Below are 144,179 nucleotides of genomic sequence, written 5' to 3'. Positions count from 1 at the left end.
CATTACAGCTATAGCTCAATCGCTGCTGGCTGACTGGCAGCAAGACAGCAAGATCTTTCTTCCCTGAAATGACTGGAGTCCTTCCAACGCTTCTGTCTCCAAGAAGCTTATGATGGCATACAATATTCTCCCCCATTGCTTTATCTCCACAACAACTCTGGGAGGTCAGTGAAGCTGAGAGAGAAAAAGCATCTAGCCCAAACTCACCCACCAGTATTCAGGGCTGGGTGGGAATTTGAGCCCAGATCACCCAGTATTTTGCGTTGGATCTTCAGTATCTCAGGATTTGGTTTAGTACCGATGTCAGCCGCAGCAAGGAGGGGCGCTTCTGATATTTTACTTCCCTGGGAGTATTTCTGCAGTCGAACTGGGCCACTGTCAAAGAACAAATAAGGGGATAAAATGTGAAACTTTGTACTAATGGCATTTTTATGGGGTTAAACAATGAGACCTGACAGCGCATAAGTTATTGTGCAATAAATCACACCAAAGTGTGTTTCTCAGCAGCCTACAGCAGGTCTTCAGTAGCACCTGCATGTGAATTATTGCGCTCATAAACATCGATTAATTCAACTATACTATGCCAAGGGTGAAAGGAAACTTATTCAAATGATTTGTTTAAGACATGACAATACGTACTTTCGCTTGGGGAAAATACCATGCTTTGGTGGCAAGCAAAAATGACCTGTTCTGGCGATGTGCATCATGCAAATGACCTACATTTCTTATTGCCATTAGGGATGCACCAAGCTTAGACTTGAGCTGCACACGAACAACCAAACTGCTTGGCGAAAACCTGGCTCCCTGGTCACAATTGGCATGCACAATGCGAATTGCAGTGCTGAGGAGTTTGAGCAGTCCTAATTGTAAGGTCCTGTATTCCTTTTGGAGGGTTGCTACCAAAGGTCCTCCTGTCCTCCTAGGATAAATATTAACACAATACCACCGACCTTCTAAATAGCACAGGTTTCACATAACATCTTTGTGAAATTGTCCTTCTTTCCTCCTTTTTATCATGACAACATCAATCCTGGGAAGTCATTCAGGAAGACAAAGAGAGAATGGCTACCATAAGGTCATCTAAATAACTTCCATGGCAAAATGGGTGATTTGAACCTGGGTCTCGTAGAATTTAGTCTGACACTCTAAATTAATGATTCCTTATTTGGTACCCACTGATGGGTTTCCTGGCACCCACTTGCTTATTTCCTAAATCATTTCTTCTCTAAAACTGAGACCCAGTCCTCACTTTTCTCTGTCTCATTAGACTAAGAAGTGCTTCAGAAGAACCCCAGAGGCATTTCCTTTGTGTCAGCAGGGAGCACCAATTTGGAAAAAGCTATCTCTATTGTGGATCCTCCCAGCACTTTGTAACTGGACTCCCTGGCAGCTGTTTTGTTTCAGCACCCATATCTGCCTTCAAAATTCCAAATCCTGCCCCTAATCACTACCCTATCTGTTTTTGTAAATGGGGATAAGGGAAGTTTTGGTGCATTATTCCACATCATCCTTCCCTTGTTTAGTCTGGTCATCATCTCCCTCTGTTACCTCCCCAGTGTTGGCTGTGTGATGATAATCTTCTCAGAGAGAGGATCTGTCTTTCTGACAGGCATTGTGCATGTTGCTGGTGCAATATAAATAATAATAATTAAAGGGCATGATACTGGAGTCGTTCCTTTCCTGCAGGAAAATGAGATCAGGCACTGAGGCAACCACGCTACTCCACTCCTGGCCCTGTTGGTAGGGGTTATCAACACCACCTCTTGCTTCCTTCTCCTCCAGGTGGTTGAGAAAGATTGCCTCCCCACCTCTCTCACAGACATATGAAACCGGTCTGTCAGACATCAAAGTTGTCCTCCCTCCCAGCTTTGCTGTAGCAGTGACACATTTTTTGGTCAAGCCTGTCACATTAATAGAACTGGCTGTCAAATTCAGGCTTTGCAAACAATGAAGGGATTGTGCTGAGCTCAGCTTGGCTGACGGTCAGATCCCCAGGAAACTTGAGGTGAGCTTATAAGGTATAGAGGAGGCCAAAGCTGAAAGGCAGAGGGTAATCTGGTAAAGGAACTCCTCGTTAGTAGCTGCGCCTGTCTTTTCCAGCTGACTGGAGCCCAGAACCACATGGCACCTATTCAGATTCCCTTAAATGACACTGTATTTCCTTCTCCAAAACATCTTCCTGTATTTTATTTCATCCATTCTTAAATCACTCAAGGACAAATTATAGGCTACTTTTACTGCTCTTAATGGGGAAATATTATGGGGCAGCCACTGTGATTTATTGGCGAAAAGGATGGAGGGAAATTGGGGAGACCTGTTTCCTCCCATGTCTTCATCCCTCCAAACTCCTGAGTAATGAAGATTGGTGGGGGCACCCAAGGCAGTGCTTCTGAAACAGGCCTTCCCGTATGGACAAGTTCATATTTTATTAACGTACTGAGATATTTATACCCTGTTTTTCTCACCACCAAAGACCCAAAACGGCTGGCTCCATTGTTCTCACATTGTTCTTGTTTGCTCTAACCACTACACCATGCTATCTGTAAGCATGGATGAATTATACATAGAATTCTGAGAAGCATGAACTGAGGAAAATCCATAAATAAGTACTTCTCAGTATTTGACAGAGGGAAACATGCATTACTTTAACATCAACTGAATTGAGGGGGGTCATGGCATAAGAGCTACCAAGTCAAATGGTTTTCATAGGCCCTGATAGCATGTCTTGCCAATCAACATTATATATTTCCACACAAACTCAAACTGTACATGCTGTTTCCCTGGCACATTTCCTTTTCAGAGTGTAATATAGTTTTTTTTTTAATGCATTCACAACACCAAAATTTTTTCTTCTTTTGTCAAATATAAAAAGGTAGGGTTAAAAGGCAAGTTTCAGGTCACTGTACATGTTCATTTCTTAATAACTTGCATAGACATAAAATAAATAGTAGTACAAAGAGTTAAACAGAGGTACAAAGCGGAAAATCTGTACCCTGATCTGAATGCCCCATGATGAGTTTTCCCATGGGATTTTCCCTATGGGGCAACTGTACTAAGCAATCATAATTGCATTTCCCCACAATTTCCTTCAGGGAAGCAATTTTCAGTTTTAAAAAGTACGAGCCCAACTGGACACTACCCAATTCAGTATTTTTGTTGGGGTCATTGTATAATTACAGTATTTTGAATAAAAAATATGCATCCCTTCATTCTTGAATTTTAACTCAATCAAAATGAACAAAATGGAAAATTAAGCTTTTTTGATGGGCAAAAAAAAAAAAAAGGAAACTCTGCTTGGGAAAGAAACCTGCTGCAAGCTATACTTCATCCAATATTTTTTCTGAAATAATTGCAAATTGTACCACTCTGGTAGATTTCCTAAGCCCAATTTCATTCTTCTGGGACAAATCTTTGAAATGTGATGAAATGGCTAGAATGTTTGGGTTTTTTAATGATAGCAAACTGAAAGCCATACTTCACAAACATTACCAGATTTTCCTACTACAAGTCCAGTTTCTTCTAGATCTTTTGGGGGAAGAGGAAACCTACTCAACAAGGACAAGTCGGCTGCCGAAGATCATCGATCAAAGATTGTCCAGAAACATTATTCACTGTACATATGAGGAATGGCTGGCTGACTATATTACTTCATAATGGCTTGGATTTGAGCCGCTTTTCTGCCAGTGAAATATGAAGAACTCCTCTTTGACCACTCATGTAGGTCTGCTGAAAACAACTGTTCCTGCTGGTACAAATCCATGTGAAATGATGGCTGTCATATGAAGGGAAGCTGGGTGAGATTTAATGGAAAGCTGCCCAGATCCAACCCCATTGGCTAGAATTACTGCCCATACAATGTGTATTTGTGTGTAAAGTGCTGTCTGGCCCCAACCGATTTATGACAGCCCCATAGGAGTTTTCAAGGCAAGAAACATTCAGAGGTGGGTTGACATTGCCTGCCTCTGTGTACCAGCCCTGCACTTTCTTGGTGGTTTCCCATCCAAGTATTAACCAGGACCACCCCTGTTTAGCTTCCAAGATCTTATGGGACTAGGCTAACCTAGGCCTGCTAGCCTACTGGAATCTTTTGACACTATATGTTTTGGCTCCTGGATCATGTGACGCAGCCATCTGGCTAGTAAGGTGATAGAACCCATTGGTGGTTGGTCACTTTGTTTGCTGGCTTCTTCTAGTCAGTTTCTAAGCAGGATCACAACATTTATTTATTATTATATTTATATATTTATTATTATATTTATAGAGCCTCTTGTGGCGCAGAGTGGTAAGGCAGCAGACATGCAGTCTGAAAGCTCTGCCCATGAGGCTGGGGGTTTGATCCCAGCAGCCAGCTCAAGGTTGATTCAGCCTTCCATCCTTCCAAGGTTGGTAAAATGAGTACCCAGTTTGCTGGGGGGGTAAACGGTAATGACTGGGGAAGGCACTGGCAAACCACCCCGTATTGAGTCTGCCATGAAAACGCTAGAGGGTATCACCCCAAGGGTCAGACATGACCCGGTGCTTGCACAGGAGGTACCTTTACCTTATTATATTTATATATCGCCCTCCCCAAAGGCTCAGGGCAGTTCATCTTTGAATATAATCTTTGAATATCAACACATCTCTCCATGTCACCAACGTGCCAAGTTCCATGGACTAGTGAGATGGCGCCATTAAGCAAACATCTTCCTCGGTTATGGCCACCATCATTAGTGGCAGACTAGGAGATATCCCCTATACGTCCCTCTTAGAATCGTTTATAGTGGAAGGGGTTTTTTTAATGGCTCAATGAATATGAATGCAACATTTACTACCATTTATAAAAACAAGACTTTGGGACCCATACATCTCTCCCTGCAGATGTGCAACCTGCCATTAGCGGGCTGTCACACCAAAGGGAGGGAAGGCGTCCCGGTTCATATTGAAAGATTGGAGCATTATTCCTAAAACAAGCGTTGAGAAATCATTCTTATTGTCACAGAAGCCCTTTCCTTTACAGTTACACACACCTCTTTAGCCTTATTTCCCCCCGTTCTTTCATTAATGCCAGGGAAATGCGGGCCATTCCATCTGTTAACAGACATAATTTTAGACAAATACAACTTCTTATCAAATAAGCAGGCAATAAATGTTTGATGAACAGAACACTTCAGTAGGACTTCCAAACACTAATTTAATGAGAAGTAGCAAATGATTTTTTTTTAACATTCTGATTGCTCCCCAGAGACAAATGATACTTCGCAAACCTATTTTTAACAAATGAATTATTGACTTAAACTGGCACAATTAATCACAATATAATGGGATCAGGGGATGTTAGATGCTCATTCATCATGGCAGATGATGAGTACTGACTCTTCCAAGAAATGAGGCTCTTTAATCACTCTCAGATGAACAGCTACATGCTTTCAAATTTCAATCATCGGGAACTGGCAGCCGAGGATAAGAAGAAGCCACTTCAGAAGGGATAAAGGAAGCAGCAGCAGAGGCATTCTTCTTTCCACAACAGATTCGCCGTGTGTGTGTGTGTGTGTGTGTGTGTATGAGAGAGAGAGAGAGAGAGAGAGGGAGAGAGATGCTTTCCATTGCAAAAAGCAAGGGGATCTCTGTACTACAAAAGGCATAGCCAACCCCAATCTGGGCAATATTTCTGCCACTCAAAATGAACTGGGGTTGCCAACTTCAGGGTAGGAAACACCTGGAGATTTGAGGATAAAGTCAGGGAGACCTTAGGGCCTTGGTAAGATATAATGCCATGCAGTCCACCTTCTCCAAGAGTGGAATAAATGTTTTAAATAAGCAAATAAATAATCCGTGGATTAAGTAGTCTGGGGATTAGTTATAATTCCGGGAGATCTCCAACCCCCCACCTGGAGACTGGCAAATCTAAACACTGAGGATATCTTCTCTACTGGGAAAGTTCTCAGAACACAAATTGTAAAAACTGTAATGCCGAGTCAGAAAACACTGGATCACACTCTGAATCTTGCCTGCTAATACATCAGGATTCTTGTGAAATTTTCTCACCCAAACGTCTTCCCCACAAAGTCCCTAAGAGTGAGTTTTAAATTTAGACTAAGCCTGATATAGCTCAGACTGTTCTGAAATCCATAGTCCTTACTTTGGAACCAACAGGCATAGTATGCAAGCTATTAAATGCTTCTCGCTGAAGTTTCTTCACACCCTAAATCTGTTTTCAGCAATAGTCAATCCAAGTAAACAAAGAGACGATCTGTGTTCCAAAACTTTACTGCAAGACTGGCTTCTTTGTAAAGATGTGTCACTAGGATTTACCAAGGTCTGTATTTGAACCCTTCACTTGTCATCATCAGCATGGATTTAGGAGCCTCATGAGAAGTAAAGTTGAACAAAACAAAACCAAAGTTAATTATATTTACAAACCCCCGAAAGATCATCCTGGACACAGATCAAATTTGTCCTATCTGTCAACAGTGGCCAAAAGGGTTCTTCCGCAGGGCCTGTAAAAAGTAGCTCTTCCACCAGGTCTTTGGTTGAGGCTGGGGCATGGAAGATTGAGGGGCTACTCCATACTTATGAACTATCTTAACCCCAGTTGAGTGAAAAGATCCATCCGTATCAGGTACTCAGCGCTCCTGGATTTTTAATTTTTTTTTATTGTAACCCACTGCTTGACAATCCTTTCAATAGAAGCAGGTAAGAAATCAGATAGACAGACAGACAGAAAGAGAGACAGACAGACAGACAGTGTAAGCAGAACATGTTTAAAGTAGCCAACCCCCAGGTGGGGCTCAGTGTTCTCTTGGAATTTCAGCTGATTTTCAGACTTGGATAAAATGGCAGCTTTGGTGTGTGGTCTCTTTTGATCCACCTCCCTATTGGGCTCCCTCCCCAGACTTGTTCATTCTTAGACTCCCACTCCATCTCCAGGAATTTTCCAACCCAGGGCTGGTAACCCTAATTTGTTGATGAAAATTTCGATGGTAATTGGTAGGCCTAACCTCTACAGACAACTTGGTAGGACAGAAGCTTGGAACAAGGAGCAAGGCTGCAGCAGTCTCTAGCTCTGGCTTCCACAGAGTGATGTCCCTGGCACAAAGAGCCTACCCACATGCAACCTGTATGTGGGTAAGATCTCTCTGCTCCAAATTCTACACAATTAAGCAAACCTGTGAAAGGTTTGTTCATAAGTACCCTATCAATCCATGATGCTACCCACATTTTGTATTTAGATTGCAGCTGTGCAGTGTTCATGTATACTTTTTAAAAACATTGCACTGTGTTGTATTCACCACCAGCATGTTTTGTAAAAATTAATTTTATAGGTTGGTGATGGCTTTTCTCTACTGCTTTTGACTGTTAACTCTTTAGATTTGTCTGTACTGTGTTTGCATCTTGTTCTTTTGAATGTGCAATCATTAAAGTATATATATGTGTGTGTGTGTGTGCAAAATGGATACCATTTATCTATAAAATAAGTTGAATTTCTAATACTGTATTGATGCACAAATGAGACTAGGGAAAATGTATGGAAAATTCAATACAAAGATGGAGAAGGATTTTTTTTTAAGTGGGTTTGAATCACGTAAAGAAGAAGCACAACTGAAATGGGATTTCCCAGTAGAAAAGAAAGGCTAAGAAATTCAAAACCATCCACAGAAAACACCCCAAAACTGATCTGTCTTCACTGCAGAACTGAAAGAAAAGGGAGGGGAATATGCCATCAATTAGCATGAAATGAACATATGGCTATCAAGCCTGAAGACAACTTAATATGATGCACAAGCACATTTCCCTACCTTTGAGTATACTCATTTTTAGAGGGGAAGGTAGCGTATGAAACCACTCAGTGAGTGAGTGTGTCAGGGGAAGGAAAAAGGAGAATTTGGAAAGATGACAGATGTACTGGATTTTATCAGCTTTCCCCAACATATGTCATTGCCTGCTAAGTAATCAGTAAAAACAGGAATGCACAGACGCGGCCCATGTGTGCTCCAGGCGCATTCTGAAGCTTGGTCTAGCTCTGAAACCCCAGGCAGCTCCTATGATGGGGACCTGGTAGCCAAGAATCTTCCCTTTCTGCTTTTATAGACCGATCAGAAAGCTATCATAGACTGGGAGATAAGCCTTTACCCCCCCCCCCCAAAAAAAAGAAAAGAAAAGAAAAATGGCGATAGAAGGAAACCTACTGATATTAACAGCTACTCTGGGCATATTATCATGTGCTAGTTCCCTTTAACAACTTTGCACGACACATGCAGTTTACATTATGGTCTCCTGCACATGCAGCCGTTGGCTTGTTCTATCCTCCAGAGCTCCAAATTTATGGCCGTGCAAATAAAGTAATAGGCATGCCAGGGAATGCAAGGAGGTGGGGGGGGGAGGGAGGCCTGCTTTGTTTCTCCTTCGAAGACAAATTAACACCATCCTTGCCGAAACTCAGACAAAATTTTCCATCCGTTGTGCGGTAAAGGCAATTGTTGAGAGTTGAGCTGAGGCCCAGCAGTTGCCAATTGAAGGGCCTGTTTTGAGTGCCTGGAATTAGCCAGGACTTTCTGTTTCCCCTGTCACCTGGGTATCCATAGCCGACTCATGCAGATCTGGGAGCGGAGAGCATAACGTCCAAGTCAGAGTGCAGTTTCCAGAACGGAGCTGGATCATATCCCATCCTGGGATCACAATCTTGTTGGAAGGCTGTGAAAATCAAGGATGAATGGATCTTCCTCATTCCTTCCTTCCTTTTACTGTTCTGGAATTACGCTGTATGCTGTGTCCCACACCTTCTTAATCCCGTTTGATGACCCATTGGCATGGTCTTTTGATAGTTTCAAAGTCTTTTGATTCCTTTGGGTCATTTCCAGAGGGATTTGTCAAGGCTGGGTAAGTGGGCATCAACATAGCAAATAAAGTTCAATGTGGGCAAGTGCAAAGTAATGCATATTGGAGCCAAAGTTAGGGATGCCAGTCCCCAGGTCCCACCTGGTTTTACAGCTCATTTCCAGACAGCAGAGATCAGTTCCCCTAGAGAAAATGGCTGATTTGGAAGATGGACTCCATAGCATTATACTCCATTATACTCCTCCCTGCCCCAAATCGTGCCCCCCAAAGTCTCCAGCTATTTCCCAGCCCTGTGACGACAGTCGTAGCCAAAGTCCTAACTACATACATACATACATACATACATACATACATACATACATACATACATACATACATACATACATACATACATACATGGGGTTGTGAGAGATAGATCAAGAGATCGATCTTGTAATCATGGTAAATAACTCATTGAACATGTCAACTTGGTATGCAACTGTAATTTTAAAAAGACAAATTCTGTATTGGGGATCATTAGGGAGGAGATTGAAAACAAATCATCCAATATTATAATGCCCCAGTATAAATCTATGGTATGGCCTCATTTGGAATACTGTGTACAGTTTTGGTTTCTGTACCTCTAAAGATATTCTAACATTGGAAAAGGTGCCGAAAAGGGAAACTAAACTGATTAAGCAGATGGAACAAGCACCCTGTGAGGTAGGTAAGGCTGAGAGAGCCCTGATATTACTGCTCGGACAGAACAGTGGGAAGCCCAAGGTCACGTGGGGGAGCGCGAAATCAAACCCGGCTTACCAGATTAGAAGTCTGCATCCCTAACCACTACACCAAGCTGGCTCTCAGGAACTCATTGAGACTCAGTGAAATTAATGAGCAGTTAGTTTAGAACAGGTAAAAGGAAGTCCTTCTTTGCCCAAAGTATCATTAGCAGGTGGAATTCAGTGCTGCAGGTGTCAGGTTTGTTAGAAAACCCTGTCATAAATTAGCCTGAGTTTCTCCATGACAGTTAGATTGCTTGGTGCCTGGGAGCTCCAGGCCCCTATATCATGCATGCTTGTTAAAAGTGAAACTATGTTGTTGTAGCCATTATCTCTGAATGTACTTTTCTTTGAGGCCTCTCGGCTGGGCCGGTTTCTGGAAACCATAACACCTTATCTGAGCCTGAAGACAGCCAAGGCCATGTGAAAGTATCACTGTTTTTAATTGTATCTGACTCCTCTTCTTTCCTCCCCTCCCTTGGGAACTCTCAAGTTTTGGGCGGGAGAATTGTATTGATAAGGAGAAGCAAATCTGTCCTCAGGCAGATTTGACTTCTCAAGTCTAGGTGTATGAAGTACTTCTCAATAAAACTTACTATTTCTAAGAAGTTGGTTGTGAGTCCTTGCAACGTCTGACAGCAGGAAGTGGTGGCAGTTGGGTAGCTAGGGAATGAGCTAGGCCCCATAAGATGGATAGCAGACCAGTTTTGTTACAAATCCCACTGTGGAAACTGAGGGACTGAAGACTTAGAATGGTGAGACATCCCCTCCACACACACACACACACACACACACACAGACATTTTTTATTTGTGGCAATAAGATATTAAGTTTAAACTAAACACAAAGCCTATGTTATCTAAATGATAGTGTAGAAGAAGAAGAAGAAGAAGAAGAAAAGAAGAAGAAGAAGAAGAAGAAAAGAAGAAGAAGAAGAAGAGCTGTTTTTTATACCCCTCTTTGACATATGGAGTCTCAAAGTGGCTTACTATTACCTTCCCTTCCTTTCCCCACATAGTCATCTTGTGAGGCAGGTGGGGCTGAGAGAGTTCTGAGGGAACTGTGACTAGCCCAGGGGTAGTCAAACTGCGGCCCTCCAGATGTCCATGGACTACAATTCCCAGGAGCCCCTGCCAGCATTCGCTGGCAGGGGCTCCTGGGAATTGGAGTCCATGGACATCTGGAGGGCCGCAGTTTGACTACCCCTGGACTAGCCCAAGGTCACCCATAAGGAAGAGGGGTGTGTGTGGGGGGCAGGTCAAATCCTCCAGATTACACTTGTGACCCTTAACCACAGTAACCCCTAGGAGCTGAGTTGCTTTGGCCCAGGAGGGGTGTAGGCCATAAACTGAGCTTAGCATCAGAAGGAGCCTGTTTGCTGGGGAGCTGGATAAGATTTCCTGAGCTCTTGTCACCTTGAATAATATGTAAAGTTAATTGCTAAGGGGTGATGGCAATTAAGTTTAGTGTGACTAATATTTATGTTATGTGGATATTTCAGGGCTATCCTTTTCAAGTTGAAGAATGAAATCTGACACCTGTGATGTGTAGTCTTTTTTTCCCATTTTACAAGAGGAGTACATTGGAAAAATCTTACATTTGACGGACTGTAGAAGCTGGACTTGGTTCCCAGCAGTTGTTGCAAGCCAAAACCAGTTACTTAAGTGAATTCATAGACATTATTATCTGTTGCAGACTTCTGTTCTCTGTTACACCTGAGTGTTTGGCGACATAAATCTTGTTGTCTTGTTTTGTATGCTGGAAGGGTTTGTGACTTAGAGAAGTTTTATCTGGCGTACTTTGTCTTGCAAGTTCTGTTACTGATTTAGCTCCATAGAATACAGGCAGGCAGGGGTTATATTAGTCATAAATTTACTTCTTTTCCTTTTCCTTTCCTGTCCCCTTTGACTTTTGCCTTGAGAGTATTACCAGGTACCCACTCTTCTGAACTGGAAACTGCCTTGTGTGCCATGGAAGAAAGGCAATATAAAATCTACCCGGAAAAATGTAAATGCTACTTTTGCATTGATCATATTTACATAGTGGAAAATGCCATGTGTACATAGAATTCAAAAATACCCTAAGAGAAACATAAGAAACAAAAGAATCAGCAGCCATGGCAATGACAGAGCAAAGCTGATGAAAAGACAGTATTACAAAATCAAACAGAAATGGAAACCCCTGTTTAAAATTAGTATCTTTCTTAAAGCTATATCTGTCGTCTATCATTTATCTACTTTGTTTATCTCATCTCTTCTTTAGAGAGATCATGTCTAACTGTTTTTCTCTACAAAAACGGTGGGAAGAAGGTATGACTAAAGGAAGAAAGAATGACCCAAGATCACATTCATGGCACATGTGGGAATCTAACTCAGGTTAGTCCAACACTCTAACCACTATGCCATGCTGTCTAAGGGTTGGATCCAACCAGCTATCTGTCTGTGGAAAATCTCATGACTAGGCTGAGAACCATAGGATCCAAAAGGACAAAAGTCATGTGGGATGGAGGTTGAAACATGGAGCGGAATTTTGTGAAACTGAGTAGGAAAGTTGGCTGGATCCTACCCTTTATCTTTCTGCAGTTACTGTTTACCCATTCAGGCAGCGTAAAAGAGAAGTATCAAGACTTCTTTAGCACAAGGCTTCTTTCCAGTACCTTGGGAAAACCACTGTTTGCCAGATGAGTCTTGGATGGGAAAAACTGGGCAGTTCTTCAAAGTTGCTAGTTCCGTCGGCTAAGTTTATGTGGTCAACCATGAGTTAGCCTGCTGTCTTGCCGGGTCCAAGATTTGGGGGACAACTTTACAGTGGCTGTGCTCCTTCCTCAGGAACTGCACACAGATTGAAAGCCTGGATTTCTTTTAAAAATTTCTTTGGGGCAATCCTATACTTGTGATGTGCTGGTCTACCCATTGGCTTTACTGAGGCTATGTCCCCGGAAGGAAAGATAAAATATTTGCTTTACATCAGGGACATGTTTGACTGAGAAGACGAAGTGAAAATTAAAAACATTCATTGAAGCTACCAATCATTGTTAACAGAAAAGGACATCTTTATCATCTCGTTTTTCATTCCCCCTTAGCAAAGCAGAATAAAAAGAAAATAAACAAGTGCACTGAATTCTGCAGGCATGCTAAGTGATTTTCTCCTTTGCCAATTAAAATGGGCTGCATTGATTAATCAGCCAATGATTTCCTAGGGCCTACTGATTAATCGACCAATGATTTCATTGATTACCGGTTTAACTGATTTGAATTTGTAGCTTGAGTAAATAAGCTTTGATTGTGAATCAGTTATTTATTACCCTTCTCTAAGATAAAATTGAGATGTTCATCATTCCAACTTCTGTGGAAATCAACATACTTGCCAGATGTCCTTGGTCTTCACGAGGAACAGAAATGGCGCTGTTCCTAACTTGATAGCAAGTGACATTTCCATGCCTAAGAATTCAATACTTTTAGGAACAAATGAAGCCTTTTTAAATTGTTGTGTACAGCTTAGGCAAGCTAAGTTCAGCAAATGTGCAAAGCAGGATGTGGTGAAGTAAGCAAGGTGTACCAGAACATAGCTGATTGAGAAGAAAGGTTGTTTAAAGCTGAGGAAGCAAGGCTCAGGAGGTGTACGTATATTCCAAATAAGGGCAAAAGATATGCGTGCTCGGCAAATGTACTTCTGTAGATATAAAGGAAGTTTAGGCTCTGTAATCTAGAGCAGTGGTCCCCAACCTTTTTTCGGCTGGGGACCGGCAGGGTGACGGCCACGCCCGCGCATGTGCGCATGCGCGGCCGGGCCGTGTATGCGCGATGCGCGGCGTGGCCCTGATTCCCTCTCCCTCCCGCAGTAAGAAGCTTCCCAAGCAGCAGGCTTGCGGCCTGGGAAGTTTTTTACTGCAGGGGGGGCGGGGAGAGGGAACCGCGGCCGGGCGCCCTGGCCTTCGCGGCCTGGCACCGGGCCGCGGACCGCAGGTTGGGGACCACTGATCTAGAGGCATCTGTATGTGTCTAGAAGTTGTTATTGCAATTGACAAAATGCAGATGTTGCTTGGATGGAATCCTTGGGTTTTGAAGCCTAGGTCCCCTTTATTGCCATAAAGTTTTCTCTGCTTCTGGAATCTCACTAGCTGTGATCATCACTGGGCATCAGCACCAAGCAACAGGCCCATTTGGCCAGCAATGCCATATCAGAGAATCTATTTTCACGCTAGCCTGAAATATTGGACACTTTTCTTCCCATTTTAGAGGGAGAATCATTCTCACAGCATGTTTTCCCTTCAAAATTGCACAAGCCATCTTCAAAAATAAATATTAGAGTACAATTTATTGTGTTCAGTTTCTTAAATGTATTGTTTTTGATTTTCCATTTGTAAAACTTTGACTCCACTTCCCCCTCTTTTCAAGACTAATGGGAAAAATGTTTCTCACTGTAACATCTTTTAAAAATCCTAATGGATGAAATCCTCAGCAAGTATATTTCTTACCACAGTGTTTTCTGCCAAATTTCAGGCAAACAGTAGAAAAGATTCCTATGTTATAGGCAATTGAAATCAAAACACATTTTGGCCTGAAATTCTGAAGGGTAATTCACATGATTTTAAAATGACTATTAGAAAAGGTATTTATTTTTTTCAGCAAAATGTATATGCCACCTTGCCAGAGAGCTGCTTGAGGTGTCTTATCAGTAAAACATAAAAAGGAAACCATAAAAAACACTTAAAGTACTAAAACATTTAGATTTTTTGTAGTAGTTTTCGGTCGGACCTATAGATAGCTTCTTTGTTTGTCAAACTTTCCTGGTCAACAAATTTGGCAGATTCCCGTCGGCTTGAAAAATAAATTCCTAAACATGCATAACTGGTACCCCCCCCCCCTCCCCAGTGTCTTCTGGCACAATTGACTTCAAGCAGATAGATGACAAGTGTCACCCTGCAAATAATTTCTCCGCCCCTTCTTCACCTCATGGGCTGCCACTTGCAGGAGGTGGGGAAACACTGTGAGATGATATGACATCATACATAGACTTAAGAAATTGGTATCAGGAGATGGAGAGGAGATGTGGGCAACAGCAATCTGTAATTGGCGCTGAGGCTGTCTGATCATCATTTGCATCTTTAGCAGTTGGGCAGGTTTGACTTGTCCTGCCAGGGTGTTGTAGTGAAGGGATAAGCTTCACCCAACAAATACAGGATTTGGCAGCTTTGTCAAAGGAGATGGGGCTAATGCTCCGTTGATGGGCCTGCAAACCTGGGCATGTGAGGAAAAGAAAGGAAACCAGCGGGGGGGGGGGGGAGTTGCTGAAAGACCTCCATTTCACCAGAGAGCAGAAATAATATATATGCTGGATTTCAGCAATCTGTCAGCTGTCAGCAGAGGCCTTTCTGGAAATTAATTTTCAAGTGCAATTTCAATAGCCAGCTGATTTGAAGCATTATGGGATGGATAGGGCCTGACTTGCACATTCTTTGGCTGTGTGCAGTCCATACTCCTGCACTTTCAACCCCGTCTCCTCGGCAAGCTTGCATGAGTAGCGAATGAGTTCCTGGGGTAATTAGATGGGTATTTGTTTCCAAGTCTCCGTTCCAAAGTTCTCCTTCCGAATGGCATCCAGAGGGGTGCAAATTCTCCCTTCTCCAATTCCCATCCTATAATTAAAGGAAGCGGAAGGCACAATGATGCTGGTCCCATGAAGCCTGATGCAGAAGAGTGAAAGTTGTCAAGAAGCATATCGCTCTTAAAACGACGGCTAAAAGGGGAGGGAAAAAAAAGACTCAGGGTGTCCCTGCGAGTTTTCACTGAAACAGTGATCAATAATGGTTAACAACAGGCCATTTGAGATCATTGTTAAATGTGAGTGGTGTATAATGCCAGCAAACAAAGGCTGGCCAGTTCCATCAGGCAAGAAGTGACACCGGTATTGTCTGGCGCTAATCGATACCAACTTGGCACGTTGCTTGCAGTGTCAGAGATGCTGCTTGTTCCTCCTGGGACCGCTGTCCAGAATGTGGACGGGAGAGAGGAAGAGAGCAAAGCAGACCACGGAGCGCATGGGAATTGGCAAGCAGGTGCTCGGAGTATCCCTTGGAAAGGACAAGATTCATTCCATAGCTGACTTTGGGATAAATTAGCATAAATTCATAAGCCTTAAATCCCAGTGACAGCAGTGCTGCCTCCCTCCTGTTGTTATTTATTTTGAGATTTTCACTGGGGCAATAGCTCTGCGTTTGACATTTATATAGGTCACGGTGAGCTAATAGCCATCTGCCATCTGGGGACTTTTATAATGAACATTGCTGAAGACTATGAAACAATCTTTGGCATTTCCAAATGGAACACGAGCTGGAATGGGGTTGATCTTTGCAATATGTTCCGCCGTCGATGCACAGGTTAGCATTAGTCATTTGTCTGGGCTTTGCTTTATTCCACCAGCCCAGTATAAACACACACTCTCTCTCTCTCTCTCTCTCTCTCGCTCGCTCTCATGTGGACTCCACCGATTTGGAATACGACCACAATTCCTTGCATTCTTTTGCAGGGGGACAAAAAGTGTGAAGAAGATAGACACGGAAGTTAGTTGAAAGCTGCAAGTCTAGGACCTTAGCTAGGCTTTGCCCCTAGACCAGTGGTTCTCACCCTTCCTAAAGCTGTGGCCCTTTAATACAGTTCTTCGTGTTGTGGTGACCCCCAACCGTAAAATTATGCAGGTGTTCTTTGACAGAAATTAAACCAAAATGACCAATGGCATGAAGATCCATGGTTCAGGATTGTATATAAACTGGTCCCCCCCCCGGGGGGTTTCTCAGTTCAGTTCTGCCTCTTGTCCCACCATGCCGATCTCGCTCTTTTCCACTGCTCCAGACAGATGAACACTCCATTTTGATTTACCCCACAAGGCTGTTGTGTGGATGGCGCTCCCCACCCCGGCCAAGCTGCTTGCCCTGCCATGACCCCTGTGAAAGGGTTGTTTGACCCCCCAAAGGGTTGTTTGACCCCCAAAGGGGTCCTGACCCCCAGGTTGAGAACCACTGCCCTAGAGAAGCAGCCTGTAATGTTGCCAGGTCAAGATTTTTTTTCAAAATAGTAATTTCCTCATCATTAACCAAAACTTCTAATGCCCTGTCACCACAACCAGATAAAAGGTATGAGCAGCCATACTGGCCCATTCTAGGGTTGCTAATTATGAGCTGGGAAGTTCTTACAAATTTAGGGGTGGAGTCTGGGGGAGGATCAGGATATAAAACAAAAGGTGTAATCCCATATAGTCTACCCTCCAACGCAGCCATGTTCTCCAGATCTCCAGTTTGGAGATCAGTTGTAATCCAGGGAGACTTGTAGGCCTCCAGCTAGAAGTCGGCCATCCTATCCAGCAAGAGAAATGAAGTCTATGTAATACCTTTTATTAAGGCCAATGACGGCTCCCAGGCTGACCCAATTCAAGTTTGAAAACAGGTGGGGGGGGGCTGGGGGCTGGGGGGGGGGCTGAGGGGTCTGTATGCATGTGACTTCACTACTCCAGCTAGGGTTGCCAACTCCAGGTTGGGAAGTTCCTAAAGATTTTGTAGTGCCGCCTGGGGATTGTGTGGTTGAGGTAGGGAGGAACCTCAGTGGGCATGATGCCAGAGAGTCCACACTCCAAAACCATTTTTTTTCCCAGGGGAATTCATCTTTGCTGCCAGAGAGTAGGTATAATTCTGGGAGATATCCATGCCTCCACCTTGAGGATGGTAGCTCTAATTCCAAGTCAAACCTGGACCACTCAGTTTTTAATGATCTTGTATTTGTATGAGCTTTGACTATGACATAACTATTGTACATTGCTTAGAATAGTGAACTTCGACCATGGTTCAAATCCTCCCTTTTCCTATTGGACAAAGTATCCTAGCCTGCCCTACCTTGCCAAATGGTTGTAATGAGGATAAAATAGAATAGAAATAGGTAATTTCTTCTGGCCATTGCACACCATTGTGTATTTTACGGGAGAAATGAATGAAGAACTCAAAGTCAATAGGCCATCTTACTTAGTTGCTGTTTCTTAAAATATTCTAGGAACTGAGACCCATTTGCCATTGCAGGTTCTGTATGAGCTCCCTGAACCTTGGGATGATAAATTACATCTGTCTGGGCCTTGGTAAGCTGCAGCTGCAGCGTGGTTGCCCCCTCCCAAGATTCATCTTGTGTCAAAATGCTTATTTCCTGGTGCTGAGATCTGTGAAAATTGGTCTTTCCAGCCTCCCCTCCAGAGAGACGCTTTAAAGCAAAGCAACCAGAGTCTTTGATTGGAGATGCTTTGCTCTCTTTCATATACCAATACCTGCTCACAGGGTGCCATTTAGCTGTTTCATGAGATTGTTCAGGGTGTGTTTGAAATTCAACCCCTCCCAGCAGGGGGACTGGTCAAGGTGAGGGCATGATTGAGGGCTGACCAGTCTTTGACCCACTTTGACAGGAACTCAGGTTACAAAGGCTGGCTGTGATAAGCATCAATCTTTCATAGCGAGCCATTCTGGAAAGTTCAGAGGGGTTCTAGCTTAAATAATTCAGCATGCTGACATACCAGTTATAAGCAAAGTGGAGAGGTCACCCTCCATCCCTACTTTCTGTTCCTGTCTCTTCTGTTATGCACCAGGAACTTGTTCACCCAATCCAGAATCAAGGAATGTTATCCTACAGCTCATATGCTGAAAGAATAACCCTATTCGGGCTACCAAACCAATCATTCCCAGGGAGTTTTTCAGCCATGCCATTTTGTATAATTAGAATTAGTATACTTGTTCACAAATGATTGGCCTCCTTTGGGATGGATGGATGGATGGATGGAACATGTGGTGGAGCTAAAGTTGCCAGTCTCCAGGAGATTTCCCAGAATCACAACTGATCTCTAGACTGCATAGATGCACACTACAGAGCTTGCATATTCCAACAGAGGGAAGACGGACTCATTTTACATTAAGCCATTGTGAATAAATTCTAAAATGTACATTATAGGTGAATGAAACCTTTATATTAGTTTTGTCACAGTTTTGCCTGCAAGGTGAAATGCTGGAGTTAAAAAATCGATGAGTTGGGAGCAGGAAGCATTTAATTAATCTAGTGCATATGTATGTAAATATATGTACATGAATACAAAATGGGCTACATGGACTACTTGCTTTCCCTCACCTTCCCGTTCAAATTCCTTTTATTGAAAGCAACCATTGCAAATTACCAGCACTGGGAGGAAAAAGCAAATTAAAAATCATTGCTAGCCAACAACTTTACATCACTTCTTGGGAAAACCTGGAAGTGCTAGGAATTGCTGGAAATTCTGTGATTGTACCATAGTTTCCAGCAAGTCCTAGAGTGGCATAACATCACTCCTCCCAGACCTTGCTGATTGTTGGCTACTGATTGGCAGGCAGCAACCCTCTACTCAGCATTCTTTAATGACACAGGCAGCTGAACTGCTTCAATGCCTCATGGAAACTGCACCCCCTCCATGTGCTAAATTTGTAGTGTTACATATTTCTTCCATGAACATAAAAAAAGTGCCTTGGGGCTGATTGATTTGTGTTCTTAACTCGTCATACCAGCATGACCCAGTCTTCTTTGATGAGAAATAGAGACAGCTCAAGAAAAGATCATGCATCCAATTTCTAGGACAAGACCCCTCATTTTGTAACAAACCATGTAATTCTTGCCCTGCATCAGGACAAAGAACTGCTAAGATTTGCCAGCCTTACAGGCTCTCAATTGGGTAACATACATTGCTGTTTATGCAGAAAAGTCTGTAGTCATGACTGCTACACAAGCATAAAGCTGCTCAAGCTGGCATTGGATTCGAACGTCAAACAAAAATCAAGGAAATGAAGATACGGAGGATTTCTAATGCATTGGTTCCATTCTGGAAACATGACAAGGACGTTTTGAACTTCAGAATCCAAAGAGAAATTCAGATTAAGAACATTTCAGAAACATTCCTGTTTACAAGCGGTTAAGGAATTCAAACAGTGCTCTTGTACCCATGAGTATCTTGATCATTTTCTCTGAGATGCCAAAGGGTACACTACCACTCAACGTGAATCTGAGAGTATGTGTCCCAGGTTGCATATGTACTGGGATGATGTGCATGTAGGCTGCTGCTGTATAAATATGGCATCTAACGTGCTGAAATCACTGGTACAATCAAGAGCTCTTACAGAGCATAGAAAACACACATGTGTATACAGCATGCAAATCTTGTATTTTGGCATCCATCGCAATTATACTACCAGCATTTTATAACATTGATTTTCATTGTCCTTTGCAATGTGCGCTCTACACCCTTTTGATCGGCGGGATACAAGCAAAACGAAATTTACCCAAACAAATCCTACACTAACCTGCCTAGGCCTCAGGCTTGTGCAATGAAAACCACAGCAATATATTATTTTATCCCCTTTATTTCAAGCCTGTTAGGCTCTGGTTCTGATTAGTGGGTTCCTGAGAAGGAATGAACCAATTTTAAATGAGAACATTCTGTTTTAGGGGAGGAAAAGGAGCTAATGATTTAGAAGAAAAAATGCATGGTTTATGTAAGCTTGCCAGCCAATGGAAGCCAATGGAAATAGCTGTATTGATCGTGTCTGGGATCTTAGGGGTAATTCTTGATTCTTGTGTTTTTGGAGGATAGCTGGTTTCATCTCTGCTGAAAGATGGATTGCCACGGCCCACCCGGCAATGGGTTTTTCTAAAGAGAAACGTGAAATGCCTTTAGCATAAGTTTTAGTGCAGTTTCCCTGATATGGCAACGGGGGGGTTTCAGTGTGGTGTCCAGATAGCAGAATTGGGAAGGAGCACAATGGAAAAGAAGGAGATGTGGAAAAATCTGAGCAGTAGTGAGGCAGCACTGGTAGGGATTCGGAAGGAGCAGGTTTTACGAGTTCTGCTCTTTAACTCTAGTTTAATGAAGAGAAATTGCAAATGGAACCCCAAAACTGGATTGTGCAATATTTGCTATAAACTTCAGATTTTTCCACCTAATCTTTTCTAATCTGGGAGTGTTAGGGATGGGCGGGGAGATTTGGAGCATTCCCAGAGTGACACCATACTGCTATAACATTATTTCTAGGTAGTGGAGCATCAGACAGGGTTGCCAGTTCTAGACTGAGAAATTCCTGGAGATTTGGGAGGTGGAGTCTGGGAAGGGCATGGGAGAGACTTCAGCATGCTATAATGCCAGAGTCCACACTTCAAAACAGCCATTTTCTCCAGGGGAACTGATCTTTGTAGTCTGGAGGCCAGTTGTAATTTTGAGAGATCTCTAGGCTCCATACCTGGAGGTTAGCAATTTATACTCTCAATAATTGTTTCTTAATTTTTGCTTCTCCTGCTATAGTGAGAGACAGTCACCTTAAACCCTTTGGGTCTATGTGTTCCTGGCCCCAGGAAAGCATGCCTAGCCTCAACCAGGACAAGGGCCTTTTTGGTCCTGGACCAACCTGGTGGAATGAGCTCCCAGGTGAGCTGCAGGCACTGAGGGAACTTTCAGTGTTCCACTGGGCCTGCAAAACAGAGCTTTTCCTCCAGGTCTATGGTTGAGGCTGGGGTCGGCAAGGAAGATCGATGCGCCCCCCCCCCCGAGTGTGAGTACTAAATTGAATCATCTTGACCTCCTTCCTCGCCCCTCCGGTAGTGGGGATGGGTGAAGAAAAGTAATCTTGATATGATTGTATGTACATTTCATCACAGGGTGCAGAAGTTCATACAAAAACCTTCCAAAATGAGCATCTTTTTGCAATGTTTAGCACACTCTTAACATAGATGGGAATTAGAAACATAAATGGGAATTATATTACTACTACTACTACTACTACTACTACTACTACTACTACTACTACTACTACTATTTTTAGATTTATTTCCCACCACTTCCGATATTGGCTTGTGGTGGATTACAATGTCTGATAAAACCCATTAAAACCCCCATTAAAAGACATAAAGACATAGAACATGACATTGCAACATGTTGACATCAATTTCAGTGTACACCATAAGTGACATAGCCATGTTCCCGGCTATATTGCCTGGGCCTCTCTCTTGCTCCTGGTAAGTCCCCCCCATCCCCCCCCATTTGTCGGGAGGGACCTGCAACCCTAGCATGCTCAAAAATGCAGGCCTTTGGGGACAGGCCAAAGGACAAGATCCAAAGGTTTATTGACTGCTAGCTCCTGAGTTGTCTCCTATGGTCTTGCTGAGTTAGATTAGTGAAATTGCCATTCCCCCAGGATGTTTGAGTAGCATATGGTATACGTGATGTTTTATCTATTTGTTTACATTTTATCTTGCACTTATTTTGGGAGCCATCCTGAGCCCACAAATGTAGTCAGGACAAAAAAACAACAACAACAGGGAGCGAGGGGTTAAATAAAAATAAACAAATGCAATAGGTGCCGCTTCTATAGACACAATTCGTATCGTGTATAAAGTGTATTCATTGTTGCACCTATATGTAGATTTACAAAAACTGGGAAACAAGATACGGGCACAAGAGGGAAAACAAGGTACTCTGATTTGATTTGCATGACGGAGAAGTAAAACCGAAAAGCAAATCTTTAGGTCAGACCTATAGGGACGAGAAAGTCAGAATCTTTCTGACTTGGAAAACCTGCTGTTGCTAAGGGACACCGTGTGGGAACAGCAGCGGCCAATGGCAGTTGCCGACTCTCCTGGCCAAGCCAATGAAAGAAACAGAAGTCCTCTGCCCAGTCTGATTTCTTTCTGTAATGAAGCAAAGTACAGGTTAATGAAGTCAAAGTGGTCCTGGGCCATTCTCGTTATGGATGTTTGATGTGAGCGATTCCCTTTAGTGCCTCAGCTAGCTTCAGGCCTTCCTTCGCCTCCCCACCCCCTCAGCCCTCCCTGCATTGTAGTGCAGATTTTCTGGCACCGTCCTTTGCCACTGCAACCCCTTGCCTGCATTTTGTCTACATAAATTAGACCCTGTGTAGCATATTGGCCTGTCAGGGGACTGGGAAGAAACTATATATTGTTTCTGGCATTCCCGGGCCCTTCTGCTCCTGACATCTGGTGTGTTTGTGACAGGGAATACATTCCTAACTCATTACCCGGGCAAGCGGAATCCCACCCTGACAGCACCATTAATCAGAATCAAGCAGCTTGGCAACTTAAGAAAGAAAAAAAGGGAAGAGGGGGGAAAAACACAAAGCAAAAAAATAAAAAAGGGGGTGTGTGAGACGAAAAATGGGGAAGACACTTTCTAACTTTCACTTGTGTGTCATTCTAGTGTCTGGACAACTAGCAATCTATCTTTTGGAGTGACAGCTATGATGGATGGCATTATTTAATGCTTTTGTGTATTAAAAGACAGCTCAGGTCCTAGCTTGTCACTCTGCTGAAGATTTGCAAAAAGTGGAAATTTAATTTGGAGGAACAGAGGACAGGGATCAAGAGAGACCGGACTAGGCAAGCGTAGACCAGAAGAGCAGGGGCGGGCCCTGGACCACAAGGAATGATCTCAGCCTTTCTCATAGCAGTGAACCGGGTGTTGTTTTAACTGAATTGGAGAACTGGGTTGCAAAGGAGTAGGGGCATCCCAGGGAATGCTTGTGTTGCTTTACCATTGTGAAAGGTAATGGGGACCGGCATGGGGACTGCTTATGTTGGTAGAGCACTTTCTGCTGCATCAAGGACCAGAAAGACCACCACAATGGGATGTGACACTCCTTAGGAAGTGCTGGTGTCCATGGCTCTTGATTTTAGCATTGCCAGCAGGGCCTGGTAATAGATGGTTGGGGTTGTTGTAGGGGCACAATCGGCATCTCCAGCATGATGATGTTGCTTGTTGCTTCTGGCTTTAGCATTCATGTTGTAGTCTATATAGTAACCTGGACTGATGATGTCACTTCCAGGTCATTCTGTACACCAACTGCATGCCCTCCCTGGTCAATTTCAACTGGAATTTCCCCCCTGATTGCAACAAGAGTGGGCAGCTGGCAATCCTAATTGACTTGGCTACTAGCAGTTGGAGCTGGCTTTGAGGGTCAGGCTAGGGTAGGGTTTCGAAACGGGAAGCCGAACTAAGTTGCTCTTTGAACAGGTAAGCATGTTGCCAGGGCTTCTTATCCTTTTTCGAAATACTCTGTCACCTTACTCTGAATGATACCAGTGAGACAGAATGGTAGTAAAAGGCAAAAGACACATGTGATCTGAATGGTAGTCAAGCTCTTTCTGAACATTTTCACACCCGCCCGGTTGGCTGGCCAGCTGACATTTGCATGTGAGGTGCTGTTAATTATTCACTTCCAGGTTAGGAGAGATGAAAACCTGTGACCTGAAGGAGTTCTGTTCTGCATCTGATGTCACTGGCAGAATGATTTTCACCCATCCATCCATTCTCATAAATGAACTAAAGTCCCATAGTTCTTTGAACGGTTCAATTGGCGAGGAAAAAAAAACTAGTGCTCTATGAATGGCATCTACCGTTTAATGTCATCCTAATGTCAAAGAGAGACATTTCCACATATTGAGAAGTAAAACTAACCAAAAAGTTCAAAGGAGAATTTCTGGGAAGCAATTTCTTTTCAGCTCTGTGGAGGAAGAGCTTCCGAGGCTGATAAGTGCATCACAGTGTGTGCACACATTTTTTTTGGAACAAGATACACCCCATGCCAGAAATATTTTAATCATAGGACAACCCATAGCTTTGACCCGGGCAACATGAAAGAAAAGCAATACATATTTTATTACCTTCATTATAGAAGATAGGGAGGGTTGGGGTGTTTTTTGCTTTCAAATGACCCCAATCTTGGCTATTTTTACAAACATCTGCTTCATCTGACCCTAACGGCCAACCATTTGTTTTTCATTGATACAACCTGGTGCTTTCCAGGGTTCTCTTTTAAGAGATACTGTATCTCGTCATAATTTCAACAGCAAACTTCTCAGCCTCCATGATGGTTTCAGTCAATGAGACTGGATAAACCAAGGGAAACTCCCCAAAGGTTCAGATTTTTTTCCAGTAAGTATGACAGCTGGGGTTGGATTGGACAAGAGGGTTTGACCTGTAAAGTCTTTGGTGGCCTGGGGAGCAGAAGACCTGAAGGAAGACTTTGCCTATACTAATCAGCACAAATATTAAGGTAGGCTTTCTCAGCCAGGGTTTTGTGAAACACTGGGGTTTCTTGATGGCCATGGAAGGGTTTCCTGAATAGGTAGGAGTTAATTTTTATATGTTTTAAAAAATGTTAAATATTTATTGGATTACATGCCCATAAATGGCCATGTTGACCCATCCCCCTCCAAAAAGGCTAATAATGGGCCTGGAGGGGGTGGGAAGGGGAGGCACGTACACAACAATGCTTCGCAACCATAGTCTGCATGATCGCTCTACGTCTGGGTCTTCTTGAAGCCTGAAAATATCTCAGGGGTTTCTCAATGGTAAAAAAGTTGAGGAAGACTGGATTAAGGTCTTCTTAAGAGGCACTTCTGTGAAACTAGAATGTTGCCAATTGTGGAAATATGTTTTCTGAATGATGTCCCTTCTTGGGAGTATTCATCTGCAGTCTGACTTTGTCATTCAGGCACCAGGATTCATTCCCCACCCACCCAGTGGCCTTTTAATTGTGCTTCTTTTAATGTTTTTCTGGGTATACTATGCTGCTTTATTGTGTTTGGTGAATTTTATTTCTTTTATTGTTGTTGTATTCTGCATATCCTTGTTGTTTTAATTTAGATTTGAAATTGTGTTTTTGATTATTTTCTATTTTGGAGCTTCTCTGAAAATAACACATTCAGCAGGCTGATCAAGAGCTTACACTAATGATAAAGAAATTCCGTATCTTTTGATCCAGTGATCATTCTTGTCAACTGTCTTAAGAATTGTGTAACTCAGGATCATCTTGAACTGGTTTGGACCTTACATATGGTATCGAAATGGTCAGATTTAAGGCTAATGTCAGTATAACAGATTATCAGCATTTGGAAAACAGATGATGTGATTGATAAAATATGTTAATTTTAAAGAAGGCAGAAAATATATTCGTATTTTTGGAAGCACTGGTTACCTTTTTTTTGAACTTACATTTCTGAGATATGTTCTAGTTTCAGATGCATAATATGTTTTTAATTCTTAGCTGTGATTCATGTTGTTTTAAAGTGAAAATTTTGATGTGTGTGTGTGTGTCCGTGTGTGTGACTTTTTGAAAAGTTTAATTAAGTTATCCCTAAAGACCAAAAGCGGGATATATTAGGGACAGCAATTTGTCAGCAATAAATTCCAGAAAATAAAAGATTACTCTTGATAAATAGGGACAGCTGGAGAATATGGTTGTTTATCAGGTAGTCTGAAAAAGAGAGAGAATTTTTCAGTGTATGCAATATTTCAAGATCCAATACAGATTGAATTGTGACACAACTGTCATTGTTTTATGACAAAAGTGATTTTTTCCACATTACCAAAGCAAAATATTATGAAAACTTCAAACCTGAAGCAAATGGCTGAAGATTGTATGAATGAACATGATTTTAAATGTCAAAACATGTCATGTAAGCATGTCTGAAATGCTTTCTTTGGTCACCAAAGACATCAGCAAGCACTGAATGTTAGTTAGGCCTACATGGAAATGGGATAACGGACAGAGGAATCCACTGAATTCAGTTAGGAATGACGCTGGTCTTCCAGGATGGGAATTCATGGAGTAACTTTTGAGATTAATTCCATGTATAGCTTGCCAGGTGTTTAAGGACTGATTTGGTATATATGAAATCGCCTTCTGTTGCTGTTGTTTTTCATATAGGATCATCTGTTTTTAATTTTTATTGACTTACTAGAAACATACCCCACCTTTCTGCTCTAATTAGAGTTACCGAGGCAGCAAACGGATTCAAAACAAACATAATAAAAACATACTTTGAAAACCACTGCAACCAACTCAAACACATCATTAACAGCACTATCCGGAAGGGTGGGTTAAAGCACTCAAGGAGCTGACCAGCTGTTGTAGGGCCCTGCCATGGCTGTCGTGCTACATCTGGACACTGGGCAAGGCAATGCCATGGAGTTCTGTTATAGAACTGCTGGCACAATTGTCTGCACTCATGGGGGAATAAGCAGGCCTGGGGGCATGGCTAGAAGTAGTTGGAACCTTCAGTTGCCCTAGCCTGGGAATGTTCCCCAGAACCAGCATAAAGTTATGCCAGCAAAACCTGCAGTGTCGCCCATAGGCACCCGTGCAACAGAAAAGGCAAAGTACCCTCCATCAGAAGATGGTGACAACAACCAAAACCGATCACAACCCTCCCTAGGGATGGTTAATCCCATGCACCCACAGTTAATCACAACCCCACAACCAGCACTACATAAAACTATAACCCATACGTCAGGTGATAGGGTATGCAGCAACTCTGTCATCCATACTTAAGAGCACACAGCGTTTCATCTGGTGACAGGATGTGCATAAGGAGAACCCTTAGCACCATTACATTCTTTGTTTCTCCTGATGTTTGTGTTTGCTACCTTTTAATTAAAAAACAGCTTACGGATCTGCCTTCAGGATCCAATGAATTACCGCCTGCATAATTCCAAAATAAGAAGCGCATTGAGTGTGTCCAAACATTAGCATATAACGTCCTTGCAATGCATTAAAGTTGCTTTTTGCAATGATGGCACATCTCTCTTTCTGCATGCCGTTTCCATACTGGTACTCAATAAGGAGCACTTCCTTAGAACAACAAACAGGTGGCATGCTGAAGAAGAGTTATGGGGAGGGGGCCACTTGGTCCTTTGCCTGTCTGTCTCTCCTGTGTTCCAGATGAACTTTCCACCGAGAGCAGTCTCCAACACAACTTTAGGACAAACTCCACTGGAAGAAAAAGAAGATAGAGAGAATAAACAGGATGAAGTAGCAAGAATCATAGAATCATGGAGTTGGAAGGTACATCATGGGTCATCTAGTCCAACCCCCTGCACTATGCGGGACACTCACATTCCTATTGCTCATCTACTGTAACCTGTCCCCCCCCCTTGAGCCTTTACAGAATCAGCCTCTCCGTCAGATGGCTATCTAGCCTCTGTTTTAAAATTTCCAAAGATGGAGAACCCACCACCTCCCGAGGAAGCCTGTTCCACTGTGAAACAGCTCTAACTGTCAGGAATTTCTTCTGGATGTTTAGACAGAATTTCTGTTGAATTAATTTCATCCCATTGGTTCTGGTCCATCCCTCTGAGGCAAGAGAGAACAACTCTGCTCCATCCTCTATATGAGGGAAAAGCCTCCTCCCTTTAGGCTTCTATTTATATTTTTATTTATGGTTGGATTTATAGTCTGCTCTGCCTTTGGAAACTCAAAATCTTCCCCTGGTGAATAGACTCTTCTCTTAGTAAATAGCTGTTGGGGGCAAGGTTGCCAACCTCCAGGTGGTGACTCAAGGTCTCCCACTATGACCAGTGAAGTCTAGGTAACAGAGATTCCCTTGGAGAAAATGGCCCCTTTGGAAGGGGCCAGCATGCCCCTTTCCCAAATCCTGTCCTCCCTGGGCTCCCCACTCCAGATCTGCAGGTATTTCCCAACCTGGATCTGGCACACCTTGTTTGCCTTGAATGCAAGTAGGTCATGGGAAGTGATTGGGAAATGGCACTAGTTGTGCAACCCTCCTCCCTCTGTCCTAAAAGAAATTACCGAACAAGATTATCAATCGGTGCTGCTTATGATAGATGGGTAGATATGTGCAAAATCAGCTGATGACTTCAAAAGGGGCGAAGCAGCGGGAAACCTAAATGGCTGTTTTTTGTTTTTTTTTAATGCAGCTTTTGTGCAATAGAACAGCATAAGTCCCAGAAAGGAATCAACACCCCCTTGTTCCTTTCTGGGGCTCAATGCTTTTCTATTGCACAAAAGTTGCATTTAAGAGCAGCCATACACTTGGTTTCAAAGGCAAACAAGATCATCTAGCAAAGAGGGTGGCTGGTTAGTATTAATTTTTTAAAAGAAGAAAAAATAATGAAGGAATGTGTTGGGAGGGAAGTTTTGTGGCCACTTATGCAAAGACAGCTGAGTGATCCTGCTGGAAATTAGTATCTCTTTTAATCAGTTCCTGACTTCCACATAAACAGAGAGCCATTGTTCTACAGTGGTTGCAGGGGTAGTCAAACTGCATCTTTCCAGATGTCAGTGGACTCCAATTCCCATGAGCCCCTGCCAGAATTTGCTGGCAGTGGTTCATGGGAATTGTAGTCTATGGATTTCTGGAGGACCGCAGTTTGACTACCCTAGGGTTAGTGCGGGGATCTGGGATATGTGCTTGTGGGCCCCATGGCACCCACTGATCTGTTTCCTGGCACTTTTGAGTCTTCCCTGAATCATCCATTTCCCCAATAAAAAAACCCTCTCCTGCTTTTCCTCCACTTCGAAGGAGTGGAAGAGCTCCAGAAGAGCTCAGGAGATATCTTTTTTTTTTTTTTTGCTTGAAGGAAAGCAGCTGCCCACATCAAAGGAGGGTGCTGGGCTTGAATCTCTTTACTTTTTGTTGAACTTCCCAAAAGAGTGTGATTCGGTCCACTCCGCCATGGCAGCCATTTTGTAACTGGTCCGCCCACCAACCCTGGGAGCCATTTTGTTGTGTCATCTCCTGCTTATTCTCAACATTCCAAAAGCAGTCCCGTGTTCAACCGCATTAGGGACTCCCGGATAAGAGGGCCAGACTAGAACTGGGAAGAGCTCTTTTCCTTCATTCTTGCATCATTCTGCATCCCCTACATGTATACATACTTTACAATTAGCACAAAGTAACACTGTAATGGGCATTCATTTGAACAGGGGGGGGGAAACACTTGGGAAGGGATGAGGAAAGAAGTGGATGTGAACACTAGGGTTCTCTTACAAGAAAAAAAAAAACACACAAATCAAAACAGATGTATTGAAATCAAACCAGGCAGCTTTCCAAATTTGGTCGCATCCCTCAGACAGACATTATGAAGTATCTCTTCGTGTTGCGCACTATGGGTCAGGAACTCCCCAGAGAGGTTTCCTTGATTCCTTCTGTGTCTGCTTCCTGGAACGACGAAACATGACTCTCGTTCAGGCTACACTCCACAAGTGAATCGTGCCAAGAGTGATAATCATTCGGCTATCTCTATGCCTATCCTCGCTGGCAACTTTTCACGGCAGTTCCGTTGGAATCACAATTTGCTACTATTGCTCTCGATTGTGTAACTGTCTGGCCCGTAACGGAATGGCAACATCTGAATTTGGTTTTCTGAGAGGCAGAGAGAAAGGAGACATTAATACAGCCAGTCAGATTACATCGTGGAGGATTAAGGTTTGGTTTTGTGAGTGGTTCTGACACCTAGAGCAAGAGCCAGATGGCTTCGTTCTCATCCCATGTGAGTCAAAAATGAAACACTCGAGTTAATTTATGTGGAAATCATGGCAATCCTGCTAGACTTGAACTCAGGATGGCATGAGCCAACACTGGCTGATTTGATTTCAATATTTATCAGAACAGACAACTCCCTCCCTCCCATTTTGCCCTGCTGGTTTACAAGAAGCTGGATATAGGAATGTTTAGTTACTGGCCCTCTAGACCCACTGGTGTTTATGAAACCGCCTGATTAATACAATGCGTTGCATATCTAAAGCTCAAAATAGGCAACCCATATGGGGATTTTGTAATCTCCTGAGCATTTATAATTGTAAATAACAGCTCCTGGGGCCTTCCCCAAATCAAATCTCAGTGGGTGAGAACACTTTCTCTCATTCTGTTTTCTTTCATTTAAATAGACCCCATAGAATTGCTAGTTGCCCAATGCGGAAAAACAGACCGGCAAGTAGGGTTGTCAACCTTTGAATGGGGGCTGGAGATCTCCTGGAATTTCCACTGAGTCCAGACTACATAAATAAATTATTTAATATTTATTTATTTCTTGTACTTCTCCAAAATGGTTGCTTTGGAAGGTGGTCTGCATGAGATTATACCCTGCCAAGATCCCTCCCCTCTCTAAACTCTCCCCTCCCAAGCTCCACCCTCAAATTTTCAAATGCTAAGTTTGGATCTCTACAAATAACTTATGTTTCCATAGTGGACAAACAACAACAACAACACGTATGTGAGTCAGGGTTGCCAGTTCCAGATTGGGAAATACATGCCAATTATTGGGGGTGGAGCCTGAGGAGGGAGGGATTTGGGGAGGGGAGCTGTTCAGAGTCAAGCAGCGCAGAGAGCCAAAGAGGGGAGGAGACGCTCCCAGCCTTCTATGGCTTGGCGCCCTGCCCCTCTCAGAGCGCCGACCAGCTTCAGAGAATGCTTGCACGAGCCGGCACGCCGTCGCTCTCATTGGCCCCCGCTGCCACCTTGTCAACGGCGGCCGCATTTAATCATGGCTGCTAATTCTTAATCCTCCAAGGCAACTGTTTGGCATCTGTGAAACAGGATGGTAGACTAGTTCGACCACAGACCTGATCCAGCGCCAGATTGGTTAGGAGTGCCGACTTCCAATCTGGCGAGCTGGGTTTGATTCCGCTCCTCCACATGCAGCCAGCTGGGTGACCCTGGACTCTCCACAACACTGATAGAGCTGTTCTGACCTGACAGTAATCCCTCACCTACCTCACAGAGTGTCTGTTATGCGGAAAGGAAAGGGAAGGTGATTGTAAGCCACTTTGAGAATCCTTCGGATAGAGAAAAGTGGCCTGCAAGAACAAAATCTTCTTCTTACATTTTTGCTGCTTCTGGTTCACCAACTAGCCACTCCTGTTATGCCTTGTATTACAGAGGTTGCATACGTTTGCTATTCCAAATGCCCTCTGCAAAATCTTGGGTCATAACTTGTAGCTGCCCCAAAGCTAATACCCCCTGTCCCAACTTTGTGCACATTGCACTCTCCCACTGCCCATTCAGGAGGATTGGCTGAAATAAGCCAGTGCGTGGAACCAACATGATCCGTCAACAGGTTGGCTGGTGCCAAAGGAACTTGAACACGTCTCTTTTGCAGAGAAGAGCGACCTTCCCAGTCTGGAGGCTTCTCCATAAAAGTACAAGCGTTTGTGCTTCAGTTGGCACGGCTCTCCTGTGCTGAAGCCTTCCTTTCATCACCACGTATTAAGCTGAAAGTGCTGCCTCTTTGCTTGTGTACACAGCACATTCCACATCCTGTCACCAGCGTGACTGATTTGTCAGGCTTCTCAGAGGCCCGGCAGCACCTCAGGTGCAGAGCCGAGCCGGCTTTTCAGCAAAGAGCACACACAGCTATTTTTTTTTTTTTTGAAACCATCAGGGAACTTTCTCCGCTTCCTTTGGCCGCTTTCTCCTCAGTCCCCAGAACCTGAATGAACGCTTCTTTCAGTAATGGGTTTTTTCCACCTGGTTGACTTGATGAAAGGTTTATGAGTTGACTTTCTGCACAAGCAGAACAAAGCAAATGGGAAGAGGAGTGTGTGCCGGGTGGCAGAGGGCGCCTGATTCCACAGCTGAAAACTTCATCACAAACCCAGGGCACTGGGGGTACTAAATCTAGAGATTGCTCGTCATTCACCGGGGGGAGATATTGTTGAATTTCCCTGGGAAGTGAGGAGATAATTGGGTTGAGCAGATTTTCGCTATTCCATTCCTTTCTTATTCTTGATTTTGGGGGTGGGGATGGGGCTGTGCTGGCCGTTCACTCCTGAGATCGAGTTCGATGAGGACAATTTCTAAAATCAGTACCAGAGCTGAAGCGTGAGCTGTGTCCAATTCCCTGGCAACCCTGGATTCACCTGGCCACATGGAGCCCCTCAGGGAACAGGAGGGATACCCATGTCTGGCAGTAGGGTCTGGGTGATAACTGCTTAGGGCAGGGGTAGTCAACCTGTGGTGCTCCAGATGTTCATGGACTACAATTCCCCATGAACCCCTGCCATCAAATGCTAGACCAGCAAATGCTGGTAGAGGCTCATGGGAATTGTAGTCCATGAACATCTGGAAGACCACAGGTTGACTACCTCTGGCTTAGGCTTTCCAGACCTTCCACTATGCCAAGAGTTCTCCTGCCAGGAAGCTCTTTCAACTCCCACTTCTCCAAGCAGCGGGAGAATAAAATTAAAAAGAATGATGTTGACGACTTTTCTGTCATAGAGTTTCCAGCAATTCCTAGAGCTACCCATTGTCACTTCTGGGACTTAACAGGAAGTGATATAACAATATTGCCCACATGATCACATCAACCCTCCATATTCCTGCCCCCCCCCATCCTCCTGCCAGTTGTCAGAACACTTGGAAAATTTACACAGCAAAGAGGGAGGAGCCAGTTGGGCTCTCAAAAGTCCAGGATGAAATTTGGATGTGGAGAATCCTGCAAATATTCTAAGGAGTTGAAATGTGTTTCTTCATATAAATCGGGAACAGCCAATTGTCTTTACAACTTCCAGGGTAAATGAATTGAAAGAAAATAGAGCATTTGCTTGGGAAATGTTGGGGTTCATCATATATTTTCACTCATGGTGATTCTTGTTTCCAGTGTCAGTCCATTACACCAGGGGTAGTCAAACTGCGGCCCTCCAGATGTCCATGGACTACAATTCCCAGGAGCCCCCTGCCAGCATTCGCTGGCAGGGGCTCCTGGGAATTGTAGTCCATGGACATCTGGAGGGCCGCAGTTTGACTACCCCTGCATTACACCTTCCAGGGATTTTTTTGTTTCAATGGGTATTTGCTCAGCAATCATATCCCTTAAAATAGATGTGTCCAGTGATAAAAAAAAAAAGTGTATCCATAAATTATTTCTCATGGATAGAAAATATGCCCCTGGAATGATATCTGGCTTTTCCAAATTGCTTTAATCTAACGAAAAGCATTCTTGAAAGTCAGCACAAACTAGTGGTAAGCATGCCAAACCACGATCTGAGAGAACTGAATTGATACCCCTACTTTGCTATGGAAGCCAGCTGGATACCTGAGGCCTATCACCCTCTCTCTGCCTAACCTACCTCACAAGGTTGATGTAGTGAGAAGATGGAGGAGGGAAGAACAAGCTGCTTTGGGTCTCCATTGGGGGGAAAGTGAGATCTAAATAAAAAATAAAAATAAAGGAAAAGAAAAAATTCTAACAATCAGAGGGACACATCCATGTTAACTTTTCCACTACCGTGATAAGACACGGACATGGTCTCTTTACTACATGGTCCAAAAGCATGCTTCCTCATGTGAAAATGGGTTACATCCTTTGTGTTTTCCATACAAAATAAAGAGGCTGGTGTCTTGCTCAGCTGCCATTTTTCTATAAGAATCATGGTCACAAGGCTGAAATGCTTCTATTTTAAACCCTAATCCATTACTTCTGCATAACTCTTGCGGAACAGATGTCCTTGAAATGTCAAAGTGGAGCAACATGCTCAAGGGATTAAGGGAGTTCCACTCTGTAAATGACACTGTACAGTTGCGATTGATGTCCTGGTTTGAAGAAGAAATGGCACAGTCTTGAGGGTGGTATTTAATTTAGAAGAAAAAGGCTTGGAGGTTCTTCTCAGTGTCCTGAACTCCCTTCATTGATTCTGAGCGTTGGGATCTGAGATGAGAAATCATTTGCTTTGTAGTAAGAAATGAAGTTATTTTTTCCCCTTGAGCATTGTAGACCTTTCTTTCTTTCTTTCTTTCTTTCTTTCTTTCTTTCTTTCTTTCTTTCTTTCTTTCTTTCTTTCTTTCTTTCTTTCTTTCTTTCGACAGGGATGCTGAGAGAATAAAATGGAGGACTTGGAGACTGACCTGCTTAGAAGAAGGGTGGGACACACACATACATGAACATATTTAAATTTCCTGAATAAGGTTGCCAAATCTGGATGGGGCAGGGTTTGGAGGAGGGAAAGTAGTTGAATGAGGTATAATACCATGCAGCCTATCCTTCCAAAACAGATATTTTCTCTGGGGAAACTAATCTCAGTCATCTGGAGATAAATTGTAATTCTGGGAGATCTCCAGGCTACATTTGGAGAATGGAAACCTTATTCCCAAAGGATACAAAGCAGGGCATCTAAGAAGAAAACAGACCCTTATTTTTAAAGAATAACCAAAGATATTATTGATACAGATGTCCAAGTACTATACATCATACTTTGTTTTTAAAAATAAAACATTTGTAACTCATGAAAGCCCAAGATACTGGGCTGAAACTGTAAAACAAATTGAAACCAACCAGTGACTTATAATTTGATGGAACTATTGGCTCTTTTGACTAGACCTAGCTCTTCATATATATTCTGTAATGCAATGTAGCACATCTATTTCTGGACACATTTATCTATCCTACCTTCAAATAACTAATAGAATTAGATTCAGATTCTTTAATATCTGGATCAAAGCTAGTCACACTGGGAAGTATATCAAGTAGTCATTTCCATTGATTTCAGTGGGAAACTTATTTTTCAGTTCAGCCATCCTGAGCTTTCATGAGGAAAGATGGGGTTACAATTTTTTTAAAAAATATTAAACCTCCTTCTTTGGCTTGAAATGTTTAGAGGTCATCTTTTCTCAGGTAATATCTTTCCCTCTGCATTCTAATAAATGGGAAGAAGTGTCCCTGTTCCATTTTTTAAAAAATAAGGCTGAAATATATAGACTACAATAATAAACTTGGATGTGAATGAGCTGTTTGCTCCTTTCCATGGATCTTCAAATGTGGGCATGCTCTATTGAACATGAAAGCAGAGTAGGCTTATGTGTAAGAAGGCAAACCCCCCCCCCTTCTCACTGAGGGGATGTTTGTAGATAGACATCCATAAACTCCCTTCCTTTAATATCATGATAAAATATTATTTGCTATATACACTGCTTGAACATAAAAATACCAAATATAGCTGTCAGGCAGTCCTTAAGTCCCAAACAGAATGTCAGCATGGATACCATCATGGATGCTAGTCTCCAGGAAGACACTTTGACATATAGTTTAGTTTTGCAATCAAAAGCATTGACTTACTACCTCCTCCACATCTCAAGGAGAGCTATAATTAGGGCAATAGGTTTCTCAGGAACCAATCAGCAACCAATCATATCAATTTCCCAGTTGTGCTTCCCTCACACCCACCTGCTTGCATTACCCTTCCCAAACTTAGTAGCTTTCTGCCAGGTACCCAAAGAGGTTATCAAGAACCATTATTTACTTATAGGTCATCTCAGGTAAAGCAATTATAGCCATTGTTTACCACTTGGAAATCCATTGAGGTGAGGACAATTAACCTTTTCCCCTACTGTTACAATATGCTGATTTTTGAAAAATATTCTTGGTTATACTCCAATCTCAGAAGACAAATACTGAAAGAAAATACTTCAATCAGGGAACACTAGGAGAAGGCATAATGAAGGCTTTTAATCCCATTGGCTTCCTTCCAGTCCTATCCCAAGAAGCTTTTTCCAGGGAGTAAGCCCTACTGAATACATCTGATTAGGATTTCTATGTAGACTTGCTTTGAATCACTCTCTTAGTTCACCAGAAAGTCTGCTGGAACTTGAGACTGTCTGACCTCTCTCTAATTTCTTTGAATTGTATAGGCTGATATTAAGCTTCTTCAGAGTGAACAGAATTTTTCATTTGATTACATATCATTGTTAACAGTTTGGCTGTTGTATTTCTTCCTTTTGTGGTGAATTGTTTTTCTGTTGGAATGGAATGTGAAACATAATTCAATCTGATAAATCAAGGACATATTCCTACAACTAAGTTTACCCAGTCCAGCCCTATTACAAATTACCTTCTTTTAAAAATGCGCATCACCCAAACAAGACAAATAATATTCAACAAGGTTGTTTGGGCTGAAGGAAATAGTGTGGAGGGGAAGGCAGAAACTAGTGTTTTTCCCATGGCAGAATCCTAAACTAAATCAAGACTCTGTGATATTTGCAAAAAGGAGTTCCCCACAACTGTGCAGTGTGGCCACAGGGAAAGTACATTCAGTTCAGGAAATTACATTACAAAATATAATGCATAGTTTGGCTCTATATTTGTGGCTATGCTTCACTTCAGAACTGTGCCTCCCAGGACAGGTGGAGTACTTAGACATAGGCAGCATGATTAAGAAAATTAAGGCAGGGAAGGAACAGCACTTTCCTTCACCAAAAGGATGCTCTTATTGGTTAAAGTTATATATCACAGAATCATAGAGTTGGAAGGGGCCATACAGGCCATCTAGTCCAACCCCCTGCTCAATGCAGGATCAGCCCAAAGCATCCTAAAGTATCCAAGAAAAGTGTGTATCCAACCTTTGCTTGAAGACTGCCAGTGAGGGGGAGCTCACCACCTCCTTAGGCAGCCTATTCCACTGCTGAACTACTCTGACTGTGAAAATTTTTTTCCTGATATCTAGCCTCTATCGTACTTGTACTTTAAACCCATTACTGCACGTCCTTTCCTCTGCAGCCAACGGAAACAGCATCCTGCCCTCCTCCAAGTGACAACCTTTCAAGTACTTAAAGAGGGCTATCATGTCCCCTCTGAATAACGACAAATGTAGCTTTGGAAGTTGAAATCATACAGGCAAAATGGGCCAAGCTGTAATGTTAGACTCAGAGACAAACAATGCAGATTCCCTATCACCATCCTCATCAAAAAAAATAATGTACAAAATGATGTTTTGTTTACATATCCCAGAGTTGGAGCTGAGTAGACAGCTTGTCTGAATGGAAAATCAAGAAGCCATAATTCAGTGGAGATCCAGAAGAAATCCCTGCAGGATGTTGCTAGCTAGCTCACCAGTCAGTGGAGATGGATGCTGGTTGGATGGACTGGGAAGACCTGAAAAAGGGAAGAGCCTATCCTGTCCTGGCCTTTCAATTTCAAGATTCTTTTACCTCCCTGACGTACCTCTTAGTAAGAATCTCAGGCATAGCCTTACAATAAATTTCAAAGTTGATTCAAAGAAAGAGAATGTTGGGGCAGATAAAGAAAACCCATAACATTCCATCAGGCACAAAGGGGGGGGGGCACACTCAGGAAATAATCAACTACTCTATTGCAATCATGAAAAAAAAAAGATTTCCTAACTCCAACTGGAAATAAGCACACTGACAACTTGCATTCCTGGCTGTCATAGAGTCTGCTGGGTTCTCACATAAACATGGGTAGCTGACCCCACTGGAAAAGATGGAATCCCCCATGCTACAGATGGGTTCCCTTTTCTACTGCCTTCCTAAAAGGCATCAGGTGTAGGTGCCGACCTTCCCTGGCAGCAATTTCCTTTGCTGGTGCTGCCAATCAGTCTGAGAGAACCCATCTCTGCAGGGTGTGAATCCTCACACAACTCTCAACTCCACAATAGCCACCATGGCCGCTTTCAAGCCAAAAAGGATGCTGCTAACTTCCTTACAGTGCTCACCTGCCGTCTAAGGAGACGTGGGATGCCTAGTTGAATGCTCTCTATCCTGAGTGCCTTGGAGGAAGAGTAGGGTAAAAATATGCCAGGTTGGTACTGTAGATAGAAGCTCTTAGGCCTAAGAGGAAGGAAGGCAATGAGAAGCGACTTTCATATTTCATTTCGTTTGCCCGAGGCTGGTCCTAGCTACAGGATGAGCAGTTCATTCTTTCAGCACCTTCAGAAGAACAGCATTAACTCAGAGCTCACTGACAGGATATGAGTTCCTCTTCTTTGATTTCACAGACCCTGGCCCACCTTCCTCTTGATAACCAATCTGAGCAATACACTTGCTGACTGACAGTAACAAATGAAACCGATTGTTGCTTTCTGACACCACCTTTCAGTGGTGAGATGACAGGAAGAACAATGCGTTTGTTTGCTGCCTGCAAACAGTCTGGGGAGCATCTGTCATCACCAGAGCCGTGTGTCAAAATGGGTTGCGTTGAGTGACTTTCTGAGAAAAGGGATGAGTTCACACACTGCGGTTCTGTTATTGCTTCCTCTTGACGGCTCCCATTCTTGCTCCCATTTTCACAGGTAAGGATGCTCGGGCCACTACTCTGTGGTTTTCATCGAGTTTGGGGCAAATGGTAGAGGGTTGCCATTAGGGTGATGGTATCAATTTCCGGGTCAGGCTGGAAGTTGCATCATTGCCCCTCAGTAAGTGCTCAACTGCCCACCATTCTCCTGCTAGTTGCCAAGTCATGCCATGCCTGGCAACCTTAAGAAAGGATCATGCATATTGGCTTTATTGTTATATAGAATTTTAAGAGCAACCCAAAGCAGGCCGACTTGGACTCCTCAGCAGGTTTATTCAGCGGTCCTTGCTCCCAGTTAGGAAGCAACAGTTGCCTGCCTATCATACACATGCCTTCTAGAACACAAACAGTAAGACCATGACTGGAAATTGATTAATTCATTTACATTCTTGTAATATAGGAATACAGAAATCTTGGCTTGTCTCCCAGCATTGCCCTTACTTTTGGTGGATTGACTAGTGTTACCAACTTTCACTTGGGAAATACTTGGATATTTGGTAATGCATCCCAGGGAGGGTGGGATTTGGGAAGGGAAGGGACCTCTTTAGGGTATAATGTCATAGATTCCACCCTCCAAAGAAACCATTTTTTCCAGGGAATTGATCTCTGCCACCTGGAAATGTGCCAATCCTGGGGATCTCCAGCCCGTGCCTGGTGGTTGGCAACCCTAGTATAGACCCACCACTGCAAACTGAATCCTGCAATATGCATGAACTAAGCCATTTATTTTAATTAATTGATTTATTATTACATTTCTTACCCGTTGCAGCATCTCGAGGGGGGTTACAAGGTAAGATAAAAAAACCCACAATGGTAAAACCCCAATAAAACCCATTAAAACAGCAACCAATTAATAAACCCTAGCATGGCGGAAAAACAAGCCTACCCCATAACGGAACGCCTGCCCCCAGGCGGCAGAGGACTCTGCCACACTTTGGACCATCCCAGAATCCCCACGATGGTTCTCCTGCCAAGTGCTTCTCCCCAGCATGTCATTTCTTACCTTCTGAAAGAGGCATTCCCCCCCCCTCCTTCATGACAGCTGAGTGACAATAAAAGGACACCCCCCTCTGTTGCCTTTCAATGCCTTTAACATTCCGGACAAACTTAAGGAGTCCTCTATGGCCTCCATTTCCCATTTGAATCTTTAATTGGCAGCTTAAGACTTTTTAGAGAGCAGAAGAAATTTGCAGTGCCTAATTGCTGCTTTACGGAGGTACTTACAAAACTGTTCTTAGCTCTCTCTTTTTTTTAATAAAGCCATTTTTATTCAATTCAAATGTCAGTGGGATCACAGACAGAACCAAATTATGATACCAGTATTCACACTAATTTCAGGGGGAAAGAAAAGAGAACCCTTTTTAAGGCAGAGCTTATCATTTACCTCACAGAAAAAGGAAAGATTCTCAATTGCCTCAAATGTCTGACGAGGAAGTGTCATGCTTTATTCATTACTGGGGGAAAGACTCACGTATAACCTAGGAATGCAGTTGTAAAGAGGCTGGCCTGTCATACCCGTAAAGCAGTGGTTCTCAACCTTCCTAACGACGTGAACCTTTAATACAGTTCCTCATGTTGTGGTGACCCCCAACCATAAAATTATGCAAGTGTTCTTTCACAGAAATTAAACCGAAAACTGACCAATGGCGTGAAGATCCATTGTTCATGATTGTATATAAATTGTTTTTCCCCCCAGGATTTCTCAGTTCAGTTCTGCCTCTTGTCCCATCATTCCGATCTCACTCTTTTCTGCTGCTCCAAACGGACAAACACTCTCTTGATCTACCCTGCAAGGCTGTTGTGTAAATGGAGCCCCCTGGACAAGCTGCTTGCCCTGCCGCGACCCCTGTGAAAGGGTTGCTCGACCCCCTAAAGGGTCGACCCTTCAACCCCCAGGTTGAGAACCACTGCCATAAAGACATGGGGTGGTATGGCTAAGCTGATTCAGGTGGTTGGGCGGATTGAGTGGTTCAACTAACATACGATTGCCAGATTTTCATTTTAACCAATGGTTGTTGTGCTTGCCTATTGCTCCCACAACAAAGGCATTGCTCATTGCTTCAGCTGAGTAGCCATGTTGGTCTGAAGCTTCAGTCCAGAATAAAACTTGGTTGGTCTTAAAGGTGCTACTGGACTCAAGCGTTGTTCTGTTACTTGTCACTGTAATGATAACATCACCGTGCACTCGGGTTTCCAGCTCTGGGTTGTTAAATACTGAAGACTTTGGGGGTAGAGCTGGAATAGGATTTGGGGGCAAGGGAGAGACTTCAGTGGGGTACATTGCTATAGACTCCACCCTCCAGAGCAGCCATTTTCTCCAGGGGAACTAGAATCATAGAATCATAGAATCATAGAATCATAGAGTTGGAAGGGGCCATACAGGCCATCTAGTCCAACCCCCTGCTCAACGCAGGATTAGCCCTAAGCATCCTAAAGCATCCTAAACTAATCTCTTTAGTCTAGAAATGAGGTATAATTCCAGGGGATCCCCAGGTTCAGAGTATGTGCTTTATCAATGCCAAGGACATCAGCAGTTTAGCATAACAAGCCATTTATAAGGCACAAGTGAACTCTCAAGGTGTTTAAAGAGCACAACTCTGTAGCTTCATAAACCATTTGAATCCTGTAGACAATGTCCATTTCATCTATTACAATTCAACTGTTCATCTTAATTCCAAATCACACATTACAACACTAGTGCACATACCTTATAGTCTGAAAATGTCCTGAAGTAATTTGCCAAATCCAGCCAAATTATACTGAAATCCTCTTTTTCTCCCCATGAATTACCTTAAAGTTATTTGTTAACTTTTCCAACATCATAAACTGCCCAATTTTCTTTCGCCAATTATCTAATGAGATGTCTATTATCTAATGAGATGTCTATTAGATAATAGGCGGGATATTTTGTGAACCGTTTCAAAATCGCCATCACTCCTCTTACGGTTGAGTGACCAGTGTGGTGTACAGTGGAGTTCCAAAAGAACTGAGCACCATCAGGTCCCTCTGTCTTTCTCCCCATTGGGCAACAGCAGCAAAGGTTTGGTTTATCAGCTCGAGCAATGAGAAAAATGTACAAAGGGGAAATGTCCGCAAATATTTTGTCCTTAAAAAAAATTAAAATCCCTGCATGATCTAAATAATGTCCCCGTGAGGTGAGGACTCCGCCAGGAGCTTAGTGGCCTTGTAGAAGGAATGGCCAGCATGCTGCGTTCTGCTCACAGGGGGTGTAAGTTCATTATCAAACGAGAGACTGCCTTGGGTCCATCATTGTCTTGAACTTCACTCGAGTCCCCAGAACTGGCCACTTTCAAATTAGAACAGCAGTTATTAAAACCATAAACTATGAGGCCGTTAAAAAATCAAGCAAGTGGTAAGTTGTAAAGGAGACTGAATAATGCTTTGCACATTGGGTTGCCTCCATTGTTATGATGGATTGGCTGATGCACCCCCATGACTTAATCAGAGATCCCCTCTTGCCCTCTGGCAAACAGAGTGTAGTCTTTTCATGCTGAATCCTTCACCCTGTCATTTTACAGAGATTAAGCCATTTAATAACATGGGGAGGGATGCTTTAGATGAAGTAGTAGCTTCCTTGTTATTTATGTATTTATTTACTTAGATATTTAGGCAACTGTGCTGACTTTTCTTCATATGAAGAAAATTGTATTCGTTTAGACTATTGCTGTTCTGTTTTAGTTTTCGTTGTGAGCTGCCTTGTAAAGAAGCTTACACGGTCATTGTCCTTCCTTTCATGCTGACAGCACTACTCCTGCAAGGTAGGTTAGACAGGGAGTAAGTGGCCAAGATTTCACTGTGGTGGTGGTTGAATCTGAGAGCATTTTCGCACATCTTTAAAAATAGCATTACATCAGCTGAGTGGCGTAACGCCAAATAAAATCGCATCTCCTGGCCCCTCCTCACCTCTTTGCAATCTTGCTCTTCTCTGCTTCCATTTCACGCTTCTCCCACTACACAAGTGCTGCTGGAAATGGTGGAAGAGAGCAATGCAGGGGGGCAGCTTGGAGAGGCATGCTTTGTACTACAACTTTGGGAAACAATTTTTTTTTTTTGCCTTTCCCTGCATGAATGTATGCCTATTATTTGCTCCAGGCAGTTCACTTAAAAAAAAAAAAAAACTCCCATCCCCAGGAGAGAGGAAAGAGAAGCAGGTATGAGGGTGGGACATTGGAGGTGGAGATAGTGCCTCTTCACCTCCATACATTTTTTTTTTGATGGTGGCCTTCTAGTTGCTCTCTGCTAGGTAACACTACATATGTTGGTGAATCCACTTTTTGGGATTCACCAACTAGCACTTTAAAATGGCAGCTATAGCTGGCCAGTTGCTGCTTGGACACTGCATGTTGGTGACGTCATGTGGAGGGGCCAGAATATAACAACTACTTACAGTAAAGGTTACAGAAATGCCCTGAGTGTCTGAGAAACTAATCCAACACTCAAAGTACAGAACCATGCAATTGTATGACATAGTTAGTACTAAACATTGTACTTCAATTCCAGAAGTGTTCTCTTGTAGTACATAAACCTATCAGTCTACAGCTTCATCAAGATTAGCAGACTTATAAAGGGTGACACCAACTGCTGTGGCTTATGCTTTCTTTTTGCCAGATGCATGACGTTTTATTTTGCTGTGCCTTCTCAAGCTGTAATCTTCCCTTACAGAGCACACACAGGTACCCCCATCCGTGCCGCTGCAACCACCTCAGTGTGGCCAGACTACCCAGCAGAAAGCAAGTCTGGAGGGAGCAGGGGGTAGAGAGTCTGCTCACCCACACATTACAACTACTCCATTGCAGAGCAGAGCTGCAGGTTAAAAGGAGAAGCACTCACCTTATGGCTACCTGCTGAAAGTGATAATGAGTTGTTGCAGGATTAAGTCTGAGCAGCTGGTGTTTAACCATAGAACCTCTCAAGGGATGCTGTGGGGTGTGGATGTAATGTAAGCTATATGCTGATAGTTCTTTGAATCCTGAAGGCTTTGATTCTTATTGTGGTTGCCTGACCTCTGGAATCCTGGGCCTTGGACTAAAATGCCTTTGTGTCTTGTCTCCTCCTTTGGCTTTGGTTATTTGAAAGAACTGTGAAGTTTGCTGCTATCTGATACCAGCACCTTGGCCTGATCATTACACTGCCTCAGGAGATTCACCATACCTCTTCTCTTCTAGCTTCCTGGAGACCAGTTAAAATTGCTTGATGCTGGAAGACGCTATAAGAAATTTGGCTGAGTGGAATTTTCAAGGTAATCCTGTGTGCAAAATGTGTGTCCTATACTATGTGTAACACTTTGCTACAGATGCTACAGGGTATCGATCATGTGGAAAAGCCCTTACTCCTCCTGCTGGGACATGTATGCTTTGTTTTTTCCTGTTTCATGTAATCACACAACTGTTGATTTAATACATCCAAAGACATTTGTTGAAATTGGTATTTGCTTTCTTTACACAATGAACACAGAAGAAGGAGAAATGAGTTTCCTTTGAGAGGAGAGAAGATAGATTGGGACTTTTCCCTCTCCATCCCCCCCTTCCTCCATTTACTAAGTATCTCTTTATTCATCATTTTAATTACTTAATCATAAATTTCTTTAGGGGGTTACTTAGAAAGAAAATTAGCATCAAAGCTTGGCAGGAATTCGGAGGCTTTTGGAGTCAGGCCAAACTGCTTCACCTGTGATTAATTAGATGGGTTTTCCCCCCTTATAAGTGCCAGAGGGCTGTTGAGTTTTTAAAGCAGTTACATGACTTCTGGCAGCTCAGCGATTATGATTGATGGATTAGTCTAGAGTTGGGTGCTGCAATTGCTGTTTTCTCATGTGTGCACATCTACCAGCATTTAAAAAAAAATATGCAACAAGGTAGACGTAGAGCCTGAGTGACCCAAGGTTTCCAGCATTTCAAGTGCACAACCATGACTCAGCTGTTGCTAGAGATCCTCTACGCAGCAAAAAAAATGGTTGCAAATTTCCTGCAAGTGACTCAGCTACCTTGAAGGCGACTCCACCAACAAGCTTGCATAACTCTTTGTAGCAAAGTTGTATTTCTTCAACATTCCTGCAGCAACTCCATTATCCCATACCAATTACCATTTCCATCGCAATGGTGATGGTTGTAGAATGTGGTTATACTCATAGGGTAGTGCCAGTGACTGTTGAACAATCTAATTCTTTGTGGCTTGACTAATGTTGTCTACTCCCTTCAATTATAGTCTTCCACACTGAACCTCCCTCTGATAAAGCTGTTCTGACTGAGCAGTAATATCAGGGCTCTCTCAGCCTCACCTACTTCATAGGGTGTCTGTTGTGGGGAGAGGGAAGGGAAGGGTATTGTAAGCTGCGTTGAGACTCCTTTGGGGCAGAAAAAAGTGGCATATAAGAACCAACTCTTCTTCTATTGTTTAATATTTGCAGTAATGATTTTGCAGATTTGCAGATGACATTAAATTGGGTGAGATGGATACCCGAGAGAAAAGGACTACTGTTAAAGTAGATTGGGATAGACCGGAAAATAGGACCATAGCCAACCAAATTAATTTTAATAGTGAGAAGTGCAAAGTATTGTATTTGAGTAGTAAAATGTGATGCTTAAAAATCAATCAATCACCTTTATTGGTATATCAGGCCCAAAATCATAGTGGTACAATTGGTCATAATAATAAGATTGGTCATAAGATCAAAGCAATAACATTTTTAAAAAGGAAAGGAAAAAACCAAAGCAATATACTTTTTTTTAAGAAAGAGAAAATTAATATAAGATTATTAACTATTAAAAACTACTGGGAATAGTTTATAGAATCACTGTAACTGGCCAACTATAAAAAGACAATAGCATAAAATTGTTTGATAAAACCGGGATTTCATAAGGATTAAGGAATAACAATTAAGGATTAGAATTGGTCATAATAATAACAGCAAGGCATTTAGCTACCTTTTTGGTAATGTCAGCATTGCTGTTGGCACGCCAGGTCTTTGCCTAGATGGGCCTCAGCCAGCAGGAAAGTTGAAAGAAATGTATACTTAAATATAACATGGGGGAGACCTGGCTTAATAATGTGAAAGGGACTAAAGGTAAAGGTAAAGGTATCCCCTGTGCAAGCACCGAGTCATGTCTGACCCTTGGGGTGACGCCCTCTAGCGTTTTCATGGCAGACTCAATACGGGGTGGTTTGCCAGTGCCTTCCCCAGTCATTACCGTTTACCCCCCAGCAAGCTGGGTACTCATTTTACTGACCTCGGAAGGATGGAAGGCTGAGTTGACCTCGAGCCGGCTGCTGGGATTGAACTCCCAGCCTCATGGGCAGAGCTTTCAGACAACATTTCTGCTGCCTTACCACTCTGTGCCACAAGAGGCTCTTGTGAAAGGGACTGGTGGACAATAAATTGAATATGAGCCAAGAGTGTGGTATGGCAGTAAGAAGGCTAATATGATATGAGGCTGCATCGCTAGGAGCATAGAATCTAGATCAAGAGAAGTAATGATGTCATTCTATTATGCATTGGTTAGAACTCATTTGGAATATGGGTGCTGTAGTTCAAGAAGGATATTGATGCTGGAACATGTTCAGAGAAGAGCAACTAGGATGTGTAGGGGGACTGGATATAACGTTGCTGTTGGGCTCTCATTTCTCCTTGGCCCTCTGGTATACCATATAATCTGCCCTCCAAAGATGCTATTTCCTCCAGGGGAAACTGATCTCTGTGGTCTACAGATCAATTGTAATTTTCAGAGAACTCCAGGCCCAGCCTTGAGGTTAGTAATCTTACACGTGCTCACAAGCATATGGATTTCTAGCACTTTTCATAATCAAAATGGTACAGTGTAGGGAGGAGGGAAGAAAGACAAACCTTTGTCTGTGTTTAACCCCATCAAACAGCTTCTGTCTCAAATTGCTGTCTGAAGGACCTGTTCATATAAAATACTTAAACCCTTCTTAAATCAAAAAGCAAGGTAAGACAATTCACTTTGATGCTCCAAACACATGCATAACACGATTATTTCCAAGTCTTCCTGGTGATAATAGCATTATGCAAAAAAGGCCTTGACCCAGTAATATGTTTCCTTTTCCTTAAATATGTTCTTCCAATTGGCATCTCTTGTATATATCATAAAGGGCAGTAAGTCAAGAAAGATTTTAAAAATGGACAATACATCTTCCATCCACTATAAATTCCAGGAAACCAAATTTGTGGCAATGTGGGAAGATGCCTAGAAGGAGGCCATTCAGGAAGCCAACCCTCACTTTCCTGGGGCTTTGCCTAGCATTGCCGAGGCAAATCTAAGAATTTTGCGACCAGTTTTTGCATCAACTCTTGTGTGACCTGTACATTCAGATTTCTTCAGATTGGGACAAAAATCTGGAGACCAGTTTCCCAATTGTAAGATTGGAATTCAATCAAAAAACTGGAGTCAAAATTGGCCCCTGTGGTTTCCTAGATTTTGGAGTAAAAGTCGCCATTTTCCCTAATGTTGCATCTACTGTCTGGTCATTCTTTTGTTTTGTTGATGACTTAGAATGGTCTGAAGTTTCTTCCACAATGGATGTGAATTGCCAGGAGCCAATTCCCTATTAAGTCCCATAACACTTAGAAGAAGGCGAACCCTCTCAGCTGACAGGGGAGCTCAGGGGTGACTGTGAGGAAGCAGTTTCAGATTGGGTAGCCATGTTGGTCTGAAGCAGCAGAACAAAGTTTGAGTCCAGTAGCATCTTTAAGACCAAGCAAGGTTTTTGTTCAAGTTATATGTTTTTGTGGGGAATTGTCTAAAGAAGTATTCAGATACTTTGTTATATGAAGAAGCAGGAAGCTTAGTTTGAAAAAGAGAGAGAAGGTGTCAGATAGTTTGCTGAAGCATAGTTTGCTGTGAGTTTGCTGAAGCATCTTGGGGTGGAGGATCTCTCTTGGGATCTGAATGGGACCGTGGATTGCCTGTCTTGTATAAATGCCATCTTCCCTCAGTTTCTCTCTGCTTCTGTCTATAATAATTGTAAATAAATCAGGTACTGCAAAAATTCAGTGGTCTCTCCTCTAATGGGTACAATGTTTGGCTAGCATTGCCTATTTGTCCTTCAAAGAAAGCCATGCCCTTAGAACCTCAAAGACGGCTTTGAAAGTAGGCACTGGAATTTTTCTGTTGAGACAGCAAGTGAGATGAATAAATTTCGAACAATTGGTAGAAATGGATAAGAATTGGAAGTGTTGCAAAGTTTGTCACAAACACATTCAACTGTTGAACAGATGTGCTGGTGATCAGATGTTCAATCTTGCATGCTGCAGATCTTGAATCTTCTGGATATTGGAGGGTAGGATTTGATGACACCCAGCTTTTATTGGTGACTGGCTGATGTGATTGGTGAGTGACCTAATTTCCACTTTAAACAGTTGCCTGCTGAGCTCAGAAGTTCGGTAGCAAGGATGGCTCTGTGTGTGGGGGTCTGTTATAGAATTCAATGGCCCACTGTGAGAATGTGCATGCACAAGAAACCCAGTTGCCCCTGTACCATCTGGTTAGTAAGGAAGTACAGAAAAATGATCTACCGAATACCAACAGATGGACAAATTAAGGAATCAGATCTCTGTTCCTAAACCAGCAAATAGGCTGCAAGCTAAACCAGCAAGTGTCCGAGCACCTCTAATAAGATCAGTAACAAAGGAGCAAATCACACCTCATTTGCCAAAAAATCATATTACCAAATTTTACATGAAAAGCAGATGCACAGCATAAAAGCAGATATTGGGTCATAAAGCAGACATCAAAATAGGCACAAAAGTTGCCCACATCCCAGGGGGGGGATCAGATTAAAAAAGGCAGGCACACTGTTGACTGCCTAAACATTAAGGATATCCCAAAACCTTGAAAATGTAGTGTTATACATCCACAGTGAACTAGATTGGAGAAGTGTGTGTGCTTCTGTGTGTAGCTTTTTCATTGTCTACCGCTTTTCTGTCTTAGAACTAGAAAAATATCTAGTAGCAGCTGAATCTTCTGAGAACTGGGGAGACATCATTAACAGCTGAGAGTTCCCCAGTACCTCATTGCCTGATCTTGGACAGAGAGGGAGCAGCTGGAGTACTGTCCCTGAATATATTTGAAGGACTGAACATTGCTGTCGTACTATGAAAGATGGTAGCTTTGAGAAATGGTGGGAAAGCCAGCAAGGTTAAATTCTCTTATCCCTGACATTGGCACAAGTGACAATCATTATTAAAGCATACTCCTGGTAGCTGTAAATCTCAAGCAGTGGAGAAGTCTGCCAAACCAAACAGCAAAGGTAATCATGTTTTCCCCACTCCTTTTGTTATCCCTTGGGACTTCTCCTTTTCATTTCACATCATGTTCCAGTAGATCTCCCCCACCCAGTTCATTGACAGCCTTTTAATTGAATTCAGCTTACAGCACCCAAAACCACATCAAATACTGAAATGAAAAAGTCCAACATGGACTCCTTGTTTAATTGGTTCAGGATATGTTCACCACTGGGATTGTGCTGTTGGTCGTGACATGGCCCTGGCTGGCTGGTAAAATTGTTAGACTCTCTATTCAATGGCTGAATCTTAGTATCAACAAGACATTCTACCATCTAAGACAGGGGTAGTCAACCTGTGGTCCTCCAGATGTTCATGGACTACAATTCCCATGAGCCCCTGCCAGTGTTTGATCTAAGACACCTAGAAGAAATTCCTGAGTTGGTGGTCAGGGCTGGGACTCTTTGTTATTAGACCCTTTCATCATCTAGGCCAGGGGTAGTCAACCTGTGGTCCTCCAGATGTTCATGGACTACAATTCCCATGAGCCCCTGCCAGTGATTGCTGGCAGGGGCTCATGGGAATTGTAGTCCATGAACATCTGGAGGACCACAGGTTGACTGCCCCGGATCTAGGCTTTAGCCGTTTCCTTCCTCCAAAGCATCTACTTCAGGGGCAGCGGCCAGATGCCCATGGACTACAGTTACCATGAGCATCATGGTAGAACTTTCCAGCCTTGGTGTCTTTATTTTGGAGTCTTTACAAACAGAAAAATTATTCAAGAACAGTGTAATATATGCAGCGGCTACATAAACCATGATGCAATCAAATTCTAAACCAAGTACAGATGTTCAAAAAACATCTGGGTTCCACCATGAAAGCAAGACATAGTATAGCAGTCCATGTAATTTTAGCCAAAGTTCTTGTAGAGTGAATCTTCCATGGAGAGTCGTGATTCCGGCAGGGGACATCAATGGGCTCTGTATGCAGATGATACGGGCTCTGTATGCAGTTGTAACTAAGGTGAGTTGAAAGTCCAGAATTCAGATCTCTTGTCAATCACAAACAAATGTATCAGAATTCCTCCCTGAGTCTCCCCCATCCCTCACTCCAAGGTTCTGGCAGTGCGTACCCTGGGAAATGTAGTCCCCCGAACATGCAATATTCTTAAAAATGCTCTGTTACAGAGTCACATTCTGAAGCCAAAGGATATGAAGTTCAGCAGTGCCACAGTGCCACCTCCGAATCAAATAGTGTGAACAGTGTTGCATGGAGCTTAGCTTTGCTTACCAAGCACCGGCTCTGATTTTAGCTATCACAAGGAATGGGCTATTGATCTTTGGCCGTGCCCTGAAATATTAAACTTGCCCATTGGCTTAGCCTTCTTAAGCACTAAAGCATTATTAAGGCTTGCTGTCCTTGGCAACACAACAGCTATTGTTTTCCGTCGGCAGCGTTCATGGATCAGCAGCATCCCACGCTGAAGAGTGATGGGAAATGACAAGCCAAGCAGATTATGCCTCTCCTGGCTTTGGAATGGCAGAATCCATCAAACAAAACACGCCCCAGGAAGAGAAATCTTACCTCGCTAAGCAAACATGCAAGCCACCCACCTTGTCTGGGTGAAGGCTTGGAAATTCCCAAAGTGAGTTCTAATCCCTGAGTGACAGATCGTCTTGGACTCCCTCCCTCTGATGGGAGATTAGATCTGTTACAGTTGGGCACCTCTTCAAAAATACTTTTACATCTCATCGCTGTCAGCGGCCTCTTCTCACCTGTCTCCACCTGGGTGTTTTGCCTTTTGCATTGCCCCTTATGCAACTAGGGAAGGGCTGCATTTACAAGACAATCTCTCGGCTGTGGAAATACCACAAGCCACAACACACCTTGGTGATGAGAAGCCCTACACAAGCATCAGAATTCGCTTTCAACAGCAAGCAATCCACCTGCTGGTAGGAAACAGGAACTTGGGAATCAACTTGGACTCCAACTCTATCAAATTCATTCTTTTTCTTTTTTTAATTAAAAGACGACATCACATGTCTAGGCAGCCAACTAGATTTATTGACCTTTTGATGTCACTGTGGGTGAATAATCCCCCAGTCAGAGGGAGAGAGAAGGTTTCTTATTTATTCACCAGTTTCAACCTCTTTTTCTAGTTTTGAAAAAAATTATTGATGCACGAAAATGAATCAGCTCAGTCCAAGATATCAGCCATTCAGTCCTAGATATCAGCCCTGGCCCATTTGAAGGGGGGCACAGACTGAAAAAGAGAAGAGGACCCCAAAGGTTTTATGGGGGGGGCTGATAATTGAACCGATTAAATATCTTGTTTGTCACATCTAACTTCATTATTTGCTAGAAAGTTCGCCCACCAAGGCGAATGAAAAAGAAAGCATGTAACCTATTCCTTTGGGTGTGCTTGAATTAATGCATTCAAGGAAAAAAATGAATGCACATTCTTCTCTTGGTTGAATGTTCTAGAAATCTTTCTTGTGGGTATGTAAGACAAGGTACGTTGAATATGGTTAATTCACCCTTAGCTTGGGCCTTTCTTGGTCTAACTCATTGTGCAATTCACCAGCCTACCACAGGGGTTCCTGGAACTTGAGAAGAGCTCCTAAAATGGCTGTACCCAAAAAATGGTTGAGAAAGGCTGCTATATCATTCTTCAATGAAGAAAATTTTTAAACATCTTTCTCTCCAAATACCAACCCAGCTCATTCACAATTGGCTGCTATTTAACTCATCTAGTTCATTACGCTGACCTCTCTGTTCATTGAAATTATGCACATGTATACTGAAAACAACACTGCAAAAAAGTAAGTTCAGTGTGAAAGCACTACAAGGTGTGTGTGTGTGGTGTTTTACCATTGTATAGAAGGATGTGAGTCAAATCTCTTAAGATGGCCTGCAATGTTACATAGGATGTAAAGATACAATTCTCAGGTTGTGAGCATAGGGGATCCTGTGGATTGTTCTATGAAGCTATTTGTAGTATCAAGGACTGGCATGTATTAAAAACAATGTCATCTGTTTAAGACATTCTCCATCCTGTTATGTGGTTTGTTTTGGTTTCCTAGGAAGGTGTCTGGAGGCTACACAGCCCTCCATGTGGCTGGGAGGATGGTGGAGGGATAGCACACCTCACTGCCCCATTGAGTTTCCACTTCCGCCTCTTATGATAGCAGATGTCCATGCAGTAGTATAATGCCTGTAATGAGAGCTAGTGTGGCTTAGTGGTTACTAACTGGGAGAGCCAAGTTTGAATCCCTACTCTGGTATGGGAAGCTCATTGGTTCACCTTAGGGCAGTCACATACTCTCAGCCCAAGGTGGTTGTTATGAGAATAAAATGGAGAAGAGAATGATGCACTTGGCTTTGGGGCTCCCATTGGGTAGAAAGGCAGGGTATAAGTGAAGTGAATAAACAGTAAAATAAATATCTAACCAAACCCAACATGCGTAGGCTCCATGCATGTGGCTGCTTCTTGTATTTAATCAAGGAAATCGGCTGCACACAAAGAAGGTTGGGACTGGCCCAATCCAGTCATTACCTGGTGGATCCTGCTGCTGTTCCACCATTCCGCTGATCAAAGTCTGAAAACTTTCTCCGGCCTAAGGAACTGTCCTCCAGCTTCAATGGCTCTTCTGTTGGAGGAAGGAAACTCTTCTGTTGAATAAAGTGCTCAGACTTGGGGAAAGGTTCAGATTTTGCTCAGCGGAATAGAAGGATGGAGTAGAATCCACCTCGATCCCATTGGTATTGGTGACATTCGAGGCACAAATTTGGGTATTCTGCAGCTTCTGAAATGACCCTGTAACACGTGTCTTTTTTTTTTGCCCTTTTTAGATATTACCTCCTCCTCCCCCTCCTCTTCCTCCTCATTGTCATCCCAGGAGAAAAAGAAATTGTATTTATTAGTAGGGAGATTGAATTTTTAAAAAATCAGCGAAGTGTTGATTGTCGTAAAAGACTCCAGCCTGTCTTCCGTCCCTTTGGTACAATATTTTCAATCACTTTGGTCAGGCTAGTTGCTGAAGAGTTGAATGGCACAAGGCAAAAGAATAGATCAGAAGAGAAGATCTCCAAATTGTTGGGTGGCCGAGAAATCACAAACCTATTTTTCCCATAAAGAAAAAGAGAGAACAAGAAAGTCAGCCATGTCAGACTATGAAGAATGCGGAAGATTCCTTGTCGCAAGTCTTCCATGGTGCTGTGCCGGGCCAGGGCTGGGATGGCAGCAGCAGGGTGCCCTGCTGCCGCCATCCCAGATTTCCAGCCCCGTGCATAATTGGTCCAATTGAGCAAATCAAGACATTACACTACTTGCAAAATACCAGGAAGTTCCTAAAGATGTTAATGCCTCTGTAGGATATTCTGCACATACTGCAGAATCATGCACACTACAGATTAGGAATGTGCACTTTGAATGGCTCTGGTAGAAAAATCTTGTTGGGAAATTTCAAAGATAAAAGATGCCTAGGCTGGATAGTAGCATCATGTTTTTTGACTAACAGAGACATTGGTGGTCATTAAATTAACGTTGGTGGAAAGTGCTGTCAAGTCACGGCTTACGAAGACCCTTCATGGAGATTTCAAGGCAAGAGACAAACAAAAGTGTTTTGCCATTGCTTGCCTCTATATAGCACCCCTGGTCTCCCATCCAGGGACTGTCCTGTCTAGCTTCCAAGAATTGATGAGACTGGACTAGCCTGGATCATCCAGGTTAGGTTATGAAATAAACAGCACAGTTCAAAACAGTAATGTACCATTCTGAGCCCATTATAGAATCATAGAATCATAGAGTCGGAAGGGGCCATACAGGCCATCTAGTCCATTCAAGTCCATTGACTTCAACAGATTTAGAAGGGGGGGGTTAACAGTTGTCAATTAGCTAATGATACTAGACTTTGCAGAAGAAAATGACATCAGAGACAGCTGGGGAATGCCCTAAACAAACAAACCCACCAACAAACAAGAAACGGAACAGTATTTTGCACAACTACAGCACTAAATGGAGTCATATCAAGATGGAAAGGGAAAGGTTATTCTTGTTGTCCGGTGGCTTTGCTCCTTTCATTTCATCACTGCCTTAAAATACTCTACATACTTGATGGCCACCCAGCCAAGTAAACGACAGTCTTTTGAACAGTACGGATCACTATAGATCTTCATGGGAAGATTGAATTGCAGTATACTTTCCTATTTTCAGATACATTGTGTTCCTCCTCTTCTATGCGATAAAGACCGAAGCAAATGATCCCAAACATGTCAAGTGCTTTACAATAGACATCTCCAAAAAAGATCTGCGGAAAATGGGAGGAAAAAAACACACACACAAAAACTAGCTCACCATCTACATGGTTTATTCCGTTTATTACCAACTGGGGACCCTGGTTTTAATCAGCAGTTTCTGAATTTCTTGTTGGCTGTGATTTGCCATCAAATACCTCTTTTCATACCTGTCTTCCACCAAAGCAAAACACGCAAGATGAAAACCACTATCGTATGCTTTGTGTTCACTTATTTCAAAGATTGTTTTATCTGAAAATACCGTAAAGTTGTTAAAAAAAAAAGCATGAGGAAATGATCTTGTCCTAGATTTTTAGAGCTAATGTATAAAATGCCTACAGAATGCAACCAAGCAATCACAAACAAAATGAAATACCATATTGTGAGGACCCTGGACAAGCTACAAAAAACAGTTAAAAATAAGTACATGAAATATGATGGCACATTCATGTGTCTTTATTTCTGACCCTCCTTGGGATTTGGGAATGGTAGAATGGTTAAAAGCAGCAGACTCTAATCTGGAGAGCTAGCCTTTATTCCCCATTCCTCCACATGCAGCCAGCTGGGTGACCTTGGGCTGGTCACAGCTGTCTCAAAACTCTCTCTGCCCTACCTACCGCACAGGATGTCTGTTGTGGGGAGAGGAAGGGAAAGGTGTTTGTAAGCCAGTGAAAAGCAAGATACAAAAACTCAGCTCATCTCCTCTTCACCTGGTGCTGCTGATGCCTGGCCCTAGAGAAGTATGTCTGGCCTCAACCAGGCCCCTACCCTGTGGGATGAACTCCTGAAAGGGCTGCAGGCCCTACAGTTCCATAGGGCCTCTGAAATGGAGCCCCTCTGCCAGGTTTTGAGTTGTGGCCAGTAAACAACTAATGACACGACCTAAAAGAGCCCTCCCTGCAAGCAATCCACCTCTGTAGGATGTGGGAATACAGAAATCATGATTTTTAGCTGATGTGGGTTTGATGTAATTTTAACTATTTTTAACAGTTTTGGGTATTTAAATGATGCAAGCCACCCCGAGCAGGTAGATGCCGAGAGGGGCAGTACAGAAATATCGCTGACACTTAATATAACTCACCAGGACTCCATCTAATAAATCTTGTTCATCTGTTACTGGTAATAGTGCAAGCTTGCACCTGTTTCTTGGAGTATAGTGCATTATGTGGCTGCAGCTGCCAGTCAGTGACGTCTCCTCTGAAAGATATTCTTCCAGTTGTGGGCTGGTTCCACCAGTCACCAGAGTCTGGAGCAAAGCCAATACATGGTGATTATAGTAGGCCTGTAACAGGAAGAGACAGTAGACAGAAAAGCTATCTGAATCATAGACAATTCATAGCAAATTCCTATCCAAATGAAAAAGTGGCTTGCAGAGGTGGTATGTATTCTTGGGCTTGAATTCAGCTTTCATGGTATACCCTGCATACTTTTTTTAGTCCTGTGGTGATTCTACATCTCAGATCCTATGATGCAGCTGAGGTCATAGCATGGAAACTTCAGTAATGATGGGAAATCCCGTTTCCAGAATATTTAGTTTCTACTAAGGAATGAGAAATTTCTGACAAGCTTTCAAGGAAGTCTAGGGTTCCTCAGGACACAGTTGGAAAATCAAGTGCTCTAGAATTAGGGTTCCCAAAGTGGGCAGTATGGCCCCCTTAGGGGCAGTGGAAGAATCCAGGAGGGCAATAAGAAATTTGGGGGCAATAGGGGGGCAGCAATCTGACTTTTCCTGCCACAACTGCATTTTCCAAGACAGAGACATTCCAAAGAGGCTTGCCACTGTCTGCCTCTGGTTAGTATTGACTCTGGACTTCCTTGGTGGTCTCCTATCCCAGTGCTGACCAGAGCCAACCCTGCTTAGCTTCCTGAGGAAACAACAGCTTGAGAAGGTAGCTGGAGAGGATCAGGGGTAGTCAAACTGCGGCCCTCCAGATGTCCATGGACTACAATTCCCAGGAGCCCCCCCTGCCAGTGCTCGCTGGCAGGGGGCTCCTAGGAATTGTAGTCCTTGGACATCTGGAGGGCCGCAGTTTGACTACCCCTTCCTCAGACTCTGTTCTTCCCAGGCTCTACCCAAGAGCTCCAGGAATTTCTTAACCCAGAGTTGGTGACTATTCCCCAAAAGTCTCGATCTTTTGAGGAATGGTCACCATCATATTTGTAAATGTTTTTCGACATTATTTAACAAGTAAAATATGTTAAAAAAAGAAAAAAAGGGCGGGGGATTCATATTAGGCTATATTCTCATGCTAGGGTTACATTAGGTATGGTTTGGGTTTGGGAGTTTTTAGGTTTATTGGGATCCTGAGGGCAGGGGAAGACTTAGTGACATGGTTTGGAAAGGCCATTGGATATATAAACATTTTGTTTACATTATTTTACTAGTAATAAAATATGTAAACAATATATGGATCTAAAAAAAATAAAGACCTAACATCAGGAAAGAGGTTTGCATTCACCTGTGTGTGTGTGTTGCAGGGGGGTGGCACTAGGGATGTGGCCTTGGAGCAGGGGTATTTAAACTGCGGCCCTCCAGATGTCTATGGACTACAATTCCCATGAGCACCTGCCAGAGTTTGCTGGCAGGGGCTCATGGGAGTTGTAGTCCATGGACATCTGGAGGGCTGCAGTTTGACTACCCCTGCCTTGGAGCCAAGGAAGTAGCAAACCAAATAGGTTGGGAACCACTACTCTAGAACTTCTCCCACATCCTTTTGTCACTGTTGAGTTTGTGGATCTGTCTTGGATCATGTTTGAGGTCCAAGGAAGGATTGAAGCAGATGTGACAGTGACCAATGCACCACTAGATTCTGTTGGCTGGATCCAATCAGTTTAAACCTTGATCTAACTAACCAGTCACTGGCTGGAAGATCTATTGTGTATAAATGTTGAGATTTTCTGAGTGTTTCCCCAATCTTGTTGATGACTAGCAACTTTTACTCATCCTGAGATCTTAATTAAAAGAGCTGCTTTAAGTCCCAGTTGTCATGGCTTCCTTCAAACTCACAGATGTAACAGTCGCCGTGATAAAATGCTGTAGGTATTTATGAATGACTGATGACTGTTTAAACTAGCAAAGTTAGCTAGCAAACCAGAACATCGTGGCAACTGAATAATATCTTGCTGAGCTAGGTGGGTAGCTGTGTTGGTCAGAAGTAGGAGAACAAAATTTGAGCAAGGCTTTTGAACTGGTTAAACATCTTCATTCTGTTGCATATTATTGAATATCTTCATGATGCTGTTTACTAATTTACTGATAATTTATTCTCCCCTTACACATGTACACTGATGTTTTCTATTTCATTGCTTGTGGAAGTGTGCATGCACACGAAAGCTTGCATCTTGAATACAACTTTGTCGGTTTTAAGGTTCCATTGCCACTTTGTAAACTTAGAGGATGCTTAGTAAGTATTTCAGTCTAGTGCTGTTCAAGCCCTCCTCAGTCATTTAACGGAGTTATTCTGTGCTGTAAGTCAGGGTTCTGTTCCTTAGAAGGGAACAGCATTTTATATACTTAGCTGTGTGGTGCTGAGCTCTTTAGCATCTCACCACTACGCTTTTTTGACTTCAAAAGGATTGCATTTCCATACTTGGATGAATTAATAGGATTTGCGCGCCACCTGCATTCTGTACTTTATTTGCTGAGGTCTACACTGCTGGAGCTTGCAAGGGGAAAAGAAAGACAACTAAGTTGAGAAGAAAAGAGAAAAATGCATGGAGAAGAATGTTTGCATGGCATGTAAGATTTTAGTGTACTTTGCCCAAAGTTAACCATGCTTCCGGTATTCTGTTCCCTCAAATGTTTTCCGGATTTTGGAATTCCCTAATCTCCAATATGGAACCACAGCATTACAAATTCTATATTTAAAACGTATTTAAATATTTTAAATATAAATAAATATGTCTGACTTTGTACAAAATTCTGTGGACACACAGTCTGACACAGATTTCAGTTCTTGTGTCTTTTTCCCTACCTGTATTACTAGTGCGATCACACACACTAATGAAATCATACTATTGTCAAGTATTTCAATTATTTGTATGTCCAAAGGAATGTGATGTGCACGGCCCTGAGCCTGCTTGCTGGGAAGGTGGTATAAAAATGAAAAACAAATAAATAAATAAATGCACAAGCTTAGAGCTGGAAGGGACCTCAACTGTAAATTAGTCTAATCCCCTGCACAGCTCAGGAAATCCAGTGACCCCTGCTTTATGACCAGAGGAAGGTAAAAAACCTTCCAGGATTCCTGGCCAATTTCACCTGGAAGAAAATTCCTTCATGACTCCAAAGTGGCAGTCAGTATTACTCTGGGCATATAAAAAAGTCCCACAAGATCTGAGCCTTCTTTCCTTCCTTCTCGAGAGTTGAGAAATTAGTAAAATCAGCATTGCTGGCAGAAGGACAGGTAGCCTATACTGAAGGAGAGCCTACCGCCTTCTATGTTAACAGGCAGACCTCTCATCTAATTGAGGGACATATTATAGATAGATTGCCCTGGTGCACCTCATCCACCCCTGATTTGTGGTCCTGCAAATGCAGTGGTTTTCCCAAGCAGGACACGAGCATGGATGCATGGATGCCAGTCTCCAGGAGACACTTTGTCATATAGTTTATACCATGTGAGAATGAAAGGATGACTAACTCCTCCAACACCCCAGTGACATGAATAATTTAGGACAATAGGTTTCCTAGGCAGCAGCAACTAAATTCATCAATTTCCCAGTCTCACTTCCTGTGCATTCACCTGCTGAGATTAGTAATTCCTAACACCTTTTCCAAGATTAATAGGCTTTCTGTCTAGTAATCCAGGGTTTATCAAGTAACATTTTCCCCCTAGAGTTCATCTCAACTAAAGCAATTATAGCCACTGTCTGTCTCCTGGGAATTCATCAAGGTTTCTCCTGGAGCACTATTCTTCTCCAAAGAAACACATAGCATGTCTCCTGAAGTCACTGTTAAACACCAAAGATCTCATTCACTCTTTATTTTAGAGCTTCACATAGCAGCATTGCATTTTCCCCATAAAATATAGGTATATTGTCCCAGTCCATGTGTGTGTCTTTAGATCGGTATATATAACCTACTTGCATGTAGACCCTCCTTCTTCTCTCTGTGAAACATTCCTACTTGCCTCTTCATGGTCTTTTTGCTGCTGAATGTGCAGACATCTCTTCATGTCATGATCATGAATAATACCCCCCCCCTTTTCACACCTTATTTTCTTAGACAGGCTTGTTTGTGTCTTTGTTTGTGTGTTTTTGTATGTTTACTGTACCCCTTTTATCTCCCTTAATAAAAAACATTCCAGTTTAATGTCTGATGAGTCATTCTGAGTTTCTCAAAGAGAACTATCTCTGTAAACATTGGTGCATATCCCTAGTTGCCTCCTCTCGCTAAGTCTCCAATCAAAAGCTAATTTCTCCAACTAAATTAGGATACTCTCTTTAAGTAACACCAGAGGAAGCCTGTTCCACTGAAAAATCGCTTCAACTGTCCTAATGTTTAACCAAAAACAATAGTTGAAGTTGGTTATCATATCACCTGCCAACTTGGAGATGGCTATCATATTACCATTTGTATGATTGTTATCAAGTTTCTTTTGGTGCAATGATTTAAAAACTTTGAATTTTTATTTTCCAATTTCTATATCTCTTGAACAAATTTTCTGTATTCACAAAGAATACTGCTGAAGTCCTGCATATGTCCAGAGGTCAAGGAACTCCTCTGATGTTATCACTTAAGTTACTACCTCTTAATGTTGATGTTCTTTTAGTCACTATGGTTAATGGCATTGGTGGATCTACCCTCTATGAATATGCCTTGTTGTTGTTGTTGTTATGTGCGAAGTCGTGTCCGACCCATCGCGACCCCATGGACAATGATCCTCCAGGCCTTCCTGTCCTCTCCAGGCCTTCCTGTCCTAATCAGCCTTTAAAGCCATCCCTTACATTCACTGACAGTGGATTCCCAAAAATATGTTCTCCTTTTTATGGTGTTTAAAAAGAATTGCTATGATATTTTGCTTTCAGCAGCCTTGGTGGTAGTAGACAGACATCATGCATTTTATAAATAAGTAAAATAAATAAAACTTAAGAAGGGGTGACAGTAAACAGGGTTAATTTCATTTAATCCCAGTTTTGCTTTATGTCTGAACTGCATACGACTTACAGTGCACAACAGAGAATCCAGAAAGCTGTCAGAGAATACCGATCCTTTGGAAAAACGGCTGGCATGCCGGTTCTGAAGGTCACCTGCATTTTCCTTGATGTTCTGCTCAAAGAATTGTGCATTGGAAGCTACTTCTGTAAGAGGAGAGAAAGCAGAATGCTCCATTTCTGACAAATGCAGGTTTCCCGTAATCCATGGAAATGATCAGTTACACCAGGGGTAGTCAACCTGTGGTCCTCCAGATGTCCATGGACTACAATTCCCATGAGCCCCTGCCAGCAAATGGTAGGTTGACTACCCCTGAGTTACACCACCCATTCCACAATATGCAATGTGTCCATGGCTGTTGAAGAATGATGAACAATGGATTGCATGTGTGTTTGTTTCGACATGGTCCATGGTTTCAAACTGGGGTACAGCTCTTCTTCTAAGGTAGGGCATATTCATGTCACCTACCACTCTCATACTATTGCAAACTTTAATAAGTGGGGAGGGAATCTGTGTCTACCTACTTAAAAATGGTTATGTGGAAGATGTAAACACCGCTATGGTAACAGAAGAACTAGCCCAAAGTTCCTGCATGGTGTAGGTTGTACAGCCTTCCCTCCGGTTTTATCTTGATTGTGTCTTCATGCATAGAAAGCCTAAATGCTGTATGTGAAAACTGTTGCCCAGGTATGCAGTTATTAGATACAGTTAATCTAAGACTGTTTCTGGGGCCTTCTGCATGGTAACCAGGATACCTGCCAAACCTATTGCAGACCCCATCTGTGGGGTCTCTTGCCATGTTTGTATAAAAAATTATTAAAGCAAAAGAAGGGTTACCAAAATCCATGTAAACATCATTCTTCCTAGAATCATGAGAAATAAATGCTGATCGATAAAAAGGCCCTGGGTGTTCTTCATGTGATCATACATTATGACTGGGACAGCCCACCGACATGGAGAAAAATGACCTGTCCCTGTAATGCTGGTATAATGTGTGGAGCTAAGCAGCTGAAGTTTTTCATTGAGTGGAAGTAAATAACATCAACGGCGAATAAGCTCCCCTTGAGGCTCCCCTTGAACCTCTATTTAAAGGGACAGGATACTTTTTGCCTCTAGGCAGTTGGCAATCCTATGCATGACTTGCACTTGGGCCGCATTGTGTTTTTGGTAGTTCCCAAATGCAGATTACAAAACCCATGATGCGCTGATCAAAGAAAGTATATATCCAAGTTTTTAACCAATGTGGCAGAAAATTGTGTGGCAGCAGAAAATTATAGGAGGGTAGATGGCTATCTGGCAGAACAAACTGATGAGATTATCATTCCTTCCTGGCAATTTTGTCCCTCCTTAATTAGATGTCTGATTAAGAGATACGCTATGAAATAAGACACAATGAGAATCCAAGCAAAAATCCCCCCTTTGCTTCTTTAGTATGCTGGAAGCCGTTAGCTGCTTCAGGATCACTTAAATTGGTGGACAACTCCTAAGGCTGGAGGAATGCTTCAAGCTTGGCTGAATGGCTTGGTTGGATACAATCCATTATGTGTCTGGTCCATCTGGGTAGTTTTGACTACTACTGTGGACAAAAGGAGACACAGCGGAGTCCCAGAAGCTCCATGGGTGTGTGCTGAGGGGAGCAGAAGCTTCTTAAAACTTTAAAAGCACTTCCCAACTTCTCTGCAAATGTGCTCGCCCTTTTAAAGTCTTTCCGAGATGAAAAACAAGAGAAATGTTTTAGTTTCACGCTGGGCCTTTGTGACGCTGCGCTATATTTCTTCTCCCAATAAACTACCCAGACTCTTTCAAAGCCACTGAATTAACATTTAAGTCAAACCTTTTAATGTTCCTTGGACCCGGCGCGCTGTCACTTTCTGTCTCTGAATGGTAAGGAGGGCTAGGAGTAAATAAATAATGCAGTAGGCGTATCGCTTTAGTGAAATAGGCTCCTGAAGAAGGACTTACTCAGCTCGGTGATGATGGGAATACTTTTGAAAAAAAGCTGGTGCATTTGATTCTCCTCCATGTCTCTGATGAATGCCGTAGACATGGCAGCTGTTAATATATGGGAGGGATAGAAAGGTAAAATCAGGAATGAAATGCATAGATTTTAAGGATACAGGCAACTAGAAATGCCTTTAAGATAAGTCTCATCTGAATCTCTCTTTGATTTCAGTGTTTTGAACTACCTTGCTTTTTTCTGAAAGGGAGTCAGTGTCTTGTGTGGGTGTCAAGTCCCGTCAAGTCATAGCCGACTTGTACTGAACCAAGCAGGGGGCTTTCAAGAGAAGTGAGAAGCAGTGGTAGTTTGCCATGAACTTCTCTGTAGAATCTTCCCTGGTGGTCTCCCTTCCAAGTCCTGACCCTACTTAGCTTTTGATATCTGCTAAGATGAGGCTACATCTTGCTGTCTCCCTCCCACGGGACCCATAGTAGTAAATTAAAAAAAGAGAAGTCAGAATCTATTCTTGGTTAATCTTGTTTTGCTCCTGGTTTTTGTCCTTCCTTTTGGGAATGCCTTCTTCAAACTTGGAGTTCTTCAAAGGCTGGGGTTGCCATAAGTCAACAAGACTTGATGGCACTTATGTACACATTATGAGTCCCTAGTAAATCACTGATCTAATTTTATCCCTATTTGTAAAAAGGCACACTAGAACCAGTGAGAAGAAAACATACCATATTTATTTATTTATCGTATGATAGCGTCACACACAAGAACAATACATGTAGCCAAATACATACAACAGTTATACAGCCAAATCGGGCAGTCCCCTAAAACATTAATATCTAAATTTTCAATCCACTCAGTTGCAGCTGGGGAGAAGATCATCATCATCATCAACAGGGTGCAGCCTCTACACACACGACCAGCCCAACACACACTGCCCTCCCCAGCCAGCCACTTGCCTCTCCGGTAGCCTCGCTGCCATGGCTCGCATGCGTGCCGCGCTCCATCTGGGTGGCAGTGGTAGCAGCAGCAGCCTGGAGAAGGCGGTGATGGCAACCAGGAGGCAGAGGCAGCCACCAGCAGGAGGAGGCCAGGAGGAGGTAGCAGTAGCCGCCAGCAGGGGGTGCTGGAGCTGCCACCACTGAAGAGGCAGGCACAGCATGCACGAGGAGCTGCCACCATCGGAGGACAGCCGGTGTAGTTGAGCCAGCATGCAAGGCTGCACCTTGCTCGCCACTTACACGGCAAGTCCTCCAATGAGCCTCCAGCTGCACCATGGGGAACGTGGTGCTGTAGAAGGTGCCCCCCTCAAGGTAATCGTGTGTCCTCTCCATCCTTCACCATCGCTCCCCCCCCAACACCGTTCGCTAGCACCCGCTGCTTTTTTGCTCTAATATGGTATAGTCCACATGAGCTAGCTTCAATTCTTCCTTTTACTGCTAGTTGGGATTGACTGACAATTTGACACTACTTAAGACCCTGTAGGCCAAGGGTGGAGAGAAAGAAAATATGCAAAAGAAAGGATAAGCTGTACGGACACAGTACAAACGGGTCTGTAAAATAGTGAAAAGCAGAAAACTTAGTTGCTTAACAAAAATATCAACTACTATGAGAATAAATGAAACAGGAAAACTGGCCATTGTCAGGATGCCATCTAGCCCTCTACACACATTTAGATTAATGTGCATAGATAAGGAGTGGGCATGTGCAAGTTGGTACTGCCCCATGCCTATGGGCAGGCTCTGAGTCATAAGTACAGAGTCTACATGTGTAGGAAACGTATGTGCACAGCTTCCACCCTTGTGACTAGGAGCTTTACTTTTTTGAATGTTCTGAGTCATAGGGATGGAACTGACATGTTTCAGGCACCCGATCTGCTGGCTGCGCACAGGCAAAGGGCAGGGCCTGAGTAGTTGACAAACTGGATGTAGAAAGCACCAGAAAATCTGCTACTGTTGTGTGTGAGTTCCAAGTAGGAACATGCTGAATCCCCAGTTGAGATGTTTCAGATCCTCGTTCCACTTCCTATTAAATTCCTTGGATGCTTCTCCAAATTGGAACCTCCATGCTTCCTTCCAAATTTCCCATTCATGTGCCCATTTCCTGTAAACAACTACTTTTTCTCTGGGAAGACATGTAGAAGGAGAGCATGATTTAGGTCCCTCGAAAAAACACTGAGAGGTCTGCACAACTGTTATAGGGTTAACCCTACGGGGACTCTAATAATGGAGATCAAACAACTAAAACAAAAATACAAAAATATTATACTTATCAAAAAGAAAAAGGCCATGCTGGAAGTCTGGGAGCAAATCAGACAAGGGGTCCTTCATAGGGATTCCTCTCAGTTTTGGAAATTGGTGGCAGATTGTCCAAAAAAAACTTATAATGGTCTCAACAATCCCATCTGAAATATGGGAAGCACACTGTAGGAATCCAGTCTGCCTGACAGGCAGAAATAAGGAAGCTGATAGGAACTTTGAAATCAGGTAAAGCTCCTGGCTATGATCTAGTACCCCCTGATTTAATAAAGAGAAATAATAAATAAAGAGAGCATGGTTTTTGCACGCCAGTATCCTCTGGCATGCAAACTTGCAGAAGACCTCAGTCCTTAGCATCTGTACTTCAATGGGTCTTAAGAGTGGGAAGAAGTTAAGTGGGAGTGGGAGAGGAATGGGAAGGCGACTGTAAGCCGCTTTGAGCCTCCTTTGGGTAGGGAAAAGCGGCATATAAGAACCAACTCTTCTTCTTCTTCTTCTTCTTCTTCTTCATGTCAGTGGCATTGAAGTACAACTGTCACTTACAGGGGGCCATACAGGCCTAAATGAAACAGCTGACTGTCTTAACGTAAGGCAGCCTTATATGTTCTGGAAAAAAAATGCATGTTATGGAAATCGACTCAAAAGGAGAGAACCCATGCAAATTTGACTGACTGACATAATTTCTTCTGATTGCAGAATAGCACGCAAAGTACGCATAGCAATCTCTGAATAAACAAAAGCAAGCGAGGCCGAACCCCCCACTTTTCAAATGAAGCGCAGGGCTGCATTCGGTGCACTTAAGTTCTCCCTCAGATATGCTAATGAAGAAAACAAGGTCACACTGCCAAGGTGGGAATAAATTGGATTAAAAATTGAATTGACTGCATAAGCAGGAATTTAGGTGGTATTAAACGTATTGGTGGGATATTCACGTCATGCGATAAAGGAATTAAAAACTAGATCTCAGAGCTCACACAGACAAACACAATCCTACAGAATACAGGAGGAAGTTTATGCAGCAGTTAATCCAATTTATATGTCAATGAAGTCTATAGTAGTCACTCAGCAAATTGTAAAAACGGACTGAGGAGATGAAAGTGTTTTAGACAGGCTCAAGGAAGTCAGGACACAAGACAAAAAAGAAACTGAGTACCTTGGAGGGGAAAGTTTCAGCACCTGCCTAAGAAAAGAAGAAAAGACAACATGTTCAGTCAGGAGCTACAAGGCTGATGGTAGACCACCTGCATGGCATGCAGAAGGTCCCAGGCTCAACTCCCTGCATTTTCACTTAAAAGGCTTGGGTAGGAGACGATGTGAAAAACCTTTAGATAAGAAACTTGCTGCCAGTCAGAGTAGACAATGCTGACCTTGACAGATGAGTTGTTGGACTCCCTACAAGGAAGCTTCATGCGTGGAAGGAAACAGCTGGCAAGGGAAGACAGCTGGGAGTGGAAAGGATCAAAGAAGGGAGAAGAAGCAAGGGAACTCCAGAAAGGAAGGAATTAGAAAGTTGTGTTGCTAACAGAAGAGGATGATGAAAAAAGGGTCAGAGTTGAACTAAAGGTCTTGAAAACTAGGAAAGGAAGTTCAGGCTCTACTTAACCACTCATTCACTCATGGCCCATTTTTATTATGTGTTTCTATTGTCTTGCATATCTTTCAGTTGCTCCTGACACTTGGCTCCATCCCTCATGCAGAGTTTTCGTTAAATCTTATACTCATTTGAGACATTGATAGCACAAACCCTGAGTAAGATGGGAGAGGATGCATTTTGTTCTAAGATAACACACTTGCAAAAGCTGTTGGGAAAAGAGGATGTGCTATCATAATACTTGGATTATTTCATATAGGGATATGCGGGGGGTTGTGCTAAAGATATTTTAACATCACTGGCTATGTAATATCCAGCATCTCATCACTATTACTATTGGCTAAAGCTACGTCAAGTTTGTTGAGTGAGGGGGAAAGGGGGAGGCACAATGCTTTCTACGATTCAGCAGGACGGAGAATTCTTTTATCAATGGTCTTTAGCCATGAGAGCTAGAAGCAGATTCTCTGTGCTTAAGGCAGTGCACTGTTTATTGCCAGCTGCTGGAGAAATCTATCAGAAACCTGATCTCCTTTTCTGCTGAGTATCAGGTCAGCAAGTCACACATCTGCTTGTCAACAGCACTTAATGATGCCGGCTGAAACTGTTAATTTCTATTGAAATTAGAGATGAACAGATTTCCCCTATTGCTTCATTGTTCTGGAATTTCTCTTTGTACTGCGTTTTACTTCCCATAGTCCTAGCTCCTAAAATCAATTCCAGAACTGAAGCACTCGTAATTTATTTGGTTCAGTTCCTTCAGTTCATTTGCTTGTCACTCCTTCAACGTTATTGTTGCACAAATACGGATTTATTGTTTTTTTGGTTTTTTTTAAACAGGGTTGATGTAGCATGGTCACATATTTTTGAGCAGTATTTTACAGATGTGCTGAGGCACTCCTATGCAATGGTTTAATGCAGCTCATAAGGAATCTTGATATACTTCTATGTACCTTCACATTTAAAAAAACCCTACAGTTTTATCAATGGAAATGTATACGACATGTGGGGGGAGGGGGCAAGCATTGGAACTAAAGGTATCGAAAACCAGGCAAACTGAATATGCAAGCTGATTTACCAAATTTGAATACCCCCCCCCCCCACGAACAATGGAAAATCCCCAGCGCATCAGTTTAATTTGGGAAAGAAGATAATTCCGAACTCCAATTCGATAAGAAAATTAGTGAAGAGAATTTCCCTAAGGAAAACATGAGACCTTGCTACAAAATAGATGGCACTAGGATCAGGGGGTTAATATACAACAGTTGCAGTAACTTACTACAATTTCAAAGTGAGACTGACTGTAGAGTTTCAGATGCTATTGTGCCTCATTTGAATATGCATCCTGTCATGGGCTGATGTCAATATTTTTGCTCCTACATCGTACACAGCCCTATACCTGAAATCTCTCATCTTGGCAGGGTGCTATTACCAAAGATTACTTAATTGCATCCTACTACTGTATATTTGAATTGCAGTAGCATATTAAGTTGTCAGCTTTAATTACTGTTGTATGTTTAGTTTATGCCACGGATTATTTAGTTCAGTACCTAGGTTTGCCAACCTGCTTGCGACAGAACATGACAGGGTACTAATTAGAGCGATACAGAGAAATCTAAGCCTACTTTTTTATGATGGGGAACACTGACTGCACTGAAGCATCCGCATGGATCCTCAGCAAACAGTGTTTACACAATGGATCTTCTAAAGCAGGGGTAGTCAAAGTGCGGCCTTCCAGATGTCCATGGACTACAATTCCCAGAAGCCCCTGCCAGCGAACGCTGGCAGGGGCTCCTGGGAATTGTAATACATGGACATCTGGAGGGCTGTACTTTGGCTTACCCCTGTTCTAAAGGCTTTGCTTACAAGTCAAAGGAGAGTATTTTGGGACAAGGAGCTGTGGTGTTGGGCTTCCAATGAACTCTTATGAAACAGACCGGATGGGATAGATTCAGTGAGGACAGGCCTTCCACTGGTCATTGGCCATTGTTGCTAGGAATGGATCATCTGTGAATACAAGTGATTTTCCTGCAAACATTATGCCCTGGGAGATGATTATCCCTTTCTTGGCCTACTTGCATGCTGACCTGGATCATCCTGCCAGCTACTTTGCAACATGGAATGCTAAGGCAGAAGGACCCTGGGTTTGAAAGTGCCTTCTACCAGCTTTCTATCCCTTTTTAGCCCCTCTCTTCTGTGCATTTCCCCAGTAAGACTCATGATTCCAATGTCAGAGCCAGCATGGAAAAGTAGTTGCAGTGCTAGAGAGATCAGGTTCAAATGACCACAGTCACAGAAGCTCCCTGGATAGGGTTTGCCGCTATGGTTTGTGAGGTTCCTGGAGATTTGCAGGAAGAGCCCGGGTAGGGGAAATGGCCCCAGAGATTATAATCGCATAGAGTTGATGTGAAAAAATCAGAAAAAAATGTGTGTATATGTGTGTATAATTGTAAATAGAAAATTATATATTTTAGATTGAATTTAAGGTCTCCATATGAACTAGGAAGGTGAACAATAATGCAAATTCAGGGTTTCTATTGCTAACTGATCAGAGAAGAAGGAAGGAAAATAGTATTGGCTGATCAAAGAAGAAGAAAAAGGGAATATAATGTTGGTTCCTTAGCCCAATTAGAAAGGAACCAATCAGTTAACAGGGAGAATGTAGCAATCCTATTGGCCCTTATCAAATGTTGATAGGAACCAATCAAAAGTTAGATTTTTCCATTGTTCTTCCCCTGCCCAATATATAGGGAGAACTAGCCTAATCTGTCAGAGGAGATAAAGGAAGGCCTCTGATGGACTTCATAAAACAAGGACAGAGCTGAAATCTAGACACTTCCAACAACAGAGAATTCCCTCAGGGTAGAAGGCACCTAAGAGCTGAGAAAGTTATAGACCAGGAAGGGCTGAATAGCTGTGGAGAGAGCTAAGCCTCCAGTGATCTGCCTATAGCTAGCCAGTCTCATGGCAAAGCCCATGAAGGGAGCTGCTATATGAAGTCCTGGGAAGATACTCACCCCACCCCACCCCGCCATCATAACCATGGCAGAAAACACCTCAGAAGACTGTAAGTTTGAATGAATACAAAGAACAAAGTCAACGCTCCTGTACCCTGTTCTGCATTTTTCTACTGTTGCTGTTAAATATTAATGAATACAATTTGTTTGGATTTGAGGAGAAATGACTTTTTCTTTTACTTAGGAGGCAAGCGCCTAAGGCATAATGGTGCTCACCAACCCTGAGCAATCTGACAATCCACCTTTCAAAGCAAGTTTTGTCTCCAAGGGAACAGATCATTGTAGTTTAGGGATCAGTTATAATTCCAGGAGATCCCCAGGCCCCACCTATATATTGGCAATCCTACTGCTGGGTGACCGTGGACCAATTGCTCTATCTCAGCTTAACCTACCGCACAAGCTTGTTTACTGGGAGGGACAATGATGTTGTAGGATGCTTTGAGAACCCAGGTAGGAAGAAAAAGTGGAGTATAAATAAAGAAAAAGAAGGTGGGAGAGAAGAGGAAACTGAAGGAACTGCACAGCTAACATTAACAGAAGGGGGCTTCAGTGCCATTCAATGAGTGTGATAGTGTTTACAGTATAGTGTGGGATTGGTATCTGGAAGACCCTGGTTCAAATCCCCATTCTGCCATGGAAGTTTGCTAGTCACATACTCTTAGCCTAACCTACCCTGGGGTTTTAGCAAGGAAAATACTTTGGGTCCTCAATGGATAGAAAAGTGTGTATAAGTGAAATGAATAAGTAAGGAAATAATACTTTGGCACATTATATTGCATTTCTCCATTAAAGACATTTCAAAACACAGGTCTTACATACATATAATGTTCGTCTCAAAGACATTTTAGGACTATGTTAAGTCAGGATTACCAAACAGGCATCCATAGACCGCTGGGGGACCACAGGAGCTTCAGAGGGAGTCCATGGCCTTCCCCTCCTGCTAAGGAAGTGACAGATTCCATTGCTTCCCCTCACCGCCTCTAGTGTGACTTCTCTCATGGTTTCTGCACTTGGGAGGGGATGGTGCCTGCATGCCTACTCCCGCCTTAACTGTCTCCTATCTCCCCTCAAACCTCCTCATGCCTGCCTGTTAATGCAGGTGGTGATGTCACTTCTGGAGGGGTGGCAGATTGCCATCACTTCTGGGATTCCTTGAAGGTTGAAATATGATTTCAGGGGCTCCTCCATAGTCAAAAGACTGTGTTAAGTATAGGGCTGTGTTAAGTACAGGTTTACCAATGTGAAGGTGGGGTCTGGAAATCTACTGGAATTTCAGCTGATCTCCAGACTCATGGTGATCAGTTTCCCTGGATGAAATGGCAGCCTCAGAAGGTGGGTTTGATGGCATCGCATTCCCAGTGAAGTGGGGAAAATCCTAGGGAGAGAAAAATCCCTGGCCATTATAAAAGGGAAATTGGTTGAGGATTTCCTTGGATGGGTGTAGAAAGAAACATTCAGGCACTTCAGAAGTTAAAGGGATGCTGATGACATTTGGGTTTCTAGCAGAGGATATATGCCTTCTAGTCATAAATGCCGAAACAAAAACCTCCCAAGTGAAGAAAACTAAGGAAAATATCAAAACCTTTCAAAAGCCTGTAATTCAGATTCTATAAACTATACAACAACTGTTTCTTATATCAAAACTTTGTCTCCACATTCCGTCTAGCCCTCCACTGTGTATTAAATCAAATCTTTTGTTTTGGTTAGACTTTCATTGTATCAGTGCCCTGCTGAAAAGGTTTTTGAAAAGAGGCCTCTTAAACCCTTCCAAATGGCTCTAGGGCTGAGGTGAAGCCAAATCTACTGTCAGTGTCAGGATGGGACACTCAGCTTAACGTTAACAATAAAGAAAACACTCTACAAGGGCCACTCAGTAAGGGACCAACCGTTTATTTTTGGAGGGAAAACATTACCTCAGAGTGGGGAGGTGTGTAGGGGGTCCAACATAGTCTTGAACAAAGCTATTTTTAAGAAGACTTGAACCTATGTGATACAGTGATTAGATATCAGATGAGGATCTAGAAGATGTAGATTCATGTCCATGAAGGCAACTGAATGATTTGGGGTTTATACTACCTGCAGATTCTTTGAAGAGGGTCAGAAGAAAACAGTGTAGAAGAAAGATAGAAAATAGCGTAAAATAAAGAATTGTCACTTTCCATTTGCACAGTGGATACTTCCTGAAGCAGGCAGTTAACCTCAAAGCAGCCTGGATAAGAAATTCAAAACCATGCTTAGCAGGAAAGCATTTTCTTGAATGTCTGAGCTACTTCTTAACGGTCATGCTGTTTGAAACTTTGAAAAACACAACTTGTTAATATTGTCCCTGAAATGCAGGCCTAACATTTCCTGAGGTGTTTTTTGTTTTTGTTTTTTAAATTATTCAAAGGAGTTGCATTCTAAGTCTGCATCCCAGTCATGACAAAAAATGCAGTTTTGGCAAAGTTTTTGATGTAAGACAAAGAGACTTTATCTAGTGTTGCAAAGTTTAAAATAACAACTGAATGGGAACAGCAGGGTGGCAGAATGTCAAAACAACTCAAAAATGGGTCTGTCAGCAACGGAGAAGCATTGTGTTTAAAAGGCAGATTTTTAATTGTCTTTATTTTTTTTTGAAAAAAGCAGACAAGCAACTTCAGAGCCGAATCAAAAACATATTAAATCTTTTCATTGTAGCTCACGGAACTATTATGCTGTATTCAGCACTCAGTGATCAACTTTATTGCATTTGATCCCCTTTAAATCACGGTTCGCCTTCTTTGTTAGAAAACAATGTTCTATCACCTTTTCCCCTTCAGAAAAATTTGTCTTGGGGAGAACTAGTGGGGAGTGGGAATGGGTGAGTAAGAGGACAACACTTGTTTGTGGGTCTATTTTATGGGACTCATAGAACACTAGCAAAAGCTGAGTGGGCCTTTTTGAGTTTAAAAAAGTGGTGGTTTTGTCTGTCACACTGGTATGACTTTTCTTGTGAAGGTTTAAGAATATGTGAAGAAGAATGCACACCAGTGCCTTATCCTGAATCACACCATTGACCTGACAAGTTTCAAATTGACTTCTTAGACAGCTAGTGGCTCTCCTGTCTTTCACATCACTTACTATGGGGTAGTCAAACTGCGGCCCTCCAGATGTCCATGGACTACAATTCCCATGAGCCCCTGCCAGCATTCGCTGGCAGGGGCTCGTGGGAATTGTAATCCATGGACATCTGGAGGGCCGCAGTTTGACTACCCCTGTACTACGTGATCCTTTTAACTGGAGATGTCGATGACTGAACCTGGGATCTTCTTCTCTACCACTGAACACAGCCTTTCTCGTTAAATAGCTTTCTAAGTACCAAGAATGGAGTTTTCACTTAAACAATAGGAAACATAGGACATGAATGCATGAAAATGTTTTCTACGGAATCAAACAATTGGCATCTCTCTAGGGTCTCAGGTGGACATCTTTCACATCATCTGCTATTAGATCTTTGTAATTGGAGGTGCTGGGGATAGAACCTAGGACCAAAGCAGGGGACAGAACCTAGGCCTTCAGCAGAATTCCCTGACCCTCATTATTATGGCCTTTTAAACAATGGCTTCACTGCAAAAAAAGGGGAAAAAAGTAGAAAAGTAGTGAATTATGCGGTCCAAAGCCACCTTAAGCTGCCTGGCTGGGGGCCAGGAGAGGGGACCCTTTCCAGGTCCGTTCTTAGGAAAGGGCTTTGAAGCTAGTATATATATAAAATTAACTCCCACCTATTTGGGAACTCCTTCCAGGGACTATCAAGAAACCCTAGGGTATCATGAAACCCTGATTGAGAAAGCCTGGATCAGTGATACGGCATAATATTCCCATGTAGAAAGTCCCGGTTTCAATTCCCTAGGATCTCTTTTTTAAAAGACCGTTGTAAAGTTAGGAAAATATATAGCAAGTAGAGTAGGCAATACTGATAGAATTTGGCGGGAGATCGGAACCCTCTGGGAGGCAGGAAGATGGTCCCCGCCCTCATTCTCCTCACCCCACAGAGCGTGATCCAAAATGAAGCCACTACCAACCTCCTTGCCTCCACAGTCTTCTTCATCCTTCCTAGCACTTTGTGTCTGTGACTTCATCAGCAAACAGACTTCAGTTGAAAACACACTTTGCACATGTGTGGAAACTCACTTTTAAATGTTAAGCTGAAGAAAAAAGCTTTCTTGAGAAAACCATCTTTGATTCACAATACATCTGAGCATTATGAGCTGTGTAAATTTATATTCCGAACCTGCTAATTATATATTTCGGCGACATCGCTGACTCGTCCTAATGTTCCTTCATTACCCTAATCTTTGCTTTGGCACTGCCTGTGTGTTATAAAATCTCTTGAATGATAGTAAAGGAATGGGCAAACCACTTAGTGAAGCCATCCGTTCCCACCTCATCGCCAGTTAATTAATATTTTGTCTTTCCCCAGAGGACAGCAAATCTGATTCTTTTGCAAATTTAAAGATGGGGGAAGAGAGACGATAAAGATTTCTTTAAAAATTCTGTCAGACTGGATCAATTTTGTAGGGAAGTTTAAGCCAGGATCTGCCCACAGTCCACAGCCTCAAACTTCCGAAAGGACATCTAGTATCCCAATGGGAGTGGCTGTTCCATATTTCCTTATGCATTTCCTTTTAGTTTTTTGGTTCTCTGCTTTTCTCTTTTGGCTTTGTAGATGCATATGTATGTTGTATGCGTGTTGTGTTATGGGCACAAAAAAGGATTTAGGAAACATTTAGGGTGAAGAAATTGAAAGCTACACTAAATATATAATGGTGGGAACAATCTGTGCAAGGAAGAAGGAAAAAATAAAATGGGGATTTTAGATTATAAGAAGAAGGGAGAGAACGTTCTAAATTTCTCCCCTTGAAGTTTAATAACGATGGGGGTGGGGTTAGTACAAATTGTTTGCTCTGCCATCAGCTTATAAAACAGCCCAAGTTTGTCTGCTGTTCCACTGCTGAAGGGGGTCATCAGTAGCATCCGTTCAGGATGTCCACTTCATTTAACTGTCACTTCATGTATAACCCTTTACTGAGATTCAAGGTGGATTACACAGTATAAAAACATACACACGCAATGCAGTGGGATTTGGATTGCAGAAATTAGGAAACAATGCAACCAGAAAACTAAGGCACAACATACCATAAATGTCCTCTAGAATACCGATCCCCAACCTGTGGGCCGTGGACCACATGTGGTCCGTCGACTAATTGGAGGTGGACCGCGAAGGACGCCTTCCCCCCCCGACCCTTTACTTCATCCCCCCCAGCCCTTTACAACACACTTCGGGTGTCATTGTCTCCCATCACTCCCAGATGGGACTATCTCGTTGCAGAGAAACAAGCTCAGGGTTCCCATTGATTTGTCATTGTCATGAGTTTAAGTTTCCATGAAAATAAAATGTTCCTTATGTTCATTGTTGTGGCGTGTCTGTATCTTATTTTGAAGGGATGTTTAAACATTACCATAGCGATCAGAGAGCGTTAGGGCAGTGGTTGAGAGTAGAGGAGTAAACTATCACCCCCCCCCACCGGGCCTCAGTAAAATTAGCTTGCGGTCAGGCAAGCTTCATTTTGTGGGAGGCGGGAGGAGAGGGAAGCAGGGCTGCTGGCGCAAACGCGCATGTGCGGCAGTTTCACGCATGCATGCATGCGTGGAAGTGCCACACATGCGCGTTTGCAACCGCACATGGTGCAACCGTGCATGCGCAGACCAGCCATGCATGCACTGCATGCACGGCTGCTGGATTGCCCTCCCCCCCACCGGTTTGCAGCCTTAGAAAGGTTGCAGACCACTGCTCTAGAAGCACTAGAGATGGAAAGGTGTTCCAAGTAATAACATTGAAAGTGTCTACAGTCTTCACTCTTGAGTAAACTAAATAGCACTTGTCAGGTTGTACAGTATGAGAAATAAGGCTCATTATATTCACATGAACCAGAGCATTTCCTCCTCCTTACCCCTCTTACCTGTTGATGTATTGAACCTAAATTGCATAGAACGGATGTTGTGGGTAGCCAGGATAGATTTGGTGTCCACTAAGGTCTGATCGCCAGTGTCTCTGGCATAGGCTGAGAGTATAGCGCACATGGAACAGTACTTGATGTTGACAGCCTTCAAGTCTGCACAGGAAAGGGCGCTGCCCTGGGGAAAGAACAGGGTTGGAGGGCATGAGAATTAGTGGATGGTGCTGGGACAATTCACGCTTGGCACATCCAATGGCTCCCACAAAGACTTTGGATAGGCATGTGCCTGGAGTCTAGTAAGCCATTGGGACTGTGGCAAGCAGGGAGACAAGTCTTAAGCCGTCCCCCTTACATTATCCTAGCCTGGAATGACCCCTGAGAACCATGATTCAATCCCTTTGGGGAAACTGAAATGTAGTAATTTCCCCAGCAGGGATCATTTCAGGTTGGGAAAATAACAGGTGTGTGTGTGTTTCTTCAGGCCTCTTCTTTTCATGGTCTATGATCCCAACCCAAATGTTGCATCTGGGAATGGAATTCCTATCACACAACTTCTAACTTAACCTATGCTAATACGTGGACACTGCTAAGCTTAAGCTTCCATTGAGATGTACCTGCAGAACTACAGAGGCTTCTTCCAAGGACTCTTGCATCCCAGAAATACTGACCAAGCCCACATTATTGGATTATTTCTATGTGATTGATACACCTGACATCCCTTTGTGACTTATTTGATGAACAAAGTATAGATACAGAGAAAAGTCATTCAGTATCCTCTTTCGGGGTAACAATACACTCAAACCAAAGTCCAATTTCAAACTAAAATCCTCACTCAGCCATGACTTGGACCATTCTCGTGAATCTTTGCATACTGAGTAAGACTGAGTACCAATACATTGAACTTAGTGGAGGGGCTGTGACTCAGTGGCAGAGCCTCTGCTTTTCATGCAGAAGGTCCCAAGTTCAACCTCTGGCATCTCCAGTTAAAAACACCAGGTGAAAGGTGTTGTGAAAGGCCTCTACATGCAACCCCAGAGAGCAGCTGCCAGTCTGAATAGACAGTACTGACCTTGATGGACCAAGGGATCTAGTATACTGCAGCTTCATGTGGACAAAAATATAGCTTTTTTTGTGTCCCCACAAAATTAGTCCCAGAGAAGCCAAAGTGAAATAATCCCCATTCTTCTTTTCAGAGGCTGCCAGTTAGGAACCAGGAAGGTTGTTTGGGTTAGGCCTAGAGTCTAGCATGGGTTTCCAACAATCAGAAAACACAAAGGGAGCTTGAAGACAATGATGATAAATAAAAGTTCTATATACCTCCAATAAGAACAGTTTAGGAAAATTGTGGATGAATTCCCATTCTCTCTGGAGATATTCAAGAGATCCCACAAAGACAATATCCTTCAATTCATTAAAGGTGAAGTTACTGGCACGCAGTGGCATCACAAAGTTGCGGAGACCAATCAGTGATGAGCTGGCTTCTCCAAAAACGCAGACGACAATGTGGTTGCGTAACACAGGGCTGGGCTTCTTTTTTTGCATCTGAAAGAGACAGAAAAGAATTGTCTGTGGCTATGGAAACAGTGTGATCCTTTCTGGAAGACGTATTGCAGGAGAATTTGTACCAACTGTCATGCTGGGAATCTTATGCAGTGACGGACAATCATGAAGTGCATGTCAGATTTCCCTTTGAGCAGATCACACCTAAAATTTCAGCAGGGCTTGTGAATCATGTAAAAATGGGATTTTTTTCAAAAGTTCAGATTCTAGAAGGTCAACTGGAAGTTGAAGCAGTAGCTCTCGGCCTCATATTGGGTTGGTCCTTGTCAGCTTGTCCAATCTCTAGCAGTTCACCTCCATACTACAAAACCTAGCTCACTATAGTTTTTGGAGTGGTGGAAAATGCTGTCAAGTGAAACCCCTCCCCTTGGGTTTTCAAGGCAAGAGATGTTTAGAGGTGGTTTGCCATTGCCTGACTCTGTGCAGCAATCTTGAACGTCTTTGGTGGTCTCCTGTCCAAATACTAACCAGGGCCTACCCTGCTTAGCAGCCAAGATCTGATGAGCTCAGTCTAGAGTAGCCAGATCCATCCTGGCAACCAGTGGGGGTTGGGGGAGGGGCTTACTGGGAGCAGCAGAGAACCCCATCCCATGTACAGCAATGTGTTTACATCATTGACTACATGACTAGGAAGCGACACTCCGGTATTTGACCAAAGCTCTATGGTAAATGTGGTGTTTAACCCAAGAGATTTTGCCCAAATACAAGAGCATTGCCCCAAGATCTAGATGTGTTGATGTCACTTCTGAGTCACATGGGTGGTCACATGGATCTCCTTTTTCAGATTCACCTCTGCCAGCCAGCTGACCGGTGGCAAGATGTGCCAGGCAGGTAATGAAGCCTGGCAGTGGGAGTCCCTTGCCTCCACCAGTGTGTCTAAGAACTCTAGATCAGGCTAGCTTAGGCTACCCAGGCCAGGGGATCATTATTCTCAGTGCAATAGTTTTGGATGGTCAAGATCAGGGGTAGTCAAACTGCGGCCCTCCAGATGTCCATGGACTACAATTCCTATGAGAACTGTAGTCCATGGACATCTGGAGGGCCACAGTTTGGCTACCCCGGTCAAGAAGATGTTTCTTTTATTCACCAGCAAAGAAGCTGATTGGATTCAGCTCTTTGTTTTCCGGATAAATGGTATATGTTCGTTAGCTACATACAGAGGAAAATCATGTTGCTTCATAGCGCACAACACTAATTTTTGTGCAATCACTGTGCATGTGACAAAGCAACTATTAATTAGTGTAGCTGAGAAACCCTTTACATGATTGCTCAATGGTATATGTCCATATTCCCAATCAAGAGCTGTCAAATTCGTGCCTTCATACTGTTGACACGATAGGATTTTCTTCTGAAGGAAATAAAAGACTCATGTCAGGGGAACTTTGCTGATGACTGATTAGAAACATAGCCAAATTAAATGATCATCTCCAACTAATTGGATTAGTCTAAATTGAATAATGAAACCTCGAGTTCTATTTAGTGGAACGTGCCTTAAATCCAATTATTAGTCTGTCAAGGGATGCTAAACAATTGAAATGATCCATTCTGTAGGCCTTTTAACAGGAAAAACTGGGAGGGAAAACCTAGATTTTGAGCTGGAGGTGGTCAGACATTCTAACTGAAGAGGGAGTGTTTTGATCTCCCATTTCCTGACCTGAAAATAATTGCCTTAGAAAGCAGCAAGTATTGTTTAAACCACTTCTACCACATTGTAGAATGGATGTCAGTGTATGCAGGCTTTCTGAACTGGGGTTTCATGAAACCCTTGGGTTTCTTGACAGCTCTGGAAGGGTTTCCTGAATTAATCAAAATTAATTAATTATATATACGTGTTTTAAAATTGTTCAGCATATAGCAGGTGATATGGCCATATACGATCACGTCAACCCAACCTCCCCGCCCAAAATGGCCCATCATGGACCTGGATGGGATGGGAAGGGGAGGGCCTTGGGTGGGCATGTACACAGCTATGATTCCCAACTATATTCTCATGTTTGTACCATTTCTTGGGCTTCTTGATGCCTGAAGAATGTTTCAGAGGTTTCTCAATGGTAAAAAAGTTGAGAAAGGCTGGGCTATGCCTCAAGATGCTTACCATAGCCCCATTTGTCCTTGGGTCTCAGGGGCCCCTTGATTGTTCTAAGCCAGTTCAAGTGAACTTTTCACCATTTTTTGAACCCTGGCACCTGCAGAACTATGCCCATGTCAATGCCCATGACACACCTAGGGATGCTGGCCATGTCTGGGAGTTTGCTGAATCAACTTAAATACTGCAAGTTTGTACAAGGTATTTTAATGTGAAGGCAGAATTTGCAGCTGCTCAACATGTTCCACTGACAGTCCCTCTAACACAGGGTTTTAAAATTAATGATGCAGCTTTGTCTGCTGGCGATTCCCTTATTTTATTGTAAAATCAGCATGGTTGATGGATATCTCTTCCATTGGTGGTAATTGTCAGGGGATAACCCACCCATCTCCCTGAGGTTACAGGAAAATAAAAGGGGATTGTTTGTGTGTGTTTCTGGGGCCACTTCCACTGTACCACTGTAGACAGAGGCATGTATTCCCCAGCCCCTGACAAAATTATGCAATTGATGATGCAAGTTAGACGGGAAATTAAAAACGTGTAAAAAACTATAAACAGCAACTTTCAGATTCTTGTAAGAAAGGGATTGCTGAATATGCTCATGTTTCCTTTGAATATGGACTTCCTCTTCATAGGTCTGAGGTTTTTATTCCCATACAGACCCAAAGTTCTAGTACAAGTTACAGTGCCAAATGCATTTACAAAGCTGCACAGTCTCCAAATACAGGGTGCAAAAAACCCTACAACATTGGTTGGGGGAAGGGAAGGCCCTTGAATTTGGTAAAGCAAGTAGCTGGTTTCCCTGATTATGAAGGTGTTGAGTTTTAGGATCCCAACGTAGTCAGAATTTGAGGTGAAAGATGCATAATGTTAATGAGCAGTCTAAAATAGGAATAAAAGAACTGCAGCAGCAGCAACTGAGGTTGCATTTAGATGTCACAACAAAGGGTTTTGACCATTCAGAAATGCTATGCTGAGAATTCTGGAACTTGCAGGTACAAAAGCCCTGTGAGATGGAAGACGCTGTATGGAGGGAAATTGGGGGGGGGGGGGCATGGAAGCTCTGGCTGGATCTAGCCCATAGAGAAGTTTGTCTACAAGGCTGTATTGACATCTCCCCCTGTCTCCTCCTTTTTTGCGTGAAACATAATTGAAGGTGTTCTGTTTTGGGAAGCCTTTTGGGGCGACATGGTTTCTTTCCCCATCAGATACTAAGTCTCTGTTTAATTTCAATGCTGGAGGATTAAGCTTGGGAGCTTCTTCATGCAAACCAGGTCTTCAACTCTCTCCTGAGTGTTGTGCTGGCTGTATTTCAGCCCAAAGGAAAGATAGTGCCTTTTAGTGGACATCTATGAAATGCAATTGTGGCTGCTGCTTTTTCATTTATTTTTTTCTGGAAAGGAGTCTTTTTAGATTGCTGCCTCTTTGCAGATTTTTTTTTTTTGTTGCATATTTGTTTTATAGTTTATTGTAAGCTACCATATGGATCTATTTAGATGGAGTATAAATGTTTTCTATCAACCAATCAATCCATCAATCTCTTTTATTTTTTGGCAAAAGAGTGATTAAAAAAAAAAAACCTTATCAATATGTCCCCAAAGAACAACAAACAGCAGCTTCATGTCTTAGATTTTTAAATCTATTTGAACTCATGTGGATGCTGGCATTTCTCCCAGTGGCCCAGGACAGGGCAGCAGAAAGGCAATCTATATAGTGATCTAAAAAATAAAAGCCTAAATATTCAGTGTTGGGTTACCAAACTCAAGGTATAGCCTGAAGTTCTCCCAGAACCTCCTTTAGCAGGTGGACTCTATGGTGTACTACAAAGTCTAGGAGAAATGGAAGCTCTAGAGCAGGGGTAGTCAAACTGCGGCCCTCCAGATGTCCATAGACTACAATTCCCAGGAGCCCCTGCCAGCATTCGCTGGCAGGGACTCCTGGGAATTGTAGTCCATGGACATCTGGAGGGCCGCAGTTTGACTACCCCTGCTCTAGAGTGACGCCACCACCCCACTGAGTTCTCTCCATTCTCCAACCACTGCCTTCTTCAGGAATCGCCCCAAGCCTCCAGATATTTCCCAGGCTGGTGTTGGTAAACATCAACAGACTGAAACCCTATTGGTTTCCAGTGCTTTTGGGAGTGGTTCCAATGCTATTATGAGAGGCGGGGGAAAACATTTTAGAAGATGAAACTTCCCAGCATCAATTGCATTTCCATGTTACACAGGAGTTAAAATCAAAGCACCTCCATCCCCTTATGTGTTTTACTTACCAAGATGGCCTTTTCTAAAGGCACGGCTTCACACCAGTGGAACATTCCTGTACTGTCTAGCAAAGTCTCACTTTTTTTTTCTTCTAAGATTGTTGAATATCTAGGTGGACAAAATAATGGATTAGTAGGAAACAGTATGGCCTGGCTGAATTAACATTAGCGTCATAAACCATGTCTTTTCCATTAAAAAAAAGAAAACCAAAACTGCTACCCAGGTAAATACAGGTATTAATTTGAGCCAGCTAGAAAATGATATAACGTTGAAGTTGTTTTGATCGTAGCAGAATTGAGGAAACACTAATTCTGTAATCCCATTTGATTACATTCTCAGTTGTATTGATTGAACAGCTCTGGTTGCATTGTTTTATATTGCATAATCAACTTTGAGTCTCGGTGAGATGGACAGACAATGAATGAAATGGGAATATGAATAACAAAATAGTTTTTTTTTATCTGCCCTTCCCTCAAGAGCTCAGGGCAGCATACATTGTTCTCTCCTCCTCTGTTTTAGTCTCACAACAACAACCCTTTGAGGTAAGCTAATCGGGGATGGAGTGACTAGCTCAAAGTTACCTAGCAAGCTTCAAGGCACAGTGGGGAATCTGAACTCAGATGAAGAAGAAGAGTGGGTTCTTATATGCCGCTTTTCCCTACCCGAAGGAGGCTCAAAGCGGCTTCCAGTCGCCTTCCCTTTCCTCTCCCCACAACAGACACCCTGTGGGGTGGGTGAGGCTGAGAGAGCCCTGATATCACTGCTCGGTCAGAACAGTTTTATCAGTGCTGTGGCAAGCCCGTCACCCAGCTGGATGCATGTGGAGGAGCGCAGAATTGAACCTGGCGTGCCAGATTAGAAGTCCGCACTCCTAACCACTACAGCAAATCCAAATCCAGCCACTAACAGCACACTGGATCTGTCATTTAATAAAGCAATACATTACAGGCCCTTTAATTTAAAGCCATATGTCTACTTATTCTTATGTTCTTCCATGTTCTCTGTAATCTACCCCAAGCCTTAAAGGGAAGGTGGTATATAAGTAAGCAAGCAAGCAAGCAAGCAAACAACCTTTTGGCCTTGAATGAAAGCCTGGATTTGATTGTTTCCTAAGCAATTTGTGTATTTATACATACATATGTATATATGTAATTGAAGCAAATAGTGAGATAACTTAATGCCAATTCATTGATGCACAAATAACATTGAAACACACACACATTTTATATGAAAAAAAAATCAGCATGAGGAAACAGAAACTGGTGCCAAAATTACAGAATCACAGCATTGATTTGCAAAAAAGAGAAGTGATGTTGAAACAGAGATTCTTTGGGTCCAAACAGCTGGGAGGGGAAATTCTAAATCATTCCCACTTAATAAAGTCAGGCATGACTGATGGGTCCTTGCCAGACACCTTTCTAGCCATCTCTGAAAAGCCGGTGTTTGACATCATCTTTGGGTTTGATTTTTCTGCAACAAAAAGCAACTGTGGTGCAGGGCCACATTTCCTCTTTCTTTTTGCCATTTTGAATGGGTTTCTTGAAAGGAAATCGCTGATAGTAGAGGATAATGTGGGAGAATAAATTAGCCGGTGTCTCTCAGTACGCCTATGCCAAGAATAGACATTTCTGTCCATTAGTCATATGGCACCTCCCCAGCAGTTGAAACCTCCTCCCTCCTGCCTGGATGATGGATTGGTCAGCTGGTGATTAAATTGTGTTTTGGCAAGAGAGAAGCTATCTTCTTGCAAGCTCTTTTAACTCAGCCCAGCTCAGCAAATCAATCAGTGCACACTTTCCCATCATCATAAAACCATGATCTATGTACACAAGCTGTCACAGATGATATCTCCCTTCACTCAAATGTGATAGGAAGCATCGATGCCCCAGAGGAAACACCTGTCAGAGCTCTGGGTAGGGAAATAAAAAGGCAAAGCTGCTTGAAACACACTTCATCACCAAAGCATCCCTTTCTGGATATCATTGTGAAATCCCCCCACACACCAAAAAAAAAAGGGGGGATGTTCATCTATCTTTCCATGCCTTAACTAATGTTCCCTTTCTGCCACATTCTCGGCAAATGATGGGAGCTTTTCAGGAATCTGCTCTTCTTGGGAGATCAGTGAATCATTCTCAAGAATGCACTAAAGAGCTTCAGGAACATGAAGCAAGAGGAATGAGGATGATCAAAACAGAAATATAGGGCCCGGGATGGGTGTGTGGCCAGGTGTTCCAGCGGCTTTTCATAACATCCCTGCTCCTTTGTTATGATTTTGGTGATCCAGCCGTGCATGAAGGGAGATCATGCTATGCACACTTGCCATTTGGGTGAACGGAACGCGACATGCATTGGCCAACTTGGGTGCATCCAATGAGAGAGGCTGATGTTTGAAGCCGAACATTTAAAGTCAAAGTCAAACACCTTTATTGGCACAATCATAGCAAAACATCTCTATGAGAGACAAAGCAATTCAAACCCCAGATCACTTGGAGAAAATCCCTTGGAGGAATTTTGCAAGGCCTTCGGTTACTTGAGGATCGTGATCCAGTAAGCCCCACATGGAAATGTCTCAAAGTGGGAAAATAACCAGGTTGCCCTGTTCAAACAGCAACTCTGCAGACTGGGAGATTGTGGGTAACTAGATTCAAAGCCGGTTAATGAGGACGGTCTTTCAAAGCCCCCCCCCCCTGCCCCGCCGTGTTTGCCTATCAGACACATAGAGGTGACATTGCCCCCAGGTGTGGCGTTTCTAGGCCCAGTGGGAAGGTCTCCTCTCCCCGCCCCCGGCGGCAGCTCGGCCTTCCCCTGGGGCCTGGAAGCACACCCGGGGCCTCGAAGAGGCCCCGGGTGTGCTTCTAGGCCTGAGGGGAAGGCCTGCTATCCCCCTTCCCCCCAGCAGTGGCGTGGTCTTCCCTTGGGCCTAAAATCGTAATGACTGAAGATGACGAGTTTCAGGGGTGTTTTCTTTTAACCCTAGTGATGCGAAGGACAAACTGGCAAATGAAGTCTTATGCCGATTTACACCAACCTAAGCCAAGGGATTCTAATGGGTATAGGGTGGGGGAGCTCTGCACAGGACCTGTAGAACTCTTTTATGTAATCATGGCAAAGCAACAGCTGAACTGGGCCCTTTTAGAGAAGAATAAGAATAAGAATTGTTTTTTATAACCACTTTTCACTACCCGGAGGAGTCCCAAAGCAAATGACAAACACCTTTTTCTTCTCACCACAACCGAAACCTTGTGAGATAGGTGGGGGTGAGAGAGCTGTAAGAGAACTGCTATATAAGAACAGCCCTAAGAGAACTGTGACTGGCCCAAGGTCACCCAGCTGGTTGCATGTGGAGGAGTGGAGAATCAATCCTGGTGCTAAAGAGTATTCATTGTGTTTTAACCACTACACCACACTGGCTAAATCGCTGTGAAATATTCCCAAGCCTTTTAGCTCTGTAGAGAGCAGGATACAACCTTAAATTGTCTGCTCCTGCAAAATTCTTATATTTGTTTTTTATTTGCATCCCTGGATGGGAAACTGGTTCTGCGTCTGAACAACAGAACATATAAAATTCTTTTAAAATCCTATTCAAAGCACATTAATTAAATTGCCATGTCTATAAAAATCACCACCTTCTTTGCAACACCAATACATTTGGGGAAGCAATTTTCCATTTAATAAATCCTTCTTCCAAGACCCTATTAAATCCCAAGTGGCATGATTTCTTCAAAGATTACTTATACTACTCTGGACTGGGAGTGGAATAGAGTAATTATGATATGGGAGGCAGGCATCGTTCATGGTACACACCCCACAATCCTTTTCGTTTGGTCCAGGAATTTAAAAATATATACCAGTAAGAGGAGCTTGAGCAGATCAATTGTCCTGCCTGATCTTCATTTGTTAATGAGACATGGAATCATCAGTTCTAAAGGTAAAGGTATCCCCTGTGCAAGCACCGAGTCATGTCTGACCCTTTTGGTGACGCCCTCCAGCGTTTTCATGGCAGACTCAATACAGGGTGGCCAGTTCACTTTTAGGAGGGCTGATATATACATACATACATACATACATACATACATACATACACATACATACATACATACATACATACATACATACATATATATATATATATATATATATGTATATATATGTATATATATATATGTATATATATATATGTGTGTGTGTGTGTGTGTGTGTGTGTGTGTGTGTATATATGTATATATATATGTGTGTGTGTATATATATATATATATATATATATATATATATATATATATATATATATATATTTGCACCCTTTCTCTAAAGTGTTCAGCATGGCATACACCAGGAGTGGCCAAAGGGTAGCTCTCCAGATGCCCATGGACTACAATTACCATGAACCTTTGTCAGAATGCTGTAGTATGCAATCCATGAACATCTGGGGAAGTCACCTTTTGGCCACCCTTGGCATGCACAATCTCTTCTGTTCCTTCCAATTTCGAATCACATCAATCCTGGACTGGCCCAAAGACATGAATAGGGATATAAACTTGTGTTATTCTGATACGTCCAGTCAGTATAAATCACATTAGTTTTCACATAACACAATGGTAATGTTTTCCCGAAGAGACACAGTAGGTTTCCAATGTAGCAAAGACTACAAAATGTTTCCTTTTTCACTCTAATGCATCGTTTTGGGAACGCATTGACTCTCCCTCAGCACTTCATTACCATGAATTAACACCACTTGATCTATAACAGCTCAACAATATGTTTTGCTTACCATCACAGAAATTTAATAAATGTATGCGTGTAGAGAGGCTTATTGTAATTGAAAATGATTATTATTTATAGCATTCCAACCACTAATCAGCAAAAGGCCCCTGTAGACAGATAAAACAAATCACCAAATACATGGTAATATGTTAATAGCCATTATATCTATTGTGTTGGGGAAAGAGTACCAACAAACCAATACTTCTGTGCTTAGCTATGAACTATTTACTTAATTACTTTCCTTTATGAGCTCCTATGATCAAATGATCTTGAGTAATGACTAAAAGAATAATACCTTATTCACTAAGGAAAATATGTTAGACAGACATTTGGCCACCAAGTATGTTTTCTTCGGGTGAATGATTGATTGATTGATTGATTGATTGATTGATTGATTGATTGATTGATTGATTGAGAAGGAAGGAAGGAAGGAAGGAAGGAAGGAAGGAAAATCCCTGTGGAAGTTCCAGGGGAAAACTTAGAATATGAAACTACAGCAACAATTGCTGCTGCAAAATACAGTAATTTCCATCCTTGCTTTTGAACCTAACTCATTCCTGAGAACTTCAAATGAATGGATGTTGACTGAAACCACCACTATGTCTCTTGCTGCTGCCAAACCTGCAGTAATTCTGCCATAAAGCATACTGCTGAGACACTACATCCATTTGATTATACAACTAACAACATCAACGCTTAATAAAGGTACAAATAAAACCCCAGAATTGCAGGTGATATAAATGGGAACTGTGTGAAATATGAGGAAAATGGAGGGACAACTTGATGTAACATAATGCAACAACAATGCCAAGGGCCTGCTTAGCAGACAAGATTCTGCCATTGTCCTCCATGCAATTGTATTAAATTCAGTCTTTCACTGCAGTGTGAATCCGAACTATACCCATATAGCTGGTACATGCAATGGTCCCACCTCTGCCGTTTTTTTTTTTGCTATCTTGATTAGCATGAATGGCCCTATTGCTATGGTTTCAAATGACAGACTAATGGGTATTCAGGGACATAACAAAAGAAGGTTAATGTTCCTTAATGACTAGGGATGTTTTCTTTAATGTCTGGAAATCTCTCTCCTACCTTCTGAATGTGAAACCAATCAGCGCTAGAGGACACAGAAACTGTAGCCAATTTAAAGGTGGGGCAGAGCAATGAGTTTAACTAGACTGAATGTCTAGGCCTATACAGCCTAAGCTAGTTCTTTTTGGCAGGGGTAGTCAACCTGTGGTCCTCCAGATCAGGGGTAGTCAACCTGTGGTCCTCCAGATGTCCATGGACTACAATTCTCATGAGCCCCTGCCAGCAAACACTGGCAGGGGCTCATGGGAATTGTAGTCCATGGACATCTGGAGGACCACAGGTTGACTACCCCTGCTCCAGATGTCCATGGACTACAATTCCCATGAGCCCCTGCCAGCAAACACTGGCAGGGGCTCATGGGAATTGTAGTCCAGAGACATCTGGAGGACCACAGGTTGACTCCCCCTGCTCTTTGGGACTTGGATGCAGAGTCAGCTGTTTGTAAATAGAGTAACTATTGCAAAGACACCATCGATCTTGGATGCTCTCTCATCCAAATGGAGCTATCACCCGTTGTGTAGCCTCTGGACGTCCTACTCATGGAAGCTGGGAGCCTATAACACCGCTAAACTTGAGTCCAGTGCTATCTTAAAGATGCACAAGTTGGATAATGTACTTTCAATGTGCTTTTGCAGATGGATTCTAAAATGGATTGAAAGTGCATTATCCAATGTGTGTGGAATAAGCCCAAGCATATTCCAGAATGGAGAGGGGATACATACAGGGGTGGACTGAGGCTGTGTCTCCTCTCTCATAATAACTAGTCTGCTCATCTTTCTGCAGGGGATGAAAGCAAAGGTTGTGCTTGTATACGCTGGCAGGTTACACCCGAGATTGAGGGATACTGGAAGGAGAAACCCATGCTTTGCTGATCCCAGCAAAAGGTAGGTCACCTCAGCAGAATGGGAAGTGGGAACAGAAGCAGATGAGTAAGGCATCCTTAGATTAAAAAAAACACACACATTGGCAATGATTTAGGATCAGATCATCTCTATGCGAAAGCAGGCTACTGATCCTGCATCTGTATGAAAAGGCAGCTATAGGGAGGAAGCTAAATATGCAGAATTCACAGGTAAATCACTGGGAGAGCAAGGTGTAGTTTAAACAAAACTAAATTCCGGGGAATGGTATAGGACAGGAAGGCCTGGAGGATCATTGTCCATGGGATCACGAAGGGTCAGACACAACTTCGCAACTAACAACTAACAACTAACAACAACAACAACAGCACAATCTGAGCAATGGGACCCCTTCCCCTACTTCTTTACTTCCCGGGAATAATTGGGAGATTAAAATGGTCCTAGAAAATACCCTGTAGACATGTGATGGTTGAGTCTGGGGTCCCTGCCCTGTAGAATGCTCAGAAATTAGATGCAGGTCCTGCATCCCTGCATGCATGGTATCTGACCGTGATACATCTGGAGAGAAGGTGACACATCATGCCATGCTTTTCAAGGTGGACTCTTAAGTGCTTAAGGCATGATGGACAAAGTGAGGGTGGGATCCAATGGAATCTGTGTTGCTGACAAAGAGCAAATGTCGGTGCCCTCCTTGCCTTTTCTCTCCCTCCACTGCAGCCGATCCATCAGGCTTGACCATCTCCTTGATTTATCGCACTATTGCCAATGGCTGGGGGCAGGGCTCATATAAACGTGGAACAACCAATCGGTGGCATCCTCCCCCTTAATTGAAATTCATATGACTTATTTTCTCACAACTTGGGGAGGGGGGAACCCTACAGTTTTCAGTTTTAAAAGAATAACGGCAGAAAGAGCAAGGCTGTGGACAGGTATACCACTTGCTTGCTGCTGACAGGCCATCTCCTGCCAAGGAGCCTTCCCACCTGCCTTTGCCTCTTGGACTAGCAGAGGAAACAGTGTGAAAGGAAATGACATCAGGCTCTGTGCCAACATCTCATCAGGGCAAAAAAGCAGCACCTGACATCAGAAGTCAGCAGATGTTCTAGGAACCCTACCATAGAGTTTCTAGAGTGTCAGCTGACAAGTTGTGTCACTTTTTGCCTAAACGCAATGCTGGCACATCGCTTGATGTCATTTCCACCTCTTGCTCTGCCCCTTAAAGTTTCTGGGGGTACCAGGCTGCCATCTGGTGTCCCAAGCTGAAGGGCTGTCGAACAATAAGCAACAGGAGTTTCTTTTGGAGGCAGAAATGGGCTTGGAAGTCAGAGTAAAACCTGCAAAGTTTGTATGTGTGCAGGGCTGTGAGGCCTGAGCAGTAAGTGATGTGATTTAGCAGCTTAATTTTGGATACCAACTGATATTGTGTGACCCAAGCAAAGCAGAAAGAAAGAAAAAAGGCTGAAATGCCTGGAATGATCACAGAGTTCATGTAGATTAAACTTAAATTTTAGAAGCAGTTTTACGGGAAAGCATAGAGCAAAGGGCTTCTCTTTCCTTTCCTCCATGTGGATGGGGTTGTTATATTGCCAAAACAAATCAGTATGCCAATGGTAAGAGTCACAATGGAAGCAGCTGGTTGCTTAACCCATTTTAACAACCTAGTTAAAATAGGCAGAGCAGGAAAAGGAAAGCTTCTCAGATTTAGGGTAATGTAGGTCATTCTGCAGAACTGGCCAGGGAATAGGAGAGTGGCATGCTGCTCCCCGCCATCGTGCAGTGCCCCCCCATGCCCCCCCCCACTGCTGCCACCTGCAGGCAGCATGTCAGGCTTTCCAGCCCCAGTGTTTTGCACACACGTGCACTACACTGGAGCAGCCCGCATACACCGTGGGATTCCCTCCCCCATGCATACACGGGAAGTGCCGGGGCATGTTGCCCTGTGCATAATGTGTCTTTGTGAGGCATTTAAAGTTAAACCTCTTGCTGTTATTATATATGTAGCTGGATCAAGATTCTTTTTGTGTGGCATTTTGCCAAAGCACAGGACTACCCATGCATGCCAGTAAAACCTTCCCGTTAAGTCCAAATTAAGAAGGAGTGACAGGCACCACTGAGATAAGGTTTGGACTAATGAAGGAAATCTATAAAGGAAACCGGCTGATCCCTAAATTAAAAGTAGACCTGCTTTTCAGGGTCCGCTTCACATGTTGCTAGTTGTGTGCTAAAGTGCCCAGTGGGAGTTCTAGCAAGCTCTCAGGCAAATATCACGTAGAATGGTTGGAACACAGTCAGAAGGTTCCTGGAATGACACACAGCCAGGAAAAAAAAAAACAGTGCACTTGGAAACACAGAGAAGGGATGTTATGACAGTGACAAGAAATAATTCCCAGTGACAAGATTGTCATTTATGAGAAATTTTTGACACCTCCTCATTGTGTTTGGCTACCCCTTATCTGCTTGTATTTGCATGGTTAGTTAGTGGGTTAATTTAATTATAGGCATTGCCTGTCAACAGGCTGGTAGAGATCTGGATAGGGCAACGGAGCCTATTTTTTTTTCAGATTAGGGAACTGTATGCATGCTCATACTTGAAAGTCCCTCAAGGAATGATCAGTATCTCTTAAATGCAGCCTTTAAACTAAGAACAAGGCTTTTCTTTGGGCATGGCTTGGACTCAGATCACTCTCAAACAATTCCATCCACTGATTACACTGATGGGGAACCACATTCCAAGAAAACACACACGGAGACCAGTTTTCGGTGAAACATCGGTCCCCGACTGGCAATAACAGGGGGAGGAATGAGAAAGAGGGTCAAAGTCTTCTTCTCTGTGGATGGAAGGAAAGAAGCATTTGCTTATTTCACACATGTTGGATAATGCACCTTCAATGTGCTTTTGCAGCTGGATTTTCCTATGGGAAGCTTGCTGGGTGACAAGGTGTCTGTTGTGCAGAGAGGAAGGGAAGGCAATTGTACGTCCCTCTGAGACTCCTTTGGGTGTTGAAAAGCAGCATCTAAAAACCAGCTCTTCTTCAGTATAATTAACGGCTCCCCCACCCTGTCTCCTCCTGGTCAAAAGGCCTTGCAACATAACAAAGAAGAGAACTTGGAATTGGGGGTGACAGGGTTTGTGGAGGGCATGGTCCTCCACAAATGCCCCAGAAGTTACCCTCCCAGCAGCCATTTTCTCTGGGGGAACCAATCTCTGTAGAATGGAGACAAGTGGTAATTTGGGGAGATATCCAGGTCCCATCCTACTTCATGAACCAAATCCAGTATGTGGCAGGCCGATGCCTGAGAAAGCCCAGATCACCTTATTAATCCCCTTCATAATTGCTTCACTCCAGTCCCAGTCCAGCAATTAAATAAGAGTCATTATGATGTGATTTATAATCTATGCATAAGTGTTAGAATGACTGTGGATAATTAAAATATAAAGTGCATGCTGCCAGGGGGTTCAGTCATTCTCCACATCCTAAATACAGATCCAGGAGCTGACCAGATTATAAATAGACTCATTTATACAAATTCACAGGGATCACTAATTAGCAAACTCATCCTTATGTAGTTGAAATAGCCGGAGTAGATTAAGCTTTTACCTAGTGCATGGCCACTTGAAGGGGTGCAGGAATTCCACACAGACATCTACTTCAAGGTCTGAGCAGCCATTCCGCATGGCTCTTATAAACCAGGTGCACAGTCTCCTGTCTTACCATAGTATATATAGGGAGAATCTGCGTGTGAGTTGTGCTACCCATATAGCTCAGAGTTTCCCAACCATGGTACTTTGATACAATATGGTACCGCAAAGGCCCCTCAATGCTACCATAGCTTGGGGTTATTCATAATGGCAGCTGGGGAGAGCCTCCCACCCCTTGCCTGCCATTTCTGGCTCCAAAGGAAGAGGAAATGATTTTTTTAATTACAAAAATTCAACCCTTATTTGGTCAGGTTGACCTTCCCACTCCCAAGTGTCCAATGATGGGCCTGGAGGGGGTGAGGAGGGGCCTCAGCCATTTAAACCTTTGCTGAATTAGTCTCCTTTCACTTTCAGAGTGTGTTTGAGGACCAGGGATGTGACATCAGTTTCTGGTACCCTGAAGCTTGAAAAATATTTCAGCAGTACCTCCAGGGAGGGGGGAAATTCTCTCTCCAGTATCTCTAGACCATGCAAAAATGTTCTATCAATAAAGGTAAAGGTATCCCCTGTGCAAGCACCGAGTCTGACCCTTGGAGTGACGCCCTCTAGCGTTTTCATGGCAGACTCAATACGGGGTGGTTTGCCAGTGCCTTCCCCAGTCATGACCGTTTACCCCCCAGCAAGCTGGGTACTGATTTTACCGACCTCGGAAGGATGGAAGGCTGAGTCAACCTTGAGCCGGCTGCTGGGATCGAACTTCCAGCCTCATGGTCAGAGCTTCAGACAGCATGTCGGCTGCCTTACCACCCTGCACCACAAGAGGCTCTGTCGTTCTATTAATACCCCCTTGCAAAATTTATACCTTCCTGGTGGGTTGATTAAAAGGCATTCATTCTGCATAGCCCATCTAACTTCATTGAACAGTGACAACTTTCTCTATGGAACCTAGAAAATTCACTGCACAAAAGCCCCACTTTAATCCAGAATCCCTGTGTATTTTAGAAATTCTAAGGACATATTCCTTTAATTTGCTAATCATGTGTCAATGTGCTAAGACCCCCCCACACACACCGAAAATGCAATATATATATTCAGGAATACATTGGGTGTTAGATGGGGGTGGGTGGGAGAAGAACTCTGTGGATGGCCTCTCCCTCCCCCCTGGACCCCCCCCCCCGGACCTGGAAAGGCTGCAGGCTAGAGGCCCCCAGGAAGGGAACTCACCGGCAGGGACAGGTCTTATGCAGGAGGGATCAGTAGTCTCTGAGGGAAGTGGAAGGAGGAGGGGTGCTCAGGAGTGGGGGACAGAAGGCAATTGGCTGGTCGTTTGACAGACAGGCAAGCTGGTTGGAGGAGGAGGCAGTCAGGAGCAGGACAGCTGCCTTGAGTGGGTGTTAAGCACTGAGTGGCACTTAAGCCATGAGACCAGCTCCTCCTCCTAGGCTTAACCAGAAATATTAAGTGGAACAGGTTTAAAATGACATATAAAAGATGTAGAGGTTGGGCAAGAATAAATTTGAAAAGGACATTATGTTTGTTAGCAGATTGGTTCAACTGGAGAAAATAGCCATTTTGGAAAATAGCCATTTCTGCCCCAGATCCCATATACCTAAGCTTCTATTCACCAACTTTCCAGTTATTTCCCTACATGAAGCTGGCAATCCTAAGACACACAGAAGAGAGAGAAGAAAGATGATGAAGAAGGAATCTGGTAGCTCTTCAAGATCAGAAACCAGATCACTTACAGGAGATTGTCCTGTTTCCCCTGGTTGATGCCACTAGGAGCAGATATCTGCCTTACCTCATTCTTCTTCCTTGAATAAATGTTCCCCCATAAAAGTCAGCAAGTTTGAACATCAATGAATACCAAGCCCTCCATGCTTGTTCCCTGGCTCAAAGTGAACCAGCCAATGAATAATGCTGCCAGTAGGCCAGGAACAAAACAGGTTGTATCCCTTTCATTGGGTTTCATGAATGGAACCGGGTAGTTGAACCTTTCCATGGCAGGAAGTGAATTAACGTCACCTGGCTTTTGTTGCAGGTCAAACTGCAGCCAGAGGGACCAGTTTCAAAGGCTGATGCCCTACTGCTAATGGAAACGTGAAACATGTGATAAAGCAGTTAGAAAACTAACCCCAAGCTTTCTTTCTTTTCTTTTTGTAAAGAAAGGAAATCAGTATATAGACAAGAAAGCAAGTGTTGAAGGGGGAGCGTGCTGTATATTGGGCATGAATTAGATATGGCTCGTGAGGTCCTCTTGAACTATTTGTACTGTGAGAAGCAGCCATGCTTGTGGGGCGGGGTGGGAGGTGGGCTGCTGTACATGTACAAGGGCAATTGCGACAGTGGTTTAAATGGGGCAGGGGCCGCCTTTTGGCCTCTTTAACCAGCAAGTTAAGATCTTCCTCTCCCCCAAGAATGCAGACAGCTGGGATTTCCTTAAAAAAACCACTATGGGGGGAAAGCCAGGTAAGGTCAGAAGTTAAAACCGCCCTGTCCAATCTGACAATACAGGGGAGTTTTCTTTCATGTAACGAAACCTTCTCCACCCCTGCCTGTCTCTCTTTTCCAGAGAACACAGTTTTACACTTGTCCTTCACACAAATAACCCGAGGGTGGGAATTATTCAGAAAGCTCATGTTTGACACCCCATCTGTTCATTTCTGACAGCGATATATAATGTAAAGCTATAAAAACTTGAAAAATAATGCAACATAAAAAGAGATTGACTCGGATCCAAGAGGCCATAAACGGTAACAAATACCACTGTGTGATTTATTTTCTGCTGTAATCTTTACAGTAAGTCATCTTTCAGACATTTCCTCGTGACAGGTTTTAATAATATTAATGCCCAGAGCAATCCAAATCATTGCCAATAGACATATTTATCAAGCTGCCAATCCAAGTAAATGAAATTCTATAAGCAATAATGTAACATGTTAAAAGGGAGCTAATAAAACAAGTCAGCAGAGAAATATTACTTCAAAGAATTCTCCTCTCTCTCTCTTTCTCTCTAATCCGTCCCTGAATGTTATACAGCCCAAATGCAAATCTGTTTTTTTTTTCCTTTCGTGATTTATCGCTCTGAAAATATCAGTGACCTTTCTCCAGGCTCCTGCACAGCCTTCATAAAGAGTGTGATGCATCCTGCCAGATTAACTGGATGTGGGGCTGCTTAGTATTGCTGCTCCTTCTCCCCCCACCCCACCCCCCATTTTTGCCTTTGGACCAGGATGTGATGGGTAGCATCAAAGAGTAAGATCTTAAAACCTGGAGATTTATTAAAGACTGACATGCCCTAACTATACCTTGGCAACTCAGCAGGTATTTATGAACAATTACCCAGATGCCAGATAAGTTTCAATTAAGAAGGAACACAAATTTGCTTAAAAAAAAAAGAAAAGAAAATCTGGCTTTCCCTTTCATGTAGGACATTTCTAATGAATGTTTTGTTTGGTTAAAAGGTTAAGGTTTGCGTGTGTGTGTTTTAACCCAGGTTTTAAACCAACCTAGCACTGCTGCACCCAGTTTGTACTTCTGTTAGATTATTATCTTGCGTTTTCCTCCCAGGAACGGAGGGCAGCTTATGTAGTTTGCTTCTCAACATCTGATCCCCAGAATAACATGTTTGAAAGTTCCAAAAGGATCCAGTGACCTAAATGGTTTAATGGGGTGTGTGTTTGGGGAGAGAAGGGCTGAAGCCTGAACTCCACAGTCCGGCCCTGACTTTTAAACCCCTCCAGGTGGGCTTCTGCTGGCTCTCTTGTGGAATTCTGTTAATGGGCTTGGGTTGGGGATGGTGGAGGCTTTTTGAGACTATGCTTTAGTGGAGGTAGATGATGCTTGGGGTGAGCAGAAAGCTGTTCTGGCTGGTTGAGATCATAATAGTCAACTGTTGGTCATGTGTCCCTGGGAGCCCATTACTAGTGGGAAGCAGCATAGAGGGGTAGGAGACAATGGTGTGGAAAGATGGGTATGGAGCCACGCAGGTGTCTATCACCTGCATAATCTTCATCCCACCCAAGGGCATATAGTTGCAGAGGCTCTTGTTTCCTTTGTGTCTGCTTTTGTTGTCTAAAATGCTAGGCCTGTGAAAAATATCTTAAAGAGGAGACCTGGCTTGCTTGTGTGATCATCTAGGCTGAGTTTGAATATGCAAAGAGCACTGAAACACCAGACTGCATAAAAGAATAAAAGAGTTTTATTACGAAGAAACACAATCCTGAATAGAAAGAGAGGAAAGAGAGAGTCCTGACTATCTAACCATTCTATTTTGCGTGGATTCTGTCTGCCCTTTTGACAAGCAGAGAAGAAGTATACTCCAAAGACCCAATCAGGACACTAGAGGAGAATATTTGAAAAATATAAGGAAGTTCCTAATTTAACTTTGCTAAATACGCATCACCTGCATTGTTCCCTGTTGGACATTTTTCATACGCTGCTGAATCATGCACATTACAGATCTTGCATATTTCAGTGGCTCCAAGTCTGTCTGATGCAGTTCTATCGCAAGTTGGCTTGAGATAGATAGACGTTTTGTCACACAACTAGAGGCTGGGGTGGAAGTAAGGTTGCCAGCTCTGGGTTGGAATATTCCTGGGGGTTTGGGGAGTTGAACCTGGGGTGGGTGGGGTTTGGCCAGGGGATGTCATAGACTCCACCTTCCAAGGCAGCCATTTCTTCCAGGGGAACTGATCTCTGTCACTTAAAGATCAGTTGTGATTCTAGGATATCTCCAGTCACCAGCTGGAAGTTAGCAACTCTAGGTGGAGGGAACATAGTGCTATTCTTCTGCAGTTCTGTACTTGATACAGAGGCTAGAGTACAGAGAGAGGCTAGTTCTGACCCTGCTGTTGATAATAATTTGTCCCTTAACTGTGATGTTCCTGTGAAGTTTCTTTGCTGATAGAATCTCTCTTATCCTCTCCTGTTAGGATCCCAGATTGAAGATGGATCTGTTACTTTAGATGTCAAAAAGCTTCTGGTTATCAGTGCTCTAAATATAAACTCAGATTGATTTTACCTCTGGATGCTGACAGGATACTGACTGTTGTGAAAACCACCACTGCCCCCACTCGATCTTTGGCCCCTGGGTTTCTAAAGTTCTGGCAGGAAAAGGTAGTAGTAGCATCCCTTATTTCTTTATTTCTTTCAAAATATTTCCATGTTTCCTCTGAAAGGTCCTGCTCAAGGCAACTTACAGTTTAAAAAACCACAGTATAAAACACAAGCCAATGAAAAGCACACAAAATTAGACATCAGAGCATAAAAAAGCTTTCCATAACACAGAACAGACTATTAAAACCCTAATTAAAAGCCTGAGTTGTTTGTAAAAATTTGTTTTAGCCTGGCATCAACTGAGCATTCTAAAGGCAAGGTGCCACCACAGAAAATGACCTATTTCTAGTTGCCACCTGACTCACCTCCGAAGACAGGGGCACCGAGAATACGGTTTGAGAGGCATAACTGGTGGGCTGGATAGTACAGGAGGAGATAATCCCTTGGGCACCTTAGCCCCAAGCCAAAAAAAGGGACTATAACATAGCAGAGCAAAGAATCCAGAAATGGAGAGATCTGGTTAGAGTCAAATAGTGGGTTGAATTGGGAAATCATTTATAAATTCAAATGCAAACTATCTAAATTAATTAGTTAACTAGATTTTACTGAGGATAAAATTGAGGATAAATCAATGGTTTAAATGTGTTTGGCTTTTCGATTGGGGAACTGCAATAATGTTGATAGAAATGATCACAGAATCGAGCCCCAGGATATTGAATAGGCCAGAGTGGTGAGTAGAGTTACATAGGAATACATAAAAGGAATATTTGAGGAGGAAATTGTTGAACTAATCTAAGGGAGGGAGTGAGACTGGAAAAGGTGAGTGTTAGTAGAATAGCAAGCAGGGAGGCCAGGGAGGAGCTAGGATCCCAAGAACTGAGGGTTGGTGGAAACATGGCAGTGAGAGATGATATTATAAATGAAAGGCTGTGTGATATGGGAATACTCACAACCTTTCCAATCTTTGTCCCATCCCATGGCATGAAATGGAGGGGGCTAGGAGAACGAACCTTTATCTGATGTTGGTGCTGTGCAATGCCATTAATAATAAAATATGGACCCTGAAGAATTTCTTTTTGGAGCAAAAAGTGGATGTGACATGCGTGACCAAGACCTGGGTGCAGGAGGGTGAGACCCTGAAAGAGCTGGCCTCGTCTGGGTTTTCAGTCTCCACCAATCATGGTTGGGGGGAGTGGCAATGCTGGTCAGAAAGGCTTTGTCCTTCAGGGCATTCTCCACCCCAACAATATGAATTGAATATGTAGGCCTGGTATGGGATGCGACCACCATTCAATGAATGCACCAGCAGATGCCCTGCCAAGCTCCCTGGAGCAGGTGGCTACCTGGACATTGCAGTTCCCAAGGCTAATAATTCTTAGGGACTTCAAGGTCCATGCAGAGAAATCCTGCCTCTTGCAAGGCTGGGATCTAGCCATGGCAACACTAGGGCTCTCTCAGTTTGTCTGTTAGTTTGAGATACTTGTAATAGTGGGAGTTCTCCAGTCACCATCTGGATTTTGGCAGCACTACAGCACATGCATTTTTGTTTTCTTCATACATAAGTTTTTGCCAATACCACATGTAAGTGAAAACAACCCTGTGTGGTAGTGATAGTGTATGAAATGCTCCTCTCAAAAAAAGTATTAAATACTTCAAAATTATTTTTTTAATAAGGCACACAGCAAATTTCAACTATTGGAAGGCATTTAGAAGGCACTAGTGAGTTGCTGTATGACCTTTTAGCTGAGCCTCAGTCCTTCTCCCCCTTTCTTGCAAGTAAGCTTTTGAATGCTGTCCCAGACATGTGAGTCTTTTGGCCAGCATCTCCTAGGTTGAGGGTCTAGCCTGGAGTTGAGAAGGAGATCTGCTGATAGAGGCTTCCTCAGTACTGAGCTCTGAAGCCCCATCCCATTTATTTATACTGGATTTCTGTATGGTAAGTTGCTTTGGCACTCCACTGGAGGAAAGCTTTATATAAATACTTAATTTAAAAAATTAGATACAGTTATAAGAGGCACTATAAGTAGGCTTCCTGTTTGAAATGCAGAGGAGATCCAGAAGCAACGATTCTATCAGCATTTGATTAACTGAGAAGCATGTCTATCACAAGTAGGGATGGACACAAACCAACTAACAAATTCATGATTTTTGTCTGGTTTGTGATTCATGAAACAATGCTTGCAAACTGAAGAACGACCACAAATTTCCATTAATGTTGATGCCATTTGTGGTGGTTCATGGTTTCGTTCCGTGTTGTTCAGCTGTTTGCTTTAAATGGCTAACAGCCATTTAAACCCCTGCTTTCTGCTCCCTAAATCCAGTGGGGAGCAGACAGCAGTGGTTTAAAGTTTTAATGGCTTATGAACCGGTACAAACTGAGTCAGTTTGTGAACCAGTATCCCTGTTTTTATGGGTTTGTTACCAACCCTAATTAGAAGCGATGCAAATGGATGGGGTTGGAGGAAACAGAATAACTGCATGAAAAATAATACAAAAAGTCACAAATCAAAGGTATATCAGAGAGTCTGACTGCTGACCATTAGCCAAGTTTGTGAAAATCCTAATTCAAGCCTTCCCCCTGCAACCGTAAGGACTACAAATCTTTTGATACAAATGGAAACTCTGAGATGGAGTGAAATGCAAGGAGATCTAATTTCCTGTTGCTTTGACCTGAGAATGACCATGCTATAGTATGTGTCTAAATGAAGTATGTTTCACCATAAATGAAGTATGTTATACCATAAATAAATACCATGCACCTGGGTACAAAATACAAACAAATCTTAAAAACAACAGTGAAAAATAGAGGACCAAAACCACTAAATGGCTATAAAACAAAATGAAATACAGGATGTTTGCTTACAGCTCGCTAGATTTTATACCGAAGAGGTGAAATCCTACAAGGTGCAAAAAACTACCCTTAATAAATGCTGGGGCAGTCTCTTACAGGGAGGGGTTAGTGTCAAGAGTCAGAGGGAGAATGACCTCGCCCTAGAGCCATAGCCCCCCCCCCCTCCACCTTTGTAAGGACTACGGAATATCTGACAGTGAAAATCCTCTCCTCTTTTAAGTTAAACAGCTGCAAAGATTTCAGCAATATCTGTAATCCCCAATGTGTAATCCCACAGTATGGAAACTCACTTCTCTTAAATACCTCCCTCTGGCATAATTGACTTTTCATGCACATTTTAATAATGATATTTCAGCAGGTTGAGAGAGGACCTTTTTTTCAAATTATGTTATGGGCCAGAGGGAGGGAGAGTGTTATAAAACTAATTACCATTTCTTTTTCTGGTGGAATTGTTACAATGCATGGTGTTTATATGCCAGCGTAAAGGTGTACTTACAGTACAGTTACAAACTCCAGGTTGGGAAATACCTGGAGATTTCGGGAGTGTAGCTTGAGAGAAGGAATTGTGTTTGGTTATAATGCCTTAGAATTCACCTTCCAAAAATGCCTTAGAAGCCACTTTCTCAAGGCAAACTGATCTTTGTCACCTGGAGTCCAGCTGTAATAGTAGGAGCTCTCTAGTCACAACCTGGAGGTTGGCAACCCTACAGGGCCCAAGCCTAATTCCCTGCTTTGAATGGAAGTGGGGATTTATATACGAGTCTCCCAAACCTCCACGAACACTCTAACCACTATAACATTCATTATCTGATGTTATAGAATAGCCTTCTTATAAACACATCTTTAGGAACTGCCACCTGTCCAAGTGTTTTGATGTCTTGGATTTGGAGATTTCATCCCCTTCATTTGGCATTAAAATCCTAATTAGGGATGACAGCAATAGTGCAAGTTGCACTGGCCTACGCAGCGATAATTGGCAAGCCACTGGGGTGGGATGGGGCAGGGATCTGAGAACAAAAGGGAGGTTTTCCCGAGCCGGCTGCTTATTGGCTGTGCAACTGAGGTGGGAGGTGGGGAAGAAATTCCTTTGGGGATGAGCATCCATTGATTACACCCTTGACTATTGTACCATTTGAGGGGAGAAAAATGAGGCTTAGTAGCTCTTAGGAGGAGAATGTGTGCAGGTGAGGATAAAGATGGCATGGCTTAAAGGCTGGCTGAGTTTGAAGCCAGGTGGGGGGCAGTCATGTATCTGCAGCCTTCAGATGCTTGTATCTGACTGTGATCGATTAGCTGTAAATACTACCGCAACTGGTCCAGCTTTCAGATGCTGCCTGTAAATTCTAACCCATCCTAAACAGGAAGGAAGTGTTCACAGGTATGCAGAGTAATCTTTCATGAACTTAGTTTAATCCATATACTGGTGTTTTGTGCACTTATTCTGAGGTGTGAAGGTAGTTATCTATTTTGTTGGAGAGGAGAATAGTCTAAGAGAGCAATCTTGTGCAGGATTCTAAATTCTATGCACAGGATTCTAAATTCTGAGCAAATGTTTTGGAGATTGCATTGCAAGATTGCCATGAAGCCATGTTATCTTGTAAGCATACAGGACTTTCTGTTTCTGTGTAAGTTAATACCACATCTGTTGTCTCGTTTTCTTCTCCCCTTTAGAAATTTCACAATTATTTGTACCTCTCTCTGTGTGTATATACATATGCTCTGTAATATGTGCAAACATTTTAAAATATTTTGACAAAAGACCTTCTACATCTCAAAATAGTTTCCAAGAGCATAAATACCCACAGGCAGGCATAAGCAAACTGGTGAAATCTTTTGCCCTCAAATGATGTATGATCCAAAACTTATTTACTTCATTTATAGTCTGCCTTGCTCCTCAGTAGAGACCCAAATCAACTTCTAGCATTCTCCATTCCTTCATTCCATCCATAAGATGCTACTGAATAGATTGGCCTGCAAGAGAGCCAGACTGGTGTAGTGGTTAGGAGTGTGGACTTCTCATCTGGAGAGCTGGGTTTGATTCCCCACTCCTCCTCCACATGCAACCAGCTGGGCGACCTTGGGCTCGCCACAGTACTGATAAAGCTGTTCTGACCGAGGAGTAATATCAAGACTCTCTCAGCCTCACCTACCTACACAGAGTGTCTGTTGTGGGGAGAGGAAAGGGAAGGTGAGCAAGCCACTTTGAGACTCCTTTTGGCTGAGAAAAGTGGCATATAAGAACCAGCTCCTTTTCTTCTTCATGTGGATATTCGAACCCTGGTTCTGAGCACAGAGTGACAGTGAAGTTGCACTTGTTCATTTTTGTCCACGTACAAAAGCTATGCTAAGAGAGGGTTCCAACAAGACCATTAGCATTCACTGTACGTAGGGATTTGAGTCCGATAGCACCTTTAAGATCAACAAAGTGTTATTCAAGGCATGAGCTTTTGAGTGGGTGCACCCTTCCTCAGCCAATGGAACAAGGATAATAAGAGTTTAGATTTAAGGCAAAGGTAGATTAGTAGGAAATGAGTAAACTCTATCATACATCTACCCACTTGAATTCGTAGGGAGGGATGTTACTGGAATTTCACAACTCGACCCCAGAGTTTAAATTTCCTCAGATGGGGCCAAGAGATCTTCCAGAATTACAACATATCTTCACATTACAGAGGTTGTTTCCCTTGAAGGAAATGGCTGATTTGGGGGGTGGGCTGTATGGTATTTCACCTTGCGGCAGTCCCTTCCCTCCTCAGGCACTACCCCCAAATCTCCAGGAATTTCCTAACTCAGAGTTGGCAGCCCTGCTTCACTCTCAAGAACAGATACCATCATATTTCCTCTCTAGCCTAGTAATGAAATAGAACAGAGATATCATCCTGGAAATGGACAGCCAATTTTGCACTGAATGTATATCAATGACATAGAATGGACCGAGCATAGTGTAAAAAGTCAACAACACAAAGAAATTAGCCAAAGAAAAGAAGTGAGATGGAAATGGGCTTCTTGGTTAGGCTCAAAAAATTAAAAGAATTGAAAAAAACAAAACAACCCCCCTTTGTATATCCCTAAGTATACACCAAATTAATCTTATGTTATAGGCTTCTAGTATGGGGATGGCTTCCATGTACATAGCTCCCAGTAGAATAAGCCCTTAATTCACAAATGCAATTGACAAAGCTGTAAGACAACCATTGTTTCCTGGCTTCCTCTGTCCCAAATTGCACAAGAAATGCCCAGAAATATCACACTGCGGTCAGTGGATGGGAAGGACACACACGTGAGTTAAAAATGCCTACTGAAACCAAGCAAGCCAACAGAAGAGGTTGAGACCTGTTACAAGATTTGTTGCACTGCATGGGAATGGTTCATTGATTGACTGATTGACTTAATTTATAGCCCTTCTTTCTTGCTGAGACTCATAGTGGATTACAAAACTGAAAAAAAACATGCAGTGAAACATTATAATGCATACGATAGGTACAATAAACAATGCCATAAACTAACATTTTTCACAGACATTAAAACGTCAACCCTGTTCCTTGCATGAAAAATAAAAGCAACCCTTCCTGACCAATTCTCTTTTATGAATTCTCTGGAATGATGAAAGGGTGGGAGACTTCCTGACCTCCTTAGGTGAAGCAATCCACCAGGTGGGGGGCAGCCGTTGTTCTTAAGAAAAACCAAAATGAGGGGGGACCAAACTGAAAATCAAGCCAGGAACCCAAAAGTTGAGCAAGCAGGAAGGAAATACATTTATTTCACAGGACACATAATTATAGGATTAAAAATTACAGACAAAGATGCCATTTAAAACTCAACAACAAAATGACGAAGTTGCATGTATTTTTCACATGCTCAACCTTTGAGTTCCCAGCTGTTAATCTTATCCATTTGCTGATCACCTACAGAAGGCTTTGTTCAGCCTATAAGGAGACGCCATTCTACTGATGTGGTCCTGGGCCATGAAGGATTTCATAGAAAACCACTAGTGCCTTGACCTGAACCCATAAACGAATTAGAAACCAATGGAACAAGTTCAGAATAGAATAATATGCATACTCTGACTACCTCCTGATAGTAATTGAGTTGTGGCCTCTAACAAGAACTGAAGCTTCTGAGTTGTCTTCAAGGACAGACCTACGTAGAGTGAGTTATAGTAGTCTAGTTTCAAAGTTCCTATGATATGGATCTATGGGGCCAGATTGGCTGGAACAAGATAGGGAAACAATATCCTCAAAGACCTCTGTCTTCCTGACCAAGATTGCATCTGTCTTGTCAGGATTCACTTTCAATGATGGTGTTATTAAATTAAGTATCTGTATCAGTGGAAAGTCTAAAACAGATACTTTTGGTACCAAAAAATGACTTAAAAAAACAGGAGACTAGTCAGGAGGAAGCTGGAAGGAAAAATCAAGAGCCGGATCTTCCCAGGATGCTATTAAAATCATACTAATCAAAACCCCCATAGAATGTGTTCCATAGCTTAGGAAAGGTAACTTCATCAAGTCTAAATGGATGGCATTGTGGTAAACCCAAATTCAGCCAGAAGTGCTGTGATGGGACTTCTGAGTGAGGGAAGATATATGAGCACTAAGGGGAGAACTTACAGAGGTCATGAATGAATGGGCATGTGTGTGTGGTGGTGGCAGCGGGTGCTTCCATGAAGCCTGGAAGTGACCCTGAAGGATTGCTTTAAAAAGACAGGGAGGCAGCAGAGAAACTTAATGGATTCTTTGTGTCTGTTTCCCCATGAAAAAGGTGGATAGTTTGCCCATGCCAGAGCCACTATTTTTGAGATCGCATGACCTGAGTTTTCTTAAAGAACCCAACTTTGACATTTTCTAATTTGCCAGTAAAGTCAGTCTCAGAAAGTAGAATATGTATCACTAATCTTTAAAAAGGCCTGTTAGCCTACCCTCTGGGAGATTTAGTAGAACTTTTTCTAGAGGTGAAACCATTCAGCACATGGAGGAACAAGACTGTTGAGGGAAAACCAGCATGGCTTCTTCCAAAAGAAATCCTGCCTCAGCAACCTTTTGGAGTTCCTTTGAGTAGGCAAGCTTGTGGATAAGCCTGAGCCAATCAATGTTATTTGACTTCCACAAAACTGTTGACAAGGACCTTGACCAAAGACTCCTGAGTCAACTTAGCAGTCCTGCTTCTACTTAGCACATCCTCTTATGTTTTAAAAATGTCTTAACCAGTATGAAGGAATAAGGGGACAGTTTCTGCAATGGAGGGAAGAAAACAGTGGGCGCCCACAAGAATCACTGGCAGTATGTAAAAAGGTATCCCCTGTGCAAGCACCGAGTCATGTCTGACCCTTGGGGTGACGCCCTCTAGCGTTTTCATGGCAGACTCAATACGGGGTGGTTTGCCAGTGCCTTCCCCAGTCATTACCGTTTACCCCCCAGCAAGCAAGCTGGGTACTCATTTTACCGACCTCGGAAGGATGGAAGGCTCAGTCAACCTTGAGCCGGCTGCTGGGATTGAACTCCCAGCCTTATGGGCAAAGCTTTCAGACGGCTGCCTTACCACTCTGCGCCACAAGAGGCTCGTCTGGCAGTATGTAATTAGTTCATAAATGGCTTTGAATGAGGAGAGGCAATGTGCTAGCCAAGTTTGTGGATTCAGACTGGAGAAAACCCAAGCAAATTGTGAAATGCCCTAGGATCTCTCTCTCTCTCCAGCTTTATTGGATGAGCAACAATGTGGGGGATTCAATGCAAATAAACACAAGGTGGTATACACTAGGTCTGAACTGGCTCGGACTGTGAGGGGGGGGGGGAAACGCCTTAAGGTTATAGGGGACATCAGGATGAAAATGTCAATTTGATAATCCCCAGCATGGAATTTGCCTTCTGCAGTGCTGCCATATAGAGAAAGAGACTGAAAAATGGCCAGTATAGTAATACCTTTGTATGGTGCAGTTCCATTTGAAATACTATATGCAGTTCTGGTTGCTGTATTATTTATTTATTAGCAGGAAAGCCCATTGTATTTCTGAATACAGCAGGCACTAGGCTACCACCACCTCCAGCCCCGGACAGGCCAGGCAAGGCCTGGAGAGGCCTTGGCAGGCTTTTTTGGGGCAGGGGGGAAGCACTGGTGGGCAAATCGCTCCCTGCTCTGCCACCCCCAGAAGGCTTTTGGAGGCCTCAGTGGGCTTTTCTGGGGTGGGGGGAGGCACTGGGGAGTAGTCCATTCTCCCCTCCCCCCCACTACCTTCGTCTTAGTGGCCAGGGACTTCAACAAAGCAGCAGAAGAGATTGTTAGGGGTGGGAGTTCTAATTTGATTGGGCAGCCACTGGGTAGATTTCACTCAAAAATTATAGAGAAAACTGGAGAGACAAGGGGATTTTGTATAAACAAAGGCTGACTTACCCTTCACTGAGAATCTCTGTATTTCCTGGAAGTGGAAAAAAAAAAGAGCACCAGGCATACATGATTTTGTCACAGGTTACATTTCTTTCTATTCATTCACAACAAATATACATGTTTTACTACAACAGTGCAAAGAAGCGCTGTGACTACAAACAACATTTGAACACCACGCTCAAAGTTTTTCTGAAGGTAATTAGATGATAATCATGGATATTTCAGCATATCCCACAGGTGTGGGGTGCTGAGCTCTTGCTTGGAATGTGTTTGTCATTCATTACAGCCCTGTGCAAGGTACAGGGGAAACAAAACGGCAACGTTAGCTGTGGGGCTTGCCTGCCATCTGCTGTTCAGATGAGAAAGATATACAGCTTAAAAAACAAGGGAGCATGGCTAGTACTGAATGATGCACAAGTCACCACCATAGTCAATGTGACCAATTCTTGCTTACTCAGCTTTATTTACTCAACATAACTTTAAAATTTCCCCTAGCAAAAGTGCAATGCATGGGCAAAATGAAACCTGAATCTCATGGAAGGCAAAAAAAAAGAAAAGATTCCACTATCTTCAGTTTCTTTTTACTAAGTCTAGATTTCCCGTTTTTATAACTATCTCCAGACAACAGAGATCAATTCTCCTGGAGAAATTGGTTGCTTTGGAGGGTGACTCTCTGGCATTTATGCCCTGTTGAGGTCCCTCCCCTGGCTGAATACTCTCAAAAGACTAGCTGTGTTAGTTAGCCTGTTGTAGCAATGTCAAACATAAAACTCAATGGCCCCTTTTCAGACTAACCCAGTTTAGCCTGGCATAAGCTTCATGAGCCAGACCTCACTTCTTCAGATGCCGAAAGCTGCATACTCAAGAATGAACCCTGGATGGATCCCTGCGGGGCCAGCCAGCTCTCAGGCAAGAATCTGAGCAATGTAAGAATACGACGGCAACACACTGATGCTTTGATTCCATCCAGGAAGTCCCTCCTCCATGAAAATGTACTTAAAACTTCTTGTGACATGACAGCTTGTGCTGAAAGAACAAGGGCCTTGCCGACCAAAGATTCCTCCTGTCTCAGGGTAATTTTTTTTCAAGACTGCTATTGTCATACTTAATTGCTACTGTGACAGTAAATATGCCAGAATGTTCGGAGTGGTGTAAGGGATAATTTATACTCATTGATTTAAGGGAAATGACTCTGAAGCTGAACAATAAAACACGGCCAAGACTCTCCTCGGCTGACTGTTGATGCAGCGGAGGGCGGCTGGAAGGGGACGTGACCGCTCAGTGGCCCTTCCATGGCACACGCTGTGTTAAGGCAGTGTGCATGCATCAGCCAGCAGGGTGGGACCCACAGCGTCTATAAAGGCGCCATGTGCCTGAGTCCTGGCCTCTTGCCCAGTATGCACCCACCCTGTGTTAATAGGAAGACAGCCTTGTTACAGTGTCTGAGGTGGATGTTTTCATGGTGAATGATTTACCACAGCTGCGGGTTTGCATGGGGAGGAGCCTGTTGGCAGGGAGTCCAGTGTGGGTTTTGGGGTCTCCATATGAGGCGGCATGTAAATAAGTGTGGCTGACCAAGTGGGGCAGCCAGGGGCTCATTGCCAGGTGGCTAGGGGAATAACCAGTGAGGTTTGTGCCCAGTTTGCTCTCCCACATTGGTCGCTTCCCTTAGCAGCAGACTTCAGCAGGCAAGGGGATCTGCTCTCCCAGTGGGGAAAGTTGCGGATCCCCAGGGCATCTCTGGACTCTGTGGGGTGTTGGTGCAGTCTGCTGTCTGCTAGGCCAGGCTCTCTCTCCCATGCTGCGTCAACCCTCCCGGTGGGGAGCTAATAAAGCTGTGGCCTTGTTTGAACCCAACACTGGCGTGTCGCATCTTATCCCAGCCCCAAATGCCCTCCTGCAAGTCAACTGTTCTTGCTCAACTTCCGCTGATGATCGCTCCCACAGGCACTAACAATGCAATCTTGAGCAGAGTTGCATCCTGTTAAGCCCATTGATGTCAATGGACTTTAAATGGTTTATCTGTGCTTAGGATCGCACTGTAAAAGGCATGTGCCTGGCAAGATGGCTCTGGAAGCATCTGTGTGCCACAAAGAATTTTCTCATTACCCGCTCCATTTTGGAAGCTCCGTTTACAAATGTAGAAGCCGGGTCTATCAAGGAAACGGGGGGGGCACCACAACCTTCAGGGAGAAACCTGAGCATATCTACCATATAGCTGACCTCTCTGTCCCTCTTGTCACCAGGAGTGTATATCCCACCTATGGGAGAAGGCTAGCTAAAGCTTGGTCCCTGATTGTTCTGTGTCTAGGCCCCTCCTACATATAGTTCTGTTATCAAATTACCAGAAGGTAAAATTGGGGGCGGTTTCCCCTCCGCTTTCGCTTTACAACGGCATTTTCCAATCACATCCTGAGCGGTGCTGTTGCTGTGGCATGTTTTACAGAAATAACGAGCCCTGGGCAATGCAAGGAGAGAATAAAGTTAAGAGTGCTGAGAACAGCCAAGAGAATGCAACATGGATAGTACACAGATTGCACAGAGTGCTATTTGTTGAGAGCCAAAGATCAGACTTCTATGTAGGATGGCATGGAAGTAAATAATATAACCCGGTCATTTGCTAGAAGTCAACTAAGGCAGGGGTAGTCAACCTGTGGTCCTCCAGATGTCCATGGACTACAATTCCCATGTGCCCCTGCCAGCAAATGCTGGCAGGGGCTCATGGGAATTGTAGTCCATGGACATCTGGAGGACCACAGGTTTGACTACCCCTGAACTAAGGTACAACTAGAGGGACCAGTTTCATATTGGCAGTCCTAAGCAATATGTATCCGTGCTTTGCCACAACACCGAAATCTTTCCATCCATTAACAATTTTTCTACATTTCGGTGTTACTGACTTGCTAAAACACTGCAAAAAAAGCAATCTTTGTTGCAAGCACACATACATTTTTGCAGTGTTTTATCAATACACACATCAGCATTGGCAATGTAGAAAATGAGACTTACTAAGGAAAGACCGTGAAAACAGAAGCAAACTCTGCATAGGCCAGCCCTGGAAAGAATTTCAGAAAATATTCTAATTTAACTGGAATAAGGTTCAGTGGAATGCAGTGTTGACTGAGATTCATGATAAACAGAGGAACAACAAATGAGGTCCTCTGCTCACGTCTGCTTCTGCAGGTCTTGAATGAGGCTTGCTGTGGGAATCATTTCCCCTACATTTTCCAGCCAGCTCAACATAGTTGCATGCCATGTTACTATCCATTATTGGCTCCTACTAGTATATGAAGCACAAAACAGTCTGTCCTGGATTCTCTCTCTCTCTCTCTCTCTGTATATGTGTGTATCTCTCTCTCTCTCTCTCTCTCTCTCTCTCTCTCTCTCTCTCTCTCTCTCTCTCTCTCTCTCTATCTATCTATCTATCTATCTATCTATCTATCTATCTATCTATCTATCTATCTATCTATCTATCTGCTACGCCACCGTTTTAATGCAAATAAGTACCTTTTGACTTCTGCTGCATTTCTGGCAATGAAAAAGCCCATCGTTTTGTATTGAATTTTAACGGCTAAAGGTGGATTGATCAGGATGCTGCGGTCGACATGAAAACAACAACAACAACAACAACAAGAAGACAACACTTTATCATCACATCCTTTACTGTAAACACCCATACTGGGTGATAATTACTTGCTTGCTTACATGGTAAAATTGTTGTTATGGCTAATGAGTGGGAGAAAAACAGAAAGGAGAGTTTTAGGGTTTGCTAATCCCTTGGCTACCCGGACCTACATCAGCCTGCTCTCATCAGATCTTAGAAGCTGAGCAGAATCACCGCTGGTTAGTACATGGATGGGTGACCACCAAGGAAGTTCAGGATTGCTATGCTGAGCCAGGATTGGCATGCAAACAGCTCCATCCTTGAAAGCCCTACAGCAGGGTAGTCAAACTGCGGACCTCCAGATGTCCATGGACTACAATTCCCATGAGCCCCTGCCAGCATTGTCATAAATCATCTGTGACTTAATGGCACTTTACGCACATCCAATCCCACTGTCAAACTACAGTTGCTCCTCTATCAGAGGAAAAAAAAAAGCTTGGGGGAAGAATGATTTGGAGCAGAGTTTAATCCTTTCATGCCCCACCCCCATGCCTTTTTCCTTCAATTCTACCATCATAGCCCCCTAGCCAACCCAGGTGGCATCTCTCTAAACCACCCTCAGGACAATTGTGTCTCTAGCAGGCCCTACATAAAGCTCAAGTTGCATACAGGTAGCTTGAGCTGCAGACCCTTTTTTAAAGGGGGGGGATGTGAGTAGCTACTTCTAAGAACAACCTGATTAAAAATGGTCCATTGTTTACCTGTTGGCATAGATACCATGTTTGAATTGGACAGCAAGCAGCATGAGATTCAGATTCACAAAGCATATTCTAGGAAAGAGATCAACTCAAGTGAAAAACAAACAAACATAGAAATGTATAAATAAGCAAAGGAGGGAAGCTTGTGATGTTCAGGACAGGGCTAGAGTTATTGCCTTTTGAAACACAATAGCCATAAAGAGTCCTCTTGATAATTCCTAGCATGATAGATAAATGCTTTTCAGGAAGGCAGCATCACAGTGGTAATAATGGTGTCTATCCCCCATCTGCTGACTTTGCAAAACAGGACAATGTCCTGTCTCTCTTGTTGTATATTAGCCCCTTCCCACTTTAGTCCTAGGACTCAGCAGACCCTCAGAAATAGCATCTATGACAAGTGGGAATGGCATCAGGTCTTGGATATTAGTGGAAATTGCTTTTGAGGCCTTAAGTGCCATTAAGCCTTTGGAAATGCCAATCTTCATAGGGATATGAAGAGTCATCTTCATAGGGATATGAAGGTTAAGGAAAAAACACTACCTACCGGCAAACTTCTTGGAAGGTCATGTCAATAAAATCATTGGAGAGATGGCCAGTCAGCACATTATAGTCCATGCCTTGTATTTCATGCCAGTGTCCAAGCAAAAAGTTTTTGGTCTGCAACAAAACATTTATGAGAGGAGTCTTAGTTGGCGGCCGGTGATGGAATTTCTGATGGACATTCAGAGCAATCCCAGGCTGAATTACTGCAGTCTCAGCTACTGATTTCAATGGGCTGTCATTGTCTAAACTCTCTCCTGTGTTTGGAGAGCATATAAGGGCCATAGAACATAGATATGATCCTGATAGACCTGTATTGAAGCAGGGAACGGACATATTTCCTTCATTCCACTCCTGACAATCTGACAATCTTTGATATGATCCTTGGTCTTGCCTTTTCAAGAATATCACCTCTCTTGAGAGTTTCCCCCTACACACACGGTAGCTGACACCAGGAAGCTTTTCCATTTTGGCTATGGATTTTCCGCTGAGAGTCAAAGCAATGAGTGTCTGGGTGTTATGAAATGCTATTAGGGGCAGGGAAAGGAGATAAATGTCTTAAGTGAAGACCGTATATGAGATGGATAAGAAGGCAGAAAGGGGAGAGCAAGAAATGTGGACTGTTAGAAGGGAAACTATTGGAGACAAAGAACAGACTAAATGAGGAAACTTTCACTCATGTGCCTTACCTACTGTAGGATTTATATTATAGAATTTATATTCTATAACTATAGAATTCATATGATTATATATTATAATTATATTATAGGATATAAACAATAGACTCTTTAAAATAAATGTACATTTTACTATATAAATATTTTACCCACATGTCTTTCTTGAATCCTGTTGTTGTTGTTGTTGTTAGGTGTGAAGTGGTGTCCAACCCATCACGACCCCATGGACAATGATCCTCCAGGCCTTCCTGTCCTCTACCATTCCTCTAAGTCCATTTAAGTTTGAACCCTGTCAGGACCCAGCTTTTAATTGGGAATAATTTCCTGCTTAGATGAAATGGTCCAGATGTCTGATCCTTTTTGCAGCGGGCTCTTACGTCTGATGGCTCTGAGTAGGGCCACACATATCCTAATATTCCTTTCAGTTTTGGACCCCCCCCTCTCTCTGCTGAGTCTAACTCTTCCTTAATCTAGTTTAACTCAGAGAATTACAAAAAAGTAAGTTTGCAACCAAAACATATGCAATTTGCAGGCATTTCTATTCATTTGCATCTTTTCTTCTGCGTGTGCATTTATAAATATATGCATTACATGAAGATTCTTTTTGTAGAATGTGTTATTTTAATGACTTGCAGATTTATGTATTCACGTGCATACATTTGTACTATTTCATAGCCAAGGCTCTCAAGGTACTATATAGACAAAACACATGGTAAAAGTGCAGAATAATTCTTTTAAAATATAGGTCCATGCTTCATCTTTAAAGAGCATCTTAAGTACAAAACACCTGTGCTGCAAGTCTGCAAGACCTACCTGAGTGTTCTCCCGAACAAAAAGTCTGGTCAACAGGGTGGTCAAACCCGGCACTAAGCAACTTTGTGCTATTAATCCAAGCTTGAGTTCAGCAAAGCAGATGATACAATCTCCCTTTTTCCAGTCCCAGTTGGGGAGTTTTGGCAGGTAGACCTGCCAGAAAAAATGGGGGGGGGGAGGGGATGATAACAGCAGTTTAGAGAGTAAAGGCTTTGAGGAAAAAGTTTTATTTTTGGAGGGGGGAGTTCGACATTGCAATATTCTGAAGGATATGCATAACATTTTTAAATTAAATCTGAAAATAGCTTGACACTGGCTCTTGAATTCTAAGCCTTGCTTCCTTTTGAACACATCTTCATTGCTAGCAGAAGGGGTTGTCCATTGTGCAGAACTTTCCCCTGGTACTAGTGTTCCATCCAGCCTTAGCTTTCTAAGGTTGCCAACAGTGGAGTCCTGGAGATTTGGGGGAGGAGCCTAAAGAAGGCAGAAAGGGAGCTTAGAAGGGGTGTGTGGCCAAGGAATCCACCCTTGGAATCTACCATTTTCTACAGGAAAACTATAATCTGGAGATCAGTTGTAATTCCAGGGCATCTCCAGGCCCCAGCTGAAGGCTAGCAACCCTGAAGTTCATTGCATCAGGATAACATGCTGGCCACTGGAGGACTTCTTCCACAACAGAAAAGAGTGTTGTATGGGTAGAAGCACAGCTTATCCTCCAAGACTGTGTTGGATCTTGGAGATCCAGCTTGATATAGCAGTACTTTCCTCTAGGCATGGAGCCCTCTACTAATACAAGAGGCTCTAGTCTTCTACCAATGGCAGAAAGATCCTTGCACCTGAGCATAATCTTACAATTATTTATACATTTAATATTTCATTTAAAACATTATCAGAATCCAGCTTCATGGACCTAAAGGTAGTGAGGGCAATACAACAGATTTAAAGTTTAAGGAATTATCGATTTATAGTTTCAGAGGGCAGCCATGTTGGTTTGTTATTTTTAAAAAATCTATATTTGAGTCCAGGAAAATCCTTGGAGACCAACAAAAAAATTGGAGTGTAAGACTTTGAGGGTCAGACCCCTCATGAAGGGAGCTTTGACTTTCAAAACCTTATATCCTGAAAGTCTTGTTGCTCTTTAAAGATGTTCCTGGAGATTTATTGACAACTGTCTTAAGCCTGTCATTTGACAGCACAGTATTCACAGGAATTCAAACTGCATTATTTAAAACACAATCTATCCATGCAATCCTAAGCAGAGTTACATACTCTTCTAAGCCCATAAGACAATGTACAGTATAGCAAAACAAAGCAAAAACAAAACAAATAAGACATGAGAATTCCAGCTCCACTGTAATTTCTGCAGTAAAAAAATGCCAGATTGGTAAACGAACATATATTTAAAGTAATACAACCTTGTTGGAAGACTGGATGATCTGTATTACAACTCTGACATTGGCATATTGATTCTTGATGGACAATACCCTGCATTTAAAAATGTAGCTGTTCATCAGTGGGCCAGAAAACTGCACATCATTCACATTAACTATCCAACAGTAAACAACAATATGTAAAGTTATCTCACAGCTGATATTAGCTTGTTAATAAGAAGCATAGCAATCCAATTTTTTCCCATTTCTCTTCAGGATCTGATACTGGAAACTGATTAGTTGCAAGTTCTTGGGAGACCTGTTGTCTTAAATTATGCATCTCCCTGGGGTGGAGGAGGTTGTCAGCCATTTCTTCCCACACATGCTAAACTTGTCCTGGAGACTTGTCCCTGGCTGGCATCCATATCTACATCCTGTTGGACCAGACATTATTTCTACACTCATGATCTAGGCGACATTTATTTCTGTGTCATTTTTGGGTAGGCAGCATATTGCATCTAATATTTAACATGATATTATAGGAAGGTTGCTCATGGTGTTTAACTATAAATTGCCCCTTAATGCTACCAATTGTGTGGATTGCATTAAATGCCATCTGGTTGGGTTTCAAGTATTCCTCTTGAATTAAAAGAGAAATTTGGCCGTGGAGGACCACCTCTTTACTCCTGTCTTACCTCATGATGTTGGCAGTATCCTCAATGTAGGGCTTGGCAGAACATGTGTCAGCTAAGATGAGACATGCATCAGCATCATTTATCTGTTGAAGAAGAGGGAATAGAAAGAAAATAAGGTAGCATTCCAGGCCTATGTAAGTTCATTCAAAAGTAAGCACAATTGTATTCCAATGGACCTTTCCCCCATAAGTGTGCATAGGAGTGCAAATTCAGCATTCAATTAGTCAATACTGTTACTTAATTATCTAACATATTCCTTGTGTGCCATAACTTAAAGTCTTCATTTATGTTTGCCTTACCAAAAGTCCTGTACCAGAAAGCCACCGTTACCCCAATTTTGTAGACAGAGCTAATGGCAGAAGTGAAAAATATACTCAAATTTCTTGGAACTTATTTGTACTATACACTGAAGTATACTTTCTTTCATAACCCTTCAGCTGAGGGACAAAAGCAATTCATGGCATGTGGAAGGCATCTAATACTTCACAGAATCATGCTAATATCTTTACACTGAGGGTCAAGGCCCAAGCTTTCTTTCATTGGATGTCTGTCTCTTTAAGCTCTCCCTCCAGGGGAACATAACTTGAAGATGATTCAGAGGAGCATGTGAACATATGAAGCTGCCTTCTTCTGGATCGGAACATTGGTCCATCTGCTCTGACTAGCAGCAGCTCTCCAGGGTTCCAACTAGAAGTATTTCACATCAGCTGTTGTATGATCCTTTTAACTAGAAATGTCAAGGAGTGAATCTGGGACCTTCTGCGTGCCAAGGAGATGCTCTACCACTCAGCCACAGCTCATCTCTCGGACTGGCACTGGGCAATCTTGCATAGAATGATGCACCCTATCTGCCAATGTCTCTTCAGAGCCCAAGTCATTTACAACCATACTCTCTTACTGTTTCTGCACTGGTAACTTCGCGGTCCCAGCTCTCATGTGGGAGAACAAATCTGGGGCAGATGAGGCCAAATGCTCCTCCGTGCAGGAGCAGGAAGAGGCAGGGCAACCTGCCCCGGCTCAAACTCCAGCCTGCAGCCTGGCATGAAGCCGCTGGCATGGAAACAGCCTCTGATATCCTTTTAACAGGAGATGCATCTCAAGCTTATCCTCTGCCATTGTGGCCTCTCCCCATTGTATGAAGAAAACACAGCTCATTCTGGATTAAAGGTATCCCCTGTGCAAGCACCGAGTCATGTCTGACCCTTGGGGTGACGCCCTCCAGCGTTTTCATGGCAGACTCAATATGGGGTGGTTTGCCAGTGCCTTCCCCAGTCATTACCGTTTACCCCCCAGCAAGCTGGGCACTCATTTTACCGACCTCGGAAGGATGGAAGGCTGAGTCAACCTTGAGCCGGCTGCTGGGATTGAACTCCCAACCTCATGGGCAGACAGATTCAGACAGCATGTCGCTGCCTTACCACTCTGCGCCACAAGAGGCTCTCATTCTGGATTATGAGGACATTATTCTTTTTGTTCCTATGGTGTGAAGATTTCTTGGGAAGAAAAAGGGTAGGCTTACCCGAACTCTCTGCAGATCTTCATTCTTCAGTATTGAGCCTTGGAAGAAAGTGGCATAGGCAGAATAACATCTAAATACAGTTTCCAGTTCCAAGTTAGGAGCATTTCTACATAGGAGAGATATTTAGAGACAGATTGGAGGAACCTATGGTACTTAAAAAAATAATTTGGCAAAATTTGCCTTGTTTAAATACTATCTGAAATATACATATCAGTAGGCCTTAGAAGAGAGAATACGTTTTGGTGTATTTAAAGATATTCTTTATATATAAATATATCCATATTCTTGAGAACACCAGCTTCTAGATATTCCATTTTTGTCTGAAGATGCCAGAGAATGATCTTCTGCACACAAAGCACATGCTTTGCTATGTAATCATTCCAGCCTTCTTATGCTTCTCCACACTCTCCTTTTGTTGTATCACAGTCAGCTTGATGAAGTCAAATGAACATGAAAGCTTGTTCCCTTCTTTGCAACTTTTAAATTAGTCCTAATAATGACATGGTGGCTACTAGCCAAGTTGTGATTTTGAAGTTGTTGCAATTTTGCACAGATGCAAAGCAGGATCATGACTTTCAGTGCGATCTTCAAACACCTAGACAAAAATATCTACAGGGATCTTTGTATGCATACAAGAGTACATACATGGGCTTTACGTGCACAGAAGAAAGCAAGATCCTACTTATCAACATAAAAACTAACATGCATTTACAGGTATCTGGCAATGAGGCCACTGGGCTGCATCTAGTATATCTATGCATATCTGGACTGTATGTGTTAGAACAACTTAACAGGACTGCTGTTGCACTCTGGCAGAGAATGTGGAATGCAAATCTGTTCTGCATTTGCACAAGAATTCAGGAACATTCTTATTGATGTCCCCAATGTCCTCTGATAGACATGTACAGTAACAATTTAGTTCCCTTCTTCCTCTTAATGACAGAACAAGTCAACATATGTAAATTTCCCAGATACAGAAAGTGATTTCTGTATCTGTCCTCTACCACCCACCACTACTTCTGACTTTCCCTCTGACAAAATTTAGATGGCCTTTGAGGCATATAACTGATCACCATCATCACCATAATTTCCTGTAGAACTATCTATCCATCTATCATCTATCAATCATCCAGCCCATCTATCTACCTACCTATCTACCCACTTGGATATTAACCTGTTTTTTCTCATCAGTGGTGACCCAAAGCAGCTTACATTTTCTTTGAATTTCTATTTAACCCACCGCGAGCCAGTTCCAGGAGTGGCGGGCTAAAAATCGAATAAATAAATAATATTCTTCGTTTGATCTTCATGACAACTCTATCTCAGGATGTTAATTCCAAGGCAGCCTCATTGGTTAAAATGCCTGAGTAGAAGCTTGGTTAACTTGGGTTCAAATCCCCAGGAAGCTTGCTGAGTGAACTTCAGCTAAACACCCAATCTGAGGCTGCCGAAGAGGAGAGTGGACCAGTTTAAACCTGTAGGATGGAGGGACTGTTGTAACCACAGTGGTCCATAAAAGGTAAAGGTATCCCCTGTGCAAGCACCAGGTCATGTCAGACCCTCGGGGTGATGCCCTCTAGCGTTTTCATGGCAGACTCAATATGGGGTGGCCTTGCCAGTGCCTTCCCCAGTCATTACCGTTTACTCCCCAGCAAGCTGGGTACTCATTTTACCGACCTTGGAAGGATGGAAGGCTGAGTCAACCTTGAGCCAGCTTCTGGGATTGAGCTCCCAGCCTCATGGGCAAAGCTTCCAGGCTGCATGTCTGCTGCCTTACCACTCTGCGCGACAAGAGGCTCTTACAGTGGTCCATACTAGGTTTCAAAGAGTAACAGTAGCGATGGCAAGGGCCATAAAAATGACCTCCTTGAGAATCAGGGCAGTTTGGTCAAATTATCCACTGATACTTACTCTCCCAGAAAGAGGATCTCAGTGGTGATCCCTCCTGGGTCCTGGGATAAGAAGTCTCTTAGGAAAGCTGTCACACTGTTCAGGTTGATATCACCACAAACAACAATAAACCTGCAGAAACAAGAAATGTGCATAGCTTCTTTACTTGTTTGACAAATGTAGCATGAGTATTTCAAATGTAGTATAACTACCACTTTAAGAAAGGACTAGATTAACATATGGGGCAGAGATCTACCAGTGGCTCTTACCCACGAAGTACAGGTGGAACATTCTGTCTGGGGCCGTGAGGCTCTGTATTCTTGACGCTTGAGGGCAACTGTGGGAGGGCTTCTGGAGTTCTGGCCTTGCTGGTGGACCTCCTGATGGCACCTGGGTTTTGGCTACTGTGTGACACAGAGGCTTGGACTGGATGGGCCATTGGCTTGATTCAGCACAGCTTCTTCTGCTCTAACTCTGGTCCTCACAGCTAAATTGATGGTTTAAATATTTAGTGCAAAGAAGCCATTGTTTCAATGGGCTGTTAGGAATGCCCTTACTCCTTTTTACTCAGGAGTAAACCTCCTGAATTCGATAAAGCTTACTTCTGTCTAAGGGAGAATTTGAGCGCTTTCCTAATTGACATATTAGGATCTAGGTGCAGTTGTATGTATGTGCCATTGTTCCAGCACTTTCATTTAACACTTTCAATTAGGGATGCTTTTGAAATTTTCCTAAATGTCTCAGATTTTGAAATTGGAATTGTTTTCTTAGTGGAACTGATAAAATCAATACTCAATCGGTTGGTTTCTTTCCAAATTTGATACAGAGGACTAGTGGGAACATTAAGGAGAAGTAGAACTCATGGTTAGCAAAACTAAAATTGAGTCCAGTGGCACCTTGAAGACCAACAAAGTTTAATTCTGAGTTTAAGCTTTCACGTGCATGCACACTTCATCAGATACATATGGTTAGCAAAACTGTGGACAAGAAACAGAATCGAATTATGAACATCTAACTTCTATTAGCAATTTCATCAATCAGGTATTTGGGAGGTTGCTTCTTCTCCTTAGCTACTGAAAAACTTGGTCAATAATTTTCTGGCTGGTGCTATGTTGGAATGGGCTGACATGATATCACTCATTACCCATTTGAGTACAATGCATCATTTAGATCATAAGACATGTAATGAAGCCTGCTCCCACACGCTTATACCTCCTAGACAGAACCAGGCATATATTTATATTTGATTGCTGCTAAAACTAGGGGAGGAAATATGCTAACAAGGGTCACACAACATATACTTAAATCTCACTATGCATGGAAATGAAATTAACTTACTTTCTGCCTTTCACTGTCTTATAGGAACCTTTGTAGATTTTAGTGCTTCCAACGATATCAGCTATTTCAGGTATAAAATTTGCAAACAGCATCTATGATAACAGAAAACTAAGTTCGATCATTTTCCCCGGTTCAAGTCTATTCTTCCAACTCAACATTATAACTGGGCAAATGAGCTGCTCTCCACAGGATGTTTTGTGAATGCTGTAGAACCGCAATAATCAGACACATCAAGTAACAGAGAAAAATACAGAGTTGAAATGACATTGAACAAAATGCGGCTGTTGAGACACCGAGTCAGATCCTTGGTCTATCAAGTCATTACAGTCTGCACCAGCTCTCCAGGGTCTTGGCCTGAGGTCTTTCACATCACCTAGTTCCTTTAAGCTGGAAATGTAGGGGATTGAACTGGGGACCTTCTGCATGTAAATAAATTGCTCTCCCACTGAGGCATGGCTTCTCTCCTGGTTTGATTGGCCAGCTAAATGAATGAAGAACCAACTAAGTTCCATCACAAAGTCTGCCAGGTATGGTCAAAAAGTGACATACCAGCTGGTCTGATTTCCCCCTCACCTGAACCACTTTAAGATTTATATATCTCATCTATAATGTTTTCTTTATGCCCTCCCAAGCCCCATCCATCACATATCACTTCAGACATGTTGGTTACATGGTTAACATTATAACTGTAAACAGACTGATGTCCGCCGAAACCAACAGGTTTCGAAGGGTTTAACTACCCAGGATTGCATCAAAACACATCTTTGTGTACTCAGTAAAGCAGAGTGTGACTCAAACACTCAAACTTCAAAAAGGACATGGACAAAATTGAGAGGGTTTAGAGGAGAATGACAAGAATGATATGGGGCCTGGGGACCAAGCCCTATGAGAAAAGGCTGGGGGACTTGGGAATGTTCAGCCTCAAGAAGAGGAGGATGAGATGGGACATGATTGCTGTCTTGAAGTATCTGAAAGGTTATCACTTAGAGGAAGGCAAGGAAAGGTTCCTGTTGGAAGCAGAGGATAGGACCTCTAGTCATGGATTTAAACTATGTGGAGAACGATAGTGGGTGGGGTGGGGATGTGCTCATTCCTACCAAACACAAATGTAGCTTCTTACCAGTCCACCGACGATGAAGAAAAGGAGGAAGCAACGCCCTAAGGTAGTTTTGGCCACAATATCTCCATATCCAACTGTAGACATGGTCACCATCACCATGTATAAACACTCAAAGTAACTCAGCTGCTGGAAATTGGTCAGACCTTCCCAGGGGTCTCCAGAATTCTCTATCTGCACAAGAAACAAACCATTTCAAAAAGGAGAATTGCATCAACCCAACCTTTGTGGGCAGAGTGATTAACACAACAACAATGGACAACCTGGTTAAAGAGCAAATAAAGGCTTATTTAGGTGTGAGCATGCTTGATAGGAAAGAGGAGAGACAGAAACAGGTTCCTAACGACATCGCTAGCTAAGAGAGAGAGTAACATTGAGGGCCATTTCGCACGGCTTCAAAATAGCACAATGGTTGCTAATTGAAAACGCTACTAATTTGCCTTAACGCACGACGTCACAGACAATCTGCAACACTCCTGAAACCAATCAGCAAAAAGCGCTTCGTTGTAGCGCTTTTAGGGGAATCCAGAAAAGTGGATTCACCCTCCGGATAGCGATACACTCCTGCAACCAATCTGCAACACTAGCGCTAAAGACCTGTGCGTTACCATTGTTGCGGATTCTTCAAAGTCCCTCCCCCTGAGCCTGTCCTCCAAACTTCCGGCGAAGCGATCGCCATTTTTTTTTCTCCGAGCGAGCGGGGATAAACGCACCAGCGAGCCTCTTTCTGTTTAGAGGCTTCCCTGGCTTCAGTCCTTCACCTTTAGTCACTAAGCACAAACCACATAAAAGCCCGTTTGCTGAAATAAAGTCCCTTTATTTTTTACACATTAATTCAGTCGAAAATCGGGCCCGTGAGAGGGGGGGGGATTTTTTTTTTATCACTCGAGGCAGCGTGCCAACGATCATACAATCAAACGACAGCTCACATTAGGCAGCTGGATGGGTCTCTCCGTTGCAACGAATCTACCTAGATTCGTTGCTATGGGTCTGTTTTTTTTTTTAAAAACCTTTCTTAAAGGGAAAGGGGCTGTTTGGGAGCATGCTAACGGCTGCCCATTGGCTGCTTGACGGCCAGGGGCGGGACGAGCTTGGCAATAGCGCTTCCTTTCTAGCGATTTCTGCCGAGACCGGAAGCCTGTGGGAAACGCTAAAAAACGCAACTGATTCCACTACAAAGGCAGGTATGCATAACGACGAATTCCACTATTTTAAATGGCGATTTTTCATTCCGCAAACAATTTGCAACAAAGATCCCCGTGCGTAAAGGCCCTTAGTGTGGCATTTCTGAGAAAGGGGAATTGCCCTACAAATAGCAATCTGGAGACAGACTAGGAATGACAATAGGAGAAAAGGTGCTGACATCACTATCTTGTCTAATTGCCTTCTTGCTTCCCCCTGCGGGGTCTTCTGTTCTTTGTACACAACACACTGCCTTTTCCAACAACCTCATACTGCCTAAGAGAATCAACAGAACAATTCCCAGGGGAAACAAAGCATAGACTGGATGTTTTCCTTAACAATTGGGAACATCTGGATGTGTTTAGGAAGACTATTACGATGGTGGTCCCAGGGAAATGCTAAGGGCCCATGCACCAGCTTAAAGCAGACGGCTTTGGTTTTCCTTGCTTTGACAACCAATGCACAGAGGTGTGCGGAGCAGAGTTCTGGCCCACACTCTAAATTATTATCGTGCAATTTACTTACAAGCCTTGAGGGTCAGGAGGATGGCTATGGAGTGTTTGTGAATTTGGATGGAACACATCTCAGTTTGATCTAAACATTCCCTGCTTGTTAACCTCAAAAGTCTAACTAATCTAAATGAAATTCCCCGTGTATGGGGGAGGAGTCAGCTAGATCACATCCAGATGTTCACTTTGGTGATGGCACAGCATCTGTGAATATCTGCTTGGAGTGTCCACTTCCCTGTCCCATTACTTGCACAGGAAACATTCTGCCTGATACTTGAAGGAGATACTGTATTGTAAGAAGCAATATGGGGTACTGGCTGGAATGTCAGGCTATGTTCTGAGAGACCTGGGTTCAAATCCCCACTTGGCCATGAACTTCACTTTTTAATCCTGAGCCCCTCTCTCTCTCTCTCTCTCTCTCTCTCTCTCTCTCTCTCTCTCTCTCTCTCTCTCTCTCTCTCAGTACTGCCTACCTTATAAGGCTGTTGTGTGAGCAAAATGGGGGAAAGGAGAGCAATTTTATTACGGGAATGCTGTCACAACGTCTATGAAAATGTTTGATTGTGTTGTCTGCATTGTTTTATCACACTGTTTATTGAACGCATCATACTGCTTTATAACACTGCTTTAATCTGCCTTGAGTCTCAGTGGAAACGACAAGTGAAGTAAATCATTCTGTCATCCTTGGAGGAAGGCCAGTGCAAAAATGCACCACTCAGAAGATACAGAAGATTTAGAGATAAGACAGAGATGAAGCAAATTTTTTGGGGGGAGGGGAATGTATATAAAGAAATAGTGTTAGAAAAGCAGTAATTTTTAAGTTTACTGTTGTACTGATGATACACAGGTAGCAGAAGGAAGATGTGAACCAAGGACCTCCAGTTTTATGGCTCACTTCCTGAGCCTCAAAAACTCTCATTCCTAGTTTGGGCTGAACCTGCATTGAGCAGGGGGTTGGACTAGATGGCCTGTGTGGCCCTTCCAACTCTATGATTCTAGTTGCCTAAGGAGGGACTATACGTACCCAGTGCAGAAACCCCGCAGCAGTGAGCCAAGTGCTGAGAAACACAGCCAGAAGCTTGGACAGCTTGATTGAAGTACTGGACAGGTAAAGCAAGATACAACGTAAGACAGAGGATGGTAACCCAGCATCAATTAGGGGGTAGATGCTCCTAGGCTGCTATGTTGCTATTGTGCTCGACAAGAAACAAATGTTGATTAATTGATGGATAGATTTTCTTTGCATCTTGCATTTTTGGGCAAAGTAGATTCCGCACCCACAGGCAAAAATATTAAAAGGATATGCAACTGTTTTTCAATGAAATCCACACATCTTAATGTGGCAGCTGAAAGGAGGAGAATAATTGCAGCAAGATGTCACCCGTGCTTTAAGGCAGGGGTAGTCAACCTGTGATCCTCCAGATGTTCATGTTCAAATGCTGGCAGGGGCTCATGGGAATTGTAGTCCATGAACATCTGGAAGACCACAGGTTGTCTACCCCTGCTTTAAGGAATATAAGGGAGTAATCCTATACTAGGCTTTCTCAACCAGGGGTTTGTGAAATCCTGGGGTTTCTTGATGGTCCTGGAAGGGTTTCCTAAATGGGTGGGAGTTAATTAATTTTCATTTTAAAAAATGTTAAACCTTTATTGGGTGATATGACCACATATTGTCATGTCAGCCCACCCATCGCTCCCCAAATGGCCACTGATGGGCTTGGAGGGGGTGGGCTTGTACACAGCTCTGCTTCCCAACCATATTCTGCATGATTGCACCACTTCTAGGGGTTCTCAAAGCCTGAAGAATGTTTCAGGGGTTTCTCAATGGTGAAAAAGTTGAGAAAGGCCATCCTAGACTGGTCTAAGAAATACATCCGCATTTTCTCTCAGGTGACTTACTGCCTGGAAAACATTTTTAAGCTTGTAGCCTAAAGCTCCTAAAGAGCAAGAATATAGCAACTTGTCAGAAGGGATATTTCAAATCTCTCAACCCTGTTCTTCAGTACCTAAATTCCACATTTTAATTTTCCCTAGTACAACTTGGACCCACTATTCTTTATTTCCATGCCAGTTGGTTTCCCACATCAATTTTGCATTTTTTTTCACATTTTTGTACATGACAGTTACTCCAAATAGCACAGCACAGGGTGTGTATTTGTGTGCAATGAATATCTGAGGTATAAATATCATATATAAATTGTATACCATTAGAGTAGCCTGTATCCTACCACCCCACACAGTAACATTGCCTCACAAGGACATTTCCTCTTCCAGAGGAAGAAGGATTTAACCTCGAGGACATTTCCTGGGGCTTAAGGAAGATTTCCTGTTTTGCTTAAAAGAGCAGTAGGGTGCTGGCCAACATAAATGGATCTACCAATTCAGCTGGTGGAATTCAAAGGAGGTTTTTTTAAAAGTGAAATGAGCAGGGTAGTAATTCCAGAATGGTCCCTGTGTTACCCCATTGTGGTTTGTGGCACCTAAAAGGCTAATGAAATGTTATTTCCAGTGTATGCTTTCATGAATCAGAACTCACTTTGTCAGATGCAATGAATGAATTGCCATTAGGAAGTTGTTTTATGTAGGAGATTACAAAAAATAATCAAACAGCGGAGTCAAGGGGCCATTAAATGTACATGTACTTCTTACATTACATAGTCCTTGACCCTGTTTTTTCCCCATCCCCTCTATATCAAACCTGTCTGTTGAGGATACTCATTGCATTTGAAGAAGTGGGCTCTATGAAAGATGATTTGGAAGAACATTTCATTAATCTTAAAGGTTTCACAAGGCTTCTGTTAATTTAAACATGGAAGAGAATATCTCCATTCCTAAACCTGCCAAGATTCAGAGGCAGAAGGGGGATAGATTGGTCAAAGGAAAGAGTATAGGATCAGGTTTTATCTTACCTACTCTTTATGATTTGGAGAAACTGTAATATTTTTGGAAGCTCTAACAGCCTGAGTGCTCTCAAGAACCTGAAACCTAAAAGGAAGAGGGAATGAACTGGTGTGAGAATAAACTGATGTTGAATACTGACACCAAATATTCTCCAGATATTCTCTGAATACAGTGCTTTTTTGTTTTTATAAAAGATGCTAGTGCTCATATATAAGTGTCCACTGATTTCCACTGATTCCCCCCACAGGACATGTGACAGCCCCCCCTGCAAAAGGTCTCAGTACTCAGTATTGGTGGAGACTACCAGTAAAAAGCCCCCTAATAATACCCAGTTTGTGTCTGTGACAATGCACTGGGTAAAACCTGACCCAACGGGCCTTCAGTGGGGCATATGGGGGGAGAGGCCACTGAGGGCCAATTGCAGCTGTTTGTTGCCTGGCTCTTTCTTTCCCTCCTCCACTTCCTCCTTTCTACTGCTCCCAGAAATGCAGGAGACTTGGAGGCCCGGCTTTGCACTGAAATACCCATTGCGGGGAGGGCGGTATATAAATATAATAAAATAAATAAATAAATAAATAAATAAATAAATAAATAAATAAATAAATAAATAAATAAATAAATAAATAAATAAAACAGTATTTAATGGTCGTCCCAGAATAGTATTCAGTTTTTGCCTGTATTTAACAGCCGATATGCAACAAATATTTTCTCCTCTTAGGGTAATTAACATTGCACAGCACTGTAATTATAACATGCATGATATTTGGCATCTGATGGTTTCTAGTTTATGAGAGTTCATAACCAATGTCCACCGGTCATCACTGCATCATCCTAAACATCTGAGGCTTTCTAATGCTGAAGTTAAAATAATATTAAAATTGCAAATTTTTGAATTAAAAATTGGCACATTCAGAATGTAAGAATATTAAGAATCTCTACAGGATCAGACTATGTTTCAACTAGTCCAACATCGACCCATGACAGCCAAGAAGATACCACCAGACATCCAACTTAGAAGAAATGTTCTGCTTTATAATAAGTCACAGTCCTCTTAGCCCGCCATAAACGTACCCCACAGACTCACCAAGCCAGTTCTTTTTCAAGTAGAAGGAAACACAGACCGGAGTAATGGTAAAGAAGTCCACAATGGAATTGAGTTCAAGCCAAAATTTCAGCTTGTCACTTGCTGCCAAGAACTAGAGAAACTACACAAAATTAGATTATGCAAGAGCCATATCTATCTTACTAGCAGCTTTTCATCTATCGATCCACACCTATTACACCACCACTCTTAAGAAATGGTAAACAAGGAAATAACAAAATGTATCTGTCACTGTAGAAATTGATTTCTTCAATTACACAAAGCAAGGATTACCTCTGAACAGCTGGCAGCCCAGGTGCGCGTTCTACCAGATTCACTTGAAGATTTGAAAATAGGGTGGCCCCCCCAAAAAAAAATTGCTCTTGGGCCTCCCTACTATTGGAAGGAAAAAAGGAAGCTTCATGCGTGGAATCTTGATGGATCATCTTTCTCAACCTGTCCAGCAGAGCCTTTTTGCTTAATGGGAACAATCCCTCCATCTCAAAAGCCAATGTGTAGATAGACAACCCCAAAATGCTTACACTATTCTCATGCCTACTTCCCATATTGAACGTTATGTTCTAATTTTCTCCCTCTCACCACTGACTTCCTCAAGTCAAGCCTAGATGACCCCAGAAGTCCCTTCCAACTCTATGATTCTATGATTCAATCATGAAAAAAAAAGATTTCCCCTTATATAGCAAGAAGAAGACACTGGGATTCCAAAAAATGAAGCAGAGAAGATAAAACTACTAATATTTCCCAGTCTTGAGATCTAGTGCTTACAAAGAAGAAGAAGAAGAAGAAGAAGAAGAAGAAGAAGAAGAAGAAGAAGATGATGATGATGATGATGATGAAGGATGATGAAATGTTTTATAGGCCACCCCTCCCCATGGGCAGGCTCAGGGCAGCTTAAATAAAATGTTAATATTAACATGACTGAAATTTCTTAAACTATTACAGTTTTAAATTATCTATTGCTTTTCCTTTCCCATAGAGTCAACGTGGTGTCATGGCTAAGAGCGGTGGTTTCTAATCTGGGGAGCCAAGTTTGATTCCCCCATTCCTCCACATGCAACCAGGTGGGTGACCCTGGAATAGTCACACTCTTGATATTGCTGTTCTCACAGAACAGTTCTGTCAGAGTTCTCTCAGCCTCACCTACCTCACAGAGGATGTCTGTTTGGGGGGAGGGAGGAAGTAAAGGCAACTGTAAAACACTTTGAGACTTCGGACAGTGTAAAGTGGGATATAAACACAAACACTTTTTCTTCTTCATAGCTCCCCTGGCATTCTATGTCAGTTTTTAAAGCCTATGGTGGGAGGTCTTTCCGTGTGGGGAATGGTCCACTTGTACTTGAAGAACCTGCAGTAGGAGAGGCGGGAGGGAGAGGGAGGCCCGGAGTTGTTCTCGTTTTGTCCCGACCAGCTTCTGTTCTGGAGAACTTCATGTTCGAGGTGGAGGTTCACTTGACTGAATGTCCCTCCAGACAAAACAAAACAACTCTGCACATAGTGAACGGGTTAGGAAAAGGAGCTCAGAACTTGGTTGTGACATGCAAATGATCTCTGTGTGCAGAATGTTTGTTTGAATGGAGCAGCATTCTGTTATTTCTGTTCCCACCTGCTCCCTGAAGGAGTACAGCTTGACACGCCTCCTTTTCTACTTTGTGCAGAAATTAGATTTTTGTGCATGGTGGCAGGGGGGAGGGTCTCTCCTTTCCTCCAACCTATCGAGTGGCATCCTCTACACACTTTCACTTTCTTGTGATTCAATGCAAAGGTCTCTTACCCGCAATCCGAAATAAAAGAGGAAGAATATATTGAAGAAGAGGTCGATATTAATTGTCTTGTCCTGGAAGGAGAGGCAGAACTGTATGGCACTGCAAGGAAAGGGAGGAAGTCTCTGTAAAATCATTTCATTCGTTTTAAGGTGTTCTTTTAAAATACTGTTCTGTTTTGGGTTGTTGACTGCCTTGGCGACCCTGATTGGACTGCAAGGCAGGATATACATCTTCCAAATAAATAAGTTTACTGGGTTGCATTCTTAAAAATAGGCGACAAACATTTTTTTTAATTGCAAAAATGGTGCTGTGGCTCAGTTGAAACATGACACAAAATTATGGCTTATCATTAATGATGGTTGTTTTGTGAAAATATGCTCACACTTGCAGTTAATCATTGACAGAAATTATATGCAACCACAGTTAAGATTAGCTGTGATCATCTGAAAACATCAGATCCTGGTTTAGCCCAACCTAGCCTGATCTTCCAGAACTTGGAAGCTAAGCAAGGTTGGCCCAAATTAGAATTTGGATGGGAGACTGTCATGGAAGACAGGGTCTGATATTAGGGATGCCAGCCCCCAGGGGACTTGGGTATATCTTGGAATTATGTATCTTCCCCTAGTGACAGAGATCAGTTCCCAGGGAGAAAATGACTGCTTGAAGGGTAGACCCCATAGCATTATATTTCAATGTTGTCCCTCTCCACCCCAAATCTCACCCACTCCCAGCTCCACCCACAAAGTCTCCAGGGGTTTCCCAACCCAGAGCTGGCAAACCTAATTGCTATGCAAAGAAAGGCAATGGGAAACAATCTGTGCCTTGAAAACTTCATGATTCATAAGTTCACTGCGGCTTGACAGCACACAATTATTCTTATTCAGATCCTGGTTTGACAAACTCTTACGAGTTACATTGGGGTGGGCCTGCATTCAAACAACCACCGTAAGCACCGTCCAACAAAACCTTGGCATTGTGCAGTGTCTGAAATGAGCCAGTGTGTCGTTTCAATATGGTGGCATTGAATATTCTCAAATTTCTATGTTGAAATGTTTTGCATTTTGTTTGATTTTTTTTCTGTTACAAAAATGCAATGTGAAAAAATGCACCTGTCAAATATATATCAAACGAGCAGCTTAAATTTTGTTTGAACTAGAATTTTTTTTTAACTGAACAGGAAAATGGGGTGTTTGCTCCAGCATCGGTTTCTTTCATCTGTATCTCTTGACCCCTTCATATTCCTGAAAGGTATATGTGCACCAAAAATCATTACAGAAAAGATATGTTCAATAAACCCTAATCTTTTAGGCAGTGTTTCCGAACAGTGGTATAATATCAGTCCAAAACAATCTCAAAACAATACAATAATCCCATGTGTAATTATTTCATGGCAATGTCCTATCAGTATCAGAATTCAGTATAAACGTATAAATCGGTAATGTAGAAAAGGAAGAAAAAACTCAAGAATACAATGCAAGAATTTTAAAGAAGGGCAGGGAGTGGACCAGAATTCCTAATGCATAAGTCACATTTCAAAAACAAGAGCAGGTAATTTGGAACTCCATGGCTGGGAAGAAAAACAGGTACTGTGAATACCCGTAGAAGCCCTAATGGGCATTCCTAACATGGTAGGGCAAAGTATTAAGTTGTATAATATGGAAGTATATTCTGGCTTTACGGGCCAGCTTCTTGGTGCTTTTCACCAGTCATCCTCTCAAGAATTAAAGCATTTTATGCATTGAAAAGATCTCCACTCAGACTGGCGCAAAACAAATGCAAGACATTTTTGTGATTGATTGACTTGATTTCTCTCTGCTGCCCTAATCAGATGATTCAGCACTGGCAGTGTTTGAGCAAAACCCTGCTCCCACCACATCGGCAAGTTGAATTTCAAATTTCCTTTGACACCCTTGACAGTTTCCACATTTCTCCCCCTGATGCTGTTGACAAGTGCAGCATGACAGAATGAAATTGCCAAAGTAATGTTGATTGGTGCTTTTAAAAATAATGTTGCTATTTTCAACCAAGCAAAATCCAATCGTTTCTTTAAAAAAGGGGGGAGAATCTATCCGGATTTCCCCCCCAGGAGGGATGTAAACTTTCATGATAAGCTTTGAGAGCATGCATCACAGACATGCAGCCGTTGTTTGCTTAATGCATCTACTGGTTAAGAATTGTGTTTCTACAGACACAAGGCTTTTTGCCTATGGAATGTGATGTTCTTGTCCCTTCCCCAGGACATCTTAAGATGTCCACTGAAATCCTGCTACATGTAAAAATGATGTCCCATGGGTGAAAATTCTGGTGCCCATGGAAATGTTGTTCTAGATTCAAGACATGGTGTTGAATAAAAGATTATTTTAATAAAGAAAGAAAACTCTTGCCAGAGTTTTAGAAGACTTTCCCCATAAACCACTGCACACTTGCTAAAGAAAATTGTAAAAGTCAGTACTCAGAACAGAGAACCATAGACACAGATGGCTAGACAGTCCCCATTTTGCAAGACAGTCTGGAATTGTAACTTTATGGCTAACTGATTCTGAAAGCTTCCTTCCCAAGGAGTCTAACTCATATAACAGTCTATCAGTGGCTACTAGCAATGATAGCCAAAGGAAACCTCCACATTCAGAGGAAATCAACTTCTGAATTGCCAGAAGGCAACGTCCGGGGAAGTTCTGGGCCTCTATGCTCTATACTTGGACCTCCAGCTGTTGGCCACTGCATGAGCCAGGACACAGGACTAAATGGACAACAGGTCAGATCCAGCAGAGCTCTTATGTTCTCAAATGCTGTAATAGCTACAAGCTTAAAATGATGAGAAACAATCATAGATGGTTGCAATGTTTTCCCAAGTTGCTATAAGTTTAGGAAGTATTGTAAATGAACTAGTATGCCATAGGCAAAGAGAAATAGCACCTGGATACTTATCTCTTTTATTCAGAACTCCATTCACAGGTTTTGAATATGGAATAACAGTAATTGTAATATAATGTCTTGAATTTTTGAAATTCTGAAAAGCATTTTATTTGGGCTTCTTTTCCATCAAAATTTTCAAAACAGTCTCCTTCACTGAACTCCATAATAATCAACCATGTTTACTGTCGTTTGAAAAAATACACAGGCCAAGTTGCATGAACTGAGTTTTTAAAAAGCAAGCAATAAAGCAAGGGAAGGAGCAAATGAACAAAACTTGAAGGAGAAATGTCTCTGTTTTAATTACCTGTAACAGTTGATGAAATAAATGATGAGTGATCCAATACTAAACAGGAAAACCAGTATTACCTAAAATGGAAATTCACAGTGTCAATTGGTAGCAGATACTCCTACAGGTTCTTGGGTTTGAAACCTTTGCTTTTGTGTCACTACATACAATGCTCATTTACTATTGCCTTAGACATTCCCTTGAAATAAGGGGAAGGGGTATGCACTTTGGGTTCTACAACCAGGTGGCTTGAGCCAAAATGGCATGCTGATGTTCCTTGGAGCAGTAGTTCCTCGCAATTCAAGAGATTTCCTCCAGGCCATCACAGACTATTCTATTTGGCCATTTGTAAGATGGCCCAGGCTAGCACCATCTCAGACCTGGGAAGCTTAGCAAGGTTAGTGCTTGAATAAAAGACCAGTCAAGGAAGTCTTTTGGGGGGCATCATCTGGGCTTGGAATTGGGGTAACTGTCGGTGGGCAGGTAGTTGTGAATTTTGTGCATTCTGCATGGGACTGGACTAGATGACCCTGGAGGTCCCTTGCGACTCTCCATGTCCGGGGATGCTACAGAGGCAGGCAATGGTATACCCCCTCTGTTTGTCTTTTGCCTTGAAAACCCTACATCAGGGGCAGTCAACCTGTGGTCCTCCAGATGTTCATGGACTAAAATTCCCGTGAGCCCCTGCCAGCAAATGCTGGCAGGGGCTCACGGGAATTGTAGTCCATGAACAACTGGAGGACCACAGGTTGACTCCCCCTGCCCTACATGATCACTATAAGTCAGTTGCAACTTGATGGCACTTTCCACCTCCAGAAAAGAAAATGAAAAAGGCCAAGCTGCAGGAACAGCACCTCCCAATGGACTACAAACCAGAAGTGGCTTCCACGTGGTGATTAGATTCTATGCCCAGGCCCTTGCTGATCAAACCATGGAATCAGGACACTAGTGTGTAGATGCGCTGACCTAAGATATTGTTTAGCCAGTCAGTGACTAAGTGATCCATGCAAGGTTATAATCAAGATATTGGAAGGAACTGAACATAAGTAGATCTAGGATTTCTCTCTGAACAAGAGGCGATATTGGGTGACCTTGAGCTCACCAAAGCACTGATAAAGCTGTTCTGAGCGAGCAGTAATATCAGGGCTCTCTCAGCCTCACCCACCCCACAGGGTGTCTGTTGTGGGGAGAGGAAAGGGAAGGCGAATGTAAGCCGCTTTGAGACTCCTTCCAATAGAGAAAAGTGGCATATGATAACTGACTCTTCTTCTACTACTACTTTCTTCACCTTTTTTGTGTGTGTTTAGTTCAATTAGGACTGAAACTGTGGAAGAACATTATCTGTCAACACCCTTTGCTGACTGTCCTGTCTTGTTTATAAATTAATCACACTTCTGTTTGAAATTATTGACATCTACTTTCCCTCACTGCTTTGACCACAGTTTATTAGAAAAACAGGGTATAAGTCATCTGAATGAAGAAAAATGAACAGATACCTGCGCATCATGCTACTCACCAGCACACGTCCCACAGCGGTCTGAGCGGAGAGCATCATCAGCACCCAGTCCTGAAAGTGCCTCTTCCAGCTCGAGAATAGACGGGGTGCTTCGATACGCAACTGTTTAAGACAAAAGAGTCCCTGAAAAGAGCCTCCTTTTCCTCTGGGCACCTCCTGCCCAGGACCTCCTTGTACTCTAACAACAGGGCCTGCAACTCTGAATAAATAATACCCACATTGGATCTGGTTTGGACCATGGCTGACTTAGGGTTCTGAAAACATGGAGCAAGATACTGTTCAGTGTTCCTCGAAGATGGCTTCCACTGCCTGTTACAAGCCATTTCTAACAGCTGAGGGGACCCACACAGCCTTCTAGCCAATTTATAGGCTTAGGGTTCACTGCCATGAGGTAAGGTCGGCTTGCAGTGGGTTAGGCATTAAAATCTGAATACAGTAAAACCCCAAGCAGAGTTAAAATACACAAAATTAATAAAACCCAATGATGGCGGGATAAACCCTCACTCCAAAATCTCATCCTCTGTGAGTCCCGGTCAGCAAGTTCAGTACACCATTGGTATTTATTTTATTTATATTCATATTTATTAACCACCACTCCTGGAGCTAGCCAGCTCATGGCAGTTTACATTTTTAAAAATCTTAAAAACCCACATAAAACAATACAAACCCAGGACAACTCAAGATGGCAGCAAAATCTCAATCTCCCTCCTCTCTACCACCCTGTCCCCGTCCCCCATTTGCAACAGCCATCATCCCCCCAGGGGAGGGCAACCTCAAGCGATGTCAGATCAGCAGGTCTAATCAGGCCTGTATTTGAAGAATTAAGATTGTTTTTCTTTTGTCTGTCCTTTGGGCTTCAAGAGAAAGCAGCCACTTCATATGTAAGTGAAGAAGTTCAGTAATGTAGATTCATCTAAGGCAGGGGTAGTCAAACTGCGGCCCTCCAGATGTCCATGGACTACAATTCCCAGGAGCCCCTGGGCTCCTGGGAATTGTAGTCCATGGACATCTGGAGGGCCACAGTTTGATTACCCCTGATCTAAGGAATGTGTTGGTGTCAAAGTTTTCAGAATTCTTTCTTCTCAGGAGGTTAGGCCTCTGAGCACTAGGTTGGAAAATATCTGATTTTTTTTTTTGGGGGGGGGGGGCAGCATAGCCAGGAGAGGAAGGGGCTTGGGGAGGGAAGAGATGTCACCTGGATCCAATGCTGTAGAAATGATCTTCCAAAACAGCCATGTTCTCCAGGAGAACTGATTTTGGTTGACTGGTGATCCATTGTAATAACAGACAATCTCCAGGGTCCAACTGGGGGTTGGAAACCCTAATGTAGATTCTCTCCTGTCTACCCATCAAACCAATTTCACACATACATCTGTATCTGAACACTTCACAATCACTCAGAACACAATCACTTTCCTCTGCTTGTCTTTTTTTACCTTAAGTCTAAGTTTTCTGCCTAGGAAATGCAAGCAGAAATACACGGTCCTGTAGATTAAGATGAAGATGATGCCTCCCAGGAAAATGGACAGGCAGGAACATATGAAAGCGGACTGGAAATATTCGTTGCAGTGCTGCCCTTGCTCTTTTGTCCAGTCGTGTTCATGATGATGAATATCCATGGATCTGCCACTCAAGTCTGTTCTTCAGCTGTCCAACTGTCCTCTTCAGACATTCTAGAAAGTCCTAGAATTCTAGGAGATTCTTCACCCTTTTGTAGAACCTTTGTGATGCATTGTCACTGCCAACAAACAGGCAGTGCTCTAATTTTTTTTTCCACGTGGAAGAAGCTGGGTAATAACCTTCCATGGAAAACAAGAGAGGAGACCCATGAGGAATATTGGAGGGTTTCTCTCTGCTTCCCTTTCTCCTTCCATCTTTGGTTTACCTTCTCTGGCTCTTGCACCTGCTTTACCCTTGTCTCTTGCTTCCTCTCCCCACAGCTCTTGCTATGAAAATTCCTGGATATCTGGGACAGAGCATGGAGAGGGTTGGGACTGAGGAAGGGTAGGGTATATTGCCATAGACTCTCCCCTTCAAAGCACCCACTTCTGCTGTAGTTTGAAGATCAGTTATCATTGCAGGAGATCTCCAGGCCTTACAAGTTGGCAACCCCACTCCTGCTGCTGCTCTCTGGCTCATGCTTAAACTTTCCCCTTCTGGCTCCAGTTTGCCATTTTGTCTCCTTCGGCCTGTCCCATCCTCCTTGTCCCCAAGCTCTTCCTTCCTCTTTCTCCTCCCTGCTCCAGTTTCTGTTTGCCTCTCCCAGCCCCTGTTCTACCCTCTGCCTACCTCTCCTCATGCCCCCTCCCCACCTTCCTTATCTCCTGCTATGTCTTTCCTCTGGCTCCCTTCTCCCATTTGCTTCTCTTCCCTCTCCCTCCATTGTCCCAGGGGAGGGAAGTTAGCAAGCAGGCAAGAGCATTCTGTCTTTAAAAAGACGCTCCAAAGCAAAGGCTAGGGGATCCAAAATGGCACCCATTCCCTGGGAGAAGCCTGGAAAATACTGCAACTCCAGGAAACAATAAGCCTGAAGATTATGTGGAGACCAACAATTAAAAAATCATAAATAGCAACAGGAGAAATGTTGAGAGCTTCCCTATCATTGGGAACAGTAAGGATCTCAATTTCTTGTATTACAGATTCTGGAAAACTCCGTTGTACAGAGTCTCTCTTGATCTGTAGGAAGATTGTTTTCCTTTTCCTTGATTTTTTTTTTTGGTTCTTCCCAAGAATCTGAATTGTTCTGTAAACAGAAGTTATAGTGAACTATGCCTGGAAACTGAGTTACTCAAGGCTGCCCCTTTCTTTGTTAGAAAGGATGAACTCTGTTTGCACTCAGGATGTCAGTTTGTTGCTGAAGGCGCTGGTATCAGAATGAATTCATTCGTAAATAAAACTGCCTTCTTTGCAAGCAGAATGACCTTGAAGTAAGTCCCCCCCACACACAGATCACAGTAAGAGGGGGGTCATTAGGTTTAAAGGAAAATCCCTTAACTATTGAAGGGGATCAGGAAAGATGCATATTTCCTAGTTCTCCAGTTCCAAAGAAGGCAGGGGAGGTGGTCTGTCCATCTTCTATGAATGAATCAGATGAATAACGCTTTAAAAGGATACCTATAAAGAAAAAGAGCTGGGGGCGGGGGTTGCACCCCACTTTTCACTACCCAAAATGTCACAAAGCAGCTTACAATCACCTTTCCTTTCTTCTCCCTATTACAGACACCCTGTGAGGTAGGTGAGGCTAAGGTAGCACTGAGAAAATTGTGACTGGCCCAAGGTCACCCAGCTGGCTGTATATGGAGGAGGAGCTGGGAATCAAATCTGGTTCTCCACATTAGAGGCTGCCGCTCTTAACCACGACACCAAGCTGGCTCTCTAAAGGGTTATCTTTTGGTCATGACTCTGCTATGAATCACCTCTTCCTTCTCCTGGCATAATTTGAGTTCTTTGAAATATTTTTATCCTACCTTTCTCCTTCAAGGTGCTGACAATAAAAACATCTCTCTAAAATAGGAGCTAGCCATCAAAAAACACGGTGACTTCACACAAGCATTAAAAGAAAAACTGCCACACATACATAAGTCAAGTGAGACCCTTGGGCTATCAAAGCCCGTATTCTCTGGCAGTGTCTTTCCAAAAATCTCAAGACAGTTATCTTTCACATCACCTGCTGCCTGACTTTTTAAACTCAAGATACTGGGGATTGAACTTGGAACCTTCAGCACGCAAGGCAGATGCTCTACTCCTCTGCCACTTTTAGGCTATACAACTTTTGTGATTATGAGAAAGGAATCTTCTTCCAAAATGTCATTTTTTAAAAAGCCATAGCCATTGATTTCTCTCATTCTCTTTTTTCCTCCTTCAAGAGAGGGCTTTCTCCTCTTTCGGAGGCAGGCCTCCCACTTTGTGAGTCTCTGCTTGGAAATCTACACGTTTCCTGGGCATGGCACTGAGTGTTCACATTATGTCTATTATTATGGTGGTGGGGACAAGAAGACACTTCAAGGAACACAAGAGCTCACCTTGCCTTTACCTGTCAGGCTGAGCCACACCCCTTGTATGCAGCTGCTGGTATCTGATGCAGCTAGTTAGTGAAGCAATTCTTTTTCCCATTGATATAAAAATGGCGTCCAAACCTCTAAGTCTCCTCTAGAGTTTTGAACATCTTTTATGAAATCGACAGATGAATAACACAATCAGGTTCCTCTTCATGCAATCAGAACAGCTGAATAGGAAAGTGTGATTTTATCTTAGACGGGGGCACATGACTGGGAAAACCAAGGAGCAAAACAGCTCATTGGCAGAGAATACAACACTGGGGTCTTTTGATTCAGCAATGATCAAATGCCCATCTTTCACCCAGATGAAATCCAGTGGGGTCCAGTGGCAATTGGTCCCGTGGCATTCTAGGTTGGAATGGAAATGGCAGAAAGATTTTGTCATTGGGCAAAGTGACGATTCCTGTTTATGTCCTTGTGTACCTTTGAGGCTACGTGGGGCAATTGCAATTCTCCTTCGCAGATGTCATAACACTCAAATCAGCATCTGTGGAAGCTCGACCCTGGGTTTGGATTGTGGGTGTACAAAAACAGGGTAGTGTTTCAGGGCTACTCCCAAAGCAGTGCTTGAGTACAAACAATCTTGGTGCATGGAAAATGTACTGTCCTTCAAGGCGGAAGGATATCAGGAGAGAATCTCACGGGGGCCTCCATTGTACCGCATCCTAGAATAGAAGAAGAATTTAGGTCTATGGTAGATAGAGCTGCCCTCGCTGGTAATACAGATGGATGTATCATGCATGAGCAATAATTCCATTTGAAAAGTTTGTGGCCATCACTGACCTTATTGGCAGCGAATGTAATGAAAGCAATCGAGAACTATTTCCTTTTGTCTGTCCAGTATCCATTTCTCCCCTGCTTCATCACCTGTGCCTCCCACATTACTGCTTCCCAGAGCAGGCATTCAGACGGTCCCTCACTCTGAACATTGCCTTTGATTGCCGCTGTTTTAAACAGCATTGTGACCGGAACCAGCTGAATGGCTGGGAAGTCTAGCTGAGGGTATCTCTTTCCTCTGCAGTCACCTGCCCGGTTACCAGCAACCTGGAGAGAACCTGTCCAGCCACTTAAGCAAAGTCTTCAGTGGGTGGAAGCAACACAAAGGCAAATAACAACCCATTCAGCCAATATTAAAGGGGCAGAACACTTTTTCTTCAAGCTGTTCGCAACTCTAATTGAACCTGACTGGACACTGGGTTGCAGAAGCAGACTGGTTCTCCTTACGGTCAGTTTTGGTGAAAGAATGGAAGGAACTTAATGCATTTCGAACAGGTGCTGGAACATAAGGGTAAAGGTAAAGGTAAAGGTAAAGGTAGAACCTGGTAAATGACAATTACAGGCTAGGGCCATGGTGGCCAAACTGTAGCTCTCCAGATGTCCACAGACTACAATTCCCATGAGCTGCTGCCATATGCTGGCAGGTCCTCATGGGAATTGTAGTCCATGGACTTCTGGAGAGACACAGCTTGTCCACCTCTGGGGTAGGGCCTTTTTCACAGCTGTGTAACTTCTCCTGTTCCCCATTCATGTTCTTATCATGGCAGCCTTAACCCAATGCAATCAGTAGTTTTCACAACTCTCTGCCTTTTTATGCCAGCGCTAAAATGTGCATCCTTCTCACTTGTTAGTTGCAACATCTAACACTTTGCTGCTCCTTTGGTGTAATGCTGAGCAGCTGCCATATGTAGGACTAACCACTAGATGGAGGCATACACCTTTTAAACAACAACCTCCCCCCCCCCCCCCCATTTGTCAACACAATCCAGCACAACCCTGTAGCAAAAAAAGCACAATGCAGTAAAAAGAAGAACGGTGTAGTGGGAGAGCTGAGTGATTTGTTCACTGCTGGAGCAGAGCGATGGTCCAACAGCCAGGTTCACGGAGGAGCCAACTGGAGGGACAGCAGACAGGGCCGCGCAGCCAAGGCCTTGCTCAGATGCTGTCGCCTAGTTAGTCTGACTGTATTTCCTCAAAACAAAAATGGGATCTTGGGATGGCAAAAACAGGACGGGATTCAATGTTCTGTACTCATGAAAGTAAGGCGAGAAAAACTGTTTTATAAGCATATAGTGACCATTTCTGCACGAGGAATCTTCCCCTGGACAGCCTCTGATTGCTGGTGGGTTTTAGAGCTCCCTCCATATGACATTGCCTGCATCCTGAGGCTGTCCAGGGGATAGCTCGAGTTAGCCCAATTTGTCTCAGGATGAAGGAAATCCCATCGGTGAGCAACCAAAGGCAAGCCTGTATGGAGGGGAAAGGTGCGATTGTAGCATTGTCCCACCCTCGCACACACCCTCCCCCCTCTATTTCCTGCTCCAAGCTTTTTTTTTGTTTTTTTTTAATGGCACGGTCCACATTGCAGCACAACTGCAAAGCTACATTGTCAAAGGTAAAATATCCTAACAGTTTAAAATAAATTGAAATGAAAATTCATTTCATAAATGAAAATTACATGGGTTACATTAACAAACAGACAAAAAAAAAGTGATGCTACAGCAAGCATATACCTTTTATCAAAAAGAGGACAACATGACATTTTTATTAAAATAGGGGGTACGGCTGGGAAATGTGAAGAAAGGTTCATATGGTCAGCCTTTGTTGGTCTTCAAGAAGCCATGGGACTCAATATTTGTTCTTGATGGGACTGAGGGTCTCCTTCAGTACAAGGCAGGCACACGATCTAGGCCATTAAAGGTCATCTGTATCCACAGGCACAGGTGTATGCATAAGGGCAGCCAGGAGTATTTATCTATTACGGTGTCGATAGCATTCCTTCCTTAGTATCTCACATGAAGCTGCTTCTGTCCAGGTCCTCCTCTTTGACCTTCATGGTCTCCTGATTTGAGCTAGCCAAGGTCACTTAGGCAACTGAGTGAATTAAACAACAATTGACTGACTGTCACCTGCTTACCATTAGCATCTCCCAAATGTTCTGATCTGGCCAGGTCAGAAAGCGTTAAAGAAAACACTTGTCTACAACAGACACAAAATTAATACAGCTAAGAAACCTTTCTCCTTACTCCCTTGACAAGCCAGATCCACACTTTCTCACTTAAGGGATAAAGAGGTTAGGCTGGAGTTTGGAAGCAAATGATCCGGTCTGCTCCGTTCCTTCCCAGCTTCCAGTTTAATAAACATGCATCTACATCTAATGGGCCGTCTGTCAGTTCCCTTTAATAGAAATCACCTCCTCCTCTAATAATCATTAAACAAATTGACAGTGTAATAGCCAGGGCATCTCATCTTAATGCCAGCTGCTCCAGGAAGAAAATTTCCTGCTAATATTTTTTTTCCCCCAAAAGGCCATTACTCTGGCTCATACTGTCAGGACCCTTGATAGAGAACACAGGACCCAATGGAAAAGACAGGGATACATGCATACTATTTTTTTGGTACCCTGCCCAAAGGAATCTCAAAGCGGCTTACAATCACCTATCCTTCCTCTCCCCACAACAGATATCCCATAAAGTGGGAGAGGCTGATAGAGCTCTGAGAGAACTGTGACTGGCCCAGGGTCACCCAGCCGGCTGCATGTCGAGGAGGGGGGAATCAAACCCCGTTCTCCAGATTAGGGGCTGCTGCTCTTCACCACCACTGGCTCTCTGTGCTATCCTGTGCTTTAACTAAAGGAACTGAGAGGTAAAGAGAAACAAGAACTCTGCTGGTGGCTGTGCAGGCCTGGGAAACAATGACAGGCACAACCTATGCATCTTGCAGTATTGCTTCACTGCTTGTGAAGAGGGAGTCTTGGGTGCCAAGCAAAATGTCCTGCTGTGACACTGTCGGCACACATGCCAGGGGTTGCCCACCTGAGCCACAGCCTGATTGGACACCTGCTGAGTTGAGAGAAGAGCCATCCCAGTGCGCCTGTAGCTGATCTTCCCCCCCCCCTCCTTTAATATTTTATAGTGCTGGAAAGAGGGACTACTCCTTTAATGAGAAATTCATGGGGGAATAGCTGTCATGCCGCCAGCTGCAGGGAAAATAAAAATGCGTTTATCTGATCATTTGTGGCAAGCAAGTATCACCAGGCGATGACCTTCTCCTGTCACTCTCACTTGGCGAAGCCCCAACATGCAGGAGGTTTGATTATCTAAACTGCAAGGGCACAATCCTACCTGGATATCACAGGCATTCATCTCAGGGAAGGACGCCTCCCAATGTAGGACCAGACCATCAGAATTCCTCCATTGCACTCTCTGTTATTGTCATGAATTTTGTTCACTATGGCTTTACTCATAGCTAGGCTTTTTCAGCCAGGCTTTCGTGAGATCTTGTGGTTTTTTGAGGGACCAGGAAGGGTTCCTGAGTGAGTGGGAGTTAATTAATGTTTAATATTGAATTTAAAATGTTCAATCATTTATCAGGTGATATGACCATATATAGAGCCTCTTGTGGTGCAGGGTGGTAAGGCAGCCAACATGCAGTCTGAAGCTCTGTCCACGAGGCTGGGAGTTCAATCCCAGCAGCCGGCTCAAGGTTGACTCAGCCTTCCATCCTTCCGAGGTCGGTAAAATGAGTACCCAGCTTGCTTGCTGGGGGGTAAACGGTAATGACTGGGGAAGGCACTGGCAAACCACCCCATATTGAGTCTGCCATGACAACGCTAGAGGGCGTCACCCCAGACATGACCTGGTGCTTGCACAGGGGATATCTTTACCTTTACTCTTTATGACCATATATGGTCATGTTGACCCCACCCAATGCCACACTATCTACTGGAATGTCCACTTTACACAGATCCAAGGAGGAAATTTCTAAATAAAATTATTCCAGGGACATTTTCTTCAGCTCATGATAAATTAAGGTGTTTGCTTTCTGATATGGACCTATCTGTGACACAAAGGGTTGTTGCCACCTTTGCTTTGGCCGCAAGAAAGATTCGAGCTGGCCTTGTGGGCAAATACTGTGGGCTAATGAGCAGAATGTATGGGTTCAGTGTAATTTTTATTCTGCATTTGTTTTTAACAATTTTATTGTTATCTGATGTCGCGATAGCCTATGGCCTAGTGCAATAAAGTTTGACTTTGACTTTGACCCCACCCAGTGGCCAGTGATGCGCCTGGAGGGGGTGGGAAGGGGAGGGGCCCTGGGTGGGTGTGCCCACAGCTATGTTTCCCAACCACATTCTGCAGAACTGAGCCACTTCTGGGGTTTCTCAAAGCTTGAAGAATGTTTCAGGGGGTTCTCATTGGTTAAAAAGTTGAGAAAGGATGCACTAGGCAACCAAGAATGGGTCAAAGATGATAATGAAAAGAAGATACTGAAAGCTAGACCAAATAGTTCCAATCTCAGACCTTTAGGAATTGAACTGGCATTATTGGCAGGCTGGGCGGCATGAATACACGGCATGAGAAAGAAACAGCATGGAAGAAATCCGCTTCCCCTAGTGCTGGAGAATCAGATGCCACATGCTCAACAGCAGGCCTTCTGCTCAAAGGAGCTGGTCTGGCATCCACTCCTCACCTGCCTTTTGTGCTCTCCGGGGTTGCCACTCTCCTTCCCATTGGTCAGTGCCGTTTCCTCGGCTGCAGCCTTCATTAGAAAGGGATCCTTGAGGCTAATGAAGGATTTTTTAAATGCCTTCTGCAAGCAGCTTGATTGCTTCAATCAGGCTGATTTGGAAATCGCATTTTATCTGATGGGGGCCTCTTAAGCCTAATGAGAGTACCAAAAAAAAAAAAAAAAGAAAAGAAATCTCCCGCCGGAGATAATAAGAGACCAAATGCCGAAGGGGAGAGAATCAGCCAAAGCTCGTGATTAAGAGGTGCATCACTGGCACCACAAAGAAAGCTTTGCAGTGGCTCTGAAGGGGTGTTTGGAATGCAGGTGCCGCGCAGCTCTGTAAGTGGAGAGCGCAGCTTCTGGGCAAATCAGGTGTGAGCCTCACCTGACCCGACACTTCCCTTGTCCCAGCTCCACTCTGTTCTCCTCTCAGGAAGTTTCCTTTCCCCACAGCAAATGGAGTTTTCTCATCCCTCCCTTCATGTCTTATCATTCTGTAGATGGAATCTCACTGCCATGAAATTTAGGCTTCCCATTTGCATACCCCTGACTCTCAAGAAGCTGAGAAAGATGGCCGGAAATGGCCTCCGTAGTAACACTCTTCTGACAATGGCCTACACTACCCCAGCCGACCACCAGCCGCAGCACCTCACAGCTGCCCCAGCCGGTTCTGCCATGATTCCTTGGGCAGGGCTACGGACATCCGGTCTGTAAGCATTTTCATCCCAGGGGCCACACCAGAAGATGTGCCCCACATTTAAAAAACAAAACAAAAACTTTTCTTCTTTAAGCCCTCAAAGGAAGTGCAATCTTTTTTGGTTTGTCTGTTCCTTGTGGTGACCCTACCATCTTTCTGAGCTTCCTCAGCACAATCACACTCTAAAGGCCAAAAGTTAAAAAGAAAGAAAGAGTAGAAAGTATGCACTTATCATTATAAGTAGCTTCATTCCTGGGTTACCATGCATTTTTCTTACCCCTTGAGAATAATGATCTCAAACTATGTAATTAACTAAGTCTGTGTGGGAAAAATGCTCCTCGTTTGCATTATTGTGTTGTGGCAACATTTAAAACAGACTCCAGGGTGTTTTCCTTTTAAAAAATAGTAGATGGGATCCCCCTGCCGTTTCCGTTAGTGGAAACAACAGGAGGGAATTAGGGTTGCCAGTCCCCCTGGTGGAGTCTGGAGAACTCCTAGGTACAGACTATAGCAGCCTTTCTCAGTTTTTATTACCACTGAGAAACCCCTGAAACGTTCTTTAGGCTTCAAGAAGCCCTAGAAGTGGTGTGATCATGTGGAGTATTCATTGGTAAGCAAAGCTATGTACACGCCCACCTGGGACTCCTCCCCTTCCCACCCCTTTCAGGCCCATCATCGACTGGGGGGGGCAGGTCAACATGACCATATATGGTCATATATCCCGATAAATATTTAACAAATGAAAAAAATATATTAAAAACGAATTAACTCCCACCCATTTGGGAAACCCTTCCAGGGCTGTCAGGAAACCCCAGGGTTTCATGAAACTCTGGTTGAGAAAGCCTGGACTGCAGAGATCAGTTCCCCTGGAGCCAAGGTCTCCTTTGAAAGGAAGAGGAGGAAGAAGAGTTGGTTCTTATGTTCTGCTTTTCTATGGCCGAAGGAGTCTCAAAGCGGCTTACAGACTCCTTCCCTTTCCCCACAACAGACGCCCTGTGAAGAAGGTGAGGCTGAGAGAGCCCTGATATTCCTGCTCATTCAGAACAGCTTTATTAGTGCTGGGGTGAGCCCAACATCACCCAGCTGGCTGCATGTGGGGAAGTGGGGAATCGAACCCAGCTTGCCAGATTAGAAATCTGCACTTCTAACCACTACACCAAACTGGGTGGGATATAGGACATAGTACACAGGTAGGGTCCCTTTCTGAGCTCCACTAGGTATTCCCAGCCTGGAATGGGAAACCCTACAGGAAATCTGCTTTGATTGTGAAAAATTCAACAATAGCCTCCATGACACAGAATTCACTGTGCAATGGTGGAGAATGTTGGAACCCCCTCTCACCTGTGGGGTTCCCTAAGTGGATGACCCAGGTAGCCTGAACTTGCCAAATCTCAGAAGCTAAGCAGGGTCAGCTCTGGTTAATGCTTGGATGAGAGACAACCAAGGAAGTCGAGACTGATAACTTTTAAAAAGGAAAAAGGTGGAGCGCTTGCCTTGCACACAGAAGGCTGCAGGTTCAATCCCTACCCTTTAAAACAGTGGTCCCCAACCTTTTTATCGTTGGGGACCGGTCAACACTTGACAATTTTACTGAGGCCCGGGGGAGGTAGTCTTTTGCCAAGGGATGTCGCCTCCGCCTGAGCCCCTGCTCCACTTGGTTTCCCACTGGTGTCCCTGACTTCCCACCACCCACTAGGGGGCGCTGCCAGCAGCAGCTGCGCAGTGCTACGCTGAGGGGGAGCCCCAGCCATGGTGGCCATTGGAGAGCACCAAAGGTGAGCCGGCGGCAGAGTGGCAGAGCAGCCCCCGAAGCAGCAGCCGGGGAAGAGGAGGAGGAGGAGCCGCGGCCCGGTACCAACTGATCCACGGACCGGGGGTTGGGGACCACTGCTTTAAAAGGATCAGGTAACAGGTGAAGGTT

The 144,179-nt window shown here is 43.1% G+C and overlaps 1 protein-coding gene and 1 long non-coding RNA gene across 3 annotated transcripts; one reads left to right on the top strand and one right to left on the bottom strand.

The window, feature by feature from the left end:
• Nucleotides 1–43,506: 43,506 nt before the first annotated feature.
• LOC143821888 (uncharacterized) lies at nt 43,507–132,101 on the top strand. The gene is made up of 3 exons (XR_013225951.1): nt 43,507–43,713; nt 87,493–87,593; nt 131,922–132,101. It is a non-coding gene; the product is annotated as an uncharacterized LOC143821888 (long non-coding RNA).
• Nucleotides 52,614–133,663, bottom strand: KCNU1 (potassium calcium-activated channel subfamily U member 1). 2 transcript variants are annotated; one of them, XM_077306375.1, is made up of 27 exons: nt 133,432–133,663; nt 131,996–132,097; nt 130,498–130,559; nt 127,286–127,376; nt 125,497–125,608; nt 124,421–124,496; nt 122,536–122,611; nt 119,824–119,994; nt 118,704–118,795; nt 117,387–117,497; nt 115,476–115,581; nt 113,957–114,039; nt 113,307–113,376; nt 111,892–112,044; nt 110,406–110,518; nt 109,865–109,933; nt 109,007–109,093; nt 107,845–107,957; nt 105,506–105,530; nt 80,865–80,964; nt 76,264–76,488; nt 74,950–75,124; nt 62,126–62,215; nt 60,176–60,309; nt 55,088–55,288; nt 53,924–54,020; nt 52,614–52,838 (listed from the first exon to the last, which is right to left on the bottom strand). In XM_077306375.1, the coding sequence occupies exons 1-27, from the start codon at nt 133,612–133,614 to the stop codon at nt 52,660–52,662; spliced, it is 3,096 nt and encodes a 1,031-aa protein (XP_077162490.1). In that variant the 5' UTR covers nt 133,615–133,663; the 3' UTR covers nt 52,614–52,659. The 2 variants fall into 2 exon arrangements, with proteins under 2 accessions (XP_077162490.1, XP_077162491.1); XM_077306376.1 differs by having other exon boundaries at nt 55,088–55,252.
• Nucleotides 133,664–144,179: the final 10,516 nt, after the last annotated feature.

This window comes from Paroedura picta, chromosome 12 (genome assembly GCF_049243985.1).
Source record: "Paroedura picta isolate Pp20150507F chromosome 12, Ppicta_v3.0, whole genome shotgun sequence".
Taxonomy (NCBI): domain Eukaryota; kingdom Metazoa; phylum Chordata; class Lepidosauria; order Squamata; family Gekkonidae; genus Paroedura; species Paroedura picta.
The sequence above is the reverse complement of the archived record's forward strand: the minus strand, read 5'-3'. Positions and strand labels throughout refer to the sequence as shown.

What these genes read in the sequence shown, in the direction of transcription:
- KCNU1 (XM_077306375.1), bottom strand. Translation starts at nt 133,614, where the DNA reads ATGGATATTCATCATCATGAACACGACTGGACAAAAGAGCAAGGGCAG. An exon ending in CATGGTATCTATGCCAACAG is followed by an intron (nt 109,094 to 109,864) that starts GTAAACAATGGA and finishes TGTCGACCGCAG; the next exon opens with CATCCTGATCAATCCACCTT. An exon ending in TCCCATCATCACCGAGCTGA is followed by an intron (nt 60,310 to 62,125) that starts GTAAGTCCTTCT and finishes CTCCTCTTACAG; the next exon opens with AAGTAGCTTCCAATGCACAA.